The sequence below is a fragment of the Microcaecilia unicolor genome, chromosome 7 (genome assembly GCF_901765095.1).
Source record: "Microcaecilia unicolor chromosome 7, aMicUni1.1, whole genome shotgun sequence".
NCBI lineage: Eukaryota > Metazoa > Chordata > Amphibia > Gymnophiona > Siphonopidae > Microcaecilia > Microcaecilia unicolor.
The window spans coordinates 106,176,927-106,321,105 of NC_044037.1; the positions used below are offsets into that span (position 1 = coordinate 106,176,927).

The 144,179-nt window shown below is 43.9% G+C and overlaps 1 protein-coding gene across 1 annotated transcript; it reads left to right on the forward strand.

The window, feature by feature from the left end:
* Window positions 1–5,203: 5,203 nt before the first annotated feature.
* Window positions 5,204–109,325, forward strand: SEZ6L2 (seizure related 6 homolog like 2). The gene is made up of 19 exons (XM_030210802.1): window positions 5,204–5,399; window positions 20,568–20,650; window positions 22,847–23,057; window positions 23,964–24,353; window positions 25,211–25,344; window positions 32,833–33,025; window positions 54,484–54,669; window positions 58,397–58,565; window positions 58,665–58,828; window positions 64,760–64,954; window positions 67,754–67,892; window positions 74,727–74,923; window positions 84,427–84,621; window positions 86,935–87,126; window positions 94,712–94,903; window positions 97,569–97,607; window positions 98,350–98,467; window positions 104,761–104,863; window positions 109,296–109,325. The coding sequence occupies exons 1-19, from the start codon at window positions 5,204–5,206 to the stop codon at window positions 109,323–109,325; spliced, it is 3,126 nt and encodes a 1,041-aa protein (XP_030066662.1).
* Window positions 109,326–144,179: the final 34,854 nt, after the last annotated feature.

The window sequence follows — 144,179 nt, forward strand, 5'->3', positions numbered from 1 at the left end:
CATGATGTATGATGTATCTTTGAAGGATAAAAATAAAAAGCATACTTTGAAATGTCTGTATAAGAATGTTAGAAGTCTAAAACACATGGGAGAGTTAAATGTATAGCAGCACTGAGTTAAGAGATAGATATAGTGGATAAGTGGGTATCTTAGAGTGCTAATAGAAAGAAGGTATCTAGTGGGACAGTATGATAGCAGGCTACAAATTATTTCACAGTGATAGAGTAGATCAAATTGGAGGAGGAGTGGCAAGGTATGTTAAAGGGGGCACTGAGTCAAACAGAATAAAAGTTCATAAGAAACAGAATGCAAAATAGAATCTTTATGGATAGAAACTCCATGTGAGAAGAGGAAGAGAATATTTGTGTGGGTATACTACCATCCACTTGGCCAGAATGAGGTGACAGATAATGAAATATTAATGAAATTAAGAAAACTAACACATTTGGCAAGACAGTGATAGCAGATGATTTTAATTATCCGTATATTGACTGGGTCATTTTCACATCAGGACATGCTAAGGAGGTAAGGTTTCTCATTAAAATAAATAACTGCTTCAAGGAGCAGCTGGCTCAGGAAACAACATGAGGGGGAACTATTTTAGACCTAGTCAGTGAAATACAGGAATTGTACGGTGTTGGGACCACTTGGCAACGATGATCATAATGTAATCAAATGAGCTTACTAACTAGAGAAAGAAAGAAATCTACTGTGCTAGCATTTAACTTTCAGAAGGGAGACAATGATAACATGAGGAAAATAGTTAGAAGAAAAAAAATCTAAAAGGAGCACCTGTAAAAGTTGAGAGTTTATATTAGGCATCAATGTTGTTTAAAAATGCCATCTTGGAAGGCCAGACTACATGTAAAACTAGAAAATCAGCAGCGTAGTTAAAAAGTGAGGTGAAAGAAGTTATTATAGCCATCTTTCAAAAAACAGAAATGGATCCAAATGAAGAAAATAAGAAACAGTATAAGCACTGGAAAGTTAGATGCAAAACATTGGTAGGGAAGAAAAAAAGAATTTGAAAGAAGTTTGCCATAGAGGCTAAGAACTCATAATACATTTTTTCAGGTGCATTTGAAACAAGACCTCTTTGAAGGAGTCAGTTGGACTAATAGCTGATTGAGGGGTTATAGAGGTACTCAGGAAGGGCAAAGCCACAGCTGAGAGACTCAGGGTTGGAGTTATCAAGCTGCGTAAGGGCAAGAATCCAAGTTCTTAGCACTTTAATTTGACATAAAGGGCTCTAACACAGTGATATTTAGGCCACCGCAGATTACATTGTAATACATAGTAATGTGGTAACATAGTAGGTGACGGCAGAAAAAGACCTGTACGGTCCATCCAGTCTGCCCACAAGATAAACTCATATGTGCTACTTTATATGTGTACCTGACCTTGATATGCATCTACCATTTTCAGGGCACAGACTGTAGAAGTCTGCCCAGCACTAGCACCACCTCCTAACCACCGGTGCTGCCACCCAATCTCTACTAAGCTTCTGAAGATCCATTTCTTCTGAACAGGATTCCTTTATGTTTATCCCATGCATTTTTGAATTCCGCTACCATTTTCATCTCCACCACCTCCCTTGGGAGGGCATTCCAAGTATCCACCAGTCTCTCCGTGAAAAAATACTTCCTGACATATTTCTTGAGTCTGTCCCCCTTCAACCTCATTTCATGTCCTCTAGTTCTACCGCCTTCCCATCTCCGGAAAAGGTTCGTTTGTGGATTAATACCTTTCAAATATTTGAACGTCTGTATCATGTCATCCCTGTTTCTCCTTTCCTCCAGGGTATACATGTTCAGGTCAGCAAGTCTCTCCTCATACGTCTTGTAACGTAAATCCCATACCATTTTTGCAGATTTTCTTTGCACCGCTTCAATTCTTTTTACATCCTTAGCAAGACACGGCCTCCAAAACTGAACACAATACTCCAGGTGGGGCCTCACCAATGACTTGTACAGGGGCATCAACACCTCCTTTCTTCTGCTGGTCACACCTGTCTCTATATACAGCCTAGTAACCTTCTGGCTATGGCCACTTCCTTGTCACACTCATCGCCTTCAGATCCTCAGATACTATCACCCTGAGATCCCTCTCCCTGCCTGTATATATCAGACACTCACTACCTAATACATACATCTCCCGAGGATTTCTACTCCCTAAATTATTACTCTTAAGACCAGCACAGAGATGCAAAACGCAAATACATGTTTCTGTAATGATCCCATAGCAGTAGTAGTACAAGACTACAACTAGGGGCACCATTTTGGAGATGGCGCAGGCAGGATAGGAGCAATGGGGATTGTTCCTGCCCTAGGACCACTGGACCATCAGGTGCAGGGCCAGTAGGGGTGGGGTGAATTGATTGGGGATAGAGGAGTTTGATTGGGGGAAGGGATAGCACCAGCCCCTTTAAGCTCCATCCCAGGAGCATTGAACCTTGGCTTTGAGGCTTGATTGCTCCTTGGCTGCTGGAATAATGCTGGTTTTGAGGTGGCTCACAAGCAATGTTATTCATTTACCATGGAGTAAGCAACCTGCAGTAGTACTGAGATATTGCACATTGCTAACTCCTGTGGTAAATCAAGGTATAGTAAAAGCAAGCCTTTTATTGCACTTTAATAACTTCCCCCCTAAATGAATTCTTTGCATTTTTAAAGGAAAATTTAAGGAAGTTATCCACGCCAGAATGGTATTTAATGGTAATGATTATAAAGAACTGAAATAAATCTCAGTGAACCTGGAAGATATAATAGGCTAAACAATGACAAACTATAAAGAGTAGCATATCACTTAGACTGATGGTATAAACCCCAGAGTACTGAAAAAATTCATAAATGAAATCTCTTGTCTACTATTTACCTTCCTTCATTGAGAGAATTGGTCATTTATTTGCAATGGCTTAATATACCACCAATTGCACTATAGTGCTGTTAAGCAGTTACAATTAATCAATTAAAGAAAAAAAGAGAGTAAAGAATAGAGTAGTAGAGGATGGGAAATCATGGTAAGAAGAAAAAGAAAAAAAACCTCAGTTCCTTTTTACAATAGAACTGTGCCTCCTATCCCACAGCTCTTGTTTCATGTGATCTACTGTATTACTTCTTGCATGTGTGTCACACCTTTTGTTCCATACTGTTTTATTCTTTATTTAAATTTGTTATACCGCTATGACTGAGAACAGAACTAAGCAGTTTACAGACTAAATAACAGATAGAAAGGAACTACAGTGCTTCGATGGCACCCCAATATAATAGACCATACAAAAAAAAACCCGACAAAAAACCCAACAAAACAGACTAAAACCAAAACAGACCATGACAAAACAAAAACCTCCCAAAAAAACCCCCACAACAAAACAACCGAAGCCAAAATAGACTCTTAATGAAGCTGGATTATGTTTTCAAGCAGATTTATGATTCTCACTAGATACCAAGTGTGGATAGTGAAGTCAAGCCGTAGGCAGGTGCCAGGTGTCAGGTGTCATGTCTCCAGCTCCTACCTGTGCCCCCGCTGGGGCAGGCGATGGCCCTTGGGCGGCGCGGCGTCCAGGGGGGCGGAGATGGACCTCCACTGCAGCCGATGCTGCCGCCGGTCAGACCGAGGCCGGCGGTCCGCTGGAGCGAATGCCGGCCTCGGAGGAGGAAGCACGCCGGCCAAGATGGCGGCCCCGGCGTCGACATCGCCCTGGCTAGGGGCGGATCAGCGCGGAAGATCCGCCCCCTCGCGCCGGATTGGTGCACCGGCGCTAGGACTCCGCCTGCATGGCAGTTCGGCTAATTGAGCCTCCTTTTGTCTGCCAGGACCAGGTGGTTGGCTCTCTCTCCGTGGGAGGGGCGGATTGGCGCTAAATTTAAACGGACAGACTGGAGGAGTCCAGTGCTTCCGGTTCTTTTTGTCAGAAGCCGACGCAGCGGATCTGGAAAGCTTGACTCTTCAGAGACTGTGTTCCTTTGACTTGTTGGCCGTCCTTGCCAGCAGCTTTCAGAGACTGTGTTCCTCTTCAGGCTAGCCGTCCTTGCTAGCCACCTCCAGAGACTGTGTTCCTCTTCAGGCTAGCCGTCCTTGCTAGCCACCTCCAGAGACTGTGTTCCTCTTCAAGCTAGCCGTCCTTGCTAGCCACCTTCAGAGACTGTGTTCCTCTTCAAGCTAGCCGTCCTTGCTAGCCACCTTCAGAGACTGTGTTCCTCTTCAAGCTAGCCGTCCTTGCTAGCCACCTCCAGAGACCGTGTTCCTCTTCAAGCTAGCCGTCCTTGCTAGCCACCTCCAGAGACCGTGTTCCTCTTCAAGCTAGCCGTCCTTGCTAGCCACCTTCAGAGACTGTGTTCCTCTTCAAGCTAGCCGTCCTTGCTAGCCCCCTTCAGAGACTGTGTTCCTCTTCAAGCTAGCCGTCCTTGCTAGCCACCTTCAGAGACTGTGTTCCTCTTCAAGCTAGCCGTCCTTGCTAGCCACCTTCAGAGACTGTGTTCCCTTTCAGTGCTAGCCGTCCTTGCTAGCTGTCTGCAGAGACTGTGTTCCTCCTCAGTGCTAGCCGTCCGTGCTAGCTGCCCTTCAGAGACTGTGTTGCTGACTACCAGCCAGGCCAGCCATCACCCCGCGGTTCCAGCAGTCCTGCTGGCCGCCTGCAGCTGAGGGCTCAACCCTTGGTGAACGGCGGTCGCCGCGGGTGAAGATTCGGGGTGCGCGGCTGTCCTCTGAGGTCTTGCGGGGCCTCAGGGAACCTAAGGGCTCACCAATAACCGAAACAGGACAGGAACCGGAAGCCATGAGCTCGCCTACGCAGCCTGATCTGCGGGACCTGGCCAAGGTACTTCAGCAACAGCAGGAGCAGTTGAACGCCCTATCAGGGGCGCTCCAGAACGTGTGCTCTCAACTTTCCACGCTTCAGGTACAGAACCAGGCCGCTGCGGCCCAGGGGGTCGCAGCGACTCCCCGTTCGGGAGGGTTCCGCCCTGGACCTCGGTTCCCTGAGCCGGCACGATATGATGAGGCTCCCGGAGGGTGTCGGGGGTTCCTCAATCAGTGCAACCTGGCCTTCCGGATGCAACCGGAGGCATTTGCTTCAGACCAAAGTAAGGTGGGATTTATCATGGGCCTATGCGAAGGGAAGGCCCTGGCATGGGTGTCACCGCTAAACGAACAACAGGACCCCGTCTTGGATGATTATGGCGAATTCCAGCGCCGCTTTCGCATGGTGTTCGACCTCTCAGGCAGACCGTCTTCCGTGGCATCGGAACTGCTGCGGATTCAACAAGGAGAGGGGACGGTGGCGGATTATGCCATTCGTTTTCGGACTCTGGCCACGGAACTGCGTTGGAATCAGGAGTCCCTGGTGGCTATCTTTATGGAAGGACTACAAGAGCGAATTAAGGATGAACTGGCAGGACGCAAGGTTCCGGGGCAATTGGATGCCCTGATTTCGCTCTGTGTTCGTGTAGATACCCGGTTCCAGGAGCGAGCTAGAGCCCGGGCTGAACGGCAAAAATGGGCGCAGGGAGCCTCCCGGACCAGTAAAGGGCCGTCTCCTCGCCGGTGGAACCGGGACTCCAAGGGGAACGGGGAGGAGCCGATGGTGATTGGCCGTCAGCGGCTGGCTCCCGCTGATCGGAAAAAGCGCCTGTGGGACGGACTGTGCCTTTATTGCGGGGAGGCGGGGCACTTTGTCCGTACTTGTCCCGCTCGGGCGGGAAACGCTCCCCCCAAGGCACCTTGAGAGGAGGGGTCTTGGGGCACTCCGCTCCCCTACCGGATTCCCTGCTAACATTGCCAGTAACACTACGTTGGCACGAGACGGTGATCCAAACCCATGCCCTGGTAGACTCCGGGTCAGGGGGCAACTTTATTGGCCACGAACTACTGACACAAATGGGCTGGCCTACACTTCTTCATCGACCGGCGTTGCAAGTAACCTCCATTCAGGGAACCATCCTACCGCAGCCAGTCACGGAGATCACCCCCTTTTTGGGACTTCAGGTAGGGGAGAATCACCGGGAGGAGGTTCAATTCCTGGTACTATCCCGGACCATTCACCCGGTGGTACTAGGCTTGCCCTGGCTACGGTGTCATAGTCCCGTTATTGACTGGACTGGGGGGAAGATCCGGTCTTGGGGTGACACCTGTCGGGAGACCTGTTGTAGGGGCCGAACCGGCGGCTGCCCTGCATTAACTATGGCGCGCGAGGGGGCACGGGCAGAACTAGACTCCCTGCCGGTGGCCTATCGGGACTTCGCAGATGTGTTCAGTCCCGTGGAAGCGGAGAGCCTACCGCCTCATCGGTCGTTTGATTGCGCCATTAGATTGATGGCAGACACGACGCCACCCCGGGGCCGATTATACACTTTATCCCGGGAGGAATCCAAGGTGATGCAAGAGTACATCCGGGAGAATTTGCAGAAGGGATTCATCAGACCCTCTACGTCCCCTGCCGGGGCCGGATTCTTTTTTGTTACCAAGAAGGATGGCTCCTTGAGACCCTGTATTGATTATCGAGGGTTAAATGCCATCACTGTAAAGGATCGGTTCCCCCTACCGCTCATTCCTGAACTTTTGGACAGGCTACAAGGAGCCCAGATATTTACTAAGTTGGATTTGCGGGGGGCTTACAATTTAGTTCGGATCCGGCGGGGGGACGAATGGAAGACTGCATTTAATACTCATGAGGGACATTTTGAGTATCGAGTGATGCCGTTTGGTGTATGCAACGCACCTGCAGTGTTCCAACGACTCATCAATTCTGTGCTCGAGGATTTGTTGAACTCCACGGTGATAGTGTATCTGGACGACATCTTAATTTTCTCCAAAGACCCCGCCGAACATGTAAGGCATGTCCGGGCGGTGCTGCAACGCTTACGGCAATCCCGCCTGTTTGCTAAGCTCAGTAAGTGCGCTTTTCATCAGCGGTCTCTGCCGTTTTTGGGACACATTCTATTACCCGAGGGGTTGAGGATGGAACCTGACAAGCTCCGTGTTATTCGGGAATGGCCGCAGCCGCTGGGATTGAAGGCACTGCAACGGTTTTTGGGGTTCGCGAACTACTATCGCCAGTTTATCCCTCACTATTCGCAACTGACAGCGCCGTTGACGGCACTCACAAAGAAACATGCGAATGTCCGGGATTGGCCGCCCGAGGCGCAAGATGCCTTCCGCCAGGTCAAAGAGGCGTTCAACTCAGCGTCCATCCTGTTGGCCCCGGATCCAGAGAAACCCTTTATCGTAGAAGTGGATGCGTCCGCTTTGGGGGCCGGGGCGGTCCTCTCCCAAGTTAACACCAAGGGCCGGCGCCAACCTTGCTCCTTCTTCTCTCGGAAATTCTCCTCGGCGGAACGTAATTATACGGTAGGGGACAGAGAACTATTAGCCTTAAAATTAGCCTTGCAAGAATGGAGGCATCTGTTGGAGGGAGCCGAACACCGGTTCACGGTGATTACCGACCATAAGAATCTGCTGTATCTTCAAGAGGCCCAACGGCTAAATCCCCGACAGGCCCGTTGGTCATTGTTTTTTGCCAGATTTTATTTTCAACTGGTGTTTCGGGCTGCTGCTCAGAATACCCCTGCGGACTCTCTCTCCAGAGCATTTCAGACTCCAGAGGAGGCAAAGGAAATCCATCCCATGCTGGACCCGGCATGCATCAGCACGGCCATGGGGGGGGTCGCTCCTACGAAGGAATTAGTGTCAGCCGCCGATCGAGAGAAAGTAATGCAATGGGGGCATTCGTCCAGATGGGCCGGGCATTTCGGGTATCACAAGACCCTTCGTTTTATTGCAAGACAGTATCGGTGGCCTCAGATGAGGCAGGACATTCTTCAATTCGTCAGCACCTGCCCGGTGTGCGCCCAGACTAAGCCAGCAATGGGGGCCCCTATGGGGGAGTTGCAACCACTGCTGGTGCCGACAGCTCCCTGGACAGAGTTATCCATGGATTTTATCACCGACCTCCCCAGCTCCCGGGGACACACGGTGATTTGGGTGGTAATTGACCGTTTTTCCAAGATGGCCCATTTCGTCCCCTTGCCCGGACTTCCCTCAGCGACCTCTTTAGCCCAACACTTCATTCAACACATCTTCCGGCTTCATGGGCTGCCCCTTCGGATCATCAGTGACCGAGGACCCCAATTCACCTCCCGCTTCTGGAGGGCCTTGTGTACGGCATTGGGGGTGGAGACCCACTTCTCATCGGCCTACCATCCTCAAACCAATGGCATGGTCGAAAGGGTCAACCAAACCTTGAAGGGGTTCTTGCGGGCATTTGTCAACCAGCGTCAGGATAACTGGGCCGCTCTGCTTCCTTGGGCTGAGGTTGCTTATAACCACAGCGCCCATTCGGCCTCGGGAGACTCTCCATTCTTCTTGGTATATGGACGACATCCTCGGCTTCCAGCACCTCTTCCATTGGGATCTCCGACCCCCATGGTGAAGTTAACTCTGGCAGATCTGCAGAGGGTCTGGGAGATGGCCCAAGAACAACTGCAGAAGACAGCTGCCAAATACAAGGTCTTCGCAGATCGCCGTCGACAAACCGCTCCAGTATTCCAACCAGGGCAGAAGGTATGGCTAAGTACGAAACACCTAAGACTCCGAGTGCCCTCGCGGAGATTGGGGCCTCGGTATATTGGACCGTTTGTAATCCAATCACGAATTGGAGCTGTGACTTACCGACTGCAGTTACCGAGTACTCTACGGGTGCATAATGCCTTCCATATTTCCTTATTGAAGAGTTTTCAAGAGTCTCGATGGCACCCTCGACGGCAGTAGTCCGAAACGCTAGAAGAAGATCCCGATCCGGAGTATGAGGTGGAGGAGGTTCTGGATTCCAGGAGGCGGCGGGGAAGGCTATATTATTTGTTATCCTGGAAGAATTATGGTCCCGAAGACAACTCCTGGGAACCCGCGACGAATGTACACGCACCAGAATTGATCAAAGCCTTCCACGCCCGTTTTCCTTCCAAACCCAGCCCCGGAGAAGAGGGGGCATCCGGGGAGGATACTGTCATGTCTCCAGCTCCTACCTGTGCCCCCACTGGGGCAGGCGATGGCCCTCGGGCGGCGCGGCGTCCAGGGGGGCGGAGATGGACCTCCGCTGCAGCCGATGCTGCCGTGGCTCAGACCGAGGCCGGCGGTCCGCTGGAGCGAACGCCGGCCTCGGAGGAGGAAGCACGCCGGCCAAGATGGCGGCCCCGGCGTCGACATCGCCCTGGCTAGGGGCGGATCAGCGCGGAAGATCCGCCCCCTCGCGCCGGATTGGTGCACCGGCGCTAGGACTCCGCCTGCATGGCAGTTCGGCCAATCGAGCCTCCTTTTGTCTGCCAGGACCAGGTGGTTGGCTCTCTCTCCGTGGGAGGGGTGGATTGGCGCTAAATTTAAACGGACAGACTGGAGGAGTCCAGTGCTTCCGGTTCTTTTTGTCAGAAGCCGACGCAGCGGATCTGGAAAGCTTGACTCTTCAGAGACTGTGTTCCTTTGACTTGCTGGCCGTCCTTGCCAGCAGCTTTCAGAGACTGTGTTCCTCTTCAGGCTAGCCGTTCTTGCTAGCCACCTCCAGAGACTGTGTTCCTCTTCAGGCTAGCCGTCCTTGCTAGCCACCTCCAGAGACTGTGTTCCTCTTCAAGCTAGCCGTCCTTGCTAGCCACCTTCAGAGACTGTGTTCCTCTTCAAGCTAGCCGTCCTTGCTAGCCACCTTCAGAGACTGTGTTCCTCTTCAAGCTAGCCCTCCTTGCTAGCCACCTTCAGAGACTGTGTTCCTCTTCAAGCTAGCCGTCCTTGCTAGCCACCTTCAGAGACTGTGTTCCTCTTCAAGCTAGCCGTTCTTGCTAGCCACCTTCAGAGACTGTGTTCCTCTTCAAGCTAGCCGTCCTTGCTAGCCCCCTTCAGAGACTGTGTTCCTCTTCAAGCTAGCCGTCCTTGCTAGCCACCTTCAGAGACTGTGTTCCTCTTCAAGCTAGCCTTCCTTGCTAGCCACCTTCAGAGACTGTGTTCCCTTTCAGTGCTAGCCGTCCTTGCTAGCTGTCTGCAGAGACTGTGTTCCTCCTCAGTGCTAGCCGTCCGTGCTAGCTGCCCTTCAGAGACTGTGTTGCTGACTACCAGCCAGGCCGGTCGCCGCGGGTGAAGATTCGGGGTGCGCGGCTGTCCTCTGAGGTCTTGCGGGGCCTCAGGGAACCTAAGGGCTCACCAATAACCGAAACAGGACACCAGGACTTTCAAGTGACAAGCCGTGGACTTTCTCAGTAATTTATGGCTCCTCCACTTCTTTGTACCCTTCAAATTCATACCATTCAAAAATAAATCTATTTCATCAGGCCCTTTTGTCGGGAATCTATTTTGTCAGGGACTTTTATGTCGGGAACATTTTTTGTTTGGAACTTTTTTGTCTGGTTTCTTTTGACCGGTTTCTTTTGACCAGGTGCTTGCTTCGATAGGAAAGCTGAGGGCAGCTCCATTCAAACCAAAAACACAAACAGCAAAGGTGACAAGAAAGTCCGACAGCATATGGTACAATGCAACAATTTATGGTAGATTTCATTAACTCATCATGACTCAAGATGAGCCGTGTTTCGGCCGTAAGGCCTGCCTCAGGAACCTACAAATAAAAATATTCATATGCATAAGCAAATAACATAAACAAATACACATATATAAAATATAATGTAAAACAATAATGAATATATAATGAAAAATTTTGTATTTAGATTATAGAGGGGTCCTTTTACAAAAGCGCAGGAGGGCTAATGCATGGGTAGCACATGCCCAATTGGTACTACCATCTGGGTAGCGCGTGCGCCTGGTGGTAATACCGATTTTGGCACACGCTGAATCCCGCAGTAGAAAATAATTTTCTCTTTTGTACCATGGTGGCATTCACGGTGGAAGCAGGCAGTGCGCCCACGTCAGTGCACACTGCATGGTTACCGCATGGGTAGTGCATGAGCCCTTACCACTAGGTCAATAGATGGCGATAAGGGCTCAGACTTTAAATAGGCACGTAGTAGTTTTAATATTAGCGCAGGCCCATTTCCCGACCCATTAAAAAATTGCCTTTTTCCCAGCTGCGGTAAAAAATGGTCCAGTGCATGTCTAAAAGATACACCCACACTACTGCAGGCCACTTTTTACCACGGCTTTGTAAAAGGACCCTAGAATGTCCAAAGTATGACTAAATAAATAAATAAATAATCATAATTTTAAACTTAAATCATATAAGAAACTTAAGCAATTTGAGTAAAATTTACAAATAAATAAAAAGAAACTGACAAGCAAAAATTCGTAAATGAAACATGCTTACATACCAACACCAAATGTCTCACTTGTTCTAAATATTCTTGCAAAAAGTATATAAATACTGCACTGAAAAGAGGAATAGACAGAACTGGTCATTAATGAAATATGATAAAAGAATAATGATCACAACAACTGTGAGAATTTGCTGCCTTGCATAGTCCAATAATAAAACCAAAGAAACTTTACCAGCATATATCAGCATCGGGATAGTGAAAAGAGTGCCTGAAACCTGTGTTTGCTACAGGCACGTTAGCGTTTTTAACGTGCGTTAAACACTAACACAGATCAAACGCTAATGTGCCTATAGGAATGTTAGTGTTTAATCCGCCTTAACTTTAAAGGCACGTTAAAAACACTAACCCCTGAGTATGATATGCCAAAGGGCCTTGTTTACTAAGGTGTGCTAGCATTTTTAGTGCAGCTAAAATTAGTGTATGCTAAATGCTAGAGACATGGGAGTCTCTAGCATTAGTGTGTGCTAAAAACGCTAGCACACCTATAGCGCAGCTTAGTAAATAGGGCCCTAAGTATGATGTGTGGATGAAAAAAAACTACTAGTATATTAGATAAAGAAATACAGCATATAAAAACTGTGCGTGATCTGATAATAAAACAAAGGAACTGTATCAGCATGTATCGGCATTAGAATAGTGAAAAAAGTTTCACGTGTCAATATATAGAACAAGGTTGATTAGTCAAAAAGATGTATTTATAAAGTGTTTGCATAAACATGCTATAATCGTGCTTATATAAACAAAACTAGTGATAAATCAAGAGCACTATCAAGGCCTTCCAAACAACGTGTTTTGACATGCTGCATTATGCTTCAAAGGAGCTATGCTTAGAAAAAGACATTTTGTATATTACATACCCGAAGTAGCACATTAAATGCAATCTGCCTGAAATATGAGAACAAATGTAGTAATCGATATCCAAAATTATGAAGGAGTTATCAGCTTAGGAGAAGAGACAAGGAGGGTGAATGAGGGTATAGACCCACCCCCTCCCCCTGATATTCAGCACTATTTAACCAACCAAAATAGTGCTTAATCAGTTATCTGCCAATATTCAGCGGAAGATAACCGGCTATCCCCTGCTGAACATCTCCGCTTAGCAGCTAGCAGGTTATATTGCTCAATATAGCTGACTATCCACTGATTTTTAAATCTGGTTTAGCGGCCATATGAAAACATGGGATATCTTTGGCTGGTTTAAAGATAACCGGCTACGTTTGAATACCGACTTAGCTGGTTTTCTTTAAACCGCCTAAAAATAAATCAGATAGTCAATGTCGGTCACCGGAAACGGCCCGGCATTGACTATCCAGGCTCAGTGCCAACTGCAGGAGTTAGCCAGTCTAACTCTCACAGTCTGAATATTGGCCCTCTAATGTTCAACTACTGGTTGCCAAAGGCCTGCCTGAGATCCAAGTCTTAATGGCAATTTAAAATTTGGGAAAGGACAATTTGATCTGAACATCCAGAGGAAGACTGTTCCACATAGCAGGGGAAAGAAAATAAAAGGTACTATCGTCTAATATGTTCATGGTTAGCTAATCTGGGGCCAGGTAAAACCATTCAGTGATCATTTAGAGGCCCTTTTACTAAGCCGCGTAGGCACCTATGTGCGCCCAGCGTGCGTCAATTTGGAATTACCACCCAGCTACCGTGTGGGCCGGGTGGTAATTTCATTTTTTACAGGCGTCCAGTATGCGTGCTGGAAAATAATTTTTATTTTCCGGCACACGGCGCTAACCGGGAGGTAATCAGCATTGTAAACGCACTGACGATTACTGCCTGGTTAATGCGTGAGACCTTACCGCTAAGTGATTGGGTGGTGGTAAGGTCTCAGGCCCAAAGTGGATGCGCAACAATTTTCATTTTGCCGCACGTTCATTTTCGGCCCCAAAAAAGGCCTTTTTTTGCAGGTGTGTTGAAAAATGGACCTGCGTGCACCCAATACATGCATCTACACCAGCATAGGTCACTTTTCAGCGCACCTTAATAAAAGGGCCCCTTAGAGAGCATAAGGTATGAAGAGGGGAGTAGGGGATAGTAAGGGATGCAAGATAAGGAGGGAGGCCTAGACAGAAAGCTTTGAAAGCTAAAAGAAGAATCTTATACCATACTTGAAAACGGTAACCATTGATGATCTTTAAGAAGATGAGATACCCAAACAAACTTTCCAGTGTGACAGAGAACCCGAATGGCTGTATTCTACAGTGATTGTAGTTTTAAAAATTATTTTATAGCGGCTTGCGTGGAATCTGCAAAGATGTCATTTTAATGGTTGAGCTTAGACGTGAATAGTGAGAGAATAACAATATGGAAAGAATCGTGATGAAAATACTTACGAACAGACCGGAGCTGTCTGAGAGTGTAAAAACAAGATTTGACAACAGAAGAAATATGTAGTTCAAAGATAACTTTGATTCGTCTCTCCAAGGTAGTGGAAAGTATTAACAGGCTTAATGAACGTGCCTAGAAATAGAAGATCAGAAGACGGACAATTATATCTACCAGTGATCCGACATGAAACTGTTTTATCTGGATTGAGAACCATGCAGCGTGAAGTGAACCATTGCGATACAGCATCTAAACAAGACTGAAGAGGAGAAATGCATGGTGTTTTATAATTCCTATTTTAAGTAATTCCCTTATCCCTTATTTGTTCTTTTCTCTGTCTTGATTAGATTGTAAGCTCTATTGAGCAGGGACTGTCTCTTACATGTTCAGCGTGTAGGGCTGTGTATGTCTAGTAGCACTATAGAAATAATAAGTAGTAGTAGTAGATCTGGATTAGTATAAAGAAGTAGAAGAATATCATCAGCATAAATGTACATGGAAATACAAAAACTCTGGATAATGGGCTAAGGAACAAGTTAAATAATAAGGGAGAAAGTATAGAATCTTGCAGAACCCTGCAATGTAGGACTTGAGGAGATGACTCAGGAGAAGACGTAATCACCTTAAATGAACAAGAAGAAAGAAAATTGAAAAACCAGTGTAGTACTGTTTCTGAGATCCCTATTGAAGATAAGTGAGAAATGAGTTGGGCACGATCAATGAGACTGAAAGTAGCCGAAAGGTCTAAGGATACGGCAAGTGCACAGTGCCCTTTATCCAACTGTGCGTGAATTTTGCTTAAGACACTGGCCCAAACTGTTTCAGTACTAAAGTTTGCTCTGTATCTTGATTGCCTAGGATGCAGGGCAAGTGTTTTCTCAACAAACGAAGAAAGTTGTTGGAAAACAGCCTTTTCAAGAACCTTGGATAGAGAACATAAATTAGACTCTGGGCGGTAATGATTGGGAATAGAGGGATCAAGAGAAAACTTCATCAAAATAGGATGGACCAGAGCTGTTTTCCAGGCAGTAGGAATTTTGGTGCAAGAAAGACTAAGATTAATTAAAGAGAGGATTGATGGAAGATTCAGTTTAGAGTTCTTAAGCCATGTAGATGGGATAGGATCAAGCTTACATGGTGTGGGTTTAATTTGTGCCATTAGCTTAGAAAGTGAGATCAAAGTAAGAAGCTGCTATAATTATTCTATTTATGTTTTATTGTTCGTACTTAAAATTCAATAAACAAATTTAGAAAAAAAAATTTCCTCAGGAGCCTCTCATGAGAGCTTTTGTCAAAATGTGGACATCCAACTCTGATCACAGAAGGGGAAGGGATGTCCATGTCTAAAAAGATGGACATTGTTATTTAGACCTGGTACTTGTCATGTCCAGGTTACAGAAAGACTCTCTAATTGAGCAACTGTTCACTGTCCCCCTCCCTCTCTTCTGGATGTGAAGCTGGCAGGGGATACCAGGCTCTATGACAGCTTCCGGTATTTTGGACATTCTTAACAAAGCAGCGTGCAGATCTGAGGAGTGCAGTAGACTGAGAACCAAGAGACCCAGATTCAAATCACTCTTCATCATAGGCGGTTGGTGGCCCAGGGGTGGGGCTTATATACATAATTGTCTGATAACTCACAGAAAAAATAAATAAATAAAAATAAAATAATCACAATTAATACCTTTTATTAAATTTAGATATTAGATATGTATCATTTGTCAAAGAATAAAGTGGTTGCTCAAAGCATATTCTAAGCACAATCGCTCAACTGCAAAACACTATGCACAACTTTGTGCAAAAACACACTCAGAACCTTACTGTACCATAAATATTACACTGGGCAGAACCTAATACAACAATATACCACCCATTGAATTAAAATTCAATGCGAAGAAATGCAAAGTGATGCACTTAGGGAATAGAAATCCTCGGGAGACGTACAGTATGTGTTAAGCGGGGAGAATCTGATAGGTACGGACGGGGAGAGGGATCTTGGGGTGATAGTATCTGAGGATCTGAAGGCGACAAAACAGTGTGACAAGGCGGTGGCAGTAGCTAGAAGGTTGTTAGGCTGTATAGAGAGAGGTGTGACCAGCAGAAGAAAGGAGGTGTTGATGCCCCTGTATAAGTCGTTGGTGAGGCCCCACCTAGAGTATTGTGTTCAGTTTTGGAGGCCGTACCTTGCGAAGGATGTAAAAAGAATTGAAGCGGTGCAAAGAAAAGCTACGAGAATGGTAAGGGATTTGCGTTACAAGACGTATGAGCAGAGACTTGATGACCTGAACATGTATACTCTGGAAGAAAGGAGAAACAGGGGTGATATGATACAGACGTTCAAATATTTGAAAAGTATTAATCCGCAAACGAACCTTTTCCGGAGGTGCGAAGGCGGTAGAACGAGAGGACATGAAATGAGATTGAAGTGGGGCAGACTCAAGAAAAATGTCAGGAAGTATTTTTTCTCTCTGAGTGTCTCTTTTACTCCATATTGATCTAATGATCCAGCTGACTTCCTCACAGGCTTCCTGCTTCTAACATAGCTGAAAAAGTTGTTATTATGAATTTTTACCTTTATAGCAATCTTCTTTTCAAATTCTCTTTTTGCCTTCCTAATCAATGCTTTGCATCTAACTTATCAGTGCTTACAGTGTTTCCTGTTTTCTTCATTTGGATCCTTTTTCTGTTTTTTAAAAGATGTTCTTATGGTGCTAATATCCTCTTTCACCTCACCTTTTAACCATGCCTGCTGTCATTTGGCTTTCCTCCCATCTTTTTCAATATGTTCATATCTTGGCTGGGCTTCCAGATGGTAATTTTAAACAACACCCATGTCTGATTTAAATGCTCACACCTTTGCAGCTGCTCCTTTTCTTTTTTAAATTATTTTCCTCATAGTTGCCCTTTTGAAAGTTAAATGTTAACACAGTGGATTTCCTTTTACTAAAGAGTTGGCATGCAGCAATAGGCTTGCTGTGCACCAGTGGCGTACCGAGGGCAGGGCAGTGGGGGCGGTCCACCCCGGGTGCATGCTGCTGGAGGGGTGCAGAGAGCAGCCACGCGCCTGTTGTCTCCGCTGGTTCCCTGCTCCCTCTGCCCTGGAACCAGCGGAGCCGACAGCCACGCGGCTGCTCCCAGCAGCTAAGAATACACCCGGAGGAGTTGATGTACCGGGGGGGGGGGGGGGGGGAGGGGTGTGTGTGTGTCGTGCTGCACCCTAGGGGACGGATAGCAGTGCACCCGGGGGGGGGGGGGGGGGGGACCAGCGATCCACCCCAGGTGGCAGCCGACCTAGGGTCGTCATTGCCGCGCACCAATTTGGAACTACCACTGGGCTACCACAGCAGCCTGGTGGTAATTCTGCCCCCAACACATGCTATTTCCGGTGCTACAGAAATTTATTTCTGTATTTTTACCACCGGGATTATCACCGGGTTAGTGTGGGGGCCCTTACTGCCACCTAAATGGCCACACAGCAAGTGCAAACATACCACACAGCTATTTCTTTTTTTTGGTCTTTTTACCCTCTGGAGTAAAAGGGGCCTCAGTGTGCTGCCAGTAGTGCAAGGCCCCTTTTATTGCAGTTTCATAAAATAACCTTAGTGACTTTACTCCAGTTATTAACTCAAATTTGATCATGCTATGATTACTATTGCCAGTAGCTCTAACACTGTTACCTCTCGCACCAAATCCCACATTCCAGTAAGGATTAGATCTAAAATAGTTCCTCTCTTTGTTGGCTACTGAACCAGGTGTTCCAGCAAGCAGTCATTTACCTCCTTAGCATTGCCTGATGTGACATTTATCCAGTCATTATTGGTATAGTTGAAATCACCAAACATAGGATTACCAAGTTTGTTAGCTTTCCTAATTTCTGTTAACATTTTATAGTAAAATAGTAAAATGCAGGCAGGTTTTATATAGCACATGAAGAGAGGAATTTACATGTCCAGGTCAACATTTGGAGAATTCCTATACCATTTTACAAGATGTTCTGCCAAACATTGAGCCTCTTGTAGAATATATGCAGGACTTACAGCAAAGTCTCTCCATGTAGAGTGAGCAGCGATTTTAGAAAGCTTCACATGGGAAAAACAAATATAGAAATCCCCCCTCCTCCCTTCACATAGATAAGCGAGCAGTTTTCTAATCATCCCCCCACAGCATCCATTCCCCCCTTCCCCTGGCATAACCACCCTGATGCCAGCCCCCTCCATCAACCCACTTGAATGGTATCCCTCCTGTGGCAAATCTCCATTTTGTTTATATATGGAAGCTTGACTTCAAAGGCCATTTTGGAAGGTTCAATCATTGAGATAGGAGTGAGTAGGCATGGAGCGATACAGAGGCATTATAGTATTCTTGGACTTATTTTGCTTCCCGTTCCTAATAATTAGCATCCTGTTTGCTTTTTTGGCTGGTACCACACACTGAGCATAAGATTTCAGTGTATTATCTTTAAAGACACCTAGATCTTTTTCTTGAGTGCTGACCCCCAAGGTGGACCCTAGCATCAGGTAACTATATTCAGATTATTCTTCCCAATGTGCATCACCTTGCATTTGTCCACATTAAATTTCATCTGCTATTTTGATGCCCAGTCTTCTAATTTCCTTAGGTCTTCCTGCAATATTTCACAGTCCGCACGTGTTTTAAGAACCTTGAATAGTTTTGTGTCATCTGCAAATTTAATCACCTCACTCGTCATTCCGATTTCCATATCAATTACAAATATGCTAAATAGCACCGTTCCAAGTACTGATCCCTGCGGCACTCCATTGTTCACCCTCCTCCATTGAGAGAAATGACCATTTAACCCAACCCTCTGTTTTCTGTCCAATAACCAATTCCTAATCCACACCAGAACCTTGCCTCCTATCCCATGACTCTTTAATTTTCTCAAGAGTCTCGCTTTCTGAAAATCTAGATACACTACATTATACTGGGCTAGATAGACCATTGGTTTAACCCAGTATGACTAGTCTTATGTTCTTCCTCCCCCTGAGGTGCTCAGAATCTCCTGTTTCTTCCTCTCCTCCCTTCCCCTTCCCCTTGAGGTATTCAGCATCTCCCCCTCTCTAAATGTTTAATGGCCAGCTTCCCTTCCTTACCCCCTCTGGAACAGTACTGCTGTGACACGATATCTGAAAAAGATACATTGCAACTGGGGGGCCATGAGCATTGTACATTCTCAAGGCCTTCCCTGTCTGACACAGGACATTCAGAGGGAGCGGAACTGGCAGGTTTTGAGCTTGCATAGATGCTCAAGGTTCCACACTGGCTTCAATGAGTCTTTTGCAGATTCACTGGCAGTCAGTCTGTCCACAGAGGCAACACTGATGTGGCACTGAATATAACTATTCTAGGCCAGATTCAATGACTGAAATTAAGACAGAAAGCCATTTTTTGGGGTGGCACTTGTTCATAGGTCAAGCTGCTATCTAAGGTAGTGACATCGCTTCCACCTTACAAGTCTCATTCTCATTAGCCTCATCAGGTCTGTTCCAAATTTGGAATCCTAAGGTAATCAATCCAATATATAAACAGTTAACCAATGAGCATTCAGAAAACCTCCCATCTGGTTCACCACATCAGCTCAATAGCCCTCCAATTTCCAGAAACAAAGCATTTGTTCCTACTAATCTATTCTGTATTCTCTGAGGACCACTCCAGCTTCTGAAGGGTAGGTTTGCAGGTCTTACCTCAGATCTGTTGCAAACCCTTTCTGAGTGGGCTGCTCAGTTTCACTACAGCACATGTATTTTGTGGTTCGTAATAAAACTCCAGACTCTTGTTCTTGTACTCCACCAGTTCAAGGTCAGCCTAAGTTTTGTTGTCCTTACACAAAAGGCCCAATTTATCAAATTGCGTTAATACTCATTGCTAATAAATAGGATACACAATTCTCAATGGAGTCTATACACTAACACATGTTGTTGTGGACAAAAGGATATACAGTATACTCATTATTATAATTTGATAAATAGACCCATTAGTAGCACAGGGCCCAATATTCAATGACAGCTAAGCTCCTAAGTTATGCCCCTAAATATGTGCTCAATGTTCAGCCAAACTTAGGAGCCTAGAGTCCAAAATTCAAAGGATTTATTTTCCTAACTTTGAGAGTTATGCTCTTAACTTGGCTTCTTTGAAAATTTACTAGGCCTGAGTGCATAACTTTGTGCTTTTAAGTTTGGATGAAAATAAGTTACTAATTTAGGAGCATAACTGAGAAGTTCAGCTTTTTTTTGGATATCAGACCTCTAAGTTTTCAGCTGAAAATACAACTTAGTTTAGGAGCTTAAAAGTTATGCTCATAAATTTAGGCCTGACTTTTATCTAGCTTTATTAGCCTAATTTATGAGCCTAGTACTGAAAATCAGTGGGTCCAATATTCAGCTGGTGGTAATCAGAATTTGTTGACCTCTGCTGGCATTATACCCATAAAATCAATGCTGGACCATGTCTGGGATTCTGCATTGAATTTCAGGGTATACAGAGCTGGCACTTAACTGGATATAAAGAAAGGGGAAGGGAAAGAGGATGGAATTTGATATACTGCATTTCTATTGTTAAATCAAGTAGTTTACATGTTATATGCAGGTACTTATGTTGTCCCTGGGGCAATGGAGGGTTAAGTGAGTTGCCTAGAGGCACAAAGAACTGCATAAAGATAGGCTTGGGCACTAACCGGGCATTTTCAGTGGCACTATCTGGTTAAGTGCCACTGAAAATTCCTGGTTAACCCCGGACAGACGATTTAAGGCCAGGAGCTTCTCCTGGTTGTTTAAATAATTTTGAATATCATAAGAACATAAGAATAACAATACTGGGTCAGACCAATGGTCTATCTAGCCCAGTATCCTGCTTCCAACAGTGCCCAATCTAGGTCACAAGTACTGGCTGACCCACATAACTTTTTTTCTTTTTTTAAAGCCTCCAAGCCCCCTCAAGCCCCCTGCCAATGTTCCCTCTTTCCCTACCTCTCCCAGCCTGTGTCAAGTCTAGCGTGGTCATTGGGGGCAGGAGCACAGCTTCCTTGCTCCTGCCCCTTGCAGCGCCAGTCTAAAATGGCTGCCATGACCTGCTGTGGTGGCTTGCGGTATTTTGTGTAGTCCCATGAGCTGCTGTGAGAGGTTGTGTCAGCCATTTTTGAGAAGTGCAGCAAGTGGCAGGAGTGAGGAGGCTGTGCTCCTGCCCCCAACGACCCCGCTGGACCACCAGGGATACAGGTAGGCCTGAGGGGAGGGCTTGCCTGCATGGCTGGCAGGGGCAAGAGTCTTTTGGAGGGATGTGTCTTGACACTTACTGGGACAGGGGAGGGAAAGAGGGGACAGGGGCTTGAGGGGGCTCAGGGGCCTTAAAAAAAAGAAAAAAAATGTTATGGGTGCCGACCCAATATTCAGAGCTAGCAACCGCATAGCTAAGCGGCCTGTTTTTGGACAGATCTTGAGCTGTCCTAAATGAAGCCACTTAGCTATACGGGTGCCGGTACTAAATATTGCCAGCACCTGCATAACTTGAGGCTCCTCCCCAGTGCCGCCCCCAGCACTGCCCATGACCTGCCCACTTTTTGTTTGGGTGGTCGAGGGGATATCCAGCGGCACTCTCTGGTTAAGTGCCTCTGAATATCCCCAGTTAGGTAGCAGGAAGCTATTTACGCAGGCAGGAGCCTCTCTTGCCTGCTTAAATTACTTTGAATATTAGTCCATTAGTATTCTAGATATTTATACACACACCCCTGGATTCTATAAACGGTGACTAAAGTTGCATGTGCAAATCAGCGCGTGTAACTGATTTGCATGTGCAACTTAATTGCTTAACAAGCCAATCAGTGCTGATAATTGGCCATTAATAAGCAATTATCGCCACTAATTAGAATGTATGCATGCACCTTTCTAAGCGTATTCTGTAAAGTGATGTGTGTAAATTCTAATGCCTGGATCACAAAAGGGGGCCATAGGAGGGGCATAGGCGGGTCATAGGCATTCCTAAAAATTACATGGAGTGTTATAGAATACCCCCGATCTACACCTAAATTAGTTGCAGGCATTTACACCAGGTTTTAGTTGGTATAAATGGTTGCACCTAAATTTTAGTCACAGGGACAAGCGCTACACATATTCTATAAACATGTAACTTTAGGCGAGGTTTATAGAATAGCGCTAAGTGTGATTTTTTTCAGCACTGATTTTTTAAGTGCAATTTATAGAATTTGTTCCACAATGGGTATAGAAATGCAGGTGCTTAGATTATAGAATTGCCTTTTTTCAAAAAATAAAATGAAGCTTTATTTAGTTTTAAGAAACCAACGTGAGCAAACATCTTCTAAAGAACATGAGCAATCAATAATCAAAATGAAAGAATCAAACATGGAGCAGAACAAATAAACTATACAGCAAATCACATCTTGTTTTTTCCTACCCTTCCTTTCCCCGCCCTCCTCCCCCAAAGAAAAGAGCGGAAAACCTAGCATAGTTTTGATCAAGGAAAAGACAATTGTGACAGCATATCCCCACTCGAGCAGGACTAAAATGAGAGAATCCCCCATGTCCATATTAGTAGAATCGCTCTTTTAGGGGCCCTTTTGCAAAGGTTCAAAAAGGCCTATGCGTGTGCAGCACGCATCAAATCAGCATTACCGCTCGGCTAGCATGTGCACCTGACGGTCATTCCAAGTTTGGCTCATTCCAAAAACCTATGGTAAAAAATAATTTTCTATTTTCTACCACGGGGGCATTCCTGGAAGTAATCAGCATGCTGGATGGTTACCGTTTGGGTAATGCACGAGCCCTCACCGCTAAGTAAGGCGTTAAGGGCTCAGGCCGTAAATAGATGCTCGCTGGTTTTAATTTTGTCACACATCCATTTCCTGGCCAAAAAGCCCCACCTTTTTTCCAGACACGGTGGAGAAATGGTCCAGCACGCATCCAATGCACGCGTCTACACTACAGCGGGCCACTTTTTGTCACGCCTTGGTAAAAGGGCCCCTCAATGTTTTCAGTACACCCTGTAAGAATCATCTGGAAGGATCTGTTGCTCTTTAGTCTGCTTTTCTGATTGATTTGTGCTGTGAATTTGTTGTTCAATGTGTTTACCTGTTCTAATGCTGATTCTGTTTTTATATTGAGTTTATTTCTATATGGGACCAGGATGGAAACCAGCATTTTATCTTTATTATAAATAACGAGAAAAAGTCATTTCTTAATTGCTGTATTATCCTGTTTTCTGCAGGTCTGCCTTTGAAAGATGAGGACAGTTATGGAGCAGGTGCAGCTAGTAACACACAAGCACCAGCCATCCCTGGAGATAGCATGCCAAAAGGGGAAGATCTGGAAGGGCCAGGGACCCTAGAGCCCCTGGGGGAGCTGCTTCATGGGGTGCTGCAGAAAAAGGAATACTTTGACCAGAACAGATTCTTTCCAGGTGAGAAGAGACACTTTTCGTAGGTTACATCTCTGCCAAGTAGACATTCTGCTAGCAATTACAGGGGTCATTTTACCAAGCTGTGGTAAAAAGGGGCCTGTGCTAGCAGCAGGGAGCCCTTTTTGCCACACGCTGTGGTCCTTTTTACCACAGTGGGTAAAAAGGCCAAAAAATGGCATGGCCATGCGGTAATATTTCACTTATCAAGTGGCCATGCGGTGTGGGGGTGGGGGGGAGCACTTAACACCACCCATTGAGGTGGTGTTAAGGGCTCTTGCACTAACCCGGTGGTAACCAGGTAGTGCGTGGCAATGCTTGATTACCACTGGGTTAGCGCCGCACTGGAAAATATCTAGCTATTTTCCGTAGCATGGCAAATGGCACACGCTAGGGCTGGAACTACCAGCAGCGCCCACATTGGGCTTACCGCCACTCTGTAAAAGGATCCCACAGTCCAACATGTCCAGGTGCTAAAGGGTCAAGGATTTGATAAACTGCCGTTCTTTGGTACATCCGAAGCAGTTTACAAATGTACAGGTACTTTCACTGTCCCTAGTAGCTTCACAATTTAAATTTTGTACTTGGGGCAATGGAGGGTTAAGTGACTTGCCCTGGGTCACAAGGAGCTGCAGTAGAAATTGAACCCAGTTCCCCAGGCTCTCAGCCCACTGCACTAACTATTAGGCTCCTCCTCCTTAGTGTTCCTTGTCTTAAGTGTTTCCTGTCCCTTACAATCAGACATCCTACTACCACTTATAGAATAGTGTACCCCAATGATCCCTGTTGCTGAGTTATACTTCTGTTCATTGGGCATCTTGCTAGCAGTTAAAGAATTACTTGCTTCTGTATTCCATTTTGCCATGTCTCTTGTCCCAACATAGTCTATATTACCTTTTGTCTTTTTAGGCACCACCACTAACCCCACACAAGCTGTGCCCATCTATGAGAGACCTGGGGCCGCTGCCGCTGGTGGCACTGATATGGCCAGTGTTCTTACAACAGCAGTAGTGCTGCCCGTGGCCCGAGAGGTGCCTAGCAAGAACACCTTCTCTGGGCCCACCTCTGACTTCCTCACCACGCCCCCTGTCACTCCTGAAGTCTCCATGGCGACACCACGCCTGGAGACAAGCTCTGAGGAGGTGGGTCCAAGGCTAGGAACCACCCCTCCTGGGGCTGCAGGACCTGAGGTATCTATAGGTGTCCGTGCTGCAGCAGCAACCTTCAGTCCAGAGGGTGAGGAGGAGACCACGACCACGTTAATCACCACCACCACCATCATCACAGTACACACACCAGGTGAGTATGTGTGTTTCTCTTTTTGTTTGCATACAATTTTGTGTATCTGCTTATGCTAATTGCAAGTGTGTAAATGTGCCTGAGTGTAAGTATGTTTGCATGTGATTGTATATTTGTGCATCTACATATTTGTGTGTTTGTATTTGTGATTTGTGGGTTTGTGAGGCTGTTTAATAGCATGTGTATGAAAATCTCTGTGTGCATGTAAGGGTCTCTCTGATGTTTATATTTGAATTCTGGTGTTAAATAATGCTAACTTTGGGAGAGTTACAGTTACTGCTTGTAAAGGTCAGGATGTGGATATATCTGAGCCGGCACAGAAAATGAAACATAGATCTATGTCGGTAGCTGGTCCCGATGAAACTGTTCAGATAAGTCAAATGAAGTTAAGACATGTAATACCGGTATGTTGGTTATATACACTGTGAGAATAAAATTATGAATTATATAATAAAAGCATATTATTATGAAACTAAAGTAAAAAATGGACCTAAGAGAAAGTAAAGGGAATCTGGAAGATTAACCAATTGGTGCATTTCCTTATAGTTGTTCTTCTGATGGTCCAAAAAATATATTGTTTGCTAATTTTGTTTATAAGTAGCAGAGTAATTCTTGTTAATATCTGGTTGTTTTGCTGCCCCCTACATTATAAAAATATGTCTATATAAAAAATCTTTTTTTAGCTGAATTGGGTCATACAACTAACAGATTACAGTAAAAGAATGCCAATATAAGGATTTGTAACCAATGGATGTGACATGGGTCTTACAGGGGCAGTTGTACATATGGATACCACTTGAAAGGAAGCCTTGCTATAGATTTCTCATTTCTGATGCAGCCTTTCCTTCTCTCCCAAGTTCTTTGCAATAGTAACATCACAGACCCAGAGGGATACATCGAATCACCTGATTACTCAGGCTCCACTTACTATGGCGGGTTGGACTGTACTTACACGGTCACTGTCTACCTGGGCTATGGAATCGAGGTGCAGGTGAGAGAGGCATCCATGATGCAGTCATAGAAGGAAAAGCTCTGTATTCCTGTGCAAATAACTGTAATTTCTGTTCGTTCAAATATCTCAATTTATTGATGGGATGTGACCATTTATTAAGGAGTGTTAACGTGTTAATTGTAACTTATCATGGAAGCAAATTAGGAGAAGTAACTTATATGAGAATATGGAGAAAGTACTTTGATGTCCCATTAAAAAAAATGTTTTGGGTCCACTGTGAATCTTTCATCAGAGTGAAAGTGCTTAGTATTCCTTTGTTTTATATAGGAAAAAAAAATAAGCATGTTCAGATACCTAAAATAATGGTGTTATATCCTCAACATGACTAAATCTATTTAGGGCATGATATTCAGCCAGCAGCAATGAGTGTTTTGCTCACTGCCGACGGAATTATTCCCAGATATTCAAAGTCAGGCCCTGTCCGGGCTTTGGCTTTGAAAGTCCGTATTTTTTGAGCCAGCTAACACATAGCTGCTTAAGTCGATATTCAGCTCTTAAGTGTTCATGAGGTAGTGCATAAAAATAGAACAGACTTTTATGCGATAACATTTATGCCTATATCTGACTGCTTAAGGGCTGAATACCAGCCCTTAAGCGGCCAAGTGCTGACTCCACCTCCAACATAGCCAGCTTTGAGTTAGATGCTAACAATGAATTTCAGCTTAGTCAGTTAATTGCCACTGAAAATTAGCAGCTAGCCCTGACGAAGTGACTTAATCGGTCAGCTGCCAGCTAAATCTCTTTGTATATTGGCCAGTTAATGTCCTGTAAGCAGTGCTGTGCGGTATCATGTTACAAGTAATGCATTACTATAGTTAATTACTGTTCCATTGCTAATGGTAATGGCATGAGGATTACTATTAGCGTTACACTCTCCCGCTCTGCAGTCTTCCTCTCTCTTGCTTTCCTTCTCCCGCAACCCGGCATAACTCACTCCCTCCCCTCCCTTGAATCTGGCATCGTTTCATGCTCTCTGCCTCCACCCCCATCCCAGAGCAGCTCTGTTTCTGTGCTCTCCTCTGTTGTGACCTTTGTCTCATGGACTGTGAGCTCCTGCCCTCCAAACCTGCTTTAGATCAAAGCAAAAACATCTTATTACAACTCACAAAAATCTACACAGTACCAGAAAAGTGCGTTAGATTGCTAGCGGTGGCAACGCTCCACTCAGGCTGTGTCCTGCCAACCCATACCACGGGGCCTTTCCTCTGCCAAATCCCACCTACTGAAAACAGGAAGTCACATCACAAGGGTGGGATCTGGCAGAGGAAAGGCTCCGCGGTATGGGTTGGCAGGACACAGCCTGAGTGGAGCGTTGCCACCGCTGGTGATCAAAAGTTTTCTGGTACTGTGTTGTCTAGATCTCTTTGTGAGTTGTAATGAGATGGTTTTGCTTTGTTTTGGGAGGCCCATGTGGTCAGTGCTGGATGGAAGTGTTACTGTCGTCTGTTGTTGGGTCACAGCTCAGATGTGTGGACTCGATTCCTCTTTCCTTGTGCCCTTTACCAACACCGCCTTTTTGCCATTAGAATTGCCAGTGCTAATCCTACCACCATGTTGTTTTTGTTGACCCAACAGTTAATTCTGTCTATCTAGGATGCCACTGCTGTCTGCTGGACCATTATGGGAGCTGCTTTCTCTAATTTAGTGAGAGTCAGAACAGTCCTAGCTCACAACTTGATTGTTCTACCTCGTAGCTCTGGCTCCATCCTTCTCATTTAGCCAACCTTAATTCTTCCCCCATGTGACCATGCTGAAGCCTACATAATGAGAATACAGGATGTAGCTTTATTGCCATAGCCCCAAAATGTTCTCTTCATTAATATTTAGCTTGTGGTTATGAGACTTTAATTCATTAGTCAAATGTATTGATTGTCATATTGTGGGAAAAGATTAATTAGCCCCAGAGGAAGAGTTATAATTGGACTAAATGCAACTCTACTTATAGATTTCTATTTTAATCTTCACATCACAGCTTTGGAATGATGAAACCATTTTTTTAGGTTTTTGGCATAACTGATCTGTAGGAAAAGGAATTCTAAAGGCTATGTAGATAACCACTCTAGAGTGTTGCTCAACTGAATGGACGTGGGTGACCAAACTCGAATAGGTGGGAATGAGGCTGGATGACTATTTTGTGATAGTATCAGTGGTGCTGCTTGTAAATACCAAGATATGATGTGCTTCTTGTTAAACAGCAATCATAAACAATGTTGTATGTATATTGTTTTAGTGTTCAGCACCCGAACCTTAACAACAGTTTTGCTGCCTCGTGATTGTCGATTATTGTGTACCCTCATGTAGTGTTGAATCCATCACATATGTTTAATGCAAAAGCTGCTTTTTTAAACTATGTTCATTTGATTGAATAAAACTGTTGCATTCATGTCATGTTCAAAAGTAACTGAAAAATAATTAGTTACTCTAAACCGGTAACTGTAATCAGTACTTAACTACTTTCCTAGATGGATAATTTCATTACTGTAACTACTTACTTTAAGCAGAGAAGTAAAAATAGCTGTAATTAATTACTTTTGATGAGTAATCAGCACAACACATTATGCAGCCCAGAGAAAGGCTCTATGTTGGCAAGTCTGATGACGTGGAGGGGCATAATCGAACGGAAACGCCTATCTCCATGGGCGTTTATCTCCGAGAACGGGTCCGTGAAGGGGTGGGCCGAACAGTATTTTCGAAAAAATGGACGTTTTTGAGCTGGGCGTTTTTAGTTTCCATTATCGCTAAAAAAAAACAAATGCCCAGCTCAAAAACGTCCTAATCCGAGCCATTTGGTTGTGGGAGGGGCCAGGATTCGTAGTAGTGCCAGGACACCAACTGGGCACCCTAGGTCAGTGCGGTGGACTTCAGAAAAAGCTCCCACATGCATAGCTCCCTTACCACGGGTGCTGAGCTCCCAACCCCCCTCCCCCAAAACCCACTACCCACAAATGTACAACTCTACCATAGCTCTTAGGGGTGAAGGGGGCACCTACATGTGGGTACAGTGGGTTTTGGAGGCCTCCCATTTACCAGCACAAGTGTTACAGGTGGGGGGAGGGGGGTGGGCCTGGGGCCACCTGGCTGAAGTGCACTGCGGTACCCACTAAAAGTGCTCCAGGGACCTGCATACTCGCAGGCCTCTAGGACTGGTTGCTGCTATATAACATTGGCACACCAGTTGACACCTGAAGACTAATCTCTCCGAAAACGTCCTTTATTGGAATAACCGCATTTACTCAAAGTTAACTGCAGATCAGAGGTTGTGCCCCACTGGCAACAAGTCTCCCTGGTACTGAGATTAGCAGTAGGTCAGAGCTGGCAGAATGCTGTACAATGCCCTCTTTCAGCCACATTCAAGGTAAGAACTAAGTTCTCTAACGTGGCTAACACAAGAAAGGGATCTAAAACTGGCTTACAAAAATGGCCACTACTGCATGGACTACAACAGGAAACACAACAGGGCACACTCTGACCCAGTAGGCATGGGGGAAAGCACCATGGGAGAAGAGCCTACCAACTACCAACATCGTGAGACTGTAACACAAGCTAATGAAATCACGGAGCCCAATACCCTACACCCACCACAATGCAATGCTGATGTGACCCTGTACTGCACCCGAGAGCCTCAGCTGACCCAGGGAAAGGCTGTGACAGGATCGAACACATTCTGCTGTCATGGAGGTGGGTACGGCATTTGAGGCTGGCATACAGGCTGGGAAAAAAGTTTGTAAAGTGGGTTTTTTTTGGTGGGAGGGGGTTAGTGACCACTGGGGGAGTCCGGGGAGGTCATCCCCGATTCCCTCCAGTGGTCACCTGGGCAGTTGGGGCACTTTTTTGGGACTTGTTCGTGAAAAAAAGGTCCAAAAAAAGTGACCCAAAATCACGGGAAAAATACCTTTTTTTTCGATTATCAGCTAAAGACGCCCATCTCTCCTCGGCCGATAACCACGCCCCAGTTCCGCCTCCGACACGCCCCCGTCTACTTTATTCGTTTCCGTGACGGAGTGCAGTTGGAAACGCCCAAAATCGGCTTTCGATTATACCGATTTGGGCGCCTTTGCGAGATAAACATCTATTTCCCGATTTAGGTTGCACTATAGGTGTTTTTCTCTTTCGAAAATAAGCAGGTTAGTAACTCTGCTATCCAGGAGATCAGATTCAATATTTTAGTCTGTTTTGTGGTATGATAGAGCTCGATGTACTATGGGATGAGAAATTCTTTTGCAAGTGGAGCCATGTATGCAAAAACAGCAAAACCTTGCAAAAAATTTGAGCCCCTTGAGGGAACTTTCATTCGCAGCCCGCTATGTGCAAACACGTACTGACATTCTGCATTTATGAGCTGCTGGGGTGCAATGTGATGCAGAGCACTCATTTATACACAATTCAATGAAAACCAGCATATAAAAGTATGTTTGCAAGCTGGTTTGTGGAAAAATGATAACAGTGAAGTTTAGTTATATAAAATTATATATTATATATATAATATATATATTATATAAATTAAAGTTATGTCTAATTATATAAAATACTTCAAGCCCAGATGGGTTCACGGGTGAATTCTACAAGTTATTACCCCCAAAAGCATTGGGAGCGATCCATGCATTCTTGGAGGAGGTGGTTGAGAATGGAGAATTCCCTTTACATAGTAACAGGGCACTTATAACTCTATTACTGAAGCCAGGCCGACCAGAAGACCGGGCTGATTCATATCGCCTGATCTCGTTATTGAACTTAGATGTTAAGATCTTAGCCAAGATATTGGCAAACCGATTGGCAAAGTGCCTACCTCAGCACATAGGGCCGGAACAAGTGGGATTTGTTAAAGGGCGCCAATCAGTGGTTAACGTACATCGTCTATTATTGGCAATGGCTCAGAGCAAAAAAAAACAACAGCTCTGCAGTTCAAAAGATGAAATAAAATTAAAAAAACACTTGCAGCATTTTCTATGGCGGGGGAAGAAAGCAAGACTGCCTCTCAGTGTTTTACAAGTGCCAGCTGAATATGGAGGATTGGGCCTTTTAAGCATATGTCATCTTACTGTAGCCAGTGGTATGAGGCATATCACTGATTGGTATCGCGCCACATCAGATTTTTCAGCTACTTCAATTGAAGCAACATTAACTCAAAATACTCATTTTAGCTGTTTACTGCATACTGGGGGCGGAAGTGTACCCAACTTCCTCTATATTTCCAACAGCTAAGGCAATATGGCGATGGATTTGCAGACACCATCTTTCTCAGCAAAGACTACTCCATATATAACTATTTGTGACAATCCAGCTTTTCCCCCTGGAGTAATATATAAACATTTCGCAGATGGCGAAGGAAGGGGCTAGTTTATTTGGCACATGCCTTGACGGAGGAAGGACGGCTTAAGCCTTTTGTGGAGTTACAGAAGGAATTTTCACTGCCACAGACAGATAACTTCCATTACCTCCAATTAAAACATTATATTGCCAGCTTACCTTGGGAGAACTTGACCGAGGATGTTCAAGAGGAATTGGCTTCAGCGTATTCCCTAGGTGCACAACAGAAAGTGTTGTTGTCCATACATCACAGGCACATAAGAGATACTGCAACCGAATTAGACTTTTTTAAGTTTGCCCAATTATGGAGTACAGATCTGGGAATATCTCTTTCAATGGAAGTGTTTAAGACCCATGTGTTGTCTTTGCGCATGACTTCTATGATAACGGCCCATTGGGAAGTACAATATAAGTTCGCATTGCGCATGTTCATTTCTCCACGGCGGGCCTTCCATATGGGAGTATCACTGGATGGAGCATGCATGAAGTGTGGCATGCAGGGTGCACTATTGGGTCATATGTTCTGGTTTTGCCCCAAAATATCTAGCTTTTGGAAGACCCTTCTAAAACAGATTTTGAAAATATGGGCAATTGGATGGCATTATGATCCACTGTTGTTGTTCGGGCAGCCCTGCCTGGGTCCACGGGTGCTGCAGGATTTCGGCATTTTGCTTTACGAGCTATTATTAGCTCTCTAATCACACTCCATCACTCCAGCAATGGCGTTGTCAAATGATACAGTTAATGAGACTGGAAAGACTGGCAGTGGATAACAAATCAACCATTAAAGAACTACTTTTCAATGTAGATGGTCACCTTTTTGGATGACACTTACTCCTACAGCAAAAGGAATGTTATTAAACATGTAATTACTGACATTGTATATAGCGACAATTTTTAATACTGAGAAAGTGATATTGAGAAAGGGCAAGGGAAGGTAGATGGGGTTGGGGAGTGAGGGTGGGGACATGTATAATTTTTCCATTTCTTATTATTTTGTATTGTGTTTGTTGTGATATTTAATAAAAAGATGTGAAACATAAAATAAAGGAACATTCATTTTAACAGACAAAAACAAGGATAAAACAGTAATAAATAAAATAAATAAAGGAAGGGCAGGCATGGCACAACATAGTTAAAAACCTGATAACAAGGCACAATACTCAGCATTTTGCTGATCACCACAAGCATTATATCCAGAAATTCAGGGGCCCTTTCACCAAGCTGCGATTAAAAAGGGCCCTGCAGTAGTGGCAGGGGCCATTTTATCTGTGTGCCAGGGCCCTTTTTACAGCAGCGGGTAAAAAGCCCATAAAAAAGACGTGGCCAGGCGGTAAAATTATTCTTACTGCGTGGTCATGCGGGGGTGGGGGGGTGAGGGGGAAGCACTTACTGCCACCCATTAAGGTGGCAGTAAGGGCTCCAGCTGTAACCTGGCAGTAACCGGGTAGCGATTACCACCAGGTTAGCACTGGGCTAGAAAGTTTCCATAGGACTGGAAATGGGGCACGCTCAAGGCGAAACTACTGCCAGTGGTTGTGTTGGGCCAGTGGTAGTTCTGGGTTGCTGTGCGGCAATCCTTTAGTAAAAGGGCCCCTTAATGATGGGCCATGTCCAAGCTTTGGCTTTGAATTTCCAGGTATATGGAGCTGGCCAATTATAGCTGGTTAAGTGACATATTTGACACTTAATCAGATATAAATAACCGCATAAAGACAGGACTGCTTTTTATATGTTCATATTTATGCGGTTAACTTTAATTGGTTAAGTGCTGACTCTACCCCTGGAATGCCCCCAAAGTAACTAGTTCTGGGTTGGGCGCTAACTGGTCATTTTCAGCGGCACTATCCAGTTAAGTGCTACTGAAAATGCCCAGTTAGCCTCTGGCCGTTTAAATCATTTTGAATATCAGGCTCATAGTTTCCAGTTGAAATGCAATTAACTGAACACACAAGGAAAGAGAGCTGTGAATAGTGGGAACATTTTTAAAAAACCTTAAGGCATACTGGTCCTGGAGATTAAAGGCTCAGTATCCCTGGGTCAGACATCTGAGCCATCCAGTCCTAGAAATGAAAGATTATCTATTGTGGTGCACACCTTTTCAGTTTTCTATAAATTTAATGAAATGTAGAGAATAAGTTTTGTTTTCTTCCATGTCAGGTACAAAGCCTGAACCTCTCTAAAGAGGATTCACTGACAGTGGAGGGCCTGGGAGGAGACAAGCCCTTAGTCCTGGCCAATGAGTCCTTGATGGTTGAGGGTCAAGTGATCCGCAGTCCAACCAACCGCATCCTGATCCACTTTCAGAGTTACCATGCAACCTCTCCTGGTGCCTTCAGACTACACTATCAAGGTAAGGGGGGGGGGGGCACCTAACTTTTGGATCCATTTATAAGTGTGAAAAATGTCTGGGGGGAACCCATTGGAGAGATCTACTCTTTGAGAAATAAGCCCAAATCAATAAACCATACGAGTCTTTTCTGAATACTTACCCCAAGAGATAACAACCAGTGGGAAACTGGGCAAAACAGAAGCACCTTCCAAAATATCATATGGTGTCATAACTACTGATAATAAAGGGTCTAAACCAGGGATGTCAAACTTCAATCCTAGAAAGCCACAATCCAGTCAGGTTTTCAGGATATCCTTAAAGAATATTCATGGAATATCTATGTGTGCACTGCCTCCACTGTATGCAAAAACCTCATAATTCATTAAGGATATCCTGAAAGCCTGACCAGTTTGTGGTTCTCCAGGATTGTAGTTTGACACCCCTGGTATAAACCAAACTTTCCATCAAAACAAAAAATGGCTGCTGGCCAGGAAACTAAAACTGAAACTTCTCTTTCCATGATAATACTGAGCTTTTAACTGCTTAAGGTACAAACAGCAGAGAGTCATTGACAGAACAAAAGAAACAGAATGGAGGTAACATCCCTGTCAATGCCATTATCTTTAGTTTAAAGGAGAATGGGTGTCTGTCTTTGTCCTCTCCTGTACTCCTTCTGTTCCTTTTGCAATGTGTCAGGTGGGGACATTATGTGGGGCATGCTGAAGGGGCCTGCCCCATTGTTCACCCCTTTGTGTGCAGCTTCAGTGTTGTCTTCTGTGCTATTGGATGTCTTGAGGTTGATGGCCTTGTTTGGTGGTCCTATAACTTATAACATATTTTGTCTTATATTGTTGATTATAAATCCTTCGGGGAAGACTAGTGCTAAAAATTTTTTTTTAATGTATTGCAAGTTTGGGGTTGGCTGAAAAAATGTGTTTGGGTTTATCGTGTTATCAAATGGAGGGGAACTAGTGGTGATTTCCCCAGTTTGGACCTTTACATTATATGGGAACAGCTATGTTCCTGCACTGTCTGTAAAGCATCCCTATTGGGTTCTTATTGAATTACGGCTGTTACATAGAGGGGCATTTTCGAACAGGGACACCCATCTCTAAGGGCGCCCATCTCTGAGGATGTCCCCGCGAAGGGGCGGGGTATCCCGTATTATCGAAACAAGATGGGCGTCCATCTTTCGTTTTGATAATACGGTCGGGGATGCCCAAATCTCAGAATTTAGGTCGACCTAAGAGATGGACGACCTCAGTTTTCGCTGATAATGGAAACCGACGACGCCCATCTCAAAAACGACCAAATACAAGCCCTTTGGTCATGGGAGGAGCCAGCATTCGTAGTGCACTGGTCCCCCTCACATGCCAGGACACCAACCGGGCACCCTAGGGGGCACTTTTACAAAAACAAAAAAAAAGGTAAAAGAGCTCCCAGGTGCACAGCACCCTTCCCTTGGGTGTTGAGCCCCCCCAAATCCCCCTCAAAACCCACTGCCCACAAGTCTACACCATTACTATAGCCCTAAGGGGTGAAGGGGGGCACCTACATGTGGGTACAGTGGGTTTGGGGGGGTTGGACGACTAAGCATTAAGCAGCACAATTGTAACAGGTAGGGGGGGGATGGGCCTGGGTCCACCTGCCTGACGTCCAGTGCACCCCCTAACAACTGCTCCAGGGACCTGCATACTGCTGCTTGGGAGGAGGGTATGACATTTGAGGGTGAAAATAAAAAGTTGTGAAACATCATTTTTTGTGGTGGGAGGGGGTTAGTGACCACTGGGGGAGTCAGGGGAGGTCATCCCCGACTCCCTCTGGGGGTCATCTGGTCATTTAGGGCACTTTTTGGGGCCTTATTCGTGAAAAAACAGGGTCCAGGAAAAGTGCCCTAAATTCTAGCTACAAACGCATCCATTATCGGCGAAAGGCGCCCATCTCTGTTCGGGTGATAACCACGCCCCAGTTCCGCCTTCACCACGCCTCCGACACGCCCCCGTCCACTTTGTCCGCATCCGCGACGGAGTGCAGTTGAAAGCGTCCAAAGTTCGGCTTTCGATTATACCGCTTTATTTGTTTTTGTGAGAAAGACGCCCATCTCCCGATTTAGGTCGGAACTTGGGCGTTTTTCTCGTTCGATTATAAGCTGGATAGTAACATAGTAGATGATGACAGAAAAAGACCCGCACGGTCCATCCAGTCTGCCCAACAAGATAAACTCATGTATATACCTTACCTTGATTTGTACCTGTCTTCTTCAGGGCACAGACCATATAAGTCTGGCCAGCACTATCCCCTCCTCCCAACCACCAGCCCCGCCTCCCACCACCGGCTCTGGCACAGACCGTATAAGTCTGCCCATCACTATCTTCGCCTCCCCACCACCAACCCCTCTTCCCCCCACCGGCTCCACCACCCAATTTCGGCTAAGCTTCTGGGATCCATTCCTTCTGCACAGGATTCCTTTATGTATATCCCACGCATGTTTGAATTCCGTTACCGTTTTTATCTCCACCACCTCCCGCGAGAGGGCATTCCAAGCATCCACCACTCTCTCTGTGAAAAAATACTTCCTGACATCTTTTTTGAGTCTGCTCTCCTTCAATCTCATTTCATGTCCTCTCGTTCTACCGCCTTCCCATCTCCGGAAAAGATTTGTTTGCAGATTAATACCTTTCAAATATTTGAACGTCTGTATCATATCCCGTTAAACCTAGTCTAGGAAACTATTTGGGAGATACTCCTTTGAAAGTGTCATTGTTACATATTAGGTAGGTGATGAAAAAGATAACTGTAACTTGTGATTTTAGTATTAGACAATGAAACTGTCATTGTTTAACTAAAACTTGACTGCGTGATCAAGAAACTATTGTTTGTTCTATAAAAGACTATTCCTTATCTAAATCCATCTGGGAATATTCAGTGGGAGGTAATATTCGCTGATAGCCAGTTAAGCGCTATTTAACTAGCCAGGAGCTGTTCCCGGCCGGTTAAATATTGCTAAATATCGGTGGGAGGGTGACTAGTGTTGAAATAGAAAATCCAAATTGTGAAGTTCAGTTTCCAGCCTATTTTACTAAAGGCCCACTGAACATGGAGGGGCCGATATTCAGACCATAGGAGTTAGACTGGCTAACTCCCACGGTCGGCATAAAGCTCGGATATTCAATGCCGGGCCGTTTCCGGTGACCGACATTGAGTATCTGTTTTATTTTTGGCCAGTATTCAGACTTAGCTGGTTATCTTTAAACCAGTCAAATATATACCAAGTTTTCACGAAACCCAGTGTAAAAATCAGTGGATAGCCAGTTATATTGGGTAATATAACCAGCAATCTGCTAGCTGTTAACCAGGGATATTCATTGAGGAATAACCGGTTATCCCCCGCTGAATATCGTCAGATAGCTGGTTAAGCGCTATTTAGCCAGTCAGTGGCCATTCTGACCAGTTAAATAGCGTTGAATATCGGGGGGGGGGGGGGGGGGGGAGTCTTTTTAAAAACATATATAGGGTGGGAAAATGCATATATATTTCTCTTATACATGCAGCAGGAGCTACCATTCTATAAAATACATGTTTACAAAAAAGAGCAGCCCCACTTAACAAATTGTATGAGCAAATGCAGGTGGTTGCACGTCAGTGCCAGTTATGACCACATATCCTATATAATAAAAAGCACCTTCAACATTCTGAAGCTAGCAGCCTTGCAGTGAAGCCTGAAGCCTGAGGTGTTCGTAGGCATCATAATAGCTCCGCCCACATTCTCAGCTGATTCCAAGGCAAGGGGAGGAGTAGGGAAACACGCGGAGCATCTGTGGAAGTTTCTGTGCGTGCGTCTGATGTCAGACGCACGCACATAGACTTCAACAGATGCTCACTCATGAAGCCACACCCCACAGCCAAGAAAGAACAGAACTTGATCCGTCAGCTTAGCAGAGGTACGCGACAGTTTCAGGGGAGGTATTTCGGAGGAAAGGGTGGTGTACAAAGGGTCGCGGTAGGGGGGTGCAGGGGACATTAAAGCAGAGGGGGGTTTTGAATGTGAGGGAAGGGGTAGTCTAGAACGCGGTGGGAGGGGCTTGACGGTCCTTGAACTGGGAGGGAGGGACATATGTGTGGGTGGGTATGTGGATGTGCTTCGGGTGGGGCCCTTGAACTGGGAGGGAGGGGGGTCTGCAACTTGGGAGGGAGGGAGTTCTCAGCAAGGAAGGAAGGAAGGGAGGGAGAGGGGTATGGAACTCGGGAGGGAGGGGGAGGGGTATGGAAGTTGGGAGGGAAGGAAGGGAGGATGGGTGGGAATTTACCTTGCTAGCGCCCGTTTCATAGAATTTCGAAATGGGCCTTTTTTACTAGTAGATATATACAAGCCCTATTCCAGAAAATTATACATATCAGACCTGCCCATTAAGGAGCCAAGCTCCCAAAAGGCAAATGTTTGCATTTCAAAGATGATATAAAGAGCTCTAAGCCCAGTTGCCCCCTCAAACATTATTTAAGCCCTGGCCCAAACAAGCACTTTGTTGTCACTCATGTGTGCCTTGGAGGAGGTGCAAAAGCAATTTTTGGACTGCCCACACCATACCTGGTGTCAACACAAAAGACGTAGTAGTGATCCACGGAATGTAGTGTGAAGTAAAACAATGGACTGAATAGGCTAACATGCATACTTTTATTAAAATGGCACAATGTGGCCATATTTCACCTATTGCAGGCTGCTTCAGGGGCAGTGACTAAAAGGGAACTATCAAGTGCACTATGCACTATTCTATAATATAATATGTAAGTGCTATGCCACATAAGTGCAAGGGGTGTGCAAACATGGGTGAAGCATGAGTAAACAATGGGCTTGGTGCCAACTTATGTGAATAAATTATAAAAAGCTGTAAGCTATACACACTGTATCATACACTTAGGCGTGCCAACTTTCGCCAACCATAGACCTGGCATAAGTAGTAGGCGCATTGATGTTGACGTACACTAGTATTCTTTACTGGAATTTTGGCACCAAGATGCCATTACAGAATTGGTAGAATTGCCCCATCAGTGTAAATTGAAGGAGGGTATTCACAGGGGAGGGCCATGGGCAGGACATAACATATACATGCATAACTTATAGAAGAGGGAAAGTAAAGGGGATGGGATTTGATATACCACCTTTCTGTGGTTACAATCAAAGCGGTTTACATTTTATATACAAGTATTTATACAAGCGTTGGAGGGTTAAGTGATTTTCCCAGAGTCACAAGGAGCTTTAGTGGGAATTGAACCCAGTCCCCTGGTTCTCAGGCCATTGCTTTATCCAAAAGAACATGAGAACATAATCGCTGTCATATTGGGACAGACTGAAGGTTCAACAAGCCCAGTATCCTGTTTCCAACAGTGGCCAATCCAGGTCACAAGTACCTGGCAAGATCCCAGAACAGTAAAAAAAGATTTTATGCTGCTTATCCTAGAAATAAGCAGTGGATTTTTTCCAATTTCATCTTAATAATGGCTTATGGACTTTTTGGGGGGGAAATAATCCAAACCTTTTTAAAACCCTGCTAAGCTAACTACTTTCACCACATTCTCTGGCAACGAATTCCAGAGTTTAATTACACATTGAGTGAAGAAATATTTTCTCCAGTTTGTTTTAAATTTGCTACTTAGTAGCTTAATTGTGTGCCCCTTAGTCATAGTATTTTTGGAAAGAGTAATTAAGTGATTCACACCTATCCATTCCACTCCACTCAATATTTTATAGACTACTACTACTACTACTATTTAGCATTTCTATAGCGCTACAAGGCATACGCAGCACTGCACAAACATAGAAGAAAGACAGTCCCTGCTCAAAGAGCTTACAATCTAATAGACAAAAAATAAATAAAGTAGGCAAATCAAATCAATTAATGTGAACGGGAAGGAAGAGAGGAGGGTAGGTGGAGGCGAGTGGTTACAAGTGGTTACGAGTCAAAAGCAATGTTAAAGAGGTGGGCTTTCAGTCTAGATTTAAAGGTGGCCAAGGATGGGGCAAGACGTAGGGGCTCAGGAAGTTTATTCCAGGCGTAGGGTGCAGCGAGACAGAAGGCGCGAAGTCTGGAGTTGGCAGTAGTGGAGAAGGGAACAGATAAGAAGGATTTATCCATGGAGCGGAGTGCACGGGAAGGGGTGTAGGGAAGGACGAGTGTGGAGAGATACTGGGGAGCAGCAGAGTGAATACATTTATAGGTTAGTAGAAGAAGTTTGAACAGGATGCGAAAACGGATAGGGAGCCAGTGAAGGGTCTTGAGGAGAGGGGTAGTATGAGTAAAGCGACCCTGGCGGAAGATGAGACGGGCAGCAGAGTTTTGAACCGACTGGAGAGGGAAGAGGTGACTAAGTGGGAGGCCAGCAAGAAGCAGATTGCAGTAGTCTAAACGAGAGGTGACAAGGGTGTGGATGAGGGTTTTGGTAGAGTGCTCGGAAAGAAAGAGGCGGATTTTACGGATGTTGTAAAGAAAGAAACGACAGGTCTTGGCGGTCTGCTGGATATGAGCAGAGAAGGAGAGAGAAGAGTCAAAGATGACCCCAAGGTTTCGAGCTGAGGAGTCAGGGAGAATGAGAGCGCCATCAACAGAAATAGAAAACGGGGGGAGCGGGGAGGTGGGTTTGGGGGGGAAAATGAGAAGCTCGGTTTTGGTCATATTTAATTTCAGGTGGCGTTGAGACATCCATGCAGCAATGTCAGACAAGCACGCTGAAACTTTGGTTTGGATGCAAGGTGAGATATCAGGGGTAGAAAGGTAGATTTGGGAGTCATCGGCATAGAGATGGTAGGAAAAGCCATGGGATGAGATTAATGAACCAAGGGAAGAAGTGTAGATAGAAAAGAGGAGGGGACCAAGAACAGAACCCTGAGGTACACCGACAGGCAGAGGGATAGAAGTAGAAGAGGATCCACCAGAGTGAACACTAAAGGTGCGGAGGGAGAGGTAGGAAGAGAACCAGGAAAGGACAGAGCCCTGGAATCCAAGTGAGGACAGGGTATCGAGAAGTATGCTGTGATCGACAGTGTCAAAAGCAGCGGAAAGATCAAGAAGAATGAGGATGGAATATTGACCTCTGGATTTAGCCAGTAATAGGTCATTGGAGACTTTAGTAAGCGCAGTTTCAGTTGAGTGGAGAGGGCGAAAACCAGATTGTAATGGGTCAAGAATGGCATGTGAGGAGAGAAAATCAAGGCAGCGGCGGTGAACAGCACGCTCAAGTAATTTGGAGAGAAAAGGAAGGAGGGAGATGGGTCGGTAATTAGAGGGACAAGTAGGGTCAAGTGAAGGCTTCTTAAGGAGAGGTGTGACCACAGCATGTTTAAAGGCAGCAGGGACAGTCGCAGTGGAAAGTGAGAGGTTGAGAATGTGACAGATAAAAGGAATAAGAGTAGGAGAGATGGCATTAAGAAGGTGGGTGGGAATGGGATCAGAGGAACAGGTGGTACATTTTGAGGAAGAAAGGAGAAGTGTAGTTTCCTCAATAGTAACTTCAGGAAAGGAGGAAAGGGAATGAGGGGAAGGAGAGAAAGGGGAACGGACTAGTGGAGGGAGAGGTGGTGAGGTAGAGAAAGCAAGGTTTATCTTTTGAACCTTGTTGTGAAAGAATACAGCAAGGGTCTGAGGAGATAATGAAGGGGGAGTTGGGGGAGGGGGCACCTTGAGGAGAGAGTTCAATGTGGTGAAGAGAAGTCGAGGATTAGAGCCAAGACCTCTATTATATCTCCCCTCAGCTGTCCCTTCTCCAAGCTGAAGAGCCCCAGTCACTTTAGCCTTTCGTCATGGGAAAGTCATCTCTTTCCATTTATCATTTTCGTCACCTTCTCTGTACCTTTTCTAAATCTGCTATATCTTTTTTGAGATGTGGTGACCAGAATTGCACACAGTATTCAAGGTGCAGTTGCACCATGGAGCGATACAAAAGCATTATAACATTCTCATTTTTGTTTTCCATTCCTTTACTAATAATTCCTAACACTTTATTTGCTTTCTTAGCCCCTGCTGCACACTGAGCAGAGGGTTTCAACGTATCATCAATGATGACACCTAGATCCATTTCCTGGTCGGTGACTCCTGATGTGGAACCTTGCATCACGTAGCTATAGTTTGGGTTCCTCTTTCCCACATGCATCACTTTGCACTTGCTCACATTAAATGTCATCTGCCATTTGGATGCCCAGACTCCCAGTCTTGCAAGGTCCCACTAGACTACTCCTTCACTCCAAGCTACTACTCATGTTATGCATGAAGTTGATATCTTTTTTGGAGAGATTACATTGGTTGAATATTTGGTCTAGGAGTAGATGCTCTTTTCTATCATTTTATTGCATTCTTTTATTCCTTCTTATTTTTTAATTTTTTATTGTAAACCACTTTGATTTTGTGAAAATGGTAGTATGTTAAGTTTTGTAAACTATTAAACTATTAAATTATTGCATTTAAGCATGTGCATCTGGGCTTGCCACTGACATGGTATCAGTAGGGACGCCTAAATGTAGGCACGTAGATATTGACTTAGGCTTGTATTTTAGAATAGAATCTTGGTGGCCAGATGCCATTATAGAATTCTGGCTCAGTCTAACTCTAACATTTATTTATTTATTGATTAGGATTTATTTACCGCCTTTTTGAAAGAATTCTCTCAAGGAGTTTTACAGTAAGAACAGATCAAACATAAGCAATACATTAGAGCAGTAAAAATATTCAAATAAATAAATATTCAAATAGTAAAATAAAGGTAAAAGAAAATGAGAGAAGAATTTCAGCCATATTCACTATAGGAAACAGTAGAGAAGAGTACTGTGCGCCAGAAGCATAGCCAGGTTTTATCATTAGGGGGAACAGACTTTTTTTGTAAAATAGGCACCGATGCGAGGCTGAAAGGACAATCCACATAGGCACCATTTCATTCAAAATTCATTTGGGGAGCCACCACTCCCCTTGCATTCCTCCTAGCTATGCCTCTGCTGTGTGCTCCAGATCCCTGCTCAAACCGTTCTGCCAAACTCCATCTGTCTCTCTGTTAAATCAATTGCCAAAGACATCATTAAGGAAGCCTTTAAGTTTTTCCTAAATCATAGATATGAAAGTTCTAGACACAGATAGCTAGGTAGGTGTTTCCAAAATGAAGGACCTGTAACAGTAAAAATTGAATCACAAATTGAGTCTAACCCCGTGATATTCAAATGCATTTAACTGGCCAGGATCAACACCTGGCCGGTTAAATGCCCCATAGCTGGCTATCTGGCGATATTCAACAGGAGATAGCTGGCTATCTCCCACTGAATATCACTGGTTAGTGGCTAGCAGATAGCTGGTTATATCGGCCGACATAACCGGCTATCCACCAATTTTTCAGCCCCACTTTAGCGGCTATATTTGGTCGCGTAAGTTTGAATATCAACATAGCCGATGATCTTAACTGGCTAAAAATAAACTGGATATTCAATGCCAGTCATCGGAAACAGCCCGGCATTGAATATGGGTTTAGTGGTGACTGCAGGTTAACTTCTGCGGTCTAAATATCAGCCCCTAAGTGAACATGTTTAAATGTAGGCACTGCCAGCACATTTTGTTGTGAAGAGCACATGCAATGATCTGGGTGATGAATAAGGTATCAGAAACTTATCAGAGAGGTTGGTATTCCAGAGTGATAAATTCTATAAACCAAAGTCAAAATCTTGAACTTATCTTACACAAAATAGGGAACCAGTGCTCGTCCATCAGTAATGTTTATGGTTATTTCGAATTTGCTTTACCACCTTTACTAAGCAGACTAAGGCAGTGTACAGGTGAAAAGGAAACATGGAAAAGAACTACAATTTCATGTCAGGAAAGCACAAGACACGATCAGTGTGATATCAGTTAGTGGAGCTCTTCCAAGTATCTGTTGAAGAAATGCAATCCTTTCTAAAGGACAAAAAGCTAAGACCTGTCTTTTCACGCTGTGCACCTCGTAGTTACTTAAAAAGGCAAAAGGAGTGGTATCACATTGGTTATACCAGGTAATAAATGCATTTTTGTCAGAAGGGAATTACATGAGTCATTGAAAGCAGCTGCAGTTTGCTCTTTATTAAATATGTTATTTTTAGATCCTAAAGATCTTCATGTTTGTTTGATACTGAACTTTCCTTCTCTTTCAAAGGCAAGTGACTGGACAATGTCGCAAGAACTAAATAAATTCTTAGATAATCGTGGAATATTAGTTAGTAGACAATCCGGGTTTATAAAGGGCTGTAGCCCTATCCTAACGTCCTTCTAAAGGGATATGTTAATGGCAGCTGACAAAGTTGGGGAGTCAGAGGTAATCCTTTGAGATTTATCATCAGCTTTTGATATGATTGATCATGACATTTTGGTGGGTTGTTTAGCCCAGGGGTGGGCAACATGTGGCACCTGAGACCATGGGAAGTATACACAGAAAACAGCATTAACTAGAGTATGGCCATTTTAAATACTGTATTTCGCAAATATTTTCAGAATAACTCCTCTAGCAGTTTGTTTCCATTGTTTTTAGTTCAATTTTACTTATTTGTTTATCACAGAAGGTCTGTGGAGCTCTATGCATTTCCAGTTCTGACATTACATAATTTTGCAGCCTACTAGGGATAGTACTGACATCTGTGCAGCCTTCTATGTATAAAGGTTGTCTCCCCTTGTTTTAGCCTCTTTGATATGGGAAGTTATCTTCCTTTTAATTTAAGTGTTTCTTGGATGAGTGGGTCGAGCAAGTTAGTTTTGGGGATTACGCTTCCTTACTTGTGACCTGGATTGGCCACTGTTGGAAGCAGGATACTGGGCTAGATGAACCATTGGTCTGACCCATCTGTTCTTAAAACCATTAATAACACAGTAATATATGGGACAATATTTGGCCCAAAGTGTTTTTTTTTTCTTTAAATGTTGACTGTCGTGGGCTAAATTAGACTTGGATATTCCCCTTTTCTCTTGGTGTTTAGTTGACAGAAAGTTTTATGCATTCTCAAGGACTTTGGATTTACTTCATTCATTCTAAGTTGTATGTGATCATAGATTTGCCTCTCTCTGAACAACGAACATTACGAGACTCCTGAAGCAGGCGTTTTATGCTGAAACACAGCAGCTGCATCGAGTCTTTTAAGTTGTTCCAATAAAGATCACCTTTTTGAACTTTCATCTCCCTCTGTTTTTGGAAGACCCAATTTACCCTACTGCTTGGTTTCTCTCTTGCTGGCATGTGTAGGGATTGATCGTTCCTCCACTTTGTGTGGTTGGTTATTCAGTGCCAGGCCTAATCTCATTACTGGCCCTGAATATCTGAATCTTCGTGAGCCGCTGGAAATTATCCAAGCCTGGCTGGTATTCAGTGCTGATACCTGTATAACTAGCCAGGCATCAGAAACAGGACGAAGCCTTCGGCGGGAAGCAAGAGGACCTCAGCTGGCAGGGATTGGGGTCCCTCGCCAGCAAAGATAGGCGACGACGGCGGTGGCGGGGGAGGGTTGGCAGCGGGAGGTGGGGTCGAGAGGGTCATCGGCAGGGGGGGCAAAGTTGGTGGTGTCGTCGATGGGGGGAGGGGTGTCGGCCGGCAATGGCGGGGGGTTGGTGGCGTCAGGGGGAGGCAAATGTGCCCCCTCACCTGGGCTCTGGATCCCCCTTCCGCCAAAGTCTGGCTACGCCCCTGGTGCTGTGTGTCCATACTGCATTTAGATGCCTGCACATGCCAGCTCTGTGGCCTAAATGTTAGGTGTACTGATACCACATTTCGCTATTATTCTGTAATGGAATTTAGGCACCTTGGTTCTGTCATAGAATAGACTCCTACCATTTGCCCTAGGGATCCCTAAATGGAGGTGCCCAGTTATACAATTACCCCCAGAGTACTCTCCCACAACACTACCTTTGCTCTTTAATATCTTTCCGGTGGCGCTGTACAATTTCTTGGACCAGGAGCTCCACCTCTGCCTCGACAAAATTACCCTTCCGGGTCGGCGGCATGCGTGGTGGCATTGTACCAATGGGGTTTTCGAAAATACGGAGTGGGCGTTTATATAGGCGCCAAGAACGCCCATTGAGACGGGGGAATAGGCGTTTGTGATATGGGCGTTTCTTTTTCAATTATACACATAATTCCTAAGCGTGCCCAGCTCAGATTGCGATTAGGAACACATGGTTTCGATTATGAGTAGATAAGTATGGGCGTCTCCACCTGCCTTCCCTTTCTTCATTGCCATTTTACCTGCCATTTCCTGCACTTAGACCTTGCCCGTTGTTCGTAATAATCATTTACAGGGTTTTACCCTCACTTATATGAAGGTATGTGTTTAGCTAAGTATGCTTGGGTACACCTGTGTATTTAGGGGGGGAGGAATAATTGTTGGCCCTCAGCCACCACGCCTTCCGTTTCCTGTCTTCCACATCCCCTGATGCTCCCTTCCTTTCTCCCATTCTCTCTGCCTGGTTGTAGCAGGCAGTGTGTGGGGGCCAAGAATTTAGTACAGTCGGCCCACATCAAGCACGCCTCGGTAAGGGTCATTTCAATCAAGGAGATGTGCAGCTAATGTTCCAGAAGATAAAAGGCGCACTACACAGTCTTGAAACAGACGTTCATGGTAAGCTCTCATTTGTCTGCCACCTCTTCTCTTTGTGCTCATAGTCAAGGAGTGTGCATTCACTGTATGTATGTAGTCTGGTCTGGAGTCAGATGTTAGGTAGCTCTCTTTTCACCAGGTTCCTGTGCACTGTACTGTGGGGTTGGCAGGTCCTCAGTGGTGTGGGCCAGCTGTTCGAGGTGCTGTATTGGTTCCCGGTAGCTTCCATCTTCCTTGTTTATGTGGTGTACCCCAGTCCCCATTTATGAAGTGGCCACCCATTCTCAAGGTCCATAGGCGGGGGAGGGGAGAATGATTAATGCAATGGATGTGTATAGCACATTATGGAACACCTTCCTAAATTGCTCCATAGGTAGTAGGGTAGGGAACATGCACATTACATTGTTTTTAATCGGTAGCCTGGACAAAATGATCGAGGTGGCTACAGGTAGTCCCACTGAGGCCTATATGGTGGTGAGGGAGAGGGGTGTGTGTACAGGTACCAACCCAAAGTAACTGGTGGTGGCTAAAGCCTGGTGGCTGCTGTAGTCTAGTGGTTAGAGCACCAGCCTTATAATCATAAGGTTGCTGGTTCAAATCCCACCTAAGGCAAGTCACTTCAGGGACAAAGTTTGACACAAACCCAGAATACTTGAATGTAACACACCTTGATCGACTACTGGAGAAAGTGTGATCACACCTGCAAATAATGAGCACCATTTTTATTTGTGCCCTTCCCTAACACAAGTATTACATTGCAACTGTGATGAAGTAACCATCCATCTATTGGGTTTCCCATTGTTTCCCTTTTGCTCCTCAGCATTATATACCATAGCTGATGTATTCAATGTGAAAATATGAGCCAGCTGTTTGTAGGTCCTTCTTGGGCCCCCCCCCCCCCCCACCAATGTGGATTGTGGGTAAGGATATGTGTCCATCAGACAGCAAACACTGTGTATGTGGTACCTGGAGTTATGTGGAAGTGTGTACCTGGCAGATCACACGTGGTACACTATTAATCTCTTATTGATGGCACTCTGTATTGTGGGTCAGTATGGTGGAGGGGTGGGAGGGAGAGAGAGATGCTGGCTGGCCATTTTTATTAATGAACACAAATATCCATCCAGCCTCCCTGGCCCAACCCCCCTGCACATATGGGCATGCAGGTTGGAATGAACAGGTGGCGTTCTGTATGGCCAACATTCTCAGACATACATCACCTTCTCATTCACACAGCACATTTAATGCTATGCATATTGCTGCCTCCTTCCTCTCAACTCAACAGCACCATTTGGTGATATGTAATGCACAAGGGAGACAAACACACACATACACACTGATAGTTATATTGTAACAAAACATTTATTTCCCCCCACCCCCACCCCTACAAAATAAGCCCCAACAATGCCCTCCTCCCCCCCACAACTCCCCACACAACCCCAACAATTCCCTCCCCCACCCCCCACAGAACCCCCAACATTTCCCTCCCCCCACACACACAACCCCAACATTTCCCTCCCCCCACACACACAACCCCCAACAATTCCCTCCCCCCACACACACAACCCCAACATTTCCCTCCCCCACACACACAACCCCAACAATTCCCTCCCCACCCCCCACAGAACCCCCAACAATTCCCTCCCCCACCCCCCACAGAACCCCCAACATTTCCCTCCCTCCCCCCACACACACAACCCCAACATTTCCCTCCCCCCACACACACAACCCCAACAATTCCCTCCCCCACCCACTCCCCACACCCCCAACAGGCCCCCCCTATTTCAATTAAGGGCGGCCACGCCCTCTTAGCAAGGCCCTCTGTAGCAGGGCAATGAGCAGCCCCAGCAGTACCCTTAGTGGGCCCTGGAGCTGCTCATTGCCCTGCCGTAGGGCTCTCACCTCCTGCAGCAGCTGGTGCTGGCCAACTATAAGCTGCTGCTGGCCATCTACCAGCTGCTGCAGGAGGCGGACCACAGTAGCTGGGCCAAAGGCTGGAGGTGGGCCAGGGGACACGGAAGATGGCCCAGGGGACACGGAAGCTGGCCCAGGGGATGGAGGTGGGCCAGGGGACACGGACGCTGGCCAGGGGATGGAGGTGGGCCAGGGGACACGGACGCTGGCCCAGGGGATGGAGGTGGGCCAGGCGATGGCGCTGCCTGAGGGAAGGGAGAGGCCTCACACGGAGCTGCAGGTGGGGAGGGGTCCTCATGATTGTCCTCCTCATCTATGATGAGGACTCCCTCCTCCGAGTCCTCTTCCTCCTCCTGGTGGGCCGCCTCCTGGCCTGGCTGCTGCTCCTCCTCCTCCTCCTCCTCATCCATGTGCTCCTGCTCCTCCTGCTCCTCCTGCTCCTCCTCCTCCTCCTCCTCCTCCTCCTGGAGGTGGTGGCCCTCCTCATCCTGCCGCTCAGCTTCCTGCTGGTGGAGCCCTGTGTATGTAAAAAGGAGTGTGATTGAGATCAGTGCATACACCATGGCTTGCATAGTGCAGTAGCTGGGTGGCGTGAGGCAGGGGATGGGGCAGGGTGTGGTAAGGCGTAGCCTATGCCCATGGGGAATGAGCTGCATCAGATGACATGAAACAGAACCCTGGACCCTCCTCTGACACACACCACGCAGGACATGTTGCCATACCAAATTCATTGCTGACCAGCATGTTTGCATTGTGAGATGCAACGAGGGGTTGATGGGCAGTTGTTGTAGGAGTTATTGGGGGGGGGGGGCAGTGGGAAGGGTGTTGAGCACAATTCTTTTATGTGATTTAGGCCATAACATGCAGTACAAGTAGGGCCTCAGGCAGCTGTACCAGGACACAGTAATCAGCCACCACAATAAGGGGAATAGTAAAGTGTGGCATATCATCTCATTCATCTCGGGGGGATGGTCGGACGTTGCAGGCACGCTCATGGGAGAACCCCTGCAACCTGCATCCTTGATCTGGGACAGATTGGTATTACTAGGTGGCTATTAGGCACATGGGAAGTGATATTGTACAACACATTTGCTTTATTCATGAAATGTATGTAGTAATCTGTACAGGTGTCCTGTTTTTGAATACTTACGGCGAGCCCTGAGGTGCCTTCGCACCGCCCGGATGAGGTCGGGCCTCTCCCGCCTCACCCGCCGGAACCGCCTCCGGAGGGACTCGAGGTCCCGGTGGACTCCAAAGCGTCTGTAAGATATAAGTTTGGAGAGCAGGGGTCAGAGGTGTTGGTCCTTTTTGTCCTCTGCACACATTCATTTGCTATTCACATACCAGAGAGAGAGGGTCTACAGTGTTGGGGGGGGGGGGGGGCACCTCCATTGGTAGTGAATCATAGGAGCCACCTTTTTTCCATTTTGGGGGGTGGAACCCCCAGTGGAGATGACCTCTCCCTCCATACATATTTGATATTGGGGGTGGGGTGGTGAAGCACCCACAGCAGCCACCGAGTTGGTTCCTATGCAGATGATGCCAGAGAGGTGGCCATGAGGCCAGACAGTACCGTTTGTATACATTATAATGTATGCTTGTTAAACTACTTTATATGTGTTATCATGACCATGTTATAAAGTATGGTATAGGTTTCATTGGTCTCATGCTTCCACTATTCGGAGGCTCCAAAGAGGGGTTGGAAAATGTGGCCTTCACATAACTAACGAAATTGTCACATAACACTAATAGCAAATGTCACATACCTAACCTAACGAAATACATTCTTGTAGGGATGTGGGAATGGTGGTCGTTTCAATAACATACAAATTATTAGTGATTGTGCATGTTCCTATATTACTCATGATCCTTGCATGGACACTCCAGTTACTGCTGGTAACATTGATGACGGAGCTGTTATATGTGTAGGTACAGGAGGGGAGGGGGGTTGGGCCATAACCTTACCTCTCTAACCTTTCCCGGATGCGGGACCAGGCTCGCATGGCCTGCAGCCTGGGGGGCAGGTGATGGTGCTGGATGAAGAGCCTGTGCCGGTGCCTTACGCACAGCCGCACCAGCATCAGGCTCTCCTCCTGTCCGAAGTTGGGTTCTCTTCGTTGTGCCATTTTTCCACGTGTTGGAAAAGAAGTGCCTTATATAGACGACCTTGCGTGAGGGACGTCGTTTCACGCACAGCTCCATATATGGATGACCATTCCATATATGGCCCCTATCAGCACGTGGACGCCCTCGTAAGCATAGACGTCTTTGACGTGCACATGCCTGCAGGAGTGTGAAACGTGGCTTCTATAGATGAGTATGACGCACCCCACCTGACCCTTTTCACATATACACAATATGCATTTACTGCATGTTCAGTAGGTGTACAGTGCATGCAGATCCGCACATTCAGATGGGCACATATGATGAAAGTATGGGTGGAGCAGCATGATATGTCTGTAGTTGACACATATATGCGTTCCTCATATATTTCCGTACCTGGATGGCCTGAACAACATGTACTGTACTTGCGATACACCTATGTACATTATTTTACACACCACGTGATTTGGTCGTTTGCACCTGCAATAATCGACCGTGTTAGGGCGCCCAATTTAGTCACGCTTATGCGCTCGTCATTTGATTGTTTTCTTACAGGGATAATCGATTATCGAAAAACGCCCACACTATTTTTCCATTATACAGGTCTATTTTTGGACGTTTTCGTAAGAACGCCCTAATTCGTACTTGGACGATCTTTCCATTTTGCCCCTCTATGCGCGCTATGCTTACGCACCTACATTTTAGACGCCTTATATAGAATCCAGCTCAAAGCGTATTACCAAGGCCTCCCACCCTATTTATCGTCACTTACCATACCTTATACACCTTCACAATTCCTGAGGTCTTTGGACTTCTACCGACTTGTTCTCCCAAATCCAAAACAGATTCCCTATGAGTCTACCCAACACTCTGCCTTTTTTTTATTTTTGCTGTCCCAAGACTGTGGAATGAGCTCCTGCCTGCAATTTGCAGGGAATTACCAACTTTTGTTGGAAACATTATGGTGATCCAACAGGATCTTAGGCGCCCAGCAGGTGCTGGGCTGGCAGTGTACGTCTTTTGCTTTTCTATAATGTTGTGAATGGATCTTTCCTGCAACTGTTGTAGTTTCTTTTGAAGCTTTTATATTAATTTTTAGTAAGTTCACTGCCATGATCTGCTCGACAGCCCAGGCGGTTTATCAAGTTTTTAAATAAACATATACATAATCATACCTGAGACCATTGGTGATTCTTATCTTGAGATGACCTCAACAACTGGAAATCCTGAAAACAAAATCAAGATACTGTCGCTGGTACTGGGTAAAGAAGATAATTTTAATTTTATTGGATCTAAATAAAATTAAAGCACATAAAAAGGAAGCAGTATGTATATATATATATATATGTATATACAGTATATATATATTTATTTAGTGTATTTAGAACCTGCTCTATCCACCATTCTAGGCGCCTTACAAAATATGACATATCATGAAAAAGAGGCTGCTAGAAAATTCTGGACAATGGACGGGTGTGTATAAGTGTGTATGTGTGTGTGTTGGGGGGGGCAGACTTCAAAAGTGTGTTTTCGTGCTATCCTTTTTTATAAATTACAAAAAATCAGGAAGATCAAAACCAACAAGCCAAGTTAAACCATAAACTCACTATAGTTTGTATACTGATCCATGTTGTATGAATAATTTAAGTTGATTTGTATTATATATATCGTCAATAAAACAGTTTAAACATAAAAAAACTCACTATAACAAACTTGGATTCGAAGTAAATTTATCTTTTCTATTTATACACTTAAAAGTGTTATAAAATATTTTAAAGTGTTTAGAATGTGCTCAGACCATACCGTTTACACCCATTATATCCCCAAGAGGAATATGTGGTGGTGTCACAATGGAACCATCATTGCACATACGATGTTCCACCTCCTAATTGTGTATGTACATACAGCTGAGCCTAAATAGATCTTCATCAATATATACATATATCTATAACATGATGTATATAAATCATAAACTACTCAAATTGGATGCTATTAAGCTTAAGCTCAAGCCTCTACCCATAAAAAATGGTGCATTTTTCTATTACCATTCAATACATAAATAATAGAACATACAATACAGCATTTGTTTGAACCTCAAGGAGATAAATTAACCGAAGGGTTGGTGACTAAGCAACTTACAAACTATCTAGATAAATTTTCTATACTTCACGAGTCCCAATCAGGTTTCGGTCTAACCACAGTACCGAAACAGTATTAGTAACCCTCATGACTAAATTCAAACAAACGATTGCATCTGGTAAAAACATACTACTTCTACAGTTTGACATGTCAAGAGCTTTCGACATGGTTGACCACGGAATCTTACTACACATCCTTGATTACTTCGGAATTGGAGGCAACGTCCTCAAGTGGTTCAAAGGATTCCTAACCGCAAGGTCATACCAAGTAACATCTAACTCGACTATTTCAGCCGCATGGGTACCAGAATGTGGAGTACCACAAGGATCCCCCCTCTCACCGACTCTATTCAACCTAATGATGATACCCTTGGCAAAACTACTTGCAAATCAAAACCTCAATCCATACATTTATGCAGATGATGTAACAATCTACATCCCATTCAAACAAGACCTAAAAGAAATTTCCAATGACATCAACCAAAGTCTCAATATCATGCATTCGTGGGTGGAAGCATTTCGGCTGAAGCTCAATGCAGAAAAGACCCAATGCCTAATACTAACCTCCCAACACAAGAAAGAATACACCACCATCAACCCACCAACTCTAAACCTTCCTATTTCAAAAACCCTAAAAATTCTTGGAGTCACCATTGATCGACACCTAACACTAGAAAACCACGTGAGAAACACAACCAAGAAGATGTTTCACTCAATGTGGAAATTAAAAAGAATAAGACCTTTCTTCCCAAGGAGTGTATTCTGAAACTTGGTGCAATCATTAGTGCTCAGCCATCTAGACTACTGCAACGCACTATATGCCAGTTGCAAGGAACAAATAATCAAGAAACTCCAGACAGCCCAGAACACTGCAGCTAGACTCATATTTGGCAAACCAAAATTTGAAAGTGCAAAGCCCTTATGAGAAAAATTACACTGGCTCCCACTAAAGGAACGCATCACGTTCAAAATATGTTCACTAGTTCACAAAATTATCCATGGAGACGCACCAGCTTACATTTCGGATCTAATAGACCTACCACCTAGGAATGCCAAAAGATCATCCCACAAATTCCTCGATCTGCACTTCCCCAGTTGCAAGGGAATGAAATACAAATTAATGCATGCGTCAAACTTCACCTACTTGAGCACACAGTTATGGAATGCACTGCCGAGCAACTTGAAATCGATACGCGAAATAACGAACTTCCGCGCTCTACTGAAGACCCATCTGTTTGAAAGAGCATACCAAAAAGATCAACCCAAGTGAATATGCACAACTCGCTTATTTAATTTTAGAACTGTCTCCTAAAATCTGCTTGTATACTACTACTTCGATTTTCTTATCATGCTGACCAAGAACATGCAATACTAAATGTTTATTACTAACATTCTTCCACTACTCATGATGTATTGTAAGCCACTTTGAGCCTGCAAAGAGGTGGGATAAGGTGGGATACAAATGCAATAAATAAATAAATAAATAAATATATGCTAGTTCAAGACACCCTGATCTCAATTCCCCCACATATCTTACATACACCAACAATACATATTGTACACACATATATATATATCCACACAGTTATTACACTTCCATTGGGGTATATTGTGCTCGTGCTGGTGCTTCATTAAAATTACATATCAATCATCCGTTCCATTCTTGCCATCACAATAACTGCTCCCTTTAACTCTGGCCGAGTTTCCAAAATCTTCATCAGAAAGGGAAAAATACTAATCCTTTAAACCCTTTTACAGGCATCATAAACCCCCGGGTGGGATCGCCTCTGGAAGCCTCCCTCACTCCACGGAGAGCTATCCTTTGCCAGCTCTTTCAGTTATTTCTTTCAGTTATTTGCCTTTATTGGTCTATGTTACTGGGGAGGGTAAATCTGGGGGCCATTGTATAGCTAATAAAACATGAAACCAGAGATAGCTGGACTGAATTGGATGAGGAATTATGTAAGTAAACCCCTTGGTAGTTGCGAGTGAAGGCTGTTGGCTTTGTAGTCCAACAGAGGCCATTTTCAATTGAGCTGGAAGTCCAAAATGGCGTGAAGAAGACTGAAAGGTCAAAAACATTCTTGTGAATTTAATAAAAATGTACATATTGTAAACACGAAAGACAAGTGTGTGAAAAGTTACCATAGTTTTTGCCCTTCATATAAACACTATTTACAAGCACGACTGGTGATCTGGAAACGTACCACCTGATATTCAGCCCTTGATGGTCAGCGTTTTTATAAATGCTGGCCACCCCTGGTTGAATGGTGTCCAGATATTAAGTGTCAGGTCTAATCTGGGTGCCAGCACTGAATATCTGGGATTGACTGGCTGCCAGAAATTATCTGGAATCCAGCCAATATTGAGTGCCAGTACCCAGATAACTAGCCAGTCAAATTAGGACCACTATTTGCTTATATCCTGCTTGCTCAGATAGGTGTCCAGGCACCAGTACTCAATATCTCAGTGCCTGGATAACTTCCAGGACCGCTCTGACTCTCTACTACCCGGACAGTACTATGGCAGTCTGCCAGGATATTCTGCAGCACTATCCAGATAAATGCTTCTAAATATCCAGGCACGACCCAGTAAGTGGGTTATATCCAAGTAGGATCCTCTCCTGTTTAGATAAGAACTGCTCTGTATTGTGCTCATATCCTTTCTTACTGAGTAATCTGTACAGGTAGATATACAATAACAGACTGTATGGATTCTCTCTCCTTTTTCTTCAAAACATATAGCCTTTATTCTCAGCTGTGTCTTCCCCCGGCGTCCTGACAATGGTGATGTGACTGTAAGTGACCTGCACCCCGGAGGTGCTGCCACCTACAAGTGTGATCCGGGCTTTAAGCTCCATGGTGAAGAATCTCTGATTTGCTTGAATGTCAGCCACCCTCGTTGGAGTGGGAGAGCACCCCTCTGTGTGGGTCAGTGCCCTGTTCATTCTACTCTACATCTTTGCTTTTCCATGGCATTGTGCAAGTGTGCTGCTGGACATGTCCATCATACACTACATATCTCTGTACCTCTCCACTCTTTGGTACAGCCATCTGGCATAACTTCTCCATTCTATAGTAGTCTCTGTGACGATGGGGCTCGTTTTCGAACCAGAAAAATATTTAAAAAGTGGCATAAAGCGGCATTTGAATGTTTTGCTTGCCCAAAATGTTCAAATCGCTATTTTTGAAACCCATGTTCCAAATGTTTTTCTATGCTGTTTATCCGTAGTGCATTTAAATCACAAGGGGGTTTGTCCGGGGGAGGGGGGGTGTTAAGGGTGAGATTTGGGTATTCCTAACACTTGGATATTTTTCTGCCATATTGGAACAAAAAAAAACCCCATCCAGGACAAAAGCTAAGACGTTTTGAGCTAGCTAGACCTGCTTTAATAATGACTAAACCACAAAAGTGCCCTAAATAACCACTTGAGGAATAAAAGAATGAACCCCCCCCCCCTTACTCCCCTAGTGGTCACTGACTCCCTCCCATCCCTCAAAGATGTGAAAGAACTAGTATATACCAGCCTCTATGACAGCTTCAGATGTTATGGCCAGTCCTATTAGAGCAGCAAGCAGGTCTCTAGAGTAGCCTAGTGGTCGGTGCAGTGCATTGTGGAGAAGGGGACCCAGGCCTATAATCCACACTTGCGGTGGAAAGTGTCAGTCCACCAAAACCCACCCAAAACCTACTGTACCCACATATAACTGACACCTACAGAAGGGCTATTATGGTGGTGTATAGTTGGGTACAGTAAGTTTCTGGTGGCTCACCATATAGTATAAGGGGGTAATGGTGAGATGTGTGCCTGTTAGTTTTTATGTGAAGTCCACTGCAGTGCCCCCTAGGGTGCCCCATTGCTCTGTTGGGATGTCTGGGTGGCCAGTCTACTAAGAATGATGACTCCTCCTACATCCGAGTGGCTTGATTTTGTGCATTTTTCACTTGGATGTTCTTTATTTATTTATTTATTTTATTTTATTTTTTTCGAAAATGGTCCAAAAAGATAGATGCATAGAGCAGAACAATGACTAGCAAATGGCTATTTTCAAAACAAAAAGATAAACATTTTGCTGTTTTGAAAATCGCTACTACCCGGACAGTCTTGAGCAAAATGTCCAAAGTCGGATTTAAACATCATATCAAAAATGCCCTTCCACATTTCTGCATTTCTTAATGCATATGTATCTGGCTGTATCCCTCCATCCCATGGTGCATCAATATGACTGTACTTCTCCATCCCAGGATGCATCTGCTTGCAGCTGTCTGTTAAACTGCATCTGTTAGAATTTCACAAGTCTATGGTGCATGTCTGGCTATATCATTCTTTCTCACAGCTCATCTTTCTGGCTGTGTGTTTCCATTGTATGGTACATTTGCATTATTAAACTACTTCATCTCTACTTCATCTCTAGTCCATATCTTCCACTGAATCCCAAGAAATTTCTCACCTTTTTCCTGCCACAACTTCCCAATATGCATCTCTCTATCTATGCTTCTTAATCATATCATATTATAGACAGAAAGTACCCACTATAAATGAGAAAAAATTTAAGTGTACTAGCCATTTAATTAAAGACTAAAGAATTATTTGAAAAGAGACTTTCATATCTGGGATAACGCACAATCAGCTTAACCTTCCAGGTAAAACCATTGGTCCCAAAATGTGTCTAGCTATATTTAATAATAATTTTTTTGCATGCAAAAGTTTGTTAATCAAAATATGATCTGACATTTCAGTATGCATTCATGTCTTCAGTCTACAGGGTGAGGCAAAAAAAAAAAAGTAACCTCCTAGAGTTTTTTTGTTGTTTTCTCAGCAACCGCTTGGAATTTCAAAGTAAAATTTTACAGTTTTATTTGTTGTTACTATCTATGTTATGTGCTGAGTGGAATGAGATTATCTTTAAACACGGGTGAAGTTACAGACTTTTGGAGTGACCAACCCCCAATGATTTTCGCATGTTCAAAATGTTTGCACTGTAAACTACCATTATTTCAACCCCACCCCCAGAGCACCAGCTTACTGTTAATGATGTCACAGTGATGTAAACTTTTGACTGGGGAGCAGTGTTGGAGGCCTATGTTAAATTCCACCCAAAGCTGCAAACAATCGCCAAACTAAAGAAGCACTACAGATGATCTGGGACAGCCTGCCATAAGGAATGATCGACAAGGCTGTTAAGAATTTCGCAACGCTACTGAAGGCCTGTGTTAAAGCTTGGGGTGGACACTTTGAGCATTCACAGTGTGCAAAATTCTGACACGTTAATTGTATCGTTTGAATGGCATTATTTTATTGTGTTTTAGCTCAAACATTTTTGAAGTGCAAAAATCGCTAGGTAGTAATGCTAAAATGTCAGTAACATCAACATAGCTTATGTTGTTTAATAGTAATATGTAAGTATGATGACTAAATAAGTACGTAAACCTTCTCATTGAAACTCAAAGCAGTTACTGAGAAAATGGCAAACAATTCTAGGGGGCTACCTTTTTTTTTTTTTTTACCCTCTAGTCCCTTTCAGTAGCTTCTTTTCACTTAATTATCATTGTGAAAGAAACAGCATGTATGACTGTTTTCTTCATCCCATGTTATATGTAGGGACTGCTGCTTAACCCAGATCATTCCAAGAGAACTGGTAGAGTTTTGATTTTTCCTTATTGAATTAACTTAATAAACTATCCCAACGCTGCACAAACATTCTTTAAAGCAATGCAACAATTTGTTCTTATTGATCAGAAATACTGCTCTACAGAGCCTCAGCTGGCGACTTTTCAAACGGGGATCTTGCTTCTGTGATTCACCGCAGTCTTCACTGGCTTTTTACTGTGACCTCTTATAATACTATGCTCATTGAACTGCTTAGTGGTAAATAAATTTGGATTTTTAAAATTTTTTTAAGTAAAGTGATTTGGTAGCTGCGTTAGTCCACTTTTAAAGGTAATAAATAGAAATAAAACAAAAACATAGAAAAGAAATAAGATGATACCTTTTTTATTGGACTAACAATACATTTTTTGATTAGCTTACAAAGGTAACCCTTTTTTTCAGATCTGAAAATCTGATCTGAAGAAGAAGGGTTACCTTCGAAAGCTAATCAAAAAATGTATTGTTAGTCCAATAAAAAAGGTATCATCTTATTTCTTTTCTATGTTTTTGTTTTATTTCTGTTTATTACTTTTTTAATATAGATAAAACAAACTTATCTCTAAGGCTGTCACCAGTCCTAGAGATAAGTTTTGTTTTAACTATATTTAAAAAGTAAAAAATTCCAAATTTATTTACAATTGAGCAATTCAATAAACATAGTATTATGAGAGGTCACAGTAAAGAGCCAGTGATGATTGCGGTGAATCATGGAGGTAAGATCCCCGTGTGAAGAGTCACCAGCTGAGGCTCTGTAGAGCAGTATTTCTGATCAACAAGAACAACTTGTTTTGTTGCTTTAAAGAAAGTTTGTGCAGTGTTGGGATTGTTTATTATGTTATTGAATTAATGTAGCTGTAGTTCTGATTTGCCCAGAAAAGGCCGACAACAATCCCCTGCATGCAGTGGAGCAAAACCAGGACTCAACCTTCTTGGATGAGGTGGCATCCCCAGGCATATATACCATCATCAGTATGCTTCTCTGCCTGACCCTGACTCTCTGTCCACAGCATCTTGTGGAGGAACTATCCGGAATGCCACTCTGGGCCGAATTGTCTCCCCTGACCTTAGCAGCAGTCATAGCAACAATCTGACATGTCGCTGGCTCCTGGAGGCAGGGGAAGGGCAACGACTGCACCTGCACTTTGAACGGGTCTCCCTAGATGAAGACAATGATAGGTGAGTGTTATTTTTTCTATCTTTTTCCCCTGTCTGCTGTATGACAGGAACTATACAAATGCAGCACCCAAACCCAACTCTTTTGCCCTGGTTCCATAGACTGGTGATCCGCAGCGGGAGCAGCCAACTCTCCCCACTGATCTATGACTCGGACCTCGATGATGTGCCTGAGCGAGGGCTGCTGAGTGACGCCCAGTCCCTGTACGTGGAGCTTATCTCTGAAAATCCAGCAGTGCCACTACTGCTCAGCCTGCGATATGAAGGTAACCTGGGACCATATTGCCCATGCCGATTTCTCTGCCTGTCTCTATCCTTCTGTTTCATTCTGTCTGTTTTAAGTTCTGTTTACGCAGTGGCGTTCCTGGCCTGGATGGCACCCAGGGCGGAGTGCCAATGCGCCCCCCCTGCTAGATGACACCTCCCCCCTCCGGTGAAATGACACCCCCCCCGGTGCATGCCGCTGGGGGGGTGCCACGGCGTGCGCCTGCTCCTCCGAGTTCGCTAAACTTCGTTTGTTCGCTGCAGCTCCCTCTGCCCCGGAACAGGAAGTAACCTGTTCCGGGGCAGAGGGAGCTGCAGCGAACGAACGAAGTTTAGCGAACTCGGAGGAGCAGGCGCGCGCTGCGGCACCCCCCAGCAGTGTGCACCCGGGGCGGACCGCCACCACCGCCCCCCCCCCCTTGGTACGTCACTGTGTTTACGTCTTCTTTCTCACTTTCTCTGTATTTCTCATTGTTGTTCCTTCTCATTGTTTCTCATTGTTGTTGATTTTCTGTAACTTCTGAACTCAAGTTTTAAGTTTTATTAGCTGGGTACCATCTGCTGGTTTCTTGATCCTACTTTATAATTATGTTACTATCCGCCTTTATTTCTCTGTCTTGCTTTCTCTGTTTGTTTCCTTTTTCTCTGGTGTAGAGACCTCTAGTGGCTCTATCGGGTAAAGATTTGACATAATCTGATATCAAAGAAGTTTCCAAGCGTGGGAACATAGGAGCCAGCAATGTCAGTACCAGTCAGTGCAGAGCATGCCTAATATTGAGCTACTTCCTTCACTGTGTCCAGGGAGGTGTAATTTGTATTGTGTTTGGCACCCTCAATAATTTTGAAATGTTGGAGCCTAGGTGTGGGAGGGTTACAAGTGTTGTTCAAAGTATTAGGTCAAAGTACTTAAGTAAAAGTAAAAATAAGTGTATATTTTTAATATTTAAGTAAAAGTAAAATGTATAGTGAAAAACATGTGAAAGTTTAAAAGTTATTGCCTAATACAATACTTTTCGAGTAAAAAGTAATTGTATTGCAATTACAATGAATGCAACTGTTGTTAATGTTTTTATTCCAATAACTCTACTGCTGTACAATTCAATCCACTTTGCTTTTAGTAAAACTAAATTTTGAAAATGACTGTCTCTCATGTGAGTGCATTCATGAGTCATTAATCCTGCACAGCTGAAAAGGTGTTCAACAACTGCACTAGCAGGAAGTGGAGCATTCAGTCTGATAAAAAAAAGTTCCTTCAAATCAGACCAGGCTGAAAAACTATTGATGCTTTCTGATAGGGTCTAAAAGTGTTAATCAAGGGATTTCTATTTGAAACACTTAACCTCCATATAGCATAGAATACTTTATCATCATCATCTGCATTAGAAGTACTGCTGTATAATTCATCATTTGCATCTTCATCTTCATTATCATTGTCATCCTGTCCATTTACAGAGAAAGCTTTTACAAAATTGGAATAATTGTCTGTTGTTGTTCTAACAATTTTTCATGTGATGGAAAATCCTGATTGAATATCTTTGAGAATTGATGCAAAAACATTAAATGTGCAGAAATCTTTCAGTCTTAAGGCCAGAGAAACAGACTTCCTCTCTAAAGACTGTTATCAATCCAGTGGACAGTCACCCCAATGTAAAATTTTCCATGGGATGACCAGCACCAGCTGTTGAGGTAGAAACATGTCTGTTCACCAAGAATTGCAAACAGTTTCAGCTTTATCTCTGATTCAAAGTGACTCAACTCATCACTGTTCAGTTTAGCTGGAGACCAGTAACCAATTCAACAAACACAGGCAACTCCAAGGTTCTCATAGGCTATATTCACTGAAAAGCAAAAGTTAAGATGAGATGATCCACTGTTTGAATGTTGAGGTTTGCAATAGCAAAATTCTGTTCCAGGTTTTGATGTTTCATTTGGTTTACCAAGGAGTTGTCATTTACATCTTGCTTTCATTTTTACTTTTCAGTGCATCAAATGTAACTGAGTAAAAGTAGTAAAAATTGTCGAAATTATTACCTCAGTAAAAGTAACAAATGTTATCTTCTACTTCTTTACAAGTAAAAGTAACTGAAATTTTACTTAAGTACGGTAACTAATTACATTTACTTAGTTACTCTACAACACTGGGGTTTACCACTAGTGAGGTCATGTAGGAGGAGTTCCTACTAATATGGGAACAAAGCCTGAATTGTATAAATAGGGCAGCCCAAGGGCATAATCTTGTCTTTGACTGGCTAAGCCGTTAGACTGCAGAGCTTGTCTGTCTTTGGCTGACTAAGCCACTGCGATGAGCAGATCAGAGGGAAACGGCAACAAGATAGTCATGGAGCAATGGTAGTGTAGAGGGCCACAGATGAAACAATACAGCAGAGCCAGAATTTGGAGAAAGCAGACTTATTCAAATACCCACTTCATCATTAAAAGGATGCATCTCAAGATGATTTTTTCAAATTGTGCTATGTAGAGATTAGCTATGTCTGGGGTCATGGTGACCCCCATCTCAGTACTCTTGATTTGCTGGAAAAATTGTCCTTGGAAACAAAAGTAATTCCTTTTAAGGGCTAGACTGGCTAATTCTATTAAAAAAAGTTGGAACCCTTAAGTTGGTTGATCTGTTGTTTAGTATGTTTTGGATGACAGTCAGTGCTTCATCTTGGGTTCCAATATTTTTTTTTTATAGAATTAGCCAGTCTAGCCCTTAAAAGGAATTACTTTTGTTTCCAAGGACAATTTTTCCCAGCAAATCAAGGGTACTGCGCTGGGACCACAATGACCCCAGATATAGCTAAACTCTACATAGCACAATTTGAAAGAGCCATCTTGAGATGCATCCTTTCAAAGATGAAGTAGGTCTTTGAATAAATCTGTTTCCTCCGAATTCTGGCTGTACCGTGTTGTTTCATCTGTGGATCTCTACGTTACCACTGATCCATGATTAAGCCACTGGCATTCTCTCTTTGGCTATCTAAGCTGTTGGACAACCCAATGTTGAGTAAGGAGTGTGAGACTAAAGGAGGTCTCAGAAGCAGAAAAGAACTAAAATGAAATCGAGCAACCCCATAAGGAGCAGAGTTTAGGAGGCTAGCAGGCTTATTTTTGAAAGAGAAGGGCGCCCATCTTTTGACACAAATCGGGAGATGGGTGTCCTTCTCTCACAGTCGCCCAAATCGGCATAATCGAAAGCCGATTTTGGGCATCCCCAACTGCATCCTGAAGTGGGGGCGACCAAAGTTCCCGGGGGCATGTTGGAGGCGTAGTGAAGGCGGTACTGGGGCGTGCCTAACACATGGGCGTCCTCGAGTGATAATGGAAAAAAGAAGGGCGTCCATGATGAGCACTTGGGCAACTTTACTTGGTTCATTTTTTGTTACAACCAACCTGAAAAACGTGCCCGAACTGACCAGATGACCACCGGAGGGAATCGGGGATGACCTCCCCTGACTCCCCCAGTGGTGACTAACCTCCTTCCACCCTGAAAAAACAACTTTAAAAACTTTTTTTGCCAGCTTCAAATATCATACTCAGGTCCATCACAGCAGTATGCAGGTCCCTGGGTATATGTATGTGTGTGTGTGTGTGTGTGTGTGTCAGCGGAGGCATAGTGAAGGCGTGGACGTCCTTCTTTCAAACATTTTGGACATCCTGAACTGCCCCCCCCCCCCACAGGGATGGCCAAATTTCAAGGGAGTGGAGTGGAGGAGTGGCTTAGTGGTTAAAGCACTGGTCTTGCAATCCAGAGGTGGCTGGTTCAAATCCCACTGCTGCTACTTGTGATCCAAAATCCAAATAAATAAAGGGGGTGTTGGAGGCATAGCAAAGGCATGGACATCCTTCTCACCAAAACATCCACATTTTGGACATCCTCAACTGCCTGTCACAGGGACGGAGGCATAGCAAAGGCACCTAACAATTGGACGTCCTTCACCCATACTAAAAAAAAAAAGATGTCCCTGATGAGCACATTTTCACCTGGACTTGCATTTTTTTAAGGTTGTAGACGGCTATTATACACGCAGCTTGTCTGCGTGTATGAAGCCATCTTTGGCATGCGCACGTCTTTGGTCGTGTGATGTTGCATCGTGCCCATGCCTTGTGGTCCGATGATTCTGGGCTGGCTGGGTGGCGTTGCTGATTCCCTTTTTTCTCCACTTTGGGTGTTGGGTGTTTCTGGTTCAACTCAGGGTGGTGGGGGTCTCTGTGTCCATTGTGACACACGGCGAGTGTGGGGCTGCGATTTTGGAGTTTCAAAATAACTTATACTGTGCCAAAACTGAAAACTCCTATCTCTAGCTGGTCGATAATAAAAGGAACACTATCCACCCTAAAAAGTTGTTTTGTGGCTGTACATGAAGAATTGTGATATTGAATAAATAAGTGCAACAGGCCACCCTTTTACAGATCCAAATTCCCCAAACTGGAGTAACAGTCCAATCCACTCTAGTATTCTAGAAAATGTGTGGGATAAACATAAAGGAATTCTGATCAGAAGGAATGGATCCTCAGAAGGTTAGCAGAGATTGGGTGGTAGTGATGGTGGTGACAGATAAAAATCAAGGTCAGGTATAAGTAGCACATATGAGTTTATCTTGGGCAGACTGGATGGACTGTGCAGGTCTTTTTCTGCCGTCATCTACTATGTTACTATGTTACTATAATTCTTGGCTGCTCTGCACTGGCTTCCCCTCCTTAGGAAGGAAATCGTGTGCAAATGAGCTAACAGCGAGCAGCTCATTTGCATGCGATTTCCTTCATGCATGCCCGTTCCTTTCCGAATCGCTAAGGGATCGGTAAGGGAAGGGCTTTTTCCGTTCAGTTAGTGCATCAGTTAGTCCACTGCAGTGCCCCCTAGGGTGCCCGGTTGGTGTCCTGGCATGTCAGGGGGACCAGAGCACTACAAATGCTGGCTCCTCCCATGACCAAATGAATTGGATTTGGTCGTTTTTGAGATGGGTGTCCTCATTTTCCATTATCGCCGAAAATTGGGGACGACCATCTCTAAGGTCGACTATCTCAACATTTAGGTCGACCATCTCTAAGGTCCACCTAAATGTTGAGATTTGGGCGTCCCCGACCATATTATCGAAATGAAAGATGGACGCCCATCTTGTTTTGATAATACGGGTTTCCCCGCCCCTTCGTGGGGACGTCCTGCGAGGACGCCCTCAGGAAAACTTGGGCGCTCCGTTCGATTATGCCCCTCCACGCATTCTAGAGACTGAGTCAGAGGAGCCTGCCCTTAAAGGCCAGGTTTGAGTATTGGGCTATGCCTTTATTTGTTGAAATCTCACTAGTTGGCCCTGGAGTTAGGAGCAGAAAGACCGAAGAAGTAGAGTTTCTCTATTTAAGAGGGAGGGACAGACGAATTGAACTGTGCCTTTTATTATGTAGTGCTCTGTATTGTTTTATCTATCTCACTATTTAAAGACTTTAAACTTTTATTGGTGGAGAACACACATCGGGATTAGCTTGTGCATTGTTGGGGGTAGACAGTGAGTGAAGCCAGTGATCTCCAGGGCTAATGGCCTCCCAGTGTTTGCTAGTCCTGCATCTCAGGAGTTGTGGCTCTAGAGAGTAGAGTTCTGCCTCCCCTGATATATGTAACCCTGGTCTCCCCACAGAGTGAGCTACCCACTAAAGAGTGACAAACCTGGGGGGTGGGGGGAGAGGGGGAGGGCTACATTTAATTCCTCTTTCTGACTCTCTAAGCCTTTCTACCCTCCTGTTTTTTCTCATTGATGGATTTCATGTTCTTATTACAAAATGAATTCTCACATTTCTTTCTTTCCTCCCTCTTCCTCTTTACTTTTCTCATGTTCTGTCTCCCTTCCTCGGTTTCTCTCTCCTACAACCTCCCACAAATTCCATCTTCTTTTCACTTTTCTCTTCTGCCCTCTCTCCCTCTGCCTAATCCTTTCCAGCCTTCGATGAGGACCGCTGCTATGAACCCTTCCTGGCACATGGAAACTTCAGCACTTCGGACCTCCTGTACCGTGTGGGAGCATTGGTGGAGTTCTCCTGCAGCCCTGGGTACATGCTGGAGCAGGGGCCGGCAGTCATAGAGTGTGTGGACTCTTCTGATCCCCACTGGAATGAGAGTGAGCCCATTTGCAAAGGTGAGGGCATACATCAGGCTTGTCCAACCTATAGTCTGTGGAAAAAACCCGGCCCTTGGAAGCTTATCGGGATTCCTGTTTCCCCCACCATGACACAGTTATCTATCTGCAAGCTTGAGCCATGCAGTGCAGGAAGTTGGGGTTGGTCTCACAGTTTCAAGTCTCTTGAGACTTGAAACCTTGAGACTAACCTAAACTTTAGGCATCATTTGGCTCAAGCTTGCAGACAGCTGAGTCATGTGAGGAAGCATAAATCCTTTTACCAGACTGCCACTGGAGCCAGTTGAGGGGAAAGAGACTGGGTGAAGGCTGGGGTTGGTACACGAGAGAGAGAGAGAGAGAGAGAGAGAGAGAGAGAGATTTGGTGAAGGCTGGCGGGAGTATGAGAAAACAAGAAAAAGATTGGTTGAAGGTTGGGGTGGGGGGTATATGAGAGAGAGAAAAAGGTTGGACAAACCTGGACTAAACTGATTTCTTCAGTGAAACAGCCTGCATACCTGTAATAGCACAACTCGAGCTTCCTTGGTTCAATTTATTTCCATTTTTTATTTAGTTTTTAATTTTTTACCACTGTCAGAGACTAAAGTAAGTAGAACAGAAACTGAGCAAAACTACATGCTGGGAGGGTTGGGGTACATGAGAGAGAGAGAGAGAGAGAGAGAGAGAGAGAGAGAGAGAGAGAGACAGGGTGAAGACTTGGGGGTGGGTACATGAAAGGTGGAGTGGGTGAAAGCTGGGTAGGGTACATGAGAGAGAGATAGATACTGGCTGTTTTCAGAGAGTGTGTGAATGTGTGGTTCTCAAAAAGAGTGTGCACGCATACGTTTTGAGCCTCTGAATCTTACCAAATATAAAATGTGGCCCCCAATAGATAAAGGTTGGATAAGCCTGCCATACATCAACCTCTGCTGCCTCCTACAAGTGTCCCAAAGGGATAGAAAATTGAATCCCACACAGTTCACCATCCTCAGCAGTGGCTTCAGGCAATAAAAAAGCAATTCTATAACTTGGCACTTAAGTGCATCAGAGGTGCCAAAATTGCCTGTTACATGCATAAGCGCACTAGGCATTATTGTGGGTGGATTATGGACAAGTATCCACCTTATGCAAATAACCTGTAGAGTACTATGATACATGCTTTGCATGGTGCACTAGGCACCACTGTTTATGCCTGCCATTGACCTAGCATAAATGGTTGTGCCAATTCGGGCTTATCCTAGTGTTCTACAACAGTGTTTCCCAAGTTGGTCCTGGAGTACCCCCTTGCCAGTCAGGTTTTCATGATATCCACAATTAATATGCATGAAAGATATTTGAATCCAATGGAGGCAGTGTATGCAAATCAATCTTATGCATATTTATTGTGAATATCCTAAAAACCTGACTGGCAAGGGGGTACTCCAGGACCGACATGGGAAACACTGGTCTACAAGAAGACAGGAGGAGCCTCCACGGAAAGTCAAAGCAAAACAGCAAAAGTAGAGGCTGACAAATTCGCAAAGCAATAGGGAGATAATATCAAAAACCAGTTTATTCAGAATATTCATATCAAGGACCCGACACAGTCCGTGTTTCGGCGCCAAAGCGCCTGCCTCAGGGGTCACAATCAACTTTCTCTGAGAAGAAGCTGATAGGCTTGAATAGTTCCTTTATGTCACATGGTGTTTGCTGATCGGTTGGCTGTTCTTTTGTTCTCTCTGTGGATTAACTTGCATACATAAAGGAATTATTCAAGCCTATCAGCTTCTTCTCAGAGAAAGTTGATTGTGACCCCTGAGGCAGGTGCTTTGGCGCCGAAACACTGGTCTACAACAGTATCTTTAAAATTTAAAATTGGTGCTCGGTGGCTAGTTATAGAATTGCCACTTAAATGTAGAGTACTGAGGATTCATGGGAATCAGGATGAACCTCATGCCATCCATTTCCTGGATGGGCTCACAATCTAATTTTGTACCTGAGACATTGAAGGTTAAGTTACTTACTCAAGATCATAAGAGGCAGAAGTGAGATTTGAACCTGCCACTCTTGGTTATTAAGGGTGGTGCTCTAACTACTAAACCATTCCTCCACTTCGTAAAGATTGTGGGTCATTCTGTGCTTACCTAAATGACTTTTTCCCCTTCTCTATCACAGGAATTGTGGCATCATTTTCTGGATCTTTTTTAAGAGCACAAAGTTTTTTTTCTCTACCATCCAGAGGCTTAGCCAGACCTCGATTCTTTTGGGGGGGGGGGGGGCTGAGTCTAAGGTGGGAGAGCACATTTTGCCCTGCTTCACCCGCTGCTCTCCACCCCTGCTGCAACCTCACATACCTGGAAGGGCTCCCCCATCTCCACCAGCAGAAGCCTTCCTGTAGTGATACTCGGTGGCGTGCTGCCTGTCCTGCTTTCCCATCTTGACGTGCATGCTCAGTTTTAGTGAAATTGAGCATGTGCAAAGCTTGCACGTGCTCAATTTCATTAAAACTGAGCATGCACGCGAGGGAGGGGGAAGCAGGGCAGGCAGCGAATATAGCCACAGTAAAGTTTCTGCTTGCGGGGCTCAGGGGGCCCCTGCCAGCCAAACCAGCAAATTTTGGGGGCCCAAACCCAAATTGGGGGCCGCGGACCCCCAGAACTCCCGTGGCTACGTCATTGCTCCCATTCCTTTCTTGTTTTTTCCCCTTTGGGTTTTCATATTTTTTTTCTGTTCTGATTATGTCTCTCTCTGGAATTACTATCCCCCTCTTTCCTGAGGGTGTTTGTCGTGTCAGCATCCAGCAGTGATAGAATGCTTTCAATCCTTTCCTCCCCCATCTAGCACTGTGCGGAGGGGAGATCTCAGAGTCCTCAGGTGTGATCCTCTCTCCCAACTGGCCACAGAACTATGAGAAGGGACAAGACTGTGTCTGGGGGATCCACGTGCAGGAAGACAAGCGCATACAGTTGGAGATAGAAATGTAGGTGTCAAACTATAAATGTTATATTCTTATTTACTATTACTGTGAAAAGATACTACTTATCCTAAATCTTCACCAGATAATCCAAACACTCACAAAATGTTGTCCAAAGGACCTAAACAATGGCTTTTATTCTCACAGTGTTATTTCACAGGTAATAATGTTTGTTGAACATTGGCATCATAAATATACATTCTTGGATAGGTACATCTTAGGCTTCACATGTCCAGACATGGATTCTTCTCCCAGGCCTATAAGTTTATGTTTCTTGGTGGATTTACTATACAGTTTATACTGTAAAATATGTCAGAAAAGAACATCAGTTATAAAAAGGAAAGATATCCTCATCATTCAAAGAATAATGCGACATGCACAACCAAGGGACAGAAGAACTGCTCATCGCATACAGCTGCCACTCTCACACTCCCGAGCCAAGCATCAAGCAACCAAAAGCATTCACAAAAAAATGGGACTTAAAACTCATAAGAACATAAGAATAGCCATTCTGGGTCAGACCAATGGTCCATCTAGCCCAGTATCCTGCTTCCAACAGTGGCCAATCCAGGTCACAAGTGCGTGGCAGAAACTCAATTAGTAGCACCATTCTATGCTTCCAATCCCAGGGTAAGCAGTGGCTTCCCTCATGTCTATCTCAAACTATGGACTTTTCCTCCAGGAACTTGTCCAAACCCTTTTTAAACACAGATACACTAACCACTGTTACCACATCCTCCAGCAGCGAGTTCCAGAGCTTAACTATTCTTTGAGTGAAAAAATATTTCCTCCTATTTGTTTTAAAAGAATTTCCATGTAATTTCATTGTGTGTCCCCTGGTCTTTGTACTTTTTGAAAGTGTGAAAAATCAATTCACTTCTACCCATTCTACACCACTCAGGATTTTATAGACCTCAATCATATCCCCCCCTTAACCATCTCTTTTCCAAGCTGAAGAGCCCTAATCTCTAATGTGGGTCTTGAGCTGTGGGTCCTGTCAGGTTCCTGAGCTTACTGACTTCTGATAATGGTGTCTCCATCACACCATGGTCCTGTCTGATGAGATGTAACTTGGCCATGCCACCTCCCCAGAAGTGTCAGCTACATCCTGCCTTTCTGAGACCAGCCTTGAGATGTGGGTCCTACTAATTTCCTTCAGGCATATGTGGCTAGATAACACTTATGCAGTTAAGTGCAATATTCAGCACTTAACCACATAAGCTGAACCGCATAAAGATAGGACAGCTTTTTATGCGGCCCACCAGTTGCGGTGGTGATTTTGGTGTTTGCATTTGCTTTATACATTGCACATTTTGTGCACAGTGTTGTGACTCTTGTTGTAAAGCATTTAGCTGTTGCACCAGACACTTTAAATAGCATTCTAGCTACCAGAGTGTTTGTTGTGACCCCTGAAGCAGGTGGCTGTGTCTGCCGAAACATGGCCCCGCGTCAAGTCTTTGGTGCTTCAATAAAGAATTTTCAAGTTTCTACTCCTCATCGGGCAGTCATTGTGTCATCCTCTACTCCTTTTTTGGCTTTCTTTGGTTTCCTGTAGAGGTTTTGCTCCTGTTTCCACTTTGGACATTAGGTGCCAGAAAGACTGTGCAAAACCCATATTTTATAAAGGGTGCCCAATCTTTATACAATACTAGCATAGTGCTCAGGTTGTGCCTAACCGTGGGTGCTGGACTTGTGCATGATTCTATCAGACGTAACTACAGCATCCAAAGTTAGACACAGATAGGTATTGTTCTATAACATGGCATCTATTTATTATTTTATTTTATTTATTTAGATTTTGCTCACACCTTTTTCAGTAGCAGCTCAAGGTGAGTTACATTCAGGTATACTGGATATTTCTCTGTCCCAGGAGGGCTCACAATCTAAGTTTGTACCTGAGGCAATCTAACTTTTGGGAACAGCCATGACCCGCCCAGGTCCCTCCTATGGCCATGCCCCCTTTTTGGTTGTGTGCAGAAAAGTTAAGCGCCAAGTTATAGCATAGTGTGCAGAGGAGATCCGAATGCAACTCCAATTAAGTGCTTGGTAATACCAATTAAATACCTGCTTGGTGCTTGTTATTACCCCTTAATCAATTGAGTTGCTTGCTGATCTTGGATCCATGTTCAAATTCCAGCATCCAATGCTAGATAACCTCTATAGAATCCGGTGTTATTGTATATTTAGTGCCACTATGGAATCAGTTGTGTGAGCACCTCAATTTAGGCCCACCAGTTCTATAATGACTCTGACCTATAAGGCCCTTCATACTGGCTTTCCAGAATATTTAGCCACTAACTATTCCCTACTCCCCTACTCGCCTATTACGCTCCCTGAGTGATCATAGATTGACTCTCTCCAGTTCACTTCAAGCACACCTGGCAGCCACGCGAAAGAGTGCTTTTTACTTTTTGGCTCCTTAATCTTCCACTTGCTCTATGATCAGAGCTATCTTTTACTAATTTTAAGAAAGCACTAAAGACACAACTTTTTTCAGTAGCTTTTGACTGAAATGTTTTTTTTTCTTCCCTGTAATTGGCCAGGTTGGTTGACAAATAGGTTCCCACCTAATTTTTTGTATGGATCTATTTGAATGAATGATAACTTCTATCCTATGTTTAATGGAATTCCTTTCTGTGTTACTTTGTTGCTATTTTATGAGAAATATGTTTTTATTATTATAACAAAGCAAACAGAAGTAACAAAACTCAGAGTAATATCTCTCAAACCCCACCCCAGAAACTCCCCACCCCTACCTACCTCAGTCCCCTGTGACCCAAAAGAACTTCGAATTTGTAGATTCAAAAAAGGAGATCTTCCCCAGTAAAGCAACCTCCCTCCAATACAGAACTACTAGGATTACACAGTCAAAGTATCTAACAATGCTGAGCAAACTCAGGTTGCTAGAGTGGCAACATATGGTGACCAGAGGCGAAGGAATGTTTTCTTATTTTTCGAGTTCCGAGAGTCCACTGATAAACGCTCCATCCCCAGTAGCTTGTACATCCGATTATGCCACTGAGTGAGCATTGGGGGGGGGGGGGGGTCTATATGAATCCACTGCAAAAGAATACAATGCTTCCCAATCAATGAGACTTTCCTTAAAAAGAGTCCTTAAATATGGGTGCCCTCTTGAATATCTGAAACATCAATCAGTAAGCAATGTGAGGGAGCAGCTGTCCAGTCACTGTTATAAAGAGTTGCTAGAAACGTCCAGATCGCTTGCCCAAAGGTCCATATATGGGGGCAATCCCATATACAATGTTTATAGGAAGCTGATGGTTCCCCACATGGTCCCATCAGATGGAAGACCCGTCTTCTGTGCTCTAGATGGATGAACGTACAGTCGTAGAAGAAATTTGAAATGTAGCTCCTGCAAAGACACACTTTCAGCAAGGAGAGATCCCTGCTTCAGACTGCAAAGAAGGTGGTCTGAAGAATAAGAGCCAAAATCCTTGATCCAATGTTAAATAATCTTTTGTATAAAGATAGGTGAAATGCTTTTTTGATAACTTTCATAGTAAAGTCCTGTTAACCATTTTATAACTGCCGGTAAGGGTCAACATTCATCAAAAAGAAATTCCAAGAAGTCTTCCAGGTAGGCGTTCAATAAAGGATGAATATAGTGAGAGAGCTGCTAACAAGAATACCAGTCAGTGGAGAGAAGATTATAAATATAGTTTTAAGTTGATCAAAAATCAATGACAGGATCATCAGAGCCCAAAATATAAGAGTAATTATACCCTTCCTGGACCATCGGTTGAAGCCCCCGGACTCCATCCCTGGAGGGAAGGCAGCATTACCAACAATCAGTCAATATCTTGAACAAAAAGCATAAAGTTTAAATCTCCTTGAAATGAAGCCCATTGTTACTATTTTATATTGTTCATCGACCTGATTTGTTGTGCAACTGGGGTAGTTTTATCAAATCTCAGTAAAGATAAGCATAAACATTTGAGCATCCAGATTCCATTATAAAATGCTAGCATAGCCTGGTATCAGTGTGCGTTACATTTACATGCCATAGACCTGGCATAACTGAAATCACGTAAATGGAACAGGGACAAGCGTAACTGACAGTACTTGACAATACTCTGGAAGTTGCACCTGGAAATGGAAGCCCCACCCATATCCTGCCCATGCTCCACCCATGTGTACACCCCCTTGCATTTAGGCACTGTCCCCTGGATTCTATATAGTGCGACTTAAGTTGCGTGTGCAAATCTGGGGGTATTCTGGATTTGCATGTGCAACTTAATTAGTTAACAAGCCACTCAGCGCCAATAATTGCCAATTAACAAGCAATTAGTGACACTAATTGGCATTAATTAGAATTTACACGCACAACTGTCTAAGCATGTTCTGTAATGTGATGTGTGTAAATTCTAAGTCACATAGTTGAAAATGGGGCATGGCCAAGGGCATCGAATGGACGGGTTGTGAGCGTTTCTAAAATTTATGCATGTTGTTATGGAATACACCCGGTCTGCGCCTAATTAGGTGTTGGCATTGACACCAAGTTTTACTTGGCATAACTGACCATGACTAAATTTAGTTGAGTGGACGAGCGCTCGACGTATTCTATAAACTGCATGGAAATTTTGTCGCATTCTATAAAGTACGTCTAAATTTAGGTGTACTTTATAGAATATGCCTAGGCATATTTTTTTTCAGTGCTGATTTTTTTGGTGTGATTGTGATATATAGAATCTAGCCCTTTGCCAGTTAACACGCCCTTATAGAATAGCGCATACAGGTAAGTATGCACTTATGTATAAATGCTAATAATCTGTACATTTATGTATTCAAGAGGCACATAAATGCGGTACCCAATTATAAAGAGGCTCTTCATATATATAATCAGTGGCACTGAATATATCTATTACATGGTGACCACTGCTATATGGTATTATATGGGACTGACACTATATGATTAGTTCTGAGGCCTAAAATAAATGTATAATTTATCTGAATAGAAGATGAATATTGCCACTATCTGGATAGTTTGAAAGTCAAACTTTGCTCTACCCCAAACCCAACCCCTTACTATATGGATAGTATCAATCCGTTCAGACATAGATTTGGGTTAATCCTTAACACCCATTATGTATGACATGAATGTGTACTTGAAATTCTTAAAGAACATTTCAAGGCAGAGAAATGAAGGGGTTAATTATCAGGGTGGTTTAATTGGGCAGGAGAGGCTCCTGCCCCATTAAGCCATGCAGACTAGACAGGAAGCAGCTATTCAGCAGTTCTTAACTGAAGAGTGTCACTGTATATCTGCTCTGACCGCTGTGGCACACTCTCTGTTAGCACTGGGGCAGTCCTAGGGTAGCCAAGAAAAAGGCTGTCTTACGTTAATCGAGTAGTTAGAGTTTGCATTCTGAATACAATACACGTCCAAAAATCTGGACTGCTCGGGGTTCGGGGACAGGAGCATCAGCCCCCCACCATGGCTACACCTCCCCCTTCCTTCCCTCCCTCCCCACATGATCCAGTGTCTTTTCCCCCACTTCTGGTCCTGCCTACTTGTTCCTTCTCTAACCTGAAGTCCTGAAGTCTTTGCAGTGCCAGCGGCAGAGGCAGCCTTACTCACTGGCTGCCTCCAGCTTGCAATGGGCTTTTCTCTTCTGACTCATACTGCCCCTTCCAGGTATGGGTCAGAGGGGAAAGGTCTGTTGCATGCCAGAGGCAGCCAGTGAGTAAGACTGCTGGTGCCGTTGGCACTGCAAAGACTTCAGGACCAGGTTAGAGAGGGAACAAGTGGGCAGAACCAGGAGTGGAGGGAAAGACACCGGATCATGCGGGGAGGGAGAGGGAGGGAAGGAGAGAGAAGGCATAGCCACAAGGGGGAGTGGGTTTTGGGGGCCTGAGAAAGTGAAAGCGTGCAGGGCCGGGAGAGTGTACCTTGTGGGGGAGGAGGGAGTCTGGATTCCCAGTTGGTTTTCCGGATTCTTGGGTGGTCGGTAAGAAAACTTGAAGTGTCTGGATTCTCGGTTCCAGATTTCCAGCATCCAGATTTATGGACTTCTACTGAAATGGCAGTACCCAGGTAACGTCCAGCATCTGCTCCAATGCTAGTACCGGGATAGGGGCCAAATCTGAATATCAAGTCTAATTCAGCCAATTGTGACCAGTATTTTTTAAAAAATGCTGCCACTGAAGTCTGAATATGCCCCCAAAACATCATTGTAGCTTATTATTCTTCCATTTAATATTCCAAGTGATTTAAATGGCCAGAAGAGGCTCCAGACCCTTTAAATATCTTGTCCAGGACTAACCGCAAATATTCAGCAGCACTTAACCAGATTGTGCTGTTGAATATCTGTGCTTAGTGCCTAAGCCAAAACTGGCTAATTTGCAGGCAGTCGGCACTTAAGAGCCAATATTCAGCACTTAACCACATAAGGTAACTGTGTAATTTGGGCCGCATAAAAAGCTGTCCTACCTCTATGCAGTTCAACTTATGCTGTCAAGGACTGCATATTGCACTTACCGCATAAATGTTATCTGGCCATGTATGCCTGGATAATCATTCCAATGCCCAGACATGGACCAGCTTTGAATATCTGGAAATAATGCCAGCAGCGGCCAAAAATATGCTGACTACTGCTGGTTGAATATCGTCCAGCTTATGTTTTGCAAAGCAGATAGAACTGCAGCCAATGGTCTCTCATAGGATAAATATCTTAAGAAAATGTGCTATGCAGAATAGAATTCCTACAGGAAGGCCAACATGAACAGAGCAGCTTGGAGAGGTGAGGATATAGCCTGAGGTCTTCAGACTGTGGTAATTTTTCTTGGCTTGTCTTGGGATCCTTTCCATCTGTGCTGCAGATTGAATATCCGAAAGAGTGACAGCCTCACAGTCTTTGATGGTGATGACCTCACAGCACGTATCCTGGGCCAGTACATGGGTGTTCACCAGCGCTTCAAGATCTTCTCCTCCGCCAATGATGTCACTGTCCAGTTGCAGTCTGATGCAAATGACCCCCTCTTTGGACTCAGCCAGGGTTTTATTGTCCACTTTAAAGGTAGAGTGGCAAGGAGGGTGGTGGGCTGGGGAAAATGGTTGTCACCCCTGAATCTCTTACATCCACTGTTTGCTTTATACTACTTTCCCATTTCTATCCCATGTTAACTAGCCCTTCTCTCCATCTTCTTTCTGTCTTTCCACTTATATATATTTTTTAATTTCATAACCAGATTCTAAAGAAGTCACACACATAGATCATATGATCTCATCATGTGTCCTCAGAACACTGTCAGCAGAACTAATTAGAAAAAGCTTTCACATGCGCATCTTTGTATTCCTCATGCTGCCTGTCCAGCTACCAATTGGATATTCTTTGGTGTATCTGAGAAGCAACTCAATGGGCGTCTACCTGATAAGCTCTTTCTCGTCAAAGTTTTTTCATTTTTAATAATCTGGCCCCATCTTGTGACCCTGCACTGAAGACAGGATTATTAAGGAGCTCCTGAGACATGATGCACCCAATGCAGCTCCTTGGGTTCCTCTGATGGGGAGTAGGACAGGGAAGGGATACATTTTTGGATCCTTGGGACAATTGTGACACTCAGAACCTCACAATCCACACAGTGATCATTCTTAATCACATTTTATACCTAGAGATTTAACTCTTACCTTTTCATTGGTCCCTTAAGGAAAGTTGTATTTAGGTACTGTAGTCATTTCTCTATCTAGGGGGTCCTTTTACTAAGCTGCTGTAAAAGGGGCCATGCGCTAGCCATGGTGGCTGTTTTTGCCATGCACCAGGGCCCCTTTTACTGCAGTGGGTGAAAATAACCAAAAATGAAATGGCCGTGCGAAACGTTCACACTTGCCACGCGGCCATTTCGAGGGAGCACTTACTGCCACCCTGGTCGAGTTGTACTGGAACATCCAAAAAAGAAATCTTTGAAGTATGATATGAATAATCAAAACCTAGAGATGTATGACAAGTATTGAGGTATTGAATAAAGGACATAAGTTGCTTTTCAGAACCTGCCCATAACAGGTATTGTATTTTGGTATTGTTTTTTGGCATATTTTAGAGATGAGGTACACCAATTGTTAATTTTCAATGGAGATGGTGTATTAATACTGGAGTAGGCTTTTTTTTTTTGTTTGATTCTTGTACATCACTCAGACTACCTTCCCCTTCACAAGTGGAGGGAAATCATCTGCCATTTGGATGCCCAGTCTCGTAAGGTCCTCTTGTAATTTTTCATATTCCTCTTGCGATTTAACAACTTTGAATATCTTTGTGTAGTCAACAAAAGTAATTACCTCATTAGTTACTCCCATCTCTAGATCATTTATAAATATGTTAAAAAGCAACAGTCCCAGCACAGACCCCTGGGGAACCCCACTATCTATCCCTCTCCATTGATGGACCTTTGGTCTGTCAAAGTGTGGCAATACTTATATAATGAGAATACTGACCATGTAACCCTACTCTCTGTTTTCTATCGTTTAACCAGTTTTTAATCCACAATAGTATATTACCTCCTATCCCATGACTCTCGTTTCCTCTGGAGTTTTTCATGAGGTACTTTGTCAAATGCTTTTTGAAAATCCAGATACACAATATCAACCGGCTCACCTTTATCCACATGTTTGTTCAGCTCCTCAAAGAAATGTAATAGATTGGTGAGGCAAGATTTCCCTTCACTAAATCCATGTTGGTTTTGTCTCATTAATCCATGCTTTTGAATATGCTCTGTAATTTTGTTTTTTATTATAGGCTCTACCATTTTGTCCGGCATCGACATCATGCTCACAGGTCTATAATTTCCCGGATCTCCTCTGGAACCTTTTTTAAAAATCGGTGTTACATTGGCCACCCTCCAATCTTCTGGTACCATACTTGATTTTAAAGATAAATTACTTATTACTAACAATAGTTCTGTGAGTTCTTTTTTCAATGCTATCAGTACTTTGGGATGAATACCATCCAGTCCAGGCGATTTGCTACTCTTCAATTTGTCAAATTGTGCTATTATATCTTCCAGGTTTATAGAGATTTCATTCAGTTTCTCCAACTTGTCAGCTTTGAATATCTTTTCTGGCACCGGTATCTCAGAATTCATTTAATCTCTCCACTATGGCTATCTTCCCTGAGATCCCCTTTTACCCCTTGGTCATCTAGCGGTCCAACCAATTCTTTTGCTGGCTTCTTGCTTTTAATATACCTAAAATCTTTTAGCTGTAATAGCTTCCTTCACCTTATTTTTTACCATGGCAGCTGTCATTTGGTATTCCTTCCTCCTTTTTTGATACACTGAATATATTTGGCCTGGGCTTCCAGGATGGTGTTTTTGAACAGCATCCACGCCATGTAAATTTTTGACCCTCGAAGCCACTCTTCTATGTTTTTTTTTTCACTGTTCTTCTCATTTTACCATAGTCTCCTTTTTGAAAGTTAAATGCTAATGTATTGGATTTCCTGTATGCATTTACTCCAAAGCCAATATCCATAATATGATTGATATTGGCTTTGGAGTAAATGCATCACTGACAACAGTGATCATAATATATGATCACTGTTGTCAGGTGGCCCCAGCACCATTATCTCCTGCACCAGATCATGCACTCCACTAAGGACTAGGTCTAGAATTTTTCCTCCTCTTGCTGGCTCCTGTACCAGCTGCTCCATAAAGCAGTCCTTGATTTTGTCAAGGAATTTTACCTCCCTAGCATGCCTTGATATATTTACCCAGTCAATATCAGGGTAATTGAAATCACCCATTATTATTGTGTTCCCCAGTTTATTAGCCTCCCTAATTTCTGATAACATTTCTACATCTGTCTGACCATCTTTGCCAGGTGAACGGTAGTACACTTCTATCACTATCCTTTTCCCCTTTACAAATGGAATTTCAATCCATAGGGATTCCAAGATGTGTATTGTTTCCTGCAGAATTTTCAATCTATTTGATTCAAGGCCATCCTTAACATATAATGTTACCCAGGGCCGTGCCTAGGGTCTCTGGTGCCCCCCTGCAGACTATCTGTTGGCACCCCCCCCCCCCGTCCAGCAGAGCAGGAACAGAAGGGAGCAGGCAAGTAAGGAAAAAATAGCACTGTATGTATCCCTCATTGATAAGTCTCTGACTCTAAAGTTTAGCAATTTCATTAAAGCAAAATGTATTTTCACATATCACATCCTATCCAAGGAGAATGTTTTATATATGTCACCCGTCTGTGGTAAAACTTCACACAGTATCAAAATACCTTTAATATGTAGTCGTGCCAGCCAAGGAAACTAACTGTGCTCAGCTCACAAGAGACAGAGTGAACATAAAATAAAACTTCATCCTTAAAAGATAATATCAGATGAATGCATGAAGGTGAATATGAATTCCTATAAATGGAATCAATTTGATTTACAATAAATCCAGATACTACTCCCTCATATACAGTGGGGGAAATAAGTATTTGATCCCTTGCTGATTTTGTAAGTTTGCCCACTGACAAAGACATGAGCAGCCCATAATTGAAGGGTAGGTTATTGGTAACAGTGAGAGATAGCACATCACAAATTAAATCCGGAAAATCACATTGTGGAAAGTATATGAATTTATTTGCATTCTGCAGAGGGAAATAAGTATTTGATCCCCCACCAACCAGTAAGAGATCTGGCCCCTACAGACCAGGTAGATGCTCCAAATCAACTCGTTACCTGCATGACAGACAGCTGTCGGCAATGGTCACCTGTATGAAAGACACCTGTCCACAGACTCAGTGAATCAGTCAGACTCTAACCTCTACAAAATGGCCAAGAGCAAGGAGCTGTCTAAGGATGTCAGGGACAAGATCATACACCTGCACAAGGCTGGAATGGGCTACAAAACCATCAGTAAGACGCTGGGCGAGAAGGAGACAACTGTTGGTGCCATAGTAAGAAAATGGAAGAAGTACAAAATGACTGTCAATCGACAAAGATCTGGGGCTCCACGCAAAATCTCACCTCGTGGGGTATCCTTGATCATGAGGAAGGTTAGAAATCAGCCTACAACTACAAGGGGGGAACTTGTCAATGATCTCAAGGCAGCTGGGACCACTGTCACCACGAAAACCATTGGTAACACATTACGACATAACGGATTGCAATCCTGCAGTGCCCGCAAGGTCCCCCTGCTCCGGAAGGCACATGTGACGGCCCGTCTGAAGTTTGCCAGTGAACACCTGGATGATGCCGAGAGTGATTGGGAGAAGGTGCTGTGGTCAGATGAGACAAAAATTGAGCTCTTTGGCATGAACTCAACTCGCCGTGTTTGGAGGAAGAGAAATGCTGCCTATGACCCAAAGAACACCGTCCCCACTGTCAAGCATGGAGGTGGAAATGTTATGTTTTGGGGGTGTTTCTCTGCTAAGGGCACAGGACTACTTCACCGCATCAATGGGAGAATGGATGGGGCCATGTACCGTACAATTCTGAGTGACAACCTCCTTCCCTCCGCCAGGGCCTTAAAAATGGGTCGTGGCTGGGTCTTCCAGCACGACAATGACCCAAAACATACAGCCAAGGCAACAAAGGAGTGGCTCAGGAAGAAGCACATTAGGGTCATGGAGTGGCCTAGCAAGTCACCAGACCTTAATCCCATTGAAAACTTATGGAGGGAGCTGAAGCTGCGAGTTGCCAAGCGACAGCCCAGAACTCTTAATGATTTAGAGATGATCTGCAAAGAGGAGTGGACCAAAATTCCTCCTGACATGTGTGCAAACCTCATCATCAACTACAGAAGACGTCTGACCGCTGTGCTTGCCAACAAGGGTTTTGCCACCAAGTATTAGGTCTTGTTTGCCAGAGGGATCAAATACTTATTTCCCTCTGCAGAATGCAAATAAATTCATATACTTTCCAAAATGTGATTTTCCGGATTTAATTTGTGATGTGCTATCTCTCACTGTTACCAATAACCTACCCTTCAATTATGGGCTGCGCATGTCTTTGTCAGTGGGCAAACTTACAAAATCAGCAAGGGATCAAATACTTATTTCCCCCACTGTATATAACAAAAAATTATTTAAGTGGAATGGAATTATTTGACTGTACTGGTAAACAGAAAGAAATACTCTATTGCATTCTAATCTCCTTTGCACCAAAGGATATAATTCAGATCAAACATTTATCTCTGATCAACTATCTCAGATCAAATATTTATTTCAGATCAAATATTAAGGTTTCCTTGCTTACAGTCACTTAAATCTACCTAGCCTTTATATAGTTTATAGGATTTAAACACTCTTAAACTGAAATTCACCCTTTTCTATTCTTCATAAACTTCAAGTAATCCTGAAATATTCAGATCCTTTTCTCACTAGAGAAACTTCAATCGCCACCAATCTCTTTTCACTTATATTTTCTCATTTACCACAATCAGGCACTCTTTTATAACTTCAGTCAACAAACACAGGAAGTCACAGCTGGATGTCTCTCTTGGCAAAGGACAGCGCTCACTCTGTTCACTTCCCGGGCAGATTTCTTAACAGAAGCTGATCATCCAATCAGAGAGCTCTATTTGAATGCAGATTAACATACAGACACTCATGGGAATGTTTAGTGAAAAACACCGGACTAATTTGCATATGATTTAAACAAATCTGAGCATGACAACCAAGTACAGACTCCCAGCACCTGAATTCTGCAATTAGATTTAAGGCAAATACTTTTAAAACTTATTTTTAGCACTTTTAAAATTTCAGGTTCTCTTTAATTTGAATGCTGTTTCAAGCTCTGAAACTCACCCTGACTGAGGAGCTAGCCCCAAAACGAAGCATAAATAGCAATCTGGTTGTATTCTCACGTAACTTGAAGTGTGTGCCTGCCTCAATTAATACTGCTCCTTTGCATGAAAAGGGGAGGGCAGCGGAGATAGTTCAGGTGAAAGATTTTGCAAGTGTGCAGACGGACGGCAGGGCAGCGGCGCTTATTGCATCAGCACGGCCCTGATGTTACCACTCCACGAATTCGATCCAGCCTATCACTACGAAATAATTTGTACCCTGGTATGACAGTGTCCCACTGGTTATCCTCCTTCCACCAGGTCTCAGAGATTCCTATTATATCTAATTTTTCATTTAGTGCAATATATTCTAACTCTCCCATCTTATTTCTTAGGCTTCTGTCATTCGCATATAGACATTTCAAACTATGTTTGTTGTTCCTATTTACATCATGCTCAGTACTTGACTATGAAATTGCAATCTTTTGTTGATTTTTATTTAAGGACACCTGATCTACTATGGTTTCTGGGCTGGGTAGTCAATATGCCCAAAAGTCACCTGACCCCCCTCTCAGTCTCTTGAGTATTTGGGGGTCCGGTTTGACACGGCTTCAGGGTTTGTTTTTCTTCCCAAAAGCAGGCGGCTCAAGCTTCAGAATCAGGGCCGCCTGCTCCTGCGGATGCCTCGCCTTCGAGCTTGGGATTTTGTTCAGCTCCTGAGATCAATGACGGCCACCATAGAGGTGGTTCCCTGGGTGAGAGCTCACATGAGACTGCTGCAGCTTGCTCTGCTTCAGCAGTGGTCTCCGATTTCTCAGGAATACCAACGCAGACTACGGTGGCTTCCTGCGGCCCAGCACAGAATGGATTGGTGGCTTTCCAACAGCAGGTTGCGGCAGGGGATGCCACTGGCTCTTCCTTTTTGGTGTCTGGTGATAACGGATGCCAGCCTTTCAGGCTGGGGAGCTCATTGCCGGGGACGCTATGCTCAGGGTCTGTGGTCCACCGCGGAAGTGTGATGGTCCATCAATCGCTTGGAACTGAGAGCGATATTTCAGGCTCTTCTGGCCTTCCACAGGACACTGAAGGGTCTTCCTGTCCGAGTTCTGTCGGACAACACAACAGCAGTGGCGTACATCAATTGCCAGGGCAGCACTCAGTGCAGGTCCCTGGCTGCGAAGGCGTCTCAGATCTGCAACTGGGCCAAGCACCACCTAGAGCTGCTGTCCGCAGCTCACATAGCCAGTCAGAGCAACGTGCAAGCCGATTTCCTCAGCAGACATCAAATCGACCCGGAGGAATGGGAACTGGCAAACGAAGTTTTTGTTGCCTGGATGTCTCAACGTCATATGAAAGTTAACATAGCCAAAACCGAGCTTCTCATCTTTCCCCTTAAACCCACCTCTCCTCTTCCCCCTTTCTCTATTTCTGTGGATGGCACTCTCATTCTCCCTGTCTCATCAGCTCGTAACCTTGGGGTCATCTTCGACTCCTCTCTCTCCTTCTCTGCTCACATTCAGCAGATTGCCAAATCCTGTCGTTTCTTTCTTTATAACATCAGCAAAATCTGTCCCCTCCTTTCTGAGCACTCTACCAGAACCCTTATCCACACTGTTATCACCTCTCGCCTAGATTATTGCAACCTGCTTCTCACTGGCCTCCCACTTAGCCATGTCTCTCCTCTTCAATCAGTCCAAAACTCTGCTGCACGACTCATTTTCCGCCAGAGTCGCTATGCTCACATTAGCCCTCTCCTCAAGTCACTTCACTGGCTCCCTATCCGTTTCCGCATTCAATTCAAACTTCTCTTACTGACCTATAAGTGCATTCACTCTACTGCTCCACAGTACCTCTCTACTCTTGTCTCTCCCTATGTCCCCCCTCGAGTACTCCGTTCTGTGGATAAATCTCTGTTGTCTGTCCCCTTCTCCTCTACTGCTAATTCCAGACTCCGTTCCTTTTATCTCACTGCGCCTCACACTTGGAATAAACTTCCCGAGCCTGTACGTCTAGCCCCATCTTTGGTTGTTTTCAAATCCATGCTAAAGTCCCACCTCTTTGGCGCTGCTTTTGACTCCTAACCACCACTCACTTGCCCTGTACCTTTTATCCCTACCTCTTTAATTCCCTTACCTCTTAGTTGTTCTGTCTGTTTGCCTGTCCTATTTAGATTGTGAGCTGTTTGAGCAGGGGCTGTCTTTTTGTGTATGGTGTACAGCGCTGCGTATGCCTTGTAACGCTACAGAAGTGATAAGTAGTAGTAGTAGTAGTACTGCAACCTCACTATCAGAATACCCTATCTTCCTTGTTTTGGTGATATCTATGAAAGATACCTTGTTCCGAACCATATGCTTTTGAATGACTGTTAGTCTTCCTTCAGGTTCTAGTTTAAAAGCTGTTCTATCTCCTTTTTAAATGCCGATGCCAGCAGCCTGGTCCCACAATGGTTAAGGTGGAGCCCATCATTCCAGAATAGGCTCCCCCTTCCCCAGAATGTTGCCCAGTTCCTTACAAATCTAAAACCCCCCCTCCTTGCATCATTGCCTCATCCACGCATTGAGACTCCAGAGCTCTGCCTGTCTCTTGGGCCCTGCGCAAGGAATGGGGAGCAACCCTAGAGGTTCTGGATTTGAGCATTTTACCTAAGAGCCTAAATTTGGCTTCCAGAACCTCCCTCCCACATTTTCCTATGTCATTGGTACCCACATGTACCAGGACAGCTGGCTCCTTCCCAACACTATCTAAAATCCTATCTAGGTGACGCGTGATGTCCACCACCTTTGCACCAGGCAGGCAAGTGACCAGGTCCACCAGCCCCCCAGATATCTATATGCCTAATAACTACAACAGAAGTCCTAACCCTTTCCGCCTGGCCAGAAGCTCCTGGAGACACATCCTTGGTGAGAGAGGACATTGCATCCCTTGGTGGGCTGGTTCTGGCTACAGGATTACTTCCAGCTGCACCAGGGTGATGCTCTCCTTTTAGAAGACCTTCCTCCTCCAAGGCAGCCCAGGGGCTGCCAGACTGGAGGTGGGACTTCTCTGCAACATTCCTGTAGGCCTCCTCTATGTACCTCTCTGTCTCCCTCAGCGCCACCAAGTTTGCTACTCTAGCCTCAAGAGAATATATGGTTTCAAGTTGGGTAGTAGATCGGATTTCTTATTATTCCTTGGTGAGGTTTACCATGAAAGGATATGTCAAAGCCCAAGCTATTTGAGTCATGGCAACATCAGTTGCCAATTTAAGGTCTACCAGCTTAGAAGAGATTTGCAAGATTGCACTATGGAAATCCGATCATACATTTACCAAACACTGCCTTGACACTACATCTTGGGATTCAAATTATGCCTTTAGCCAGGTAACAAAGGCTAAGTTGTATGTAAAGTGAAATCCAGTTTAGACCCTCTAGGGTCCATTTCTTTTGTTTTTCAGCATTGTCTTTGTACCTTTATATTTCCATGTTTATGGCTTCAAAAAAGGCTAAAGGACAAAAATGAGGTCCCCATCTAGCTTGATGATGAATGCTCAAACAATTGTTCTAGAAAACTCTGAACACATTCTTCTAACAATACATGCAGTGCTGTCATGTGCTGGGCCCCATGTGTGTGACTCCGCTGAGCTGCATTTCTTAGAGCTTTACAATTACACATAATAATTTCACTGTTCTTCCCCTCTTTCTTCTATACTCTTTCATATTTCTTTCTTTCTTTGTTTGTTTCTTTCTCTCTCCCTTGTCTCTATGTGTGTTTTCTTGCTGTGTCTGTCTATCTCTTCTCACCTTTTCTTTCTCTTCCCCCTTTGCAGAAGTCCCCCGGAATGATACTTGCCCTGATCTGCCAGAGATTGAGTTTGGCTGGAAGACGCCCTCACACCCTGATCTCATTCGTGGCACAGTTGTAACTTATCAGTGTGACCCAGGCTATGACATTGTGGGCTCTGACATCCTCACCTGCCAATGGGATCTCTCCTGGAGCAACAGTTCACCCAGCTGTGAGAAGAGTGAGTGTTTTTCCTCTCTCCTTCACATCGGTTCTCCAGACCAGAAGGGACACAAGGAAGTCATCTACAATCTTTGAAAGATGGATAAAAAAGAGCCTCACAATGACTTCTGGAATCATACTGACACTAGAGTTGTAAAAGACCACAAAAGTCATCTAGAATCATTTTATTTTATTTGACATATTTATATCCCACATTTTCCCACTCAGTTGCAGGCTCAATGTGGCTTACACAATACCGAAGAGGCAGGCTCAGGTTCAGTAAAATACTAATACAGAATATAGTAGTAAACATGTAAGAAACATAAGTATAAGGCAACAAAGAAATAAAGAGGGGGTGGTGATAGAAGTCCAATATGGTCCACAGTTTTGCTGTGTCGCAGGAAGAAGAAAGTTAACTTGGGTCAGGGGGGTAGGCCTTCTTAAACAAGTCGGTTTTCAGTAATTTCCTGAAGTTAAGATGGTTATGGATAGATCTCATGGTTTTGAGCAGAGCGTTCCACAGTTGTGTACTTATGTAAGAAAAGCTGGATGCATAAGTTGATTTGTATCAAAGTCCATTGCAGTCTGGATAATGCAAATTTAAGTAAGTTCAGGAAAGGCTAGTACTATTTCTGGGTGGTAGATTTATGAGATTCAACATGTATCCAGGAACTTCGCCATAAATAATCATGTGGACCAGAGTGCAAACCTTGAATGCAATACGTTCCTTGGTGGGAAGCCAATGCAATTTTTCACGAAGGGGTTTGGCACTTTCAGATTTTGATTTTCCAAATATCAGTCTGGCTGCTGTATTCTGTGCGGTCTGAAGTTTCTTAATTAGTTGTTCTTTACAACCTGCATAAATTCCGTTGCAGTAATCTAAATGGCTTAATACCATTGATTGTATTAAGTTGCAAAATACATCATAGACAGGGCTTGGTGAGAACATCAAGAGGTCACCTAGCCCATCCCTTTGCCTATGTTCTTTAGAAATTAATTTTGTTTGTAACCTTTTCTCATCTGGATCAGTTTAGATGAATTACCAATATTAAACTATATGAGGTTTGCTGGTGAGTTCAGGTTGAGACCAGTATTCACTAGGGGGCTGTTGACAACACTGTCTTCACTGCAGTGGTACACAGTAACTCAATCCAGGCCAGAACTGGGCTCTGAACCACTGATTTACTCAAAATCAGATTTCTCAACTTCATAACTTTATCAAACTATAGGCAGAAGTAGATAAACAAAATAGCATCAACATCATAAAATTTACAGGAGGAAATGCTATAACTTGGTGCCTCGGTTAGGCAGTACAATGGGACATATTTAGTGCCAATTCTACCACGCAGTTAGGTGTACCCAAGGCATTATATAATACTACCAGAAACTCGCTTTAGTGACCTCAGAAATCCTGTCACTGCTCTTTACTCCTTTCTCCTCCAAGCACGATGGCTGGGCTAGCCAAAGACCTTCTTTCCCTTACTGTGTGGTACGATGGCTGGGGAAGCAGGAGTCAAAGAGAACGACATTCAAAAAGGACTGGGGTTTTATGTTTAAATCTGTTTATTGAGCATCGTAAAACTTATACATAATCACAAATCAAACCACAAAGATAGTATATCTAACTCATAACAATGTTCCCATGCATTTTACATTTTCACCCCATCACCCTTCCCCTTCCCTACATTCAGATACATATAATAAAGTATATCTCATAACGCTTCAACATTGCCGACATACAACTGCTCCATACCCTCCAGAGAACCAAATTGTCGGTATTCCAATACCTAACCTCTTGGTATCAACTATACACCAAACTTCTTATTGGCAGGAACTTTTATGCCCTTCATTGTAAGATGCTGCAAAGGGCCTTCACTCTTATGACCCTTCGGCTACCAGGTCGCCTCTGTGGTGTTTCTTCTGGCATCTGAATGGTCAGAATATGAACCCTAAACCCTCCCCCCCACCTTCCCCTCCCTCCATACCCTTGCCATGTAATAAGACCTGACCCAATGCAAGTGGCCTCACAACGTAACGTGATCCTTAATCTATACCCATCTGACACAGCGAGATTCGTCCTACCCCTCTTACATAGTTCTAGGACTGGGGTTTTATATCAATCATATGTTCCTTACAAAAGAGTTCTCCTCCTTCCATTTCTTTACTGGTCAGGTGAGCCTTTCCTTGTTCCAGAAAAGTCAAATTCCAGCCACTAGAGGTCTCTGCTACCCTCATAGAGAAGAAGTCTCTATATGTTAAAACTGAAATATCTTTTATTTTTTAATAATAAATCTTCTCTCCTTCTCTGTCTTTCTTTTCCTTGGTGTCTCAGTCCTTAACTGTGCAGATCCTGGAGAAATTGGGAATGGGGTGCGGCGGATTTCAGACCAGCGTTTCTCTATTGGTTCACAAGTGCAGTACTCCTGCAATGAGGGATACACCATCGAGGGAACCGGCACCCTGACCTGCTACAACCGGGACACGGGTACCCCCAAGTGGAGCGACCGAGTGCCCAAGTGTGTGTGTAAGTACATAAATATTGTCACACTGGGACAGACCAAAGGTCCATCAAGCCCAGCATCCTGTTTCCAACAGTGGTCAATCCAGGTCACAAATACCTGGCAAGATCCCAAAAAAGTTCAATACATTTTATGCTGCTTATCCCAGAAATAAGCAGTGGATTTTCCCCAAGTCAATTTAATAATGGTCTATGGACTTTTCCTTTAGGAAGCTGTCCAGACCTTTTTTAAACCCTGTTAAACTAACCGCCTTTATCACATTCTCTGGCAACGAATTCCAGAGTTTAATTACATGTTGAGTAAGAAAACATTTCTCCGATTCATATTAAATTTACTACTTTGTAGCTTCATTGCATGCCCCCTAGTCCTAGTATTTTTGGAAAGAGTAAACAAATGATTCACGTCTACCCATTCCACAATACTTACAATACATATTCAGTACTTAGTATAATACTAATATTTTTAAGGACCATCAGAAGGCGGGTTGAGTCTGTCTGTTACGTCCAGACTTTTTTCCTCCACACCCACTACCCTCATCAGTCCATTTTTCAAGCCATATATAAAACTAAGTACCAACCTCAGCATCCTGCATACCAGCCAGCTGCCGAAATCCAAAAGCTGCTGCATCTGGGGGGTAGATACGGGATCTGTTCTATTATTATAAAGACAGTTTAGTAAAATGTAATATCAAAAATATACACTAATATATGTAAGAAATATAATATAATATAATATACAATATTACTGGAGTTTCAAAGTTCGAACATAATACTCCAGTATTGAAAACATTACACTGGCTTCCTGTAATGTGTAGAGTTCAATTTAAGATTCTTGTATTGATTCATCAATGTATATATGGGATGGTTCCAGCTTATTTTCATAATGTTTTGCAATTATATAAACTAAAACGAGTATTAAGATCTGAGACATCTTATCAGCTTTGTTTACCCTCTTCTAAGTTGTATCATTATGTAGAGACAAAAATACGAGCTTTGTCTATTGCTGCTCCATCTTTATCGAATGCTTTGCCTGGATACTTGAGATCATGTGATAATATTCAACAATTTAAACGTTCACTGAAGACAAATTTGTTTGTAAAAGTTTTTTTGGACAATTGAAGACTTCTGTAACATTGTTTTTTTTTTGTTTGTTTGTTTTTAGGAGAATTTTAAGTATTGTTCTTATTGTGGATTGTTTTATGTTTAATGAATATTTATGTGGATTTTTGTTACCCACCTTGGATAAAGGCAGGATATAAATGTAGTAAATAAATAAATAAAATGTAGTACACTGCTTTATGTGAGGCAATTTTCAAATTGACTTCCTTAGGACAAAATCCATGGGTACTTTTAACTATAAACTTTGCATTTTCTAAATGTTATTGACTTTTTAACTGATAACTTTTATTTACTCTGTAATGTATCCTAGTGTTGTTCTAGCTCTTTGTTATTCTGAACCACACTGAACTAGATTATTGGGGAATAGCAATACAATTGCTATTCCCCATTATACAATAGAATAATACAATTATTGTATTGTATTACTTTTCAAGAACATAAGAATGTAAAAATTACCATACTGGGTCAGACCAATGGTCCATCTACCCAGTATCCTTTTTCCAACAGTGGCCAATTCAGGTCATAAATACCTGACAGAAACCCAAATAGTAGCAAGTAGCTACTGATCCCAGGGAAAAACAATGGCTTCCCCCATATCTGTCTAAATAGCAGTCTATGGACTTTCCCTCCAGGATCTTGTCCAAACCTCTCATGAGGAGCTTTGTCAAAAGCTTTCTGAAAATCTAGATACACTACATCAACTGGCTCACCTTTATCCACATGTTTATTCATGTCTTCAAAGAAATGAAGCAAACTGGTGATCAAGACTTCCCTTGACTAAAACCATGCTGACTCTGTCCCATTATGCCATGCTTATTTATGTGTTCCATAATCTTATTCTTTATAATAGTTTCCACTATTTTACCCTGCACTGACATCAGGTTTACCAGTCTGTAATTTTCGAATCACTCCAGAACCCTTTTAAAAAATTGGCGTCACATCATCTACCCTCTAATCTATGGACGACTTTAAAGTCAGGCTTCAGATTACTAACAGCAGATCAGCAATTTCATGATTGAGTTCTTTCAATACCCTTGGATACATGCCATCTGGTCCAGGTGATTTACTATTCTTTAATAAGTCGATTGGCTCAATACGCCTTCCAGGTTCACCAAGATTTCTTTCATTTCCTCCACATCATCACCCTTGAAAACCATTCCTGGTATAGGTAGATCTCTTACTTCTTCTTCCGTATAGACTGAAACAAAGAATTCATTCAGTTTCTCTGCTATGTGCTTGTCCTCCCTTAGTGCCCCTTTTGCTCCATCATGATCTAACGGTACCACGGATTCCCTTGCAGGCTTTCTGCTTCTGATGTACCTGAAAGAGTTGCTACTATGAGTTCTTGCCTCTGCTGCAAGTTTCTTTTCATGTTCTCTTTTAGTCTTCTTTATCAATGCTTTGCATCTAGCTTGACAGTGCTTATGTGTTAGTTCCTGGACCAGATGCTCCCTGATGTAGCATTTATCCAGTCAATGTTGGAGTAATTGAAATCAATATTCCACAATATTGTGTTAACCACTATCTGATTGGATTAAGGTTATGTGAAAGGTTATAAACAAATGAAGTTTAATAAAATGAGCATCAACCATCCAGGGTGTGATTACAGTCAATTGAAATATCCTCAGTATAAAAACTCCAAAAATCCAGAGAAAACCACTACTTTAAAAATCAGATCCCAAGGAAATAATATCGAGAACCAATAACATAGCCATACCCCAAATCGAACCCCCAAAATTAAAGTAAATCAAAAAATCAAAAATATTAACACTTATAATTTCAAACATGGGAGATAATCAAACACTTATCTGTGATGTAAAATATTTCAAACCCAGACTTCCACCATCTCAGTTTAGCCTATCAGTCCATTATTCTTAGTTCACAGTATCCATATGCCCCCAATATCAAATCATCTTGAAACTGTGTCCTATTTTATACCTATGGGCAACATGGCACTTATATCCATTAGTGTGCACTACACTTTAGTAAAAGGACCCCTAAACATGCTACCTTGCACAGTGCAGTTAACAAGTACATGTTAGTAAAGTAGATTGTGGTTGAACAGTTTCTGTTTTCTTGTGAATTCTGGAGTACAAGGGGGGGGAGGGGGGAGTTATCACAAGGCTCAGGGAGCAAGTATCACTTTTAATACAAGCCATCCACATTTTAACTGGAACAAGTCCCAAAACCCTGATTCCAGTTTCTGAAGGGCTCAGCCCAAAGAAAATCCAGAAGCCTGAAGATGTAAATGGCTAGTCTCCTGCAGTGCAGAAGCAATTACAGGGTGGTCAGGGCAAGTCAGGCCTTTCTAAACCAGTGGTTCTCAACCTTTCTTCTGTTCTGACACACCTGACAGACAACGTTCTTCTATGTGACACATTGAACACTAAAATTCACAGCTGAATAAAGCATGTCTAAATATTTCATTGTTTAATTATAAGTTTAGTATGAATTTGCTCACCCTATATCAAAAAGCTGTAAGTAACACATCAGTCCTATATTTTTCATTTGTCATACAACAAAACAAATATATATTCAAATTCTGGTGTGACCTCAGTTATAGCAATACAAAATCCCTCCACTGCCAGATACTGTGAAGCAACACAAAAACCTGCAAATATGCTGCTCAGAAACTATATAGCAAACTGAACCTATGGACAGCAGACCTGCAACATGTTCAGTTACGGTTGGAGGCAGCAGTTATTATTGGAGTCGTAGGGAAGTAGAAATAGGGACCAGTACTTGCCTCTCAGGATTGCTGGTCTTCCCAGTTTGTAGGCAGTGATGGTTGTAAAAGAAACACAGGTTTGCTGTCTACACCAAACCTTTTGTGACACATCTCCTCTCTCTTGGGGACCACTATCAGCGGTAGTCCTCCATCTATTGTTCTTGCCAGTGGGGGTGCTCTTTCCCTACCACATTTTCAGTAGGACTCCAGGGAGCTTGCCTGTCCCTAGTGACTGAAAATATAATATTGACGCACCACCCCCCTCTGTGTCCCTATCTCCTCCTCCCCCTTTCCAGTAGTGCCCTCTCTGTGTCCCTATCTACTCCCCCCTTTCCAGTAGTGCCCCTCTGTCCCTATCTCCTCCTCCCCCTTTCCAGTAGTGCCCTCTTTGTGTCCCTATCTCCTCCTTGCTTGTTTTGAACCGAACGGTGCGCGGGAGTGGGGTGGGGGTGGGGTGGAAATAGATTACTCAAATTGGCTTCACCCTCTATTCTGCCCATCTCTCCCATCTGTATGGTCACTTTTTACTTCCCGAAGTGTTCTCCCTCTGGCACCGGCGATTCACAGTCAGCCTGCCAGTGTCGGGGCTTCTCCTCCTCAGGCGTGTCCCGCCTACTCTAAGCAACTTCCTGTTTTCCGCAGAGGTGGAACATGCCTGAGGACGGAGGAGAAGCCCTGACGCTGGCAGGCTGACTGTGTGAACCACCGGTGCCGGAGGGAAAACGCTTCGGGAAGTAAAGGTTACCTTGCGGACAGGAGAGCGCGAGCAGAAGAGATAGCAAAAGATTAAAGACTCGGGAGGGAGCAGAAAAAAATATTTATTGGGTTGAGGCGCATAGGCGCCATTTTTTTAAATAGCTGTTTGGGGAAACGACCACTCCCCCTGCGCCCCACCTGGCTATGCTTCTGACTCTAGCATCATGAAACTATGATTTGGATTATTCTTCCCATGTGCATTTGTCTACATTAAATTTAATCTGCCATTTGTATGCTCAGTCTTCCGATTTCCTAAGGTCTTCCTGCAATTTTTCACAGTTCACATGTGTTTTCACAACCTTGAATAGTTTTGTGTCATCTGCAAATTTAATCACCTTACTTGTCGTACCGATTTCCAGATCATTTATAAATATGTTAAATAGCACCGGTCCCACTACAGATCCATTTAACCCTACCCTCTGTTTTCTATCCAATAACCAATTCCTAATCCACTCCATGACTCTTCACTTTTCTCAGGAGTCTCGCATAAGGAACTTTGTCAAAAGCTTTCTGAAAATCTAGATACACTACATCAACTGGCTCACCTTTATTGACATGCTTATTCATGCCTGCAAAGAAATGAAACAGATTGGTGAGGCAAGACTTCCCTTCGCTAAATTTATGCTGACTCTGTCCCATTATACCTTGTTTATTTATGTGTTCCGTAATTTTATTCTTTATAATAGTTTCCACTATTTTGCCTGGTACTGACGTCAGGCTTACTGAACTGTAATTTCCCAGGTAGGGGAAGGTGGTTGGACAGGGGTTGCTGAATTAAATTTCCTCACCCAGTTGCTACCATTGTAGCATTTTTTTTTTGGGGGGGGGGAGCACTTTTTGCTGTCCTTTAAAGTTTGTTATTCTAAGCGACCACCTAGTTCACTTAATTGTAACCTTGGCCCTGCGTGGTTCATCTCCTTGGAAGGGAACACTTTTTCATCCATGGGTACTGTACATAGATCTGAAAATGCAATCTGCAGTGTTGACCTAAACATACCCCCGGGGAATACCTCCTCTAAATATAGCTATAAGTACTTGCATTGTAGAAATGAGCATACGTATTGAAGGAAGGTAATTTTCCAACAGCTAATTTAGGCATATAAATTGCTCATTGCCCTGTAAATATCTTTGAAAATTGTTCTTCCCATATATAGCATATATTGTGATCTAATATAATTTTTTTTTTTGTTACATTTGTACCCCGCACTTTCCCACTTATGGCAGGCTCAATGTGGCTTACATGGGGCAATGGAGGGTTAAGTGACTTGCCCAAAGTCACAAGGAGCTGCCTGTGCCTGAAGTGGGAATTGAACTCAGTTCCTCAGTTCCCCAGGACCAAAGTCCCCCACCCTAACCACTAAGCCACTCCTCCACTCCAGACACAAACACAGCAAAGGGGACTAAAACAATGACCAGACAATGCTCTAAAGGTTCAAATATTTATTAACATCCAAGACTCGACACGGACTGTGTTTCAGCCACTAGGCCTGTATCAGGAGTCTCAAAAGCATGTCTGCAAATTAATGTGTCCTATAACACTATGCACCATGAAGAACTCAGGCAAATGTCGGTTCCAGCAAAATAGTGGGTAGATCTAGACCCAATGAAATGAATGGTGTAAAACTCTCTCTTGACACCTTCAACACAGCTTATCGCAGAATTCAATTGTAATTGGCAGTAAATAATTGATGATAAATACCAATAGTTGGTGTTAACAAGCACTAATTGTCTTTAATTGGCAGTTGCACACATAACAGACATATGTCTTTATTCTATAAACAACGCGCCTAACTTCTCTCATATACTACTGCAAAGGGGATGTTCACGTGGGAGAGGCATGGGCATGTCAGGAGTGTTCAGACTATTCTTGTGTGCACTTTCTAGAATAATTGCATTTATGCTCAACTACCACATTTAGGCACTGGCATTTACACCAGCCATAAACATGGCGTTAGTGGTTACGGTAGGAAAGCCCTGCGCAGCACATCCCAAGATGCACTGGGCAGGGCGCCACCATTTTGGAGGCGGTACTGGAATGAGGAGGGAGTCTACTCCCTCCTTTGAAAGATACCATAGAGGTGTTTGGGGGGGGGGGGCACTAGGCCACCAGGGTGGGTGAGGGGTAGGGGTAGAGTTGCCCACTGGGCCACCAGGGACATTTTTGGTTTTAGGGAGTTAAGAGGGCTACGGAGCTCCAGCTCCTCTATGCTCTTGTGTCGGGGGGGGGGGGGTTGGGGGGCTGGAAGTCCATTGGACTTCCAGCCCCCCTGTGTCTGGGGGTGGGGGGCAGAAGGCTACTGGCCACTAGGGAACTTGTTTGGGGGGGATAGGGGGGACTGAAGGTCCACTGGACCTCCAGCCCCTTGCATGCGGGGGAGACCTCCCATTTGACACGTCTGGGCTTTTTTTTTTCTTTGACAGCCCAGACCTGTCAAACAACTTCTGTGGGAGGATTGCGCCTTGGGCACATGCCCAGGCACAATCCTCCCGTAGAAGTTCCCGATGATCAAAACTAATAACGAGTATAAATTTGCATTATATTAGTTTTTATCATGAGGGTGTTAATGCCCCACGATGTTCGGTGCTAATTTTCCAGCACTGTTTGGAACAGCGTGGGGGATTTGATCATCGGGGCCTCAGTTTGGCACGTAACTACAGACTTACACTAGTACTCTATAACTGATTTAATGCACAACTCCGCCATTACAGAATACTAGCTTAGCTCCCAGTTTTTTGGCGCCTAAATTTTAACAATCTGTATAGAATTTACCTCAATGTGTTGGGGCTACCTTTATTGGAATATCAGGGGCTTTTCTTTGCCCTTGGCTGAGCTAGTTTTACATTTGGTTTGAGGATGCTAAATAAATATGAAAATGGAATAGGATGAAAATAGGCTTTATGAGCTTGTGACTGTCTGTGATGCTGTGTTACTGATTCTGTCTGGATAATTTTTTTGCTTTATACTCACTACTGTTGGTATGTCCACAGTGAAATACGAGCCGTGCATGAACCCTGGAGTGCCAGAGAATGGCTACCAGACGCTGTACAAACACCACTACCAGGCTGATGAATCTCTGCGCTTCTTCTGCTATGAGGGCTTTGAGCTAATAGGGGAGGTGACCATCACATGCGTACCAGGGCACCCTTCGCAATGGAACAGCCAGCCACCCCTCTGTAAAGGTAAGGACCCTGCATCACTCATTCAACTACCCCTTTTGCAAAGGTAAGCTCCTCCTCCCTCACTTCCTCAAAGATAACACTTCATTCCCTTACAGACACCCTCTGCAAAGAGGAGACCCTCGCTTTCACTCAATCACTGACTCCCTCTACAAAATTGAAACCCGCTCCCTCTCTTTTCCTCTGCAATATCCCCAGAGTAAGACCCCTTTACTCCCTAATCCTGGAAGATGAAAGTGCCCTCCCTCACTTATTATGGCTGACTGCCATATTTGGGTAGGGAACAAATTAACTGACAAGCAATCAGAAGAAGACTGGATTTAGTGGTTTTCTGGGCTCGGTATTCAAAGCAAGCTATTAGTTGGCTGGCAGGTGGCAAACGCATAACTCACTTATGGTGGGAGGCGGGACTGGTGGTTGGGAGGCGGGGATAGTGCTGGGCAGACTTATACGATCTGTGCCCTGAAAAGGACAGGTACAAATCAAGGTAAGGTATACACAGAAAGTAGCACATATGAGTTTATCTTGTTGGGCAGACTGGATGGACCGTGCAGGTCTTTTTCTGCCGTCATCTACTATGTATTTTGTGTCTATGGGGAAAATGCTTAGTAAGAAAGGGTCTAACTGGTTTTTAAGGTTCGTGTTAACAGTGTGTGTTCAGGTTAAAATTTACATTAAACACTTAATATAGGCCTATGTCTTATAAACAAACAAATTGTTTCCAAGTCTTTAGGCATTCAATAGACCATATGCTCAATATCTGAGATTGGATTTCAGCTGAAAGCTCTGGCACAGAATAATAGATCTGGGAATCATTAGCCTACAGATGGGCTTGAAATCCATGCAAGGAGATCAAAGCACTAAGAGAACAAATATAAAGAGAGATGAGATATGGGGATTGATAACAATATAGAAGTGGAAGACAATCCACCAAGAAATATATGAAGATGATATTTTCAAAGCCATTTACACAGCTTTTTATCCAAGTAAATTGGCTTTCTAAAAATTGGCCTTCCTCAATGCAAGTAAATACACTGTATATGCAAATGTTTCAGAACTCATTTACATTTAGCTGCATGTAGAAAAGGCATTCCCAGGACTGTGTTTAGGTCAAGCCATACAGATTCCATTTTCAAACCTATTATTTTCAGTGAAAAACATATCCTCGTAAAAAGCAGGCACTTTGCACATGCAAAAAAAATTCAAAGTGAAAATATGTGTATACTTTTGCTTTGATATTTGGTATAAATTCTGTACATAAAAAGGATCTGTAGACTTTGTCCTAGTGCAGACAGTTTGAAAAGTGCCCCAAAGTTGTGATGGGAGGAACAAGAGAGGAACCAAGAACAAGCAGAACCCAAGCAAGGACAGAGTGTCAAAGAGTAGATAGCCATCAAAAGCGGAAAAGTCAAGCAGAATGAGGAATAAATAGTGGCCTCTAGCCTTAATCAGCAGATCCCAGAGTAAAGTTCTCACAGGAATTACCTTTATTAACAAGAGTACCCGATGTGGTCCACGTTTCGCCCACTATTAGGATGCCTCAGGGGTATAACTAAAATATGGCATTTAGAAATATAAATATCATTTCTATATAATATATAAACAAATGCACAGTAAAAACCAAATATATAAAACAAACCAATTAGGAAACAAAACGTCAATGTAAAAAATATAAAACATGCACAGTGTATGAGGCAAGTGAAGTGTACACTGAAATTAATTGACAATACGTAAGTGAAACCAAATAAAACATGACATGGTCAGTAAAACACATGAGTTAAAACATGTCAAGCATAAAAAGGGCTGTGCAGTGAGTCATGCATTATGATACATTGCAAAAGCACGTTTGGTAAAATCTTGAAACAAAAATTCTCTACTCGGTGATCTAATGCAGTTCTCAAAGGTGTTAAATTGCAGAACCCAAGGTGATATGCATGAAGCATACTATTTTCTGAATAAAATGTGCTACAAAACATATTAAGGTTATAAAATACATACAAGGGCAGAGAAGAATGGAGATGAGGAAAAGGGTAAGATGAAGAGGAGAAGAGAAAGTAACAGGGGAGATGAAAAGGAAACAGTATAGAAGGGAAGGAGACAAAGAAGAAAAGGACAGAACAAAGGGAGGAAGGGACTAGGGAGAAGAGACAGACAGAACTTGTGCCGATAGAAGACACTCCCCATTAAAAGGAGGGAGGAGGCAGCAGCAGCACATAAACAAACCTAAGGGAAGATAAGAGAAGCTGTGGAGGGGAAAGTGAAAGAAGGAAAGAAGGAAAAAAAGGAAGGAGGAGATGGTGATGTGGAGGAAGAGTAAAAAGAGGGAAAGAAAAACTTCAAAGAGAGGTCATGGGGAGTTACTCAGTATTTTCTAGTACACAATAGTGCCAGAAATTGCTGTGTAGGTACCAATATGCCTTTCCTGCAGGTAGGTGCCACCAGTGGGATAATCAGAAAAAAACAGGAAGAGACATTCTTTGCTGAGGCACCGACCTACATAAAAGTCATATTGCTGCCTATAGAACAAATTCTGGTATTATCATGTGTATTAGAAAATGCTGAGTTCATCCCTGTCAATCCTCCTCCCTCCAATCCACTGATAACATGAGCAAAACCTAAAAGTTAAATACTGTGGTCTGTGAACCCTCTCTCTCTTTGTCTCTCCTAGTTACATATGAAGAGTTGCTTGATGACCGGAAGTTTGAAGGTGAGAGAGTGGGAAAGAGAGAGATGGGGTGGGTATAAAAAATATATATTTGATTCTCCCGTTCCAGTACATTCTTGGACATTTACTCCAAGCTTTCACCTCCACATATCCCTTATTATATTCTGGGATTTCTAGCTCAACCATTATCCTTTTCTACATCCAGTGCATTCTAGGATTTTCAGTCTAACCTTTCACCTTCCTCTCCCACAGTGCATTCTGGGACTTCTAGCTCAAGCTCAGAAAAGCTCTGATTGGGCTCCTTTTCTTCAGGAGAGCTGATTTGGGTCATTTTTACCTCATATTAGCTCTAATTGTTTACTTTCATCAGGATACATTTGATTATCTTTGGACTCAACAGTTTCTTCTTACTTCTGTGGACCACCAGCTCAATCAGAACTGGCTTCTATTGGGCAACTACCTAGGTTTTTCCCAATGTTTTCTATTCCCTCTGTCCCCATGACATGGTAGGTTCAGTCGTTACAGAAACAGCCCTCTGTCAAAGTCATGCACCAGAGTTCCTAGAACCTTACAATCATGGGCCCTGAATTTAGCCACTAAATACTGACCTTGAATCCTTCCCTTCTGGGATCTGCAAATGCTGTTTCAGCAGCATCTCCAGCCCCAGCCAACCAGGAAGCCCAATTATTCTTATATAAATAAGCTTTCACCAGATTCTCTGTGCTTGTTGGTCATGGATTGGGTCATACATTCTTCTGTGTCTTTTTATTTTTTTCTCTTTCAGTTACCCAGACAACAGGCCCTTCTCATCAGATGGAAGGTGGGAACATCGCTCTGGCCATCTTTCTTCCTATCATTCTGGTCATCCTCGTGATTGGTGGGATATACATCTATTACACCAAGTGAGTAAGGGATTTTAAGGCAATCAGAAATGGGTGGCAGGACTAAGCTGGGGTTTAAAATAATTACTCATAGATAGCCATTAATCCCTGGATTCTATATATGGTGCCCAAAATTGTGCACCCAAATTGCGCATGCATCTTAATTGAGTACCAAGCTGTTAACTAACAATAATTGGGTGATAAAAATCAATTATTGCAGTTTATTGACTCCATTTAGGATTTGCACATGCATATTGTGAAGTGCTATTCTATATAGATCTGCACACAAATCTTTTAGGGGCCCTTTTACTAAAGAGTAGGTGCACAGCAACGGGCTTGCCGCGTGCCAGTCCGGAACTACCACAGGAACCCAGCAGTAGTTCCCACCCCCAGCAAGAGCCAGTAATGTTTTTGATTTTTGAGGCACTGGAACTTAACTGGCAGTAATCAGGCAGTGCTGTGTGCTGCCTGTTAGCGTGGTAGCCCTCTCCGCCATCTCAATGTGTGGCGGTAAGGGCTCCCCACTGAAATGGCTATGTGGTAAATGATTCATTTATTGCACAGCCATTTCTTTTCCTCCCAAATAGCCAGCCTTCTACCTGCTGCATTAAAGGGGGCCTGATTCTAGCACAGGCCCCCTTTACCACAGCTTAGTAAAAGGAACCCTTAGTGCATAACACAATTGAAAAGGAGGTGTGGCCATGGGAGGGGCATGGGTAGGTCGGGGCATTCGTTAAAGATGCACGCAGTATTATAGAATTTGGGAGATCCATGCCTAACTTATGTGCCAGGATTTACACGAGGTTTCAGTTGGTGCAAATCTTTGTGCCCAAAGTTGGGCGCGGATCCTGGCGCTGAGCACTATTCTGTAAACCAGTGTTTCTCAAGTCGGTCCTGGAGTACTCCCTTGCCAGTCAGGTTTTCAGGATATCCACAATGAATATGCATGAAAATGATTTACATACACCTCCTCCGTTTTATGCAAATTTCTTTCTGACTGGCAAGAGGGGACTACAGGACTGACTTGGGAAACACTGCTATAAACGGCGCAGATTATCTTTGGGTGTTGAAATTGGGCGCCATTTACTGAATCTAGTCCTAAATCAACATTTAAAAAAAATCTTAAACTATTTTTACAAAATCAACCAACTAAACATTCTTCATTTCTCTGTTTTGTCTTGGGGTTGCCTTTCCTTATTTTTTCTCTGCCCTTGTGAACTGCAAGTGATGCATTTGAAGATGTCACTGCAAGGAAAAGTGGTAAAGTGTGTGCTTCTCAGCAGAGGGAGAAAACAGGAGAAGAACCTCTGCAGAAACACATGGGGCCTTTTTTTGCAGGCGTGCTGAAAAATGGACCTACATATGTCCAATACACACGTCTACAACAGCGCAGGCCATTTTTCAGCGCACCTTAGTAAAAGGACCCCCCAGGCAGCAAAGACAGCAAAGATAATCCAGGGAATGAAGGACAAGTTTTGGTTTTGCCTTCGACAGGGTTCACCAGATTCTTTCAAAACAAATGCTGAGAAATTCAGTAAAAAAGACACAACTTCAGCAGAGTGTCTCAGCATCACCTTCTTGTTTCATCTGTTCATCAATATATTTCTCAGCACTTGTTTAGAAGGAATCTGGTGAGCCCTGACAAAGCAAAGCTGAAACTTGGCCAAGTTGGGTCCCTCCTCAGTAAAATCTATCTTGGTGAACTCTCGTCTGTCCTTCATTCCCTGGTTCACCTTTGCTCTCTGTGCTACTTGTCAGTTGATACATTTCCTGTGAAATTATTTGCCTTTTCGTACTTAATTTACCTTTTTGGAAAATAATTTTAATTAAGTTCATTTGTCAACATACAACTTCACAGAACTGGAAAAGTTTTATATAGAGAAATCAACCTCTTCCCTATTCCCTTCCTCTCCCCCCACACCCCAAATTAGCCACTTATACAGAACAGAAAGAGATGGCAATGCAAACTATAGCAGTAAGTCCAAATTGATTGCTATTTAGCTACCTAAGGGGGTCTTTTACTAAGGGGTGTGCTAACGTTTTTTAGCTCGCAGTACAAATCATCTGGTGCTAAGTTCTGAGATGCCCATAGGAATATAATGGGCATCTCAGCGTTTAGTGCCAGCTGATTTTTAGCATGAGTTAAAACTGCTAGCATACCTTAGTAAAAGACCCCCCTAAACTATTAAATAATGCATTACACATCTGGGGCATTAAACAGAACAGAAATGGGGTCCATATCTGAATAAACTGAGATATTTTCTTCTCTACCATACCAAGTATTGACAGTCGCTCCATGAACAAAAAAAGCATCTGATTTCTCCATAACTGTACTGTTGGTGGATCCTGGTGTATCCACTGGATCAATATACAATGCTTAGCCATTAAACAGGTTTTTCTAATAAAGAAGCACTGCTCATCCATTTCAAATTCCAAGTTATCATCCAAGTCCAGCAAGCATAGTTTAGCTACGTCCCATTGTATTTTCCAAATGGTGCCAGATCTGATTCCAAAATCTTGCTATAATGTGTCCCGGGATTGTCTCCAGACTTTATTTACCCATGCTGGATGCATATAAAGCCGATGTAAAAATGTATAATGCATTTCCCAGAGGACTACACCTTCAGGCAAATCTACTCCACGTCTTACTCCCTCTACAAATTCCGCAGCTGTATAATTCTGTACCAAATCTCTCACCCAGTTTGTTCTGTACTTTGAAATGGAGAAATCTGCCTCTTGCTCATATACAGGCCCTTTTACCAAAAAGTGGGTTTTCCACATGATGTGGCCACTTTTAGTGCGGTGGTGCATTTCCATTTTATTCTTTAATGGCCACGCACTAATTTCTCAATTAGTGCATGGCCATTACCATGGGAGCCCTTACCAATACCTATTTTGTTGCCACTAAGGGATCCCTCGCTAACCCCCTGGCAGCGCACGGCAATGTGCCTGTGCTATCCGATTAGCACAGGGCACGCCTACTCTCCACTCATTTTCTTTCAATATGGGATTAACACACATTGATGAGCACAGTACCGCGGGATACCTCAGTGCGTCCCCTGGCAGTGCTTTTTACCATGTGGTAGGCATGCACTAGTGCCAACTGCGGCTTAGTAAACACCCCATGGCGTTTATAATAATGTCCTATAAATCCTTTGGAATCGTCTTCTGCATACCACAACTGAAGAAAAGCCAGATTTTTCCAGCGATTATCTCTTCATCTCTTAATAGTTTGTATATAGTGACACATTTGCATATACTGATATTTATGCTGAGCCCCCAGACCATATGCATTCTGCAACTCGGTAAAAGGCTTAATAAATATCCTCACTGCATATTTGACCCAGTGATTGTATACCCTTTCTCTCCCACTCCCGAAATCCTATGCCCCGCGACCATGGAACAAATTCTTTTTTTCCCACCAGTGATAAAAAAGGGGAGTAGGCACTGGATAAGCCGAAGCACTTCCTTCTTAACTTCCAGCCCACTCTCACTGATTGCAACAGCAAATTATTCTGCATGTGAAAGGGCAGGACCTCTTCATTTGTGTGCAACACATAATTTATAGTCTATTGGTATAAACTAATTGCTGCTCTAATTCCTGATTACAGTAATAATTTGTGCCCTGTACCCAATCTTGTGCTTTCCTCAAAGAACAGGCAATATTATACACTTTTATATTTCGAAGTCCCAATCTCACCTCCTCTTTGGGCACTTGCAAATTGATCGATTTATGTCTTCATATTTTACTCTGCCAAATGAATGTGGTCAGCATTTTCCCCCCAAGTTTATAAATCCCTCCCCATTATCTTAAGTGGCAGATTTTGGGGACCTACAAGCACTTTGGCAATAGGATCAATTTTCTAAGTTGTATCCTTCCACTGAAAAGCAGTGCCCATTTTTTCCACATTTTCAGGGATTAGGCCTTAGTTGCTAGCAGCGGCTTTATATTATGATCATATAAATGAGTAATGTGGTGTGGGATGATAAAACAGACCTACCAACTAGAAACACATCCGAATCAATATGAACGTACCTAAATCTGCACTACCCAAGCTGCAAAGGACTCAAATACAAATCAACTTACGCATCCAGTTTTTCCTACATAAGCACACAACTGTGGAACGCATTACCAAAAGCCTTGAAAACTACGTACGACCACCTACACTTCCGGAGAACACTAAAAACTAACCTGTTTAAAAAGGCATACCCTACCAATCCAACATAAATGCCTGATCTCTGCAACACAACAAAACTAAAGTACGTAATGGACATAACACAACTCTTCCGTTGTACGATTTCCTTATGTGGCTGTACCACATGAACTTTATCTTACCACAGCATCACTTTGTATTTGTTTACACCAGAGTCTGCAAATGCCTCTCCGGTACTATGTAAGCCACACTGAGCCTACAAATAGGTGGGAAAATGTGGGATACAAATGTAACAAATAAATAAAATTAATAAATATTTTATTTCCCCTGGGGCACATGCCAAGGGAAAGGACCCAATTGCTTGTTTCTCCCTCTTAGTCTGCAAATGCAACATTAGGGATTACCCTTGATTGACTTTAAGACCTGAGAACCAGCTAAAGGAATTAAAACAAGTTGGCACCCATGATGGCAATGTGGCCAAACAACAATATATTTTTATACCTGGAATTTCTCTATCCTGACATAGCTTTTATGCCAAAGGTTCCATACATAAAACATACAAGGCTGGAGACAACAGGCACCCTTGCCGGATGCCCTTCTCTATTGGAAAGGGCAGAGATGTCTTGCTAGTGATAATAATCATGTAATAACTATATCCACTGTAATATTTATTTATTTTATTTATTTATTTGGAGCATTTGTATCCCACATTTTCCCACCAATTTGCAGGCTCAATGTAGCTTACATTTGCCGTAGTGGCGATTGCCATTTCCGGTTAACAAAATTACAAATGGTATTGCATTAAGGTGCGTGCATACATGGTAAAGAAGAATACATTATGATATTGCATATAGCTTCGTGTGTGATAGCTTGGTCTATTTAACATAGTTATTAAAGGGTATTGCATTAAGGTGCATTCATACATTTTAAATAAGAATTCGTTATGGTAGTAGGTTAGGTCATCAATTACAAAGAAATCATTTTCGACATGAACCAGTAAATCCAAACTTGGATAATAAGTTCCATGTATAGGACCATGTTGCACTGTCAAATGCTTTTTCAACTCACTAAGTCCGCATCTAACTGCTTGTGATGGACTTCATGATCTGCTGCTATCACATTTCTAATATTAATGCAGCCTGCCCTACTTTGCACAAATCCTGCCTGTTGCCTACCTGTTAATTTTGGCAAAACTTTATTAATTCTGTCTGCTATAATTTTTGCATATATTTTAATATCAGTGTTAAGTAAAGAGATGTCAGCATGAAGATAATGTACCTGGCATCTTCAATATAGCTGTAATTAATGCAGAATTTATGTTTGGCCTGAACCCGTTGTTACTTACGGCTTCAGTAAAGACCGCTGCCAATGTGGATGTTACCTGGTAATCTAAAATTTTATAAAATTCAACAGGGAGCCCATCTGGGCCTAGTGTTTTGTGATTAGCAAGATGTCACATTGCTTTGACAGTCTCCTCCATTCCGCAGTTGGAGCATTCATCTATTCTAATCTTCCCCACTCAATTCTGGTCATTCTATATGCTGTAAAAAGCTTTCCATTTCTAACTCATTCAAATCCACACAGGCATAAAACTTTTGGTAATATTGCTTAAATGCTCTATTGGTATCCACATTCTTTATTAACCTTTTTCCATTAGTGTCCACAGTATATGGAATAAATTTAGCTCCTTGTGCTGTGTGTGTACCAGTCCTGGCCATACAAGTTCCACTCTTATTACCATATCTGTGAATAAAAAATCACCCTCTGTGCCCTGTGATGTAAATCCATATTTAGTAGCCTTTGGGTATTGAGAAATTGCTCTCTTGTCTTTAATTGACATTTTTGGGGAGCAATGTGTTCCATAGCTAATAAAATCTTGTGCATTTTATTTACTACAGTATATTTTGTAATAAGAAATTATAATATCATTAACGCACGGTATATGTGATTCTTCCTTGGGGGAAGGGTGTTACTTGACTAAGGATTGATACAGTGATTAGAATGAAAGTTGCATGTTTAAGACCAAACCCTTCCATGCTTAGATAGCAAGGGTTAGATAAGTTGAGGGTCCTTCTAAAATCCTAAGGGCTGTAACTAATGGACTTTAATCTCTCTCTCTCTCTCTCTCTCTCTCTCCCATCATCTCACATCTTCCATTAGGTTCCAAGGAAAGTCAATATTTGGGTTTTCCTTCTCCAATTCTCACTCTTACAGTCCCATCACCGTGGAGTCAGACTTCAACAACCCACTCTACGAGGCAGGGGTAAGGAAAACTATTCAGCAGCTAATCAGTACCTCCAACACTGCCATACACTAGATCAACACTCATCAAAACCTACGTTGCTGTTTAACTCCAATGAAATCATGGCTGCCATACAATAATCACTAAAATCTTTTGACAGTGTTATTTACTAGTTCTAACATTAAATCAAAATCTCTGATGCTGCTATCTACCATTGAATTCCAAGGAGATCAATGTTGTTCACATGCTGGCTAATCAGATCCCCCAACATTGTTTTGTACCTGCTCCAGTGAGATTCCTATTTCTTATTACCACATAAGTGTTAGTTAAGCAGTTGATGCTACTGATACCTACTCCAAGGGCTCACTGCCACCATACAAAAGCAGTCAAAACCTTCCAAATGTGCTATATACTAGCCTTAAGGAGACTGACAGTGATGCTCACTAGTTACTCAAATCCTCCAGTCATTACCGTATTAATGTCTGTGTCATTCATGGGCTGGGCGCCTTGGTCGCATGGACCCATATATAAGAGGAGTGAAAGAAGAGCTGTCCCCTGGAGAGAGAGAGAGAGAGAGAGAAAGAGAGACAGACAGACAGACAGAGACAGAGAGAAGGAGGTTCTCATCTGTTCTTCCCCTTGGAGGATAGTAACACAGGAGGAAGACCAATGTGGCCAGGGCCGTGCCAATCAGGTAAGCGGGGTAAGCATGGCAGTGGGGGCGCCGTCTTTGGGGGGGCACCGCCGCACCATGCTTACCTCACCCTCCCACTCCGCAACAAGAAGATCCCTTTCCTTTTGTTTTCTTTAATATTGCTGACAATTCCTGTTAGTGTGGCAAGTGGTGAGCGATCATTTTCACCGGGGGGGGGGGGGGGTGGGCGCCAACTGATAGTCTGCAGGGGGGCGCAGAGGACCCTAGGCCACTGCCTGCAAGTGGCACTCATGGCCACTGCTCCTTGTCCTCTCTTAACAGGGTAAATTAAACTGTAAACAGGAAGTACTCAAGTCAAGATGGAAGGGTGGCCATGATGACATCTCTGTTATACTGTCCCTATGAAGCACATGCAGTCTGGAGTAGATCAGGAAATAGAGAAGCTGCTGCAGTCTGCTATGACAAAAAGGAGCTGAAGGCAGAAGGTGCAACCTCTGGGTGGAGGAGGCGAGTAGGGGCAAAATGACAATAGGTGCAACCCTGAGGTTGTGGAAAAGAAGGGAGCATGAGATGTAGGGAGAAGTGTAGCTTTGATGCCACATAAATATTTTGAGCCAGTGACATTAAGTTGGACTCCTTGCTGCTGAAAAGAGAGGAACTGTTAGCAGTGTTGAAGCCTCTGGTTCTTGAAGAAGAGAATAACTAGAAATGTGTAAAACAGACCAGGGGCTGCTGAGAAGACAGAAGCTGTAGAAGCAGATGCAATCTTGAAGCCGAAGAGATGAGAAGAATTGCTGGCAGCAGGTGTGACCAAAAGAAGAGCATTTGACTCACTGGAAAGAGGAGGGAACAAAGGGATAAGGCAGAGCACAGCAGAGAAAGAGGATTAGGGATACTAAATAATGAGAGAGCGAGTACAGGAAAGGGAAGAGAACAAAACAAAAGGGAGAAAGGGGATAAAAGCAAATGCAGGAAGAAAAAAGTGATATAATGCTGTGCGAAGGAGGTGAAGGAGGTCTTGAAGAGTGAGCTGTTTGGAGGAAAGATGAAAAGCAGTGATTAGGAGACAGGGAAGCAAAACAGAAAGGATGGTTGAGCAACATCACTAGGTAGATTAACAAGAGATTTACCAGCCAGTATTGGTCCCGAAAGAAGACTTAGTACTATCCTTGGATTGAAAGAGAGTGAGAAGAGCACCCTGATCACTCTGGACCTTGAGACAGGGATAGAAGATCCAGTGAGAGACAAATCTAGAATCTGAGAAAAGAGAGACAATTCTGAATGAGACTTAGTACTACTTACCACTCTGAAGGAACAAGGGAAGGGCTAGTGGTGAATAAATGGGGAAATTCAAATGGTAAAGGATATGATCTCCAACCTAAAACAAAGATATATGATGAAAATTTGCAGAAAAAATCTTTGTTCTATATCAGAACCACACTGCAAGAGGAGGTTTCCCAAAGAAGATAATACGCACATTCTGGTTCAGTTGAGCTTTATTAATTCCAGGAATCAATAAGGACATCTGCAGTATCAGAGCCCTTTTTTCTACAGCGCCTACTACATCTGCTTTCTCTGTTCTGTTCTGTTTGAGCTAGATTATCTATTAGTAACTTCCTTCTAGTGGCCTAGGTTAGCCATTCAGTTATAGTTGTTGGGCCTTTGATAGGTGCATTTAACCCCTTATAGTCTGGCACTTGCAGTGGTGTGCTGGTTACTTTTTAAAAAATTTTCAAATAATTTTTATTGTTTTTAGAAGCATAACAAAGAAATGAACACTACAGCAGAATACTGCTACAGGAATCGAATAGTCTTGTATGTCATATACACAAGTCAAGCAATAATGCTGGTAAATTTTTAACAACGGGTTCTCTGTCCATGCATAGCCAGCTCTGTAACTTTTTTGGGGGGGCAGGGGTGGACTGTGGGGGGGGGAGGGGGAATAATGCAGTCCTCTTCTCCCCCCCATGCAGGCATGCTAGGCATACCTTTACTGGCAGGAATGCAGAGCCCCATCACCCAAATAAATGGACTGCCCCCACTCTCCGCTGCTTTTTCTGATTCTGAGCAGTATGCCAGGCCTTCTTGTGCATGAGCATGCGCGAGAAGTTCCGGCATGCTGCTCAGAGCCAGAAACATGCAGCAGGGAGCGGCAGCAGTCTATTTATTTGGGTGACGGGGTTCGTCATCCCCATCAGCAAAGTAAGAGGGAGTTCAGGAGGGGGCCTGAGCCCAAATTTTGGGAGCTAGTTGTTAAAGTAGCCCCGGGGGGCTACTTTAACAACCGGCTCCCAAAATTCTTAAAAACTAATTAATGGCTCTCGCGAGCCGGTGCGAGCTGGTTCCAGCACACAACTGGGCACTTGCAATTGTTTGCTGCTTCACAAACTACAGTCCTACACAGTTAATCAAAGTTTTATTGTTAACATACATCTTCACATTATTCTCCATCTCTCTGGTTGCATTGACTTCTCCCTGGTTACTATGGCTCTCTTTATCATCCCATTCTACGTCTCAATTCTCTTCTGTTTGTCAAGCATCCCAGAATCACACCTACCTCTCCATCTCTAACCTTATTCCCAGCCTCCTTGTATACTTTGTGCTTTATCAGGCACCCCACTGTCTCCCCTGCCCTACACCCCCTTTTCCATGTCTCCATCAAGTCCTCCTTCTTCATCTTCCTTTCCATCTCTCAGTTCACAACTCAACTCTATGCCTCTGTCGCTTAGAGGGGAAGTTATCAAAGTGATCTACTATTAAGATGGGTTAGTTCACTGTTAATTTGGGCTATTGTAACTAGGTCTCATTACATGAGAAGGAACCTGTGCTAAAATAGCACGGTTTGTGGTATAATAACACATCTTAATGGTAAACCGTATTGATAACTTCCCCCTTAATCTCATTTCCATAATCCTCTCTTGTTACCATTTTCTCTCTGACTCCTCCCTTATCCTATTTTCTGTCTCATTTTTCCAAGCCTTTCTCTCCAGTCAGGATTATGAATACAACTTCATTCCACTTTACCAACAGCAACTCCTTGACTCCCAGGGGCTCATCTAGTGCTTTATTCTTTGGCTAGTGGCACCTCACTAGAAGGTCTCATTTTATATTTTTGGCTTCTGAAGAACTAAATTGGCCTTGTTGGGTACCTTTTGTTGGCCTCCAGAAGGCAATGGGCTGCAACATATGTGTTAACCGTGTTTGCAGTAGCCACTGTAATAGCCATTGTTTTTTTGACCATGTGGCACTCCCCTCCTTAAAATCATTATTTTTGGTAAGACCGCTATTAGTGTACAGAAAAATGAAAACATGTGAATCATTTCCCCCTCCTCAATCTCTCTGCTTCCTTGGTCCTCTGCTCATTCTCTCTATGCTCCTGGGGCACAGGGAGGGGGTTGCTTGACTGCATACTCAATGCCACTCTCCTCTCGGTTTCCATGGAGGGGATGTCCCAGTCTTGTGCTAACTCTCTGTGCTTCTGGAGCTGGAGATGGGAGCCCTGGCTCTGTTTGTGTTCTAAGGGAAGGGATCCCTAGCCTTGCACTCATTGTCTTGGGAATAGACTAGGTTTATGAGATTCTTAGTTACAGCCAATTTGTATCATACAACTTCCTCCCTTTTCATTTCCCTTACCTTTACGGTTACTTTCTTTGCCCTTTTCCCTAGATTAAAAGTTAGTCTCTTTATCCATCCATTCGCTCCCCCTCCCCCTGTTTTCTATCCACCTCTAGTCATTTTTCCACCATCCATCCTTCCCCCAATTATAATCTCTCTTTTTCTCTCTCTGTTCTGTTCCAGGACACTCGGGAGTATGAAGTCTCCATCTGAAAAGGATGTTTCTGAGAGGAAGAGTGTGTGTGTGTGGGGTAGGGTGGGGTGGGGGGATGGAGGGTGGGATTGGGGTGAAATAAAAGATGATTTGGTGGGTGGGGGTGGGAAGTGATGGGAAGTACCATTTCTTATCCAATCATGTCATTAACATTTTTTATCACCATGCTTCATTTGTAAGTGTGCCCCTGAGTGTGAACTTTTTGTTCTCCCGCTGCTGCCACCTGTACCCCATCCCTGCTATGCTCCACTGCTGTCTGCTACAGTCACATGATCCCAACTCCGACATTTCCCATGTAAATAGCAATGGTTTGTGCCAAAATATGGCCTACCTCTTCCCCTGCCTCTCTTTTATGCACAGCACTACTGTGGCTCATTCCCAGGAAATGGGGGAAGGCGGAGTGTTACTCAGAATCTAGTCAGTTGTAGAATTTCAAAAAAACTCACACTCTGGTCCTGTACTAGTTAGGAGCAGTGGTTAGCGACACTCATCAGTTCTTATCAATGGCATTCCTTAGCTGTATCCCATTTGCAGAACAGCTGGTGGTTTTGGGTTACACAGGTTAGCTTGCAAGACTAGTTAACAGCACTATTTATTTGAACTATGTACAAGTAGTAGATAAAAGTATGAGCTGCTAGCATTAATGCTCCTAGCTACTAGCTGTACCTGTTTACAGCACTAACTAAACTAGGCAGTAATACTGGTTATACTAGGTCTCTTATTAGCTGTACATATATATATATATATATATATATATATATATATATATATATATATATATATATATATATATATATATATATATATATATAGTATATTCATCTGGCAGAAACACCAAAGCTGCGTATCACAAGGATGAGAGTGAAGCCAAGGTCACGATAGGTGGTTGGACCCAGTCAGAGCTTGCCAGGGTAATGGAAAATTGGGTCTTTTGTTAACAATGCTGTATACAGCATAGGGCAGATTTTCAGGGGATGTGGAGGGTGAGGGAGGGTGAGGGTGGGGAAATGCCTTCCCAGACATAATAAGAACAACCTTTGCATCCAGAAGGTGCAGAAGTCTCCCCTCCTGCTGATTCCATGACCTGACTAGGCATTTGTTCTTATCCAGGCTGCCTCTTGCCCAGAGCCTGCACTTTTAACCAAGTGATGGCTTCTACTAAGGATGTGCACAGGGAAAACATTTTGGTTTCATCTATTCTTTGCATTTTTTTTCAGTTTGTTTCATATAGTTATGCTACTAAACATTTTTTAACATGTGGTAGAACTTTTTAACATGTGCAAGTTGACTTTATGCAAGTTAATTTGTAGGTTAAGGTGGGTTAAATTGTGTGCTAAATTTATTAAGGTACACTAATGTATTCAGTGCACACTAACAAGCCTTCTGCTTACTGGCACCTCTTCAGTACCTCTTGTGGCCTGCATAGTTCAAATGTCAGTTATTTGAACCACACAGGCCTCCATAGATAGAGAAATCTATTCAGTTCAACAGCTGTTGTTGAACTGCATGGAGTAGAAGAGGTGTCAACACCACAGCAGTAGAAGTCTTCACTTGATTAATATAGCACCAATCCCCTGGCCAGGTCATGGGAGGTCTTAAGGAAGTGGGGTTCAGCAGGACAGCAGAAACAGTACACATATTTAAAGTATTTTGGGGGAGGAGACGAGAGAATAGATTCTAGAATTGGGAATTTGGGGAGGTAATGGGGACAGAGATTGGTTGAGAAAGAAAGATGAGTGAAGACTGGGATTAGGAGGGCTAGCAGATGAAGACTGGAAAATGTAAGATTGGAAGGAGAGCAGAGAAAGAAAGGGAACTCAGGGATGGGGGAGGGATAGCAGAGGAAAATAAGACTCAGGGCCTGGAAGAAGAAAATGGTACTCAGGGATTAGAGAGGAAGAAGAATGAAGTCTCAGGGATTGATGGGCAGATTGAAGAGCAGAACAGGAATAGATTAGTGAAGGTGGTGAGGAAAGGTGGGAAATGGGGCTTGAAAGTCAGTTAATGAGGGGTTATAGAAGGCTAAGTAGGGTTTAAAAGGCAGAAAAAAGGGCTGGAGATATGGGAGAACATTAATAATGGGGAGGAGCTAGGGTTGGTGTGTAGAGGTATAGAAAAGTATTTAAGGACTAGAGAGGAGATGAGCATAAAAGATGGGAATGTGAGAGAATCGGAGACTGTGTGAAGAGTGAGAAAGCAGGGAGATGGAAAGCTGGCAGCTAGATGAGAGGTGAAAAAAAGGGAAATTGAGGACCAGAAGGTGAAGGGGAAAATGTAGGAGTAAAATTTAGTTTTCAGTGGATAGTGGCAACAAAAAAAAATGGAGAGGTGCAAGTGTAATATCAATCTTAGATAGATCTAGAGAAGGAAGTAAAAAAGAGAGGGAATAGAGAAAAAACTAAAAATGCAAAGAAGACCCTGGACAGGGTCTTAGGAGAAGAGAGAGGAGGAAAGCAGAAAAGAGAGATTGGGATCAACACAACAGAAATACAGGATACATTTTATTTTTAGTTCAAGGATTGGAATATGTTCACTTCGGGAATATACACCTTGCATCTTTTTATTTTGATCAGCAGATGAGAGAATATATTTATATTTCTCCAGTGTTGTACTGCATGCAGTGTTTGACTTCTCAGGATTTCCATTTCACATTTTTGTCTAAATATTTCTAATTTCTGGTCAGTGTGTTCTGCATGTGAAGCCGAGGCCAGGGATTCTGCTAAAATGTAGCTTTGTATAGCGTCCCATAGCAGTCTGCTTTGCTCTATTTTTCTAGTAGGAAGTGTACTGATGTTTTAGGCGAAGTATAATATTTGTAGTACTGGCTTTCATAGGTAGGGTGTCGGTATTTGAATCATGGGAGTTAATGCTATCATGTGATGGCAGGTGTGCTACATAGGTTCTGAGTGCCTTTATGTCAGGGTTACATATTTCACAATTGTCTAGCAATGAAGGCGGATCCTGCTTTGCATTCATTGTTAGAGAATGCAGAACTTGAGATGACAGAGAGTTCTATGCCATCCTATATAGGCCCTGGATAGACTTCCCTCCCGCATCAAAGAATTAGTTAAATGAGGCCATCAAGTAGAAACTGTCTGCAGATTTGTACTGCATATTAATTCCCTGGGACATTTTCTAATAGTCTCTCTGTAGCCAATGTAAAGCACATCTTTCCCCCACCAGTCTAATCTTCATGTTCCTTGCCCCTCCCCCCTAAAAATTAAACATTCATGCTGTGTCTGTGGTGTGCCACCCCAGAAGGGACACCACATTCCTAGGTGGAGATGGTAGATAGGCTCATCTGAAACATGGCTCCGCCCAGTTCAATGGTGGTTAGGATGAATCTTGGGGAATTATCAAGGTTGGGCCAGTTACCTTTACAAACACCAACATTAAGCACTTACGGTGGTGTTTTTAGTGTGCATTAAAAATAGGCACATGCTAAATGCTAAAGACGCCCATCGGTGGCATAGCTAGGTGGGGCGCCAGGGAAGTGGCCTCTCTCCCAAATGGAGTTCTGCTGGTGCCGGTGCCTATTTTTTCATTGTGTTGCACTGAAAATGTGCACCGGCGCCAGTGGAAGTCCGCTCTCGCTCCCCCCGTGCCGTCAACCTGGCTCCGCTTCTGATACCCATAGGAATACATTGGCATCTTTAGCATTTAGTGTGTGCCTATTTTTAACACGTGCTAAAAATGGCAGCGAGGCTAAGTAAAAGACCCCCTTATATTGGTTGACATTGCTTAGATCACAGCTAATATCAAACTGTTCTATTTAGAAATACTGCTGAAATGCAACTCCACCTAGTATGGAATCACTAGCTAGCAGTGTTACACTATAATAGTAAGTAGTTACTATAGTAGCTGTACTAATATCATCACTAGATAATAACGCAAGATCGCTCTTCTAGTCGGTTATATACAACAGTTTTGACTTTATTCATGCATCGGTTCTGTCATTGTTAGATTCTTTCCAAAAAGGCTAGAGGAGTAGGCGAAAAAGAAATCTGTGGCAATACTTTGCGTAGATGGTATGAATTTGAGGGAGAAAAGAAACGGATACAGCGTCTCTCACAGAAAAGTACCTTCTTTGTTCCTGTTACGGTACACAAGCCATTATTCAGGTAAACGCAGAGCATGCCATAGGAAGAGTTATCAATGTCTTTCTGGTAGACAAAGAATGGGGAAAAAATAAGCCTTTATAAGCCTTAGTGTTGTTGACCTGGACCAACCTTTGATTTTCAGTGGCATTATCCAGATAATTTGCATACTGCCCCAGGACTATCTGGATAGCACAGGAGTGGTCCGAGGATGGAGCAAGGATGGTCCCTGCAGTTTCTACATAGGTTTCTGTAACAGTCTGCATGGCTCTATTTTTCTAATGTAACCATATTACACCATCATGTGATCACTGCCAGCATAGTGATTGCACATTTTTTCTAACGTTAGGCTCCTAAGTTAGGTGCCTAATACTAGAAATCGGTTCTGAATACCTAAGTTTGTTCCTCAAAGTTGTCTTGTCACCTGAACCTACTCACTTTTTATTAATCTAAATTTAAGAACAGGGAGATTTTCAGTATTACTGATCTAGGTGTCTAACTCATGAAGCTGGGCATCTAAATATTTTTGAGTCAGTATTCCACTGGGGTGGTCACTGTTTTTTTTAAACACTAGCCACCCCAGCTGAAATAAATCCAGATAACGGCTGATACTGAGTATCTGGATTTAGCAATGACTGCTGACGCTGTCCAGATAACAGTTATATTCAGCTTGCTACCCAGATAACTATCCAGAAAAAGGTGGGACAGTGAAAAGTACTAGGACTAGGAGGCACATGATGAATCTACTAAGTAGTAAATTTAAAACAAACTGGAGAAAATATTTCTTCACTCGACATGCAATTAAACTGTAGAATTTGATGCCAGAGAATGTGGTAAAAGCAGTTAGCTTAGCAGGGTTTAAAAAAAGGTTTAGCTAATTTTCTAAAAGAAAAGTCCGTAAGCCATTAATAAGATGGACTTTGGAAAATCCACTGCATGAAATCTGTTTTACTGTTCTGGGATCTTGCCAGTTACTTGTGACCTGTATTGGCCACTGTTGGAAACAGGATACTGGGCTTGATGGACCTTCAGTCTGTCTCTGCATGGTATGTTCTTATCTTCTAAAGTGAGTGGGATCAGATGAGAAGACAGTTTAGGGGAACAAAGTGAGGCTTTCAGTGCTGATATCCATCATTAAAGTGCTTAACGTAGGAGCTCTAAAGTCAAGGAACTGAATAGTCCGCTTCAATTTTTAGGTGCCATAGGTTTTGAAAACGTAGGTGTTTAAGTTCAGCTAAAAACAGGTGTCAAGCTTAGGGATCTAACTTAGGTTCCTAAATTTAGAAATTAACATTTTTTCAACATTGATTTCTTAGTGTTATTGAAGAGTATGCCACAGAAGTCCTCGTTCAGTGGTAATGCAGAGTAAGAGGCAGTAAAAGTTGACCTTTAAGTATTCACGTAGCATAGGATGGCAGGGGAAGTCACCCTTCAGTGTTAATATAGCATATGACACGGGGGGATGTCATTATTTAATGTGTTGGTAAGGTGTTGTTGCCCAGAATGAGTGAGAAGACACAAAAGACATGACAACACAGGTTCTTTCAGGAATACAAGGATAGAACATCTTGTTTACATAGACACACAGATGCAATGACAAATGTGACTATTGACTTGATTGCCATATTATGAGTAGATGTAACAGTTGCATGGTAGACCAACATTTTTCAGATACGACCACCATTTTTTACAGCAACAGTTCTTCCCGCTGTCCACTGCCCAATCATCACTGCTTCTACTGTTTTGCACAGCTCTCAGTGAGTGTGACTCATACAGAGTTCTACTCCTGTGCCATTCTCATGAGAGAGAACAACATGGGAGTTCAAGCATTGCACAGCTCAATCTCGTTGGGAGCTGTGCAGTGCTAAAGAAATGGCAGTAATTGGGTGGAGAATGAGTCAGTGGCAAGGCCCTAGTTATCTCGTATTTCTCCTGTGTGTCTGTCCTAATTAGATTGTAAGCTCTGTCGAGCAGGGATTGTCTCTTCATGTTCAAGTGTACAGTGCTGTAGCGCTATAGAAATGATAAATAGTAGTAGTAGTAGTAGTAAGATCAATAAAGTACTAGCAGCAGCTGTGGGGATATACTTTCTCCCCCTCACCCCTCATGCAGTAGACGGTGACCAGCAAGAGGGAAGTGTATAGTTCTGTTCTTCTCCTGCTTTCTGCGAGATGAAGGGGATGGGTGAGTGCAAGGAGGTAAGAGGGAAAATCTGGGGAGGGGAGGGGTCTGTAAATATATCAAAAAGAGGTAGGACTGTGGGTGAGTACATTGAGTGTAGGGGGCAGCGACAGCATCAGAAGGGGGTTAAAGAGTGAGTGAGTGGATTCGGGTGAATGGGTTGGAAGGAAATGGGTGTGCAGGAGACCACATTAGGGAAAAGCTGTCAAAGCAATCACAGCAAGAGTTGGTGGCCGTACTCTGACTCTACCAAAATGTTTATTGTGAGAACCCCTGTGTTAATTTGGATACATAATACCCTTACCCTGAGTGATGTCAGTCAGATGTCAGAATGGGACTTGAATACAACACTGTGGTCTTGTGATATGGTCAGACTGGTGTGCAGTTTCTATGCTGGCAGTGATCACATGATAGATTCTTGGATATGCGACTGACCAAGTGTGTCAGGAAGTGTTCTGTCTAATGATGAGTTCCACAGGTTTACATATTTCTGCAGTACGTGGTGGTGAATCTATTTGCTCCTGAGGAACCTGTACAGGGATAAAAACTACAGGTTGTTATAATGGGGTTCCTGGCTAACAGTTGCAGAGCTGGTCAACACAACAGTGCTAGATGAGTCATAAGACATTCTCGTGGTATATAAACCAGGTCCTCTTGCCTTGGTGATGGTACCTACTGTCCATTTTGGTCTAGAACTGTAGTTTCATATGAAGGCTGGAGGATCCTTTTTAGATTTTCCTGGTACTTTGGATAAATGTGCCTCCATCTTTTATCTAGAGCTTTTATCTAGGCTTCCTTTCAGTCAGAGTTCAAGATCATGTCTGTTGGACTTCATTCCATTGCAGAACACGGTGTAACATGTCCAATTAGGGAAAAGCAAGATAATTGATCTTTGATAATCTGCAGCAAGTCTTCAGTTATCTGCGCTATTAGTTCAGTATAATTGTTTGACACAGGACAGAACAGTGATTTGATTTCATGATAGATCAGATGTATATCATGAATTTGAGCTGTACTGAATATTTGGATTTGATTCAGCTTAGCCCAGAATAGTGCCCCAAATTCAGCCAAACAGTGATTTAAATTTTAATACAAATAATTTGGTGTGTACTGGCTGTAATCGGGCAGTGCTGTGCACTGCCTGGTTACTGCCAGGGTAGCGTGGGAGCCCTTACCGCCACCTCAGTGGCTGGCGGAAAGTGCTCCCACCTGAAAAAGGTGCACGGCAAGTGATAGGGTTTAGTAATGTGAAATCAGAGATCCTTCCAGTAGGATTTAGCTCAGTAGAGCCCCGGACAATTTGTATTCAAATTTAAATCAATATTTGGCTGAATTCAATGTACTCTTTGGGGCAAAGTTGAATCATAGTAACATAGTAGATGATGGCAGAAAAAGACCTGCACGGTCCATCCAGTCTGCCCAACAAGATCCTATATAATAAAACGCACCTCCAACATTCTGAAGCTGACTGCAAGGCTGAGGCATTCCTGCTCTCTGTATCCATCTCCTGAATTGACATCACGTACTTCTGGGTTCGTCACAAGCAGAAGTGACCAACCACACGAGGTTTCTCGGTTTCAGAATGTTGGCGGTGCATTCTATTAAATAGGATTGGTCAGTTCCTTGAAGCACAGCCAGAGCTCAGCGTCCTGCACAGTAACGCTCAGACACCAGAGAGGGGGGGGGGGGGGGGCTGACACCAGAGAGAGGGAGGGGGGGGGGCCTGACACACACACTCTCTCTCTCACTCTCACAGTCAATGTCTTTCTCTCTCTCACTCTCACACACTGTCTCTCACACACTCTGAGGCATATTTTCAAAGCACTTAGCCTCCCAAAGTTCCATAGAAACCTATGGAACTTTGGGAGGCTAAGTGCTTTGCAAATATGCCCAATAGTCACTCACACACTCTCTTGGTCTCATACACTCAGTCTCACAGAGAGTCTGTGTCTTGCACACACTGTATCTGTGTGAAACACACTCTCTCTCTCTCACACTGTGTCTCACATACGCACTTCCACACACTCTCATTCTCACACACACACTCTCTCTCTCACAGACACACTCGCACATTCACTCTCTCTCTCACACAGTCACTCACATACACTCACTCAAACATACAAACGCCGAGGAAAACCTTTCTAGCACCCATTTCATTTGTGTCAAAAATGGGCCTTTTTTACTAGTAACTCATATGTGCCACTTTTTGTGTATACCTTACCTTGATTTGCACCTGTCTTTTTCAGGGCACAGACCATATAAGTCGAATATTCGGTTACAGCCCTAATTCATGAAATACATCTGATCTATCATGAAATCAAATCACTATTTTGTCCAAATTGATACTAAGGAAAGATTGCAGCTTCTGTAGTTAATTAGGGGCAGTTATATGTATAGGTTTTCAAAAATGCTAACCATGCACATATAAGTCCCAACATTTACATGTGTAAATTGCTGAGTTTTCTTCCGTTGATGTTTTCCACTTTTATACTTGTAAGACAGATGCTCCCACTGCACATAACACCAAATAGATGCTCATCAAATCTAAAATACTATTGGAATTGTACATGCCTCAACCTGGACATATCAATTCCAGTTTCTATGTTCTAAAATGGGCCTTAACATGTTGCTCTGACAAGTAACAAAAAGGCTTCATCTGCTCCTCCTGTTTCCTTATGGGCCATTCCTTCCATAATCAAATTATGGACATTTGACAAGGCCTGTTACCTTGATATCATCCTTGTGATATAACTGGCATGTAGAATTAGTTCTGATTCAGACAGATGCAGTATATTAAAGTTTGTATACTTCAGCAGCAGTTGACTAGGTCCATTAGCAGCCACAATAAATTTCCCAGGGTGGTAGACTTAATTATAGTTGTATAATAGGGATGTGCATGGCTACATTTCCGATTTGATTTGTTTTGGATTATTAAAATTTTAATTTGGTTCATTTATTTTTGGCTCTTTGGAACTTATTTGTTTCAATTAGATCTGTTAAAAGTCAGTTGAGGAAGCAATTGGGGGTTTTCATCCTCTTCTTAATGAAATGTGCTTGAAACTTGTTGGCAGACATCAGCAGTAGAGCCACAGCACATGGTGAAAGTAATTGTATAACAGGGTGCCCACTGCTGATGGCACTTATTTTAAGCTTATTCTAGACATAACTAGGGGACCAATATTCATACTGCGGGAGTTAGCTGGGCTACCTCCAGCGGTCAGCACTGATCCCAGATATTTTAAATATCCGATTTGTTTTGGGCCAGTTTCAACTTAACCGGCCAAGTCAATATTCAGCGCTGGCTGGTTAAGTGTAAACCAGCCAAAAACAGGTGTGCTATTTGGGTGGCCCAATTTGATCACCAAACTTAGCCGGTGACGCACTGAATATTCACGGATGGCTGGCTATATCATGTGATATAGCCGGTTAGCCACTAAGGGGATGATTCTATATATGGCGCCTAAAAAAATTGGCGCTAAAATCAGTGCCGACTAAGCGTATTCCATAATTGGCACCTAGATTTAGGCACAGTATAGAATACGTTTAGTTGATATATCAGCGCCTAAATCTATGCACATCCATTTACACCAATGAAAACCTGGTGTAAATCCCTGAATGTAGATTTAGGCGCACTGGGCCATATTCTATAACTAGGAGTGTAAATTTCAGAACGCCCACGAAACGCCCATTTCTCTGCCCATAACCACACCCCTTTTTGCCTGCGCACATTAGAAGTTCGGTGTCCTTCCTTACAGAATACGCTTAGTGAGTTGTGCACGTAAATTCTAATCAGTGCCAATCTGACCAGGAATATTCAGTGGGAGATAACTGGAAATGCCCACATTTTGATGTTAGGACATACAACGTAAATGATAGAATTCTATAGTTTATGTATGTGATTGTGCCCTCCGCCAATGCTCTGCCCAAACTGTGCCCATGTGCACACCCACTGACAAAATAAGCACCATCAAATCTTGGGGTGTACTTTTCTGCTAGGCAGTATTCTATAAGAGGTCATTTACATGTACAAGTACTCTGGTACATTTTGTCTAAGGACTTTGAAAATTAAACATAGATTTTTAAATTTAGCCCTATAACGTACTAGTAGACAGTATAATTTTTTCAGGAAGGGTATGATGTGGTCATGCTGCTTGTAGCCTTCAATCAGTCTTACCACAGCATTCTGAATTAGTTGGAGCTGGTGCAATTTTTTTGTTTGATCAGTGTACTGGACATTGCCATCTTGACCGTTATTGTGACACAGACCACTGTGATCAGACTCTTTTCAATATATAGAGACTCTTGCTTACATAAGTACATAAGTAATGTCACACTGGGAAAAGACCAAGGGTCCATCGAGCCCAGCATCCTATCCACGACAGCAGCCAATCCAGGCCAAGGGCACCTGGCAAGCTTCCCAAACGTACAAACATCCTATACATGTTATTCCCGGAATTGTGGATTTTTCCCAAGTCCATTTAGTAGCGGTTTATGGACTTGTCCTTTAGGAAACCGTCTAACCCCTTTTTAAACTCTGCCAAACTAACCGCCTTCACCACGTTCTCCGGCAACAAATTCCAGAGTTTAATTACGCATTGGGTGAAGAAAAATTTTCTCCAATTTGTTTTAAATTTACTACACTGTAGTTTCATCGCATGTCCCCAAGTCCTAGTATTTTTGGAAAGCATGAACAGAGGCTTCACATCCACCTGTTCCACTCCACTCATTATTTTATATACCTCTATCATGTCTCCCCTCAGCCGTCTCTTCTCCAAGCTGAAAAGCCCTAGCCTCCTTAGTCTTTCTTCATAGGGAAGTCGTCCCATCCCCACTATCATTTTAGTCGCCCTTTGCTGCACCTTTTCCAGTTCCACTATATCTTTCTTGAGATGCGGCGACCAGAATTGAACACAATATTCAAGGTGCGTCCGCACCATGGAGCGATATAACGACATTATAACATCCTCACACCTGTTTTCCATACCTTTCCTAATAATACCCAACATTCTATTCGCTTTCCGAGCCCCAGCAGCACACTGAGCAGGTTTCAGTGTATTATCGACTGTGACAGCCAGATCCCTTTCTTGGTCCGTAACTCCTAACATGGAACCTTGCATGACGTAGCTATAATTCGGGTTCTTTTTTCCCACATGCATCACCTTGCACTTGCTCACATTAAACGTCATCTGCCATCTAGCCGCTTCTTCATTGTTCCTCTCTAACACCTTTAACAGTGGTATATTATATCCAATTTCTATGAAACTTGCTTAAGCCTTGGTGGCAAGACTGTCATGAACACCTGACAGCACCAAAAAAGAGGCAAAACAGCATGAACAACGGTATAAACACTCCAAGGTACCAACAGGGTCTAAAGGCACCAAAATATGCTAGACCCTGTTGAAATAACGCAGTTACTACTCTGAATGACAAGTGTTTAACATGGAATTCTCCAAAATGTATGCACAGTGAGTGTTTTTGTATCAGGGCATTTATCAGCTCCAGCTATAGATAAGCCTGGGGTAAATCTATTTTTTTGACTCCTTGCACTATTACTAATGGCTGCTTTATAGATGTACAACAGAGAGGAGTAGGATGGTCTGGCCTGTGCAATAACCCAGGGAGACATCTAAAAATTCAATCTTTATTAGGAGTCATTTGATGTTTCCTAATAAATATTCAATTTTTTTTTAATTCTTTATTTATCATTTCATTAATTTACAAGAATATATCTTGAACAAGTAAAGCAGTTTAACAGGTTACAGGCAATTTTCTCTAAAGAAAAGAAAAAATTAAATAAGGAAAATATAGATTATCAACTTGTATTAGACCCCAAATTAAAGGGGCTGGAACTTAATACTACTCAGGAGATTAGTTTCAAATATCTTCCAAAAATAAAAGGTAAAGGCTTAACAGTATATACCGCGCATTTTTACTTTTTCATTAATCTCTTTTTCAAAGGCTAATCAGACCTACTAAACTCCAACATAAATTATAAAACCTTTTTCTGTGTAATAAACTGTTTCAGGTGCTCAGAAACAAAAAATACATATTTAACCCCTAGATATTTCACATTGCATTTACATGGGTAATTGAGATTAAAAGAGGCTCCCAAGCTAATGTTGCGGATCTAATGCCAAAAACTCTTTTCTTCTAGCCTGAGGTCTGTTTAGTGACATCTGGAAAGACTAGTACTTTTTTTCCCATAAAATGGGGTTTGTAAGTGCTTTAATGCAGTTTTTCTAACCAGTTCCAGGTCCTGTTGAAAAATAAAAGATACCAAAAGAGTTTGTCTTTCAGTTATTTCAGTCAAGGAAGATTCTAATAATTCCGAAACATTTAAATCAGGTTCTATTTGTGGTAGTTCTTGGGGGCCATCTTTCAATTTTCTTGCTGGCAGATAATATACTTTATTGAGTGGAGGTATTTTATCTTCTGTAAATTTCAAATTTTCCATCAAATATCGTTTGAAAATATCCAATGGGGAATAAACTAAAGTTCTTGGAAAGTTCAACGAACGCAAATTAAGCCTCCTGTTGTAATTTTCAAAATATTCCAGTCTGCTATGAATCAATGTATTGTCCTGTATAAGTTTTGCTGAAATTTCTTTCATTTTTACATTTTCATCAGATAAATGATTCATTCTTTCTGAGGCTTCATTTTTCATTGCTGTAAGGTCTTTAGACAAAGTCTGAACGTTACTCACGAGAGAGTCGATCTTGATAGTTGAGGTTAAGACCGTGTGAAGTATCTCTCATATAGCCTCGAGTGATACCGGCACTTTCTGGGCCTTAGATGAAACACAGGCATCGACTGGGGAGATCGCTATGGGGCCCAGTTGACTCACCACTTCGCCGTCGTTGCGGTTTTGCGGGCCGCCTCCATAATCGGCCCCAGTTGGTTGTGGCGGTTGAGATCGCGTTGGAGGGGACAACGAAATATCCTTTCCCAAGAGGTCAGCCTCTCCTGGCGCTGTAAACTCAGCGGGACCTCCAAACACCGTCGTCACGGTTCTCACGAGAAAACTATCAAGCGTCTGCTGGGTAGGTGTAGAAGTTAGAGTTGCCTGGGCCGCGGCTCTAACAAACGCCTTTCTCTTTGTATGCGGCATATTTCCTTGCAGGTAAATCAAATTTTTTAAGGTAATAGAGAAAGGGTTTGTACTCCTGCTGACTCCTCGATGTTACTCGCGAAATGATGTTACTGCCGCCATCTTGCTCCAGCTGTCATAAATATTCAATTTTTAGACATCTCCCTGGGTTATCGCAAAGGCCAGACCATTCTACTCCTCTCTGTTGTACTATTTTGACATAGGATTGTGGGTTCCTCCACCTTCTGTGGTCGTTCCTTGTTCTCAGTTTGTTTTATAGATGTAACAAAATACAGATATGCCTTAAGAGCTTTATTGACTGTGAATGTTGTAGATTCCACAGGCATTTTCCTATTTCTGTCATTTTATTTAGTTTCAACTCCATCACTGTGCCATTTTACTGTGCTAACCCTGTACACTGACCTTGAACTCCAAGTTTCATCTCCATTGCTGTGTTGTTTTGCTGTGGTAGTCCATCCATTGACTTGTTTGCCAAGGTGACAACCACAAAGAGCTTTGAATTTGTCTGTGTTGAAGCACATGCTAAAGGAACAGGCTTATAGAGCACTTCTTGCTCCTTAGCATGCTCCTTCTCATGACTCTTGAGCACTCCTGATTATCCCCTCCTAAACATAGTGGGCCTGATGCTTAATATATATGTTTCATTTTTCTCACTGGCTATTTTCTTCTAGAAGAGAAAGGGCTTTTTTTTCAGCTGGTATAAACCTCTTTTTTTCCTGCCTTCCAAAAATGGCCTATCTACCCCATTACATTTCTTACTCAAAAGCTCCCAGCTTCCCTCCACCCCCCCACCCACCCACACACTAGCAATGCAAGCTACTAGCTACTACATAGTAACATATTAATGGACGGTAGATAATGACCTGAACAGTCCATCCAGTCTGCCCAACAGTCACATTCATTATCAATTCAAGATTAAAATCAACAATGAACATGAGATTATATACTTGATCATGGTCTTTCTTTGGTGTTTATGGGACATAGACTGTAAAAGTCCACCCGGCTCTGTCCTTATGTTCCAACTACTGGAGTTGCAGTCAAAGCCCACTCCAGCCTATCCGAATCTGTCATGTCATTCGCAGGGCACAGACCGTAAAAGTCTGCCAGGCATTGTCCTCATGTTCCAAATTACTTGAGTCTCCACTGAAGCTCTCTCTAGCCCATCCTAAACTGAATTGCTATATGCCGTACAAGCCAGCCCAGCATTGGCCTTAGTTTTTACAGCCAGAATTGCCACCTAAACATCACTAGACATACCATTCATTTTCTAACTAAGGATCCTCTGTGTTCATCCCAGGGCTTTTTGAATTCCATCATCCATAGGCGGTCGGTGGCCCAACTGTTTGGAGAGGCTAAAGGGGGCGGGGTTAGGGGTGGTGCCAGGGGTAGGGCTTACATCAATAATTGACAACACACTGAAAAGAAAATAAGTACAACATCCCAAATGTGAAAAGTTACAAGCACCACCCTAATTAGTGAGATTGAAGGTTAGCAAGTGAAAGTTTTCTTGTAGTGTATTTGGTATATAAATTTGTCATGGTGGAGAAGAGACTGAATCCCAAGGAGGGGCTGCTGGTTATTGACAAGTAATCCTTCTATGTGCATGTAAAAATGGATTTATATATCATAAATAACATATATTTTAAACTCAATTACTTCAAGCACTTAGCAACACTAAATCACATATACATCTATGGTACAATTCAACATCATATCCTCCAAAACATTTTAAAACCATGTCTGATGTTATGACAAACAAACTAAAATTAAAGTGTTGATGTCACCTCAGTAAGGCCAACACACAATCCTTCAACCACAAAACACTATGCATAAACAGCCTTTTAGGGTGGATAGTGTTCACAATGAGCTCTTTTATTAATGACCAGACAGAGATAAGAGTTTTGGCACAGTATAAGTCATCACAAGAACAAAATGGACTGCATTAGGGGCTTATAGCCCATTTAGTTATGTTTAAACAAAAGGATCTGCATGAAACAAAATATTTATTTTTATTTTCACTTATAACCTCCCCCCATCTCTCTCTCTGCCCGAATCCAACATTGCCCCACTGTCTTGCCCTTCCTCTCTGTTCAGCAAAGAAATAAATAAGAGACCCAAATACTTCTCCCCCCCCCCCCCCCCAACACTTACCTGCTTCGGCGCTTGCTCGATCCGCTTCCTCCCTCCCTGGCTCGGTCGGTGACTGACTGTAAAAGCCACGTGCTGCAACACTCAGGCTCACAGTCATAGCCAGGCTCTGCCGCTGGAACGGCAGCAGGAAGTGCATCACAGGGGAGGTTCCGGCAGAGCCGGAACCGCGGGGTAAGGAGCGACAGGTAAGAAAAGAACTGAAGGGGTGGGCGCTGAAAGGAAGATACAACTTTGTTCAGGAGGCAGGGTAAGGTAATGGCTTATATGGGACGCCTATTCATTCTTCCTTCTTCTTTTACCTCTGCCACCGGTCCCGCGCTATTAAGCAATGATAGAAGAGCGCGGGACCCGACTCTACAGCGTCGCTAGTGCTTCCTGTGACGGTTCTGCCTCTTCCGATGTAAACTTCCTGGACCGGCATAAGAAGCGCTAGCGGCACTGCAGAGAGCCGGGGTCCTGCGCTCTTCTATCATTGTTTATGAGTGTGGGTCTGGTAGCAGCAGTGCAACGGAAGGGAGCCAAACGTTTGCAGATCAAGGGTGGATTTGGCAGGCAGGTAAGTTCACGGTTCAGGTTGGGGAGGCTTAGCCTCCCCAAGCCTCTTATACTGGGCGCCTATGCCATCATCATTTTTTATTCCACCAGCTGCCTTGGGAGGGCATTCCAGGAATCAACCACCCTCTCCGTGAAAAAGAAATTTCTGACATTACTCTTAAGTCTACCATCCTGCAACCTCAACAGTTGTTTTGTATTTACCCAGATCTGTGCAAATAACCCAGAAAAAGTCAGATAGAATACTTAGCTTTATTGCTTATTGGAATAAGTCAGGCACTGCAGTCAGGCACAGGCTAGTAAACAGTTGCAGTTTGTCAGTGATCAGATGAGGAACAAATAGCAGGCTCGAAAGACCTTTCTGCACGTCTTCAGAAGCTGTTCAGAGCAGGATCGAAGGGAGATAGAATATGTACCAGAAAAGTGCTTCAAAGTTACAAAGAGTACCCTTTGTGTTAGGGCAGTGGTCCCACACCTGTCCTAGGGGAATCCAGCCAGTCAGAATTTCTCAATATCTGCAATAAATATTCATGAGATTGATTTGCATGCACTGCTTCCACTGCATGTACATTTCTCTCATGCATATTTAGTATCACTTATACCACAAATTGGGCTAAATGCTCAATGATTTGTCACATATCATTCAATACTCTGAACGTTTGACTAATATTTGTTTACCTTCATATCACATATCAACTAACACATACATGCAATACCAATTGTGCTGTTTATTACAAACTTATGAATTCTTATTGCATAAATTATTAAAATGACATGAATGATACTCTATCTTAATCACCTCATCAGACACAAAAGAAAAGAAAAAGAAACTAATGTCCTTTAACAAGTTGATGCTAAACTTCTAACAATCCTTAATGTCCGTGGTCTATTTGCAGCTAATATCTTGTAGCTCCACTTGCAACCATCCTAATCACGTTGCCTTGTTGCTTATAAGTCCAATGTCAGAGAGGTGTCGCCAATCTTTTAGAATAGAGTATCAGATGTCACACAGAAGATTTCTCTGAGTTCTTATTATCAACCGTCTGTCTCATTTCTGGTCCTGACACTGGCCATGTTTCCTAGTTCACTTCTTCAGGAGACCTTATACAATAGGCAATACATGCAAATTACCAAACTTACAAATCTCACCAATATTTTACAAAAATTCAATATTATACACATACCTTAAATCAACCTCGAATTCATGTTAGGCACACCACGAAAAGCTCCAGCTTCCAGTATGTTAACATCATTTCCTGTAATGCATGGGGTATAGTTTGACACTCCCTCCTTTTATATGGACATTAATAAGGACCAATCAATTTCTTTATTGTGCCCATTGGGCTCAATGGTATTCCAATTGTAGATTAACCTTTGCTCTTTACGTATCAGCTGTCTTTCAATGCCACCCCTTCCCTTATGAACATGAAAGAGAACTACAAATTGTAAATCTTGAATGGAATGTTGGTGCACTAAGCAGTGATTCACTAGAGGTGTATTGCGTTTTTGTAACTGTATGTTACTTAAATGCTGAGTTATGCGCATCTTTATCTTATGCGTAGTTTCCCCAATATACCACAGTTGACAGGAGCAACGAATCCCATAGACAACATTCTATGTATTACAATTTGTTTTACCCTTCAAATAAAACTGCTTTTGAATATTGTCTACCCAGATTTGATTAGTACATATCGCATGTTTACAGTATACACATTTCTGGCACTGCCCATGCCCTCCAATTTCTTCACTGTTCACAAGGGAGAGAAATATGGGGGAGTGGTTGAGCCTGCAAATTGGTGGGAAAATGTGGGATACAAACGCAACAAATAAAATAAATAAAAAATCATTTAATCAAGTGGTGAACAGTGAAGAAATTGGAGGGCATGGGCAGTGCCAGAAATGTGTATACTGTAAACATGTGATGTGAAAATAAAATAAAACTTTACATCAGTAATATAAAGGCAAAAGAAAATAGATGGTTAATCTTCTTTTAGACCACAATTAAGGGGGGTAAGTAACATACGGCTCAGGAGAAAAGCTACACAATATCAATACACAGGTCACAAATAAACGCATTGAACCTGCTTTGAGTGGCAAAGTACGGGGTACAAATGTAATAATAAATAAATAAATATAGCACGCTATTCCCCACCCCTTTTACTCATTCTCAACCGAGGGTAATACAGGGTGGATCTTTTTCAAATCTATAAAAGCACATAGCTGTTCCGGAAGAAAAAAAGACATATTTTATGCCAACATATTTAACAACACATTTGAATGGGTAATTAAGATAAAAGGAAGCCCCCAATGCCAAAGTGTCCATTCTTAAGGCCAGAAAAGCTTTCCTCCTATCTTGTGTTTGCTTTGTTACATCTGGAAATATCCAAACTTTTTTCCCGTAGAACAAAGTTTGTAAATTACAGAAGGATAACCTTCTCACCGCTTCCAAATCTTGCTCAAACACAAATGAAAACAATAAGGTTGTCCTTTCCGATTCTGAACATAATGATGTTTCCAAACGTTCAGATATATTTAATAAGTCTTTCTTTTCTTGGCCAGACATTTCCAGAGGATTCTCTGGGATTTTCTTATTGGGTAAATAGTATATCCGATTTATCGGTGGAATCGTTTCTGGGGTAAATTTCAAAATTTCAAGCAAATATTTCTTAAATACTTCCAAAGGGGTAATACCCGGAGGTTTTGGAAAATTCAGAAAGCGGAGATTTAATCAACGATTATAATTTTCTATCTGTTCAATCTTACGATGTAATATCGTTTTATCTTTTACCACCATTGCAGTACATTCTTGCAAATTCTTTACATCTTCTTTAATTCTGTCTACTTGAGTGTTAAATTCCATATTTATAGCTACTAAGGAATTTGATAAAGTTTCAACTGTACTCACTAAAGTCAAGACTTCAGTCATAGATTTATCCACTGTATTATCCAGCTGCTGGAGAACTTCCCAGATAGTCTTCAGCGTTACCGACTCTGGCTTTTTTAATGGCGTCACACGCTCAGTCGAAGCACAGAAAGGCTTCAGACCTCCCAATGGTCCCGTGTTCTCAATTCCTCAATCCAGAGAACTTCCTGCCACTTCTTCAAGTTCAGGAGGCCTCCACTGAGACACGGGTCCTTCGGGGAGAGGCAGAGGGTTGAGGCCTGGGGGGGGAAAGGGTGACATCTAACCCCAAGTCTCCGGGGTCTCCTCCTCCCGAAGCAACAGCAGGGATCTTCCCGGCGCTATGGGTGGAAGCTCTCATTGCGAACCTATGGATTGCTGCTGAAGTGAGGAGGTCCTGGCCATCGAGGGACTGGCCTTGACCATCCCTTTGCGTTTTGTATGAGGCATTGAGTCTGAAGAAAAGTTTTAATTCAGCGTTATCCACGAGAGAGTCAAACAGCAACCAGCAGCGTGCTGCCATCTTGAGACGCCCCCTCTCCCTCCACCCATGGAAATACTTTTAAAACAAATAGGAGGAAATATTTTGTCACTCGCAGGCAGATGATCAAAAGCCCCATGCTGTTCCAAACAGTGCTCTAAAAATAGAACTGGAACAGCACAGGGCATTATTAGACCTATGATCAGAGATAATGACATGCAAATTTAAGCACACAATTATCTCTGATCATGGGGTAGAAGTGCAGGAGAATTGTGCGAGCAGCACAATCCTCCCGCACTTGTTTGACAGGTCTGGGCTGTCAAAAGCCCAGACCTGTCAAACACAGGGGCTGGAGGTCCATGGGACCACCAGACCCCAACTACCCCTGCCCCAAGCAAGGCAAAACGGGGGCTGGAGGTCCGGTGGACCTCCGGTCCCCCTGATGACCCCCTCCAGGTTCAAGGAGGTCTGGAGATTCAGTGGGTCTCCAGCCCCCACAACTCCCCTTGGCATTTCTAAAAAGTCCCCTTATATGGTGTGAAGCCCTGACCAGTGCATCCCAGGATACACTGGGCAGGGCTGGGCGTCGCCATTTTGTAGGCGGCATCAAAGGAAGAGGAAGGAGGCAGGCAGGCTACCTCCGTCCTCCAACTCAAGGTAGAGGGTGGGGGGTAGGGAGATTGACACTGGACCACCAGGGACCCCTTGCTAATGCTGGGGGGTTGGGGGGGGCTGGAGACCCACTGGATCTCCAGCCCTATCTGAACTGTGTCGGGGGGGGGGGGGGTCGGTCTCCCACTGTGCCACCAGGGACTTTTTAGAAATGCTGAGGGGAGTCAGGGGGGGCTGGAGACCCACCGGATCTCCAGCCCTCCCTGAACCTGGTGCGGGGGATCGTCAGGGGGACCAGAGGTCCACTGGACCTCCAGCCCCCTGTTGCTGGGGGGGTTGTCGGTTCCTGGAGGGGTTTGCTTTGTTGGGGGGAATGGGGGCCTGCTAGCATGCAAATGCATGCTGGACAGGGCTCACCATTCCTCCTCAATGGTCTGCAAGCCCTAATGTCAGTTCGGAGCTGGCGTAGGGTTTTCCACAGCCAGCGACCCAATCTTTGGTGCGCTGGTCGCTGATCATTGGGGATGAATAGGTTTAGCATGCATTTGCATGCTATTTGTGCTAAGAGCCCTGTTGCATGCTAGTTGCGTTCAGAGCCCGCGAGCACGTTGTTTCATGCGCTCGGGGACTCTGATAGTGGTGCGGTAGCAAACGCAGGTGCTAGTATGGCACTAACAGCTTCTAGTACCAGCGTTTGCTTCTGATCATCCGTATGTCAAAGAATAATTAAGTTCTGGAACTCGCTGCCTGAGGATGTGGTAACAGCAATTAGTGTATATTTGTTTAAAATAGAGCTTGGACAAGTTCCTGGAGGAAACATTCATTGTCTGCTATTGAGATAGATGTGGGGGAAGCCACTACTTACCCTGGGATTGGTAGCATGGAATGTTCCTACTCTTTGAGATTCTGAATTGAATCTTGCTATTCTTTGGGGTTCTACATGGAATGTTGCTACTAATTGAATTTCTGCCAGGTACTTGTGACCTGGATTGGCCACTGTTGGAAACAGGATACTGGGCTAAATGGACCATTGATCTGACCCTGTATGCCTATTCTTATGTTCTTAAGTGGAACCGCCATTATAGAAGACTAGTGTAAATCCACATTTATGTGCCTAACTTTAGGTGCGAGTACTTACGCAAGCTCAAAGGCTGGTGTAACTGCTCGTGCCTAACTGTAGGCAGTTGCCAGAGAACGTAGTAAAAGCAGTTAGCTTAGCAAGGTTTAAAAAAGGTTTGGATGGCTTCCTAAAGGAAAAGTCCATAGACAATTATTAAAATGGACTTGGGGAAAATCCACTGCTTATTTCTAGGATAAGTCGCATAAAATGTATTGTAGTGTTATGGGATCTTGCCAGGTACTTGTAACCTGGTTTGGCCTCTGTTGGAAACAGGATGCTGGGCTTGATGGACCTTTGGTCTGTCCCAGTATGGCAATACTTATGTACTTATATTCTATAACATGTGCATGCCCCTGACCCATCCATGTCCCCTTGCTGTTGCACACTAGGGATTTTACGTGCACATTTTTTATAGAATACCGACTAAGGTCAGTTGGGTGCATATATGCAAATTGGCGCCAGTTAACACTACTGAGTGCCAATCATTGCTAGTTAACATCAATTAGCACATTATTAAATTAAGTTACACATGCAACTGACCTTATTCTATAACTTGCACATGCAACTTTGCAAGCTAAGCATTAAGTTGAGCGCCCAGTTTTATAGAATTAAGGGATATGTGTCCAGTGTAAGCAAATTGGTCTCATGCATATTCATCATGGGGATCCTGAAAACATGACTGGCTGTGGTGTCCCAAAAAAAGTTTGCGAGTCTCTGTTCTGAAGAGTTGTGTTATTTTCCACAGTGAGTGAGGAAAGGTAGAACATAACCTTCCGTGGGGGAGGGGTCCAGAGACCGGGGGGAGGGGGCACATTTTAGCCCTCCCCCGGCGCCGCCCCCCCCCCGCCGCAAACCCGCCGCCGCTGCAGCCTACCTTTACTTTTGCTGGCGGGGGATCCGACTCCCCGCCAGCCGACGTCTTCTTCTCAGTCGCTTCCTGCTCTTCAATTTGTTTGCTGACGTCCTGCACGTCAGACTCAGAGAAAAGAACTGTTCTCTGAGTCTGACGTCCTGCACGTACAACGTGCAGGACGTCAGCAAACAAATTGAAGAGCAGGAAGCGACTGAGAAGACATCGGCTGGCGGGGAGTGGGATTCCCCGCCACCAAAAGTAAAGGTAGGTGGCGGCGGCGGCGGGTTCGCTGGGAGGGGGGTCCGGGGGTGAGGCCCCACGTAGCTACGCCACTGTAACATAGGATAACACAGGCTTAATTCAGGAACTCAACATTTGCTCTGACACCAAATTACAGAACTGCTGCAGCAGATACAAAGATAAAGGGCCCAATTCACTGAGGCATTTTCTCTTAGACAGAGAGAAGACAAATCATGAATGAGGCTCACAATAAGTTGTCAGCTAGAATTTGGGTAACCAACAACAAGGAGTGAGGAAACAAAAATTGAGGAAGCCAAATCTGAATGATGTAAGAAATCTTATTTATTGTTTCCAAAGTACTGCAAGTGTACAATCAAAGGACTCGACACGCAGTGTTTCGGCAGGCTAATCAGGAGCCCTAATAATAGATACATTTAAAGATAAGATAAATATATGAATAATAAATGAGTATCAAATACAATAAAATAAAATTTCAATAAAATGCAGTACAGCAATAATAAAAAAAAAGCAGTAATAAAGGATACAATACAAAGGTAATTAAACATGGTAATTAAATAACCAATAATAGGATTTTTTTTACATCAATCAGGTTTGGCTTCCTCAATTCTAATTTCCTCACTCCTTTTTGTTGGTTTTTATGTGTTCGTGAGGACTGGAGTTTCTCCTTCTTTTGTTTTTTTGTGATGCTAGAACTTGGCTGCCATCTAATGCCTAGTGTTAATTTAATTTAATTTGGGCATCTATAGTCTGCATAACCTTTAAGTTCTAGGCAGAGTACAATCAATTGAGAAACTACAATAAAACGGTCATATTACAGAGAATTGAGGTACATTTTACAGAGAACTGAAGGAATGTCATTGTTAACAGAGTTAAACAATTGCAACAATCAACTGAACAGTAATTTTACAGGAAATTGAAAAAACATAGAGGATATAAAGGATTACATTGTTGGTCATGTACAGTGAAGGATATATGATTGGTGTCATATACCGCAAAGGAATATAAGGTTGGGTAGTGACAGTTGGGTAAGGTAAGAGGTAGTTATAGTGATATAATTGGGCGCTGGGTGGAGTAGGGGATTAAAGTGCTAGAAATGGTTCGCAAGTGTTAGAAGGTCTTGTGAGGTCTGGTTAGATCTCCTAAGGGCCGGAAGATCTGGCTCCAAAGTATTTTTGGAAAAGCTATGTTTTTATTGCTCTCTGGAATGTCATGTATTCTGAGATCTGTCTTATTTTTGGGGAAGAGAGTTCCAGAGATTCACTCCTTTACCTCCTATTGTCGTATTGGATGTTTTCTAGTGCTGGTATTCCCATGGGTTCGGTAAGGATAGTCTGATGTCCTGCATGGATCTGAGTGATCTTCTAGGTTGATAGATATGAGTTTGTAGGTATGATGGTGTTAGTCCATGAAGGTTTTTGAAAATGGTGGTATTTTAAAGTTTACACTTGCCTTAAGGGGAAGTTAGTGCAATTTTATTAAGGAGTGACGTGATCAGTCCAATGTCTGTTGCCTATTAGTTTTGTGGTGGTATTTGTGACTGTCTGCAGTTATTTTGTTTCTTTTTCTGGAAGGCCAATGTATACTGTGTTGCAGTAATCGAGGCCTGAGAGAACCTTGGCTTGGACCATGATCTGAAAGTGTGTGGGATTGAGGAGATGTTTCATGTGTCTGAGCAGTTTCAGTGCATAATATGTACACAGCAGCAAGAAAAATTATTGAGCTTTAATGCAAGGAGCAGTGCAGGAGATGTCATCATTAAGTGTTAATTCAGTGTAGGACTGAAAATGAAGTCATCACTTTGTATTATTTCAAGCCTAAAGTGTGTGTATGGGGGGGGGGGGGGGGGGGGAGGGGGAGTATGGGTGCACTTAATTTTCTTGTGACCTCCAATCTCTCAGCTCCCACCTCCTCCCTCATTATCATCCCAGTCCCTCACCTTACCATTTTCATGCTTCATCATACTTTCTTTCTCATCTTCCTTTCCATGTTCCTCTCCCCTCTTACCTTACCTCTTTAGGCTCCTCTCTTCCTTTCCCCTTCCATTTTAGGTTCCTGTATCCATCCACCTACATCCTATTCAAGTTCCTGTAATCCACAACTTTTCCAAAATTCTGGTTCTTCTCCACTCACCACTGTGCAAGTCAGAACCACAGTGGTACTGGTTAGAGGCAGGCTGGCAGTACAGGGACTCAGTAATCAGGCCTCCTGATCTTCACAGCAACTTCTCTCACCCTGCTTGCTTAGGGAGGAGAAGAAAGAGCAGCCACAGGGACATGGAGCAGACTTTCTTTGTTCCTGTACCGCTGGTCGGTCACCATGATAATGTGAATTCCACAATGGAAAATGAGGGCAGATGGAGAAGTGGGTTCACTTCCTACTTGGGCTGCAATTCATCTTTCTGTGGTGCTAGAATGGGGTTGAAAAACATTGACGTAGTGTACAGGCCAATAACACACAAATTTGAGCACTGGTATTACTAAAGTGTGCAGCAGGGGAAGCCTTCATTTAGTGTTAATATGGGGTATACCACAGGGGAAGTGATCATTCAGTGTTAATGCAGAACATCCAGCAGAAATCAGTATTTATTTTATGTATTTATTTATCTTATATTCCACTTATCCACTAATCTATGTGGATCACAATGTAGATATTTTATCAGTGCAGACTATGCTGCAGGCTATGATATTATTCAGTACTAAAATAGAATGCCACCATTTAGTACTGGCTGCTGAGAGAGTCATTGTGTTACTGCAAGACATGCTGCAGAGGGAGTCATTCTTTACTGCTAGAGCAGGAGATACTGCAGGGTAAATCATTGTTTAGTGTTGTTGCAGGAGAATGCAGGGTTCACCTTCTTTGGAACTTCTGAACTACACTCATCTGGTCTTCCTGCCCTGTGGTGTTTATGGAACCCATGCCCCTTTGAATGTTCCACAGCTGCCAGCAGAAGAGAGGAAGGGGCTAAAGGGGGGGGGGGGGGGAGCCAATCTGATATTTTAAATAGTGCCAAGAGTTCCAGTTTGCCAAATAAATGACTGATCTAATCTTCTCATCTATTTTGTAAAAAAAAAAAAAAAAAAAGAATTAAAAATATAAAATTTTAAAAAATAAGTGTTTTAAATGTGATTTGTTAATTTTTTCTTGTTTCCTGAGCAAAATTTGAAAGAAAAAATAAACCAAAAATGAGCATTTGGCTCGCTGCCTGGATTTAGTGCAGTTTTGACCATAAGTTGTCAAAAGATCCTTTCTCTGTCTGAATCTCTTACTCTCGCTACCCTCTTTCCTCTGTCTCTGTTTTTCTCCATCTGTCTCTTTCTGTTGCTATCAATCTTTGTCTCTATATATAATCTCTGGGTGAGAAGACAGACTTCAGAATGATCTTTTTTGATGTGGAGAGGTCCTGTGAAGGGGAGCGGGAAACTCAGAGGTGGAAGGAAGAAGGGGCCAGGGTGGGATGGGGTATCTGGCAAAAAGCCAGCAGGAGGAAAAAGGTGGGCGCAGACACGGTATGAGATAAGATGCGGTTTTTAAACATTTTCCCAAATGCTGGCCGCCTCCTCCCTGCGTGGGTGAGCTGTGTGCAAGTGTGAGGGGGAAGAGAATGAAGAACGCGAGCTGTGCAACCAGACACTGCAGCCTGCCTTCTCTGTAAAATAACACTAGTTACACCAGGACCTTCCCACAGATGAGAGACCCTTCCCCAATTAAAAGAGAGAGGGGCTGAGATGGACTATATCAGGGTGGAAACTGTTACAAAGTTATTCTGGGAACTGTAGATGGAAACCAGTGTATCTACGGGCATAGTGGGGTTCCTGTTTAAAGCTGAAATCAGCACCTTGGAGAACAACCACTCGGAAGCAAAAACACACACTGCCTCAAGATCCAAAACAGATACAGGATGGTGGGGGGGGGGGGGGGGGGGGGCTACAGAGAGAGAGAGTAGAATGGACGGGTTAGCCACACAAGCATAAACTACACACATCAGATGCCTTTACCATTATTTATAGCAATGTGCAGAGATGTTGAAGGCTGACCATTTCATACAATGAAATTTATAGCCCAAAAGATAGATTGTTCAACCGGTGCCTGGAGTATAAATCTAGAAAAAAAAAGTAAGTGTCATACTACTTTGCAAATTAAAGAAACACCACAAAATAATGCTTGTCTTTCTTTTGGAGCTTCTGAAAGGATATAAACAGAGACGATATGAGAGCAATTTTCAAAGGTTTTTGCCCAGTTGACTGGATAAATTCTCCAGGTACCAAAACTGCACTCCATTGTTTCTGGAAGTATGTGCATGGACTTCACTGTAGGGAAAATGTACAGAGGAGGGGAAGGGCTGCCAGTGGAGGCAAAGTACGTCTGGGGATTTGATTCTGAAATCCCTGCTTGTACTTTGGTGTATTTTGTATCTGCAGCAAAGCAGGTGCAACGTCTGCAGACACTTTTATACCTGTGGCCCTTACTGGTCCAAATTTTCAAAGGGAAACTCTACTTCCAGGAACAAGAAAGAAATATACACAGGGAGAAAAGGTGGGAACACCAAGATGGGCACACAAACATGAAGGGAAATCAGACATATCCACATGGATACAGTAGGAGAGACAGACAGAGAGGGGGAGAAATATGCAAATGGAAAGGGACACAGATAAGACACAGATGGAAATACATATTGAGTGAATAGATATACACACGTGGATGCAGAGGGTAAAACGCATACACTGAAATGGAAGGAGAAACACACAATGATGGTAGGGAAAGAGTGCAGACACAGAGAGTTGATAATATAAATTTGGAGAAAAAAAACATAACTTTCTTCCCTCTTTCATCTCCTGCTCAGCTCTCCCTTCTCCTCTTCTGTGTCTTTAAAAATAGTCCTTGAGCACATGGCTACTTAATCCCCAACCCTTGGGGCTGATTAGTCCTCAGGAGCTGAGTAGGCAGCTAATCAGCCATCAAAATGGGAGATGATTTGCAATGTACTCAGATATTTCTTACTACTGGTGGGGCTACCTGGCTTTTCTCAGAGCAATTTTGTTATCATGAGAGCAATGGTCAGGATCCCTGCACTGGTACAGGGACTTGCTGCATAAGAGGGTCCTCAGTTACGTGTGAAACACATCAAATGAGTGAGACTTGGCATCTCAGTATCTGCAAGGTGTGACACCACTAATCAAGAGGGTCAGTTTTATAACTGGGCACTTACAGTTACACGCCACCTGCATGGGTAAATGTACAGAAAACTGGAAATTATGTGCATAAGTGGTAGCAAATTGACTAAGTGTTATTCTGTAAGGGGGAGTGCAACTGGAGTGCAGATGCATTTTAGACAGGTCATTGGAGTAGGAATAGAGACGTGCAGGTCAGTGTCAGGTGAATTTTCGAAAGAGATGGGTGCCCATCTTCCGACACAAATCAGGAGATGGGCGTCCTTCTCGCATGGTCACCCAAATCGGCATAATCAAAAGCTGATTTTGGGCACCCTCAACTGCTTTCCATCGCGGGGACGACCAAAGTTCATGGGGGCGTGTCGGCAGTGTAGCGAAGGCGGGACTGGGGCATGCTTAGGAGATGGGCATCCTCAGCCGATAATGGAAAAAAGAAGGGCGTCCCTGACGAACACTTGGGCGACTTTACTTGGTCCATTTTTTTTCACAACCAAGCATCAAAAAGGTGGCCGAACTGACCAGATGACCACCGGAGGGAATCGAGGATCACCTCCCGTTACTCCCCCAGCGGTCACTAACCCCCTCCCACTCTCAAAAAAATCTTTAAAAATACTTTTTTGCCAGCCTCAAATGCCATACTCAGATCCATCGCAGCAGTATGCAGGTACCTGGAGCAGTTGTAGTGGGTGCAGTGTACTTCAGGCAGACGGACCCAGGCCCACCCACCCCTACCTGTTACACTTGTGGTGGTAAATGTGAGCCCTCCAAAACCCACCAGAAACCCACTGTACCCACATCTAGGTGCCCCCCCTTCATCCCTAAGGGCTATGGTAGTGGTGTACAGTTTTGGGGAGTGGGTTTTGGGGGGAGTTGGGGGGGCTCAGCACCCAAGATAAGGGAGCTATGCACCTGGGACCTTTTTCTGAAGTACACTGCAGTGCCCCCTAGGGTGCCTGGTTGGTGTCCTGGCATGCAGGGGGACCAGTGCACTATAAATGCTGGCTCCTCCCATGACCAAATGGCTTGGATTTAGTCGTTTTTGAAATGGGCATCCTTGTTTTCCATTATCGCCAAAAACCAGGGACGACCATCTCAAAAACGACCTAAGGACGACCATCTCTAAGGTCGACCTAAATTTCATGATTTGGGCATCCCCGACCGTATTATCGAAACGAAAGATGGACGCCCATCTTGTTTCGATAATACGGGTTGTCCCGCCCCTTTACGGGGCCATCCTGTGATGACGCCCTCATGAAAACTTGGGTGCCCCGTTCGATTATGCCCCTCTGTGTCTCAAGTTTCATCAGTATTTTAGAACAGAATCTACCAGTGTACAGCCTGTTCTAAAATATAGGAGAAATAGGCATTTATGTGCTGGGTGCATGCAGCATAAACATCCTTTATAAAAGTAAATGTATAAAATATTGGTAGGTTCAAAGCTGTCACATAACTGTGACCTTGGAAATATAACTCATTATTATCCCGATGTTGTCACAGTGAACAGTTTCTTTTGCCAGTTTGTCATGGGGGGGGCGGGGGAACACTGACAGATTAAGGGGGCAAACTCACAATCCCTCCAGTGGTGCTGCTCAATAGCAGCTGTTTACTAAATCCTAAACATGCTTGGGAGCAGCTGTAATCCCTGACATGGATCTTTTAGGACACAGATGTTTAATCTCCTTGCTCTGCCCAAACATGCCCAGACCGCACCCCTTGCCATTAGCATGCACCTAAGGTTTGATTTCTGCATGCCCTGGCTTTGTAAAATGGGGACTTAGATATTTATGCAAGATAAATGTTTAAGTACCAGTTAAAACAAAAACAAGGAAAAGCAACACTGGGCCTTCAGGTTGGAGATACATGCAGTTCTTTTATTAAAGAAGTGACCTGACACAGGCCATGTTTCGGCATGAGAGCGCCTGACTCAGGGGTCAAAGTGTTCTTATGGATATGATCACAAAATGTTGGAATAAACCAGGCAATCAGGGTATTTTGCCCCGAGCGTGGCAACTGTCGGTGTAGTCTTTTAGCAAAAGCTGTCGGTGAAAAAACCGCCAGTGTAGTCTTTTAGTAAATGTTGTCGGTGAAAAGAACCGCCAATTTTGGCGGTTCTTTTCACCGACAGCTTTTGCTAAAAGACTACACCGACAATTGCCACACTCGGGGCAAAATACCCTGATTGCCTGGTTTATTCCAACACTTTGTGACCATATCCATAAGAACACTTTGACTCCCGAGGCAGGCGCTCTCGCACCGAAACACGGCCCGTGTCAGATCACTTCTTTAATAAAAGAACTGCATTTATCTCCAACCTGAAGGCCCAGTGTTGCTTTTTCTTGTTTCTGTTTATGCTTGTATACTGTTCTACCCTCTCTTCTGTCACTAAGTACCAGTTAAAGCACTTATGAAAAGCAAATAGATGGCGTAAACTGAGGAACATAGGACTAGATTCTATATATCATGCCTAAAAAAAATCAATGCTGAAAAAAATGTGCCTAGGCCTAAATTTTCATGCAATTTATAGAATACACCGAGTGCCTGTCCACGCAACTAAATTTAGTTATGGGCAGTTATGCCAAGTAAAACTTGGTGTAAATGCTGACACTTAAATTATTCTCAGACTGGGTGTATTCTATAAGAACACACATAGATTTTAGAAATGCCCATGACCCGCCCATTCTATGCCCATGGCCACACCCCCTTTTCAACTATGCAACTTAGAATTTACGCACATCATGTTACAGAATATGCTCAGACAGTTGTGCACATAAGGTAAAATTACGTATCAAACCTGATAATTTTCTTTCCATTAATCATAGCTGATCAATCCATAGACTGGTGGGTTGTGTCCATCTACCAGCAGGTGGAGATAGAGAGCAATCCTTTTGCCTCCCTATATGTGGTCATGTGCTGCCGGAAACTCCTCAGTATGTCGATATCAAAGCTCCATCCGCAGGACTCAGCACTTAGAGAATTACACCCACAAAGGGACACTCTGCCCAGCTCACCACCGCCGAAACGGGGGAGGGGAATTAACCCAGCTCATCCCCACACAAGTGGGGGAGGGGAATCCGTCCAGCTCATCCCCGCGGAGCGGGGGAGGGACACCACCCCGCCGATGCGGGGGGATCTGGCTTATCCTGCAACCGCAACCGCGGGAGGAGCTGACTGACCCTAACACCGCCGAAGCGGGAGGGGTACAAAGCTGCCCTACAGCCGCACGAAGCGGGAGGGAGCACCGGCAGAATTTTTGTCTCAATCCAGCCCTGTAAAACGGAGGGGAGAGGAATGCAGCAGCTCACTGTAACACAAACTCGTCTCAACTCTTGAAGAATCCAATTGAAAAAACTTGAACACGAAGTCCTCCTGAACAGGAACTGAAGACTAAACTTGAACCTGAAATGCAACCAGAATATAAACAGTACAGATATCTGGGAGGGGCTATGGATTGATCAGCTATGATTAATGGAAAGAAAATTATCAGGTATGATACATAATTTTACCTTCCATATCATCATGCTGATCAATCCATAGACTGGTGGGATGTACCGAAGCAGTACTCACCCAGGGCAGGACATTGAAATCCCTGACCGCAACACTGAAGCTCCAAACCGGGCCTCCGCCTGAGCAGCCACAGTCAAGCGGTAATGCCTGGAGAAGGTATGAGCCGACGCCCAAGTTGCCGCCTTGCATATCTCTTCCAAGGAGACGGACCCGGCCTCTGCCATCGAGGCCGCCTGAGCTCTAGTGGAGTGAGCCTTCAGCTGAATAGGCGGCACCTTCCCCGCGGCCACATAAGCCGCTGCAATGGCTTCCTTGACCCATCTTGCCACTGTAGGCTTAGCAGCTTGCAGACCCTTACGAGGACCTGCAAACAGGACAAACAGATGATCCGACTTCCGGAAATCATTGGTCACTTCCAAGTATCTGATGATGACTCGTCTCACATCCAGATATTTGAGAGCAGAGTATTCCTCTGGGTAGTCCTCCCTACGAAAGGAAGGGAGACAGAGCTGCTGATTCACATGGAAGCGAGAAACAATCTTGGGCAGGAAGGAAGGCACTGTGCGAATAGTCACTCCTGCCTCAGTGAACTGCAGAAAAGGCTCTCGACATGAGAGTGCCTGGAGCTCGGAAACTCTTCTGGCTGAAGTGATAGCCACCAAAAAGACTGCTTTCAACGTCAGGTCTTTCAGAGATGCCCTCGACAAGGGTTCAAAAGGCGGCTTCTGCAAGGCTCTTAGCACCAGGTTGAGATTCCACGCAGGCACCACTGAGTGCAGAGGAGGGCGCAGGTGATTAACTCCCTTGAGAAAACGTACCACATCTGGCTGCGAAGCCAGGGAAGCACCCTTCAGGCGGCCCCTGAAGCAAGCCAGAGCCGCTACCTGGACTTTAAGGGAACTGAGCGACAGGCCTTTCTCCAGACCTTCTTGCAGGAACGCCAGCACTGAAGAAATTGGAGCAGTGAAGGGAGAAAGTGAGCCTGCTTCACACCACGCTGCAAAGGTACGCCAAACCCTGGCGTAAGCAGTAGAAGTAGAGCGCTTCCTCGCTCTCAGCATAGTGGCGATGACCTTGTCTGAGAAGCCCTTCTTCCTCAGATGCTGCTGCTCAATAGCCAGGCCGTGAGACCAAAGGGGGATGGATCCTCCATCACCACGGGACCCTGATGTAACAGGCCCTGCTCCACTGGCAGCCGCAGAGGGTCGTCCACTGAGAGCCTGATCAAATCCGCATACCAGGGATGTCTGGGCCAGTCCGGACCCACCAGGATTATCCGGCCCGGATGCTTTGCCACCCGGTCTAGTACCCTGCCCAACATGGGCCAGGGCGGGAACACATAGAGAAGCTCCTGTCTCGGCCACTGTTGGAGAAGAGCATCTACTCCCAGAGATCGAGGGTCCCGTCCTCTGCTGAAAAAGCGCGGCACTTGGCAATTGGCCGATGACGCCATCAGATTTAGGCTCGGCTGGCCCCAGCGCTTCGTGATGTCCAAGAACGCCTGAGCCGATAACTGCCACTCTCCGGGATCCAAGGTATGGCGACTGAGAAAGTCCGCCTTGACATTCATGACTCCGGCAATGTGGGCCGCTGACAGCTGTTCCAGGTTCGCTTCCGCCCACTGTACCTCCCTGGCGGTTGACATAGGCCACAGCCGTGGCATTGTCCGACAGGACCCGTACTGGCTTCAACGCCAGTACCGGGAGGAACTCCAAAAGCGCCAACCGAATGGCTCTGAGTTCCAGGAGGTTGATAGACCACTTTGCCTCTGCAGGAGACCAGAGCCCCTGCGCTGTCCTTCCCAAGCAGTGGGCTCCCAAGCCCATCAAAGAGGCGTCCGTCGTGACGACAATCCACTCCGGGGTCACAAGAGGCATCCCTGCAGACAACTTGTCTGTCTTCAGCCACCAGCTCAGCGCCTTGCGCACTGCTGGGTCCAAGGGAAGGCGCACAGCATAATCCTCCGACACCGGAGTCCAGCGCTGCAGCAGAGAGTGTTGTAGTGGTCTCATATGAGCCCTGGCCCAGGGCACTACTTCCATCGTGGCCGTCATAGAGCCCAACAGCTGCACATAGTCCCAAGCCCGAAGCAGAGAGGCTACTAGGAACTGGTCCACCTGAGCCTGAAGTTTGACAATCCGATTGTCCGGCAGGAACACTCTGCCCACTTGGGTGTTGAATCGAACTCCCAGATACTCCAGGGACTGAGTCGGGCGCAGCTGGCTTTTCTCCCAGTTGATGATCCACCCCAGGGAGCTCAAAAGAGCAATCACCTGGTCCACAGCTTTGCCGCACTCTGCATAAGAGGGGGCTCGGATCAACCAGTCGTCCAGATAAGGATGGACTTGTACTCCTTCCTTTCGCAGGAAGGCCGCGATGACCACCATTACTTTGGAGAAGGTCCGTGGAGCAGTAGCCAACCCGAACGGGAGGGCTCTGAACTGGAAGTGTCGGCCCAGGACTGCAAAACGCAGAAAGCGTTGATGAGGAGGCCTGATGGGAATATGCAAGTACGCTTCCTTGATGTCCAAGGATGCCAGGAACTCCCCTGCCTTCACTGCCGCTATAACAGAGCGGAGAGTCTCCATGCGAAAGTGCCGAACTTTCAAGGCCCGATTGACCCCTTTGAGGTCGAGGATAGGCCGTACAGAACCTCCTTTCTTTGGTACCACAAAGTAAATGGAGTAACGTCCCTTGCCAAGCTGATTTTCTGGCACCGGAACGACCGCACCCAGGCGGATCAGATTGTCCAAGGTCTGCTGCACTGCCACAGTTTTGACCGGAGACTTGCAGGGAGAGAGTACAAACCCGTCTCTTAAGGGTCGGCAGAACTCTAGCTTGTAGCCGTCTATGATGAATTCCAGCACCCAAGCGTCTGAAGTTACCCTGGTCCACTCGCCCAGAAACGAGGACAGGCATCCTCCAATCTGCACTGGGCCATGGACCAGGACCCCGTCATTGGGTACGAGACCCTGGGGGAGGACCGAAGGGCGTACCTCCGGGACGGCGGTCTCTGCGAAAGGAATGCTGCTTGGGGAGAAGTTCCTCTTGAAGGAAGAGGGGGCAGAGGAACCCGACTTGCCCGGGCGGTACCGACGGGCTTCCTGAAACTGTCCTCTGGAGTTACCGGGGCGAGCACTGGCCCGAGCCCTGACCTCTGGTAACCTCTTGCCCTTAGACGTGCCGAGATCGGTCACAATTTTGTCCAGCTCGACCCCAAAGAGCAGCTTGCCTTTAAAAGGCAACTTAGCCAGGCGGAACTTAGAGGCGTGGTCAGCAGACCAATGCTTCAGCCAAAGCCACCGCCGCGCAGAGACTGTCTGAGCCATACCTTTAGCCGAGGCTCTCAAGACATCAGACAGTAAGTCCGCCAAATAAGCCAAGCCCGATTCCAGGGCCGGCCAATCAGCCCTCAAGGAAGGATCCGAGGGGGAAGCCCGCTGCACAATCGTCAGGCACGCCCTGGCCACATAGGAGCCGCAAACTGAGGCCTGCAAACTTAAGGCAGCCGCCTCGAAGGACGACCTTAAGGCCGCCTCCAATCTTCTGTCTTGGGCGTCCTTTAGGGCCGTGCCACCTTCCACCGGCAACGCCGTTTTCTTAGTCACCGCAGTGATTAAAGAATCCACGGTAGGCCAAAGAAAGGCCTCACGTTCACTTTCAGGCAAAGGATAGAGGCGGGACATAGCCCTAGCCACTTTGAGGCTCGCTTCCGGGACATCCCATTGAGCCGAAATTAAGGTGTGCATGGCATCATGCACGTGGAAGGTTCTAGGCGGGTGCTTCGTCCCCAGCATAATGGCGGAGCCAACAGGGGCTGAGGGAGAGACGTCCTCTGGAGAGGAAATCTTCAAAATGCGCAT

Excerpts from the sequence above, each read along its gene's own strand:
- SEZ6L2 (XM_030210802.1), top strand. The coding sequence starts at position 5,204 with ATGGTGTTCGACCTCTCAGGCAGACCGTCTTCCGTGGCATCGGAACTG. Across the intron at positions 23,058-23,963 it reads CCAGAACAGATTCTTTCCAG|GCACCACCACTAACCCCACA; the intron begins GTGAGAAGAGAC and ends TTGTCTTTTTAG. Across the intron at positions 25,345-32,832 it reads GCTATGGAATCGAGGTGCAG|GTACAAAGCCTGAACCTCTC; the intron begins GTGAGAGAGGCA and ends CTTCCATGTCAG.